Source organism: Solanum verrucosum, unplaced genomic scaffold (assembly GCF_900185275.1).
Source record: "Solanum verrucosum unplaced genomic scaffold, falcon-dt-bn FXZP01000049.1, whole genome shotgun sequence".
Taxonomy (NCBI): domain Eukaryota; kingdom Viridiplantae; phylum Streptophyta; class Magnoliopsida; order Solanales; family Solanaceae; genus Solanum; species Solanum verrucosum.
This window is the reverse complement of record NW_026020221.1, coordinates 3,843,204-3,981,849: the sequence shown is the minus strand read 5'-3', so window position 1 is coordinate 3,981,849 and position 138,646 is coordinate 3,843,204. Positions and strand designations below refer to the sequence as shown.

The 138,646-nt window shown below is 33.1% G+C and overlaps 9 protein-coding genes and 1 pseudogene across 15 annotated transcripts; 4 read left to right on the top strand and 6 right to left on the bottom strand.

The window, feature by feature from the left end:
* The first annotated feature begins 23,090 nt into the window (after nucleotides 1–23,090).
* Nucleotides 23,091–25,702, top strand: LOC125831778 (chaperone protein dnaJ 20, chloroplastic-like). The gene is made up of 2 exons (XM_049510971.1): nucleotides 23,091–23,593; nucleotides 25,417–25,702. The coding sequence occupies exons 1-2, from the start codon at nucleotides 23,144–23,146 to the stop codon at nucleotides 25,552–25,554; spliced, it is 588 nt and encodes a 195-aa protein (XP_049366928.1). The 5' UTR covers nucleotides 23,091–23,143; the 3' UTR covers nucleotides 25,555–25,702.
* A 4,945-nt stretch (nucleotides 25,703–30,647) lies between these two features.
* Nucleotides 30,648–39,583, bottom strand: LOC125831766 (uncharacterized). Of its 5 annotated transcripts, XM_049510961.1 has the most exons (6): nucleotides 39,247–39,582; nucleotides 38,385–38,924; nucleotides 32,373–33,426; nucleotides 31,747–32,096; nucleotides 31,561–31,671; nucleotides 30,648–31,485 (listed from the first exon to the last, which is right to left on the bottom strand). In XM_049510961.1, the coding sequence occupies exons 2-6, from the start codon at nucleotides 38,460–38,462 to the stop codon at nucleotides 31,237–31,239; spliced, it is 1,842 nt and encodes a 613-aa protein (XP_049366918.1). In that variant the 5' UTR covers nucleotides 38,463–38,924; nucleotides 39,247–39,582; the 3' UTR covers nucleotides 30,648–31,236. The 5 variants fall into 5 exon arrangements, with proteins under 5 accessions (XP_049366918.1, XP_049366917.1, XP_049366916.1 ...); XM_049510960.1 differs by having other exon boundaries at nucleotides 30,648–31,671; nucleotides 39,247–39,583; XM_049510959.1 differs by having other exon boundaries at nucleotides 31,561–32,096; nucleotides 39,247–39,581.
* Nucleotides 39,584–44,625: 5,042 nt separating this feature from the next.
* LOC125831779 (glycine-rich RNA-binding protein 4, mitochondrial-like) lies at nucleotides 44,626–47,716 on the top strand. Its single transcript, XM_049510972.1, has 5 exons — nucleotides 44,626–44,733; nucleotides 45,962–46,116; nucleotides 46,219–46,287; nucleotides 47,137–47,243; nucleotides 47,372–47,716. Exons 2-5 carry the CDS (start codon nucleotides 45,984–45,986, stop codon nucleotides 47,492–47,494), a joined length of 432 nt encoding a protein of 143 aa, XP_049366929.1. The 5' UTR covers nucleotides 44,626–44,733; nucleotides 45,962–45,983; the 3' UTR covers nucleotides 47,495–47,716.
* Nucleotides 47,717–49,730: 2,014 nt separating this feature from the next.
* Nucleotides 49,731–51,035, bottom strand: LOC125831773 (UDP-glucuronate 4-epimerase 6-like). The gene has a single exon (XM_049510966.1). It carries the CDS (start codon nucleotides 51,033–51,035, stop codon nucleotides 49,731–49,733), a length of 1,305 nt encoding a protein of 434 aa, XP_049366923.1.
* Nucleotides 51,036–58,595: 7,560 nt separating this feature from the next.
* LOC125831760 (DNA repair protein RAD50) lies at nucleotides 58,596–85,063 on the top strand. The gene is made up of 27 exons (XM_049510950.1): nucleotides 58,596–58,826; nucleotides 59,894–59,980; nucleotides 60,377–60,544; nucleotides 64,408–64,583; nucleotides 66,176–66,290; nucleotides 67,207–67,435; nucleotides 67,648–67,826; nucleotides 67,929–68,099; nucleotides 69,905–70,009; nucleotides 70,092–70,199; nucleotides 70,279–70,490; nucleotides 70,605–70,697; nucleotides 74,097–74,224; nucleotides 74,797–74,911; nucleotides 75,131–75,260; nucleotides 75,351–75,560; nucleotides 78,270–78,478; nucleotides 78,660–78,861; nucleotides 80,518–80,687; nucleotides 80,758–81,082; nucleotides 81,787–81,912; nucleotides 82,004–82,056; nucleotides 83,706–83,856; nucleotides 84,106–84,168; nucleotides 84,403–84,536; nucleotides 84,621–84,749; nucleotides 84,838–85,063. The coding sequence occupies exons 1-27, from the start codon at nucleotides 58,704–58,706 to the stop codon at nucleotides 84,875–84,877; spliced, it is 3,951 nt and encodes a 1,316-aa protein (XP_049366907.1). The 5' UTR covers nucleotides 58,596–58,703; the 3' UTR covers nucleotides 84,878–85,063.
* An 815-nt stretch (nucleotides 85,064–85,878) lies between these two features.
* LOC125831769 (serine hydroxymethyltransferase 4) lies at nucleotides 85,879–89,505 on the bottom strand. The gene is made up of 4 exons (XM_049510964.1): nucleotides 88,722–89,505; nucleotides 86,839–87,229; nucleotides 86,646–86,747; nucleotides 85,879–86,373 (listed from the first exon to the last, which is right to left on the bottom strand). The coding sequence occupies exons 1-4, from the start codon at nucleotides 89,397–89,399 to the stop codon at nucleotides 86,129–86,131; spliced, it is 1,416 nt and encodes a 471-aa protein (XP_049366921.1). The 5' UTR covers nucleotides 89,400–89,505; the 3' UTR covers nucleotides 85,879–86,128.
* Nucleotides 89,506–94,758: 5,253 nt separating this feature from the next.
* Nucleotides 94,759–96,553, bottom strand: LOC125831770 (phloretin 4'-O-glucosyltransferase-like). The gene is made up of 2 exons (XM_049510965.1): nucleotides 95,534–96,553; nucleotides 94,759–95,133 (listed from the first exon to the last, which is right to left on the bottom strand). The coding sequence occupies exons 1-2, from the start codon at nucleotides 96,551–96,553 to the stop codon at nucleotides 94,774–94,776; spliced, it is 1,380 nt and encodes a 459-aa protein (XP_049366922.1). The 3' UTR covers nucleotides 94,759–94,773.
* Nucleotides 96,554–97,829: 1,276 nt separating this feature from the next.
* Nucleotides 97,830–99,883, bottom strand: LOC125831771 (phloretin 4'-O-glucosyltransferase-like; annotated as a pseudogene). Its single transcript, XR_007443189.1, has 2 exons — nucleotides 98,846–99,883; nucleotides 97,830–98,445 (listed from the first exon to the last, which is right to left on the bottom strand). The product of XR_007443189.1 is annotated as a phloretin 4'-O-glucosyltransferase-like (transcript).
* Nucleotides 99,884–101,112: 1,229 nt separating this feature from the next.
* LOC125831765 (protein transport protein SEC23-like) lies at nucleotides 101,113–109,099 on the bottom strand. The gene is made up of 12 exons (XM_049510955.1): nucleotides 108,127–109,099; nucleotides 107,859–108,032; nucleotides 106,487–106,648; nucleotides 105,962–106,104; nucleotides 104,235–104,310; nucleotides 103,903–104,075; nucleotides 103,633–103,714; nucleotides 103,043–103,120; nucleotides 102,632–102,793; nucleotides 102,262–102,525; nucleotides 101,945–102,049; nucleotides 101,113–101,824 (listed from the first exon to the last, which is right to left on the bottom strand). The coding sequence occupies exons 1-12, from the start codon at nucleotides 108,910–108,912 to the stop codon at nucleotides 101,675–101,677; spliced, it is 2,355 nt and encodes a 784-aa protein (XP_049366912.1). The 5' UTR covers nucleotides 108,913–109,099; the 3' UTR covers nucleotides 101,113–101,674.
* A 9,524-nt stretch (nucleotides 109,100–118,623) lies between these two features.
* LOC125831763 (probable UDP-N-acetylglucosamine--peptide N-acetylglucosaminyltransferase SEC) lies at nucleotides 118,624–130,510 on the top strand. Of its 2 annotated transcripts, XM_049510953.1 has the most exons (28): nucleotides 118,624–118,915; nucleotides 121,219–121,364; nucleotides 121,475–121,573; nucleotides 121,662–121,712; nucleotides 123,564–123,680; nucleotides 123,778–123,834; nucleotides 124,125–124,244; nucleotides 124,574–124,636; nucleotides 124,729–124,807; nucleotides 125,368–125,477; nucleotides 125,578–125,631; nucleotides 125,720–125,787; nucleotides 125,900–126,002; nucleotides 126,188–126,390; nucleotides 126,497–126,593; nucleotides 127,153–127,224; nucleotides 127,340–127,416; nucleotides 127,491–127,607; nucleotides 127,709–127,793; nucleotides 127,902–128,069; nucleotides 128,429–128,539; nucleotides 128,690–128,776; nucleotides 128,873–129,000; nucleotides 129,083–129,165; nucleotides 129,283–129,388; nucleotides 129,482–129,628; nucleotides 130,036–130,156; nucleotides 130,306–130,510. In XM_049510953.1, the coding sequence occupies exons 1-28, from the start codon at nucleotides 118,759–118,761 to the stop codon at nucleotides 130,417–130,419; spliced, it is 2,940 nt and encodes a 979-aa protein (XP_049366910.1). In that variant the 5' UTR covers nucleotides 118,624–118,758; the 3' UTR covers nucleotides 130,420–130,510. The 2 variants fall into 2 exon arrangements, with proteins under 2 accessions (XP_049366910.1, XP_049366911.1); XM_049510954.1 differs by lacking the exons at nucleotides 118,624–118,915; nucleotides 121,219–121,364; nucleotides 121,475–121,573; nucleotides 121,662–121,712 and having other exon boundaries at nucleotides 123,574–123,680; nucleotides 124,114–124,244.
* The last annotated feature ends 8,136 nt before the right edge of the window (nucleotides 130,511–138,646 follow it).

Here is a 138,646-nt window from a genome sequence, read left to right as displayed (position 1 = left end):
TTTTTTTAATAAAAAAGTTAGATATTTAAGAGAACAATAATATTTAAATTAGATATTTATCTACTTTTTATAGTAAAAAAGTTAGATATTTATCTATTTTCTTAGTAAGAAAGTTAGATATTTAAGAGAACAATAATATTTAAGTTAGATATTTAAGTGAAGAACAATAAAATAAATATATAAAAAGGCGGAACTCATTGACTGAATTCCTAAGTTATATAAACGAAAAAAAAAAAATCTTCAAAAATATCTCTAGAAAATTGTTCCAAAAAAATTATCCTGGCCATACCAACTTAACTTTGAAATTTCTAAGTCAAATTTGGTAGAACCCATTCAAATTTTATCATCGCAATGAAGATTCCATTTCACTCTTTATAATTATTTTTTTATATTTTTTCTATTTCAATTCCTTAAAAAATATTGTGATGGGATAAAATGTATTACTCATTCTTAATTAGAAGTTTATAGTTTGAATTAAATGACTTTCTTGAATGCAAAATTTAAATTAATCAATAAGTAATTAATTTAAGATGTGTCATCATTTTATACGTTCGATTGATCAAAATTTTAAAAATGTACTTTTTTTTAAAATGACATTTATAGTAAACTAGATAATGTTGCCCGTGCTATGCACGGGCCCAATAATATAAATGGTATATTCTGGGTTAATAACCGAGTTTTTGAAGCGATTATTTGCGTGGATAAAGGAATACGTTTTTTTATCACAAACATGTACTTTCTTTGACGCTATTTAAGGCATAATAAGACTACCCACATACAACATTTTTGAAATATTTTATGTTGTCAATTATCATGATTTATAGTATTTTTACGATAGGTTCACTTCAAGAATCAGTGAAATTTTTTGTATTTTTTTCAAAACATATTTTATGTTGTCAATTATTATGATTTATAGTATTTTTACGCAATTTTTAAATATAAAAAATAAGACAAATAAATTAAAATGGACCCAATATATGTTATTTTTGTTGTCTCAATTTATGTGACACAAATGAAATTTGGAGAGTAATCCAAATTTTCATATTTTTTTAAAAAATGTTTGAAGTTATTAATTATTGTGATTTATAATATTTTTATGTAACTTTGAAATAATGTACATTACTGGTCACTTTGTCCTAATTTATGTGATATGAATAAAATTACAAAATTAACCTTTTTAAAATGTCTTTCAGATATTTTAAGTTGTTAATTATTATTATTTATAATACTTTTTTGGTAATATTAAAATGATATGTGTTATTTTTTCTGTCCCAATATATGTGAGCCAGATAGAATTCTGAGAGTCGACCTATGTTATTATATAGCTTTTAAATATTTTAAATTGATAATTATTGTAATTTTTAATGCTTTTTAAGTCATTTGTAAATGATACATCTTGCTTCCTTGATTGGGACTTTTCCATTTGTGAGATATATATATCGTGCTATGCACGGACCCAATAATATAAATGGTATGTTTTGGGGCTAATAACCTAGTTTTTGAAGCGATTGTTTGCGTGGATAAAGGAATGAGTTTTTTTATCACAAACTTGTACTACCCATATGCAACATTTTTGAAATATTTTATGTTGTCAATTATCATGATTTATAGTATTTTTACAATAGATTCACTTGAAGAATCAGTGGAATTTTTTGTATTTTTTTTTCAAAACATATTTTATGTTGTCAATTATCATGATTTATAGTATTTTTACGCAATTTTTAAATATAAAAAAAAATATAAAAAATAAGACAAATAAATTAAAATGGACCCAATATATGTTATTTTTGTTGTCTCAATTTATGTGACACAAATGAAATTTGGAGAGTCATCCAAATTTTCATATTTTTTTTTAAATGTTTGAAGTTATTAATTATTGTGATTTATAATATTTTTATGTAACTTTGAAATAATGTACATTATTGGTCACTTTGTCCTAATTTATGTGATATGGATAAAATTACAAAATTAACCCTTTTAAAATGTCTTTCAGATATTTTAAGTTGTTAATTATTATTATTTATAATACTTTTTTGGTAATATTAAAATGATATGTGTTATTTTTTCTGTCCCAATATATGTGAGCCAGATAGAATTCTGAGAGTCAACCTATTTTATTATATAGCTTTTAAATATTTTAAAGCTTTTTAAGTCATTTGTAAATGATATATGTTGATTCCTTGATTGGGACTTTTCCATTTGTGAGATATATATATATATATATTCTACTAGGTAATGTTGCCGTGCTATGCACGGGCACGGGCCCAATAATATAAATGGTATGTTTTGAGGCTAATAACGGAGATTTTGAAGCGATTGTTTGCGTGGATAAAGGAATAAGTTTTTTTTATCACAAACTTGTACTTTATTTGACGCTATTCAAGGCACAATAAGACTATCCACATACAACATTTTTGAAATATTTTATGTTGTCAATTATCATGATTTATCGTATTTTTACGATAGATTTACTTAAAGAATGAGTGGAAATTTTTGTATTTTTTTTCAAAACATATTTTATGTTGTCAATTATCATGATTTATAATATTTTTACGCATTTTTTAAATATAAAAAATCCAAAAAAAAATAAGACAAATAAATTAAAATGGACCCAATATATGTTATTTTTGTTGTCTCAATTTATGTCACACAAATAAAATTTGGAGAGTCATCCAAATTTTAATTTTTTTTAAAAAAATGTTTTAAGTTATTAATTATTGTGATTTATAATATTTTGATGTAACTTTAAAATAACCAACATTACTGGTCACTTTGTCCTAATTTATGTGATATGGATAAAATTACAAAATTAACCCTTTTAAAATGTCTTTCAGATATTTTAAGTTGTTAATTATTATTATTTATAATACTTTTTTGGTAATTTTAAAATGATATGTGTTATTTTTTCTGTCCTAATATATGTGAGCCTGAAAGAATTCTGAGAGTGAACCTATTTTATTATATAGCTTTTAAATATTTTAAATTGGTAATTATTGTAATTTTTAATGTTTTTTAAGTCATTTGTAAATGATATATGTTGCTTCCTTTGTCCCATTTTATATAGTATAAATAAAATTCCCGAAACCAACTAAATTTTTAATATATTTTAAATTATTAATTATTGCGATTTATAATATTAAAAAAAAGTACAAAACTTGTATCAGCCTAAAAAATGACCACGATAATTCGAAGCCTACAGAAAGCAATATGGTTGTACGTAATTTTTAAATACTTAATATATATTACTCCACTTGTCTGAATATATGTAGCATTGATAAAATTTCAAGATTCAATCAAATGTTGTTAATTGTTAACATTTATAATACATTTTACGTAGTTTTCAATAATTTCACATTAAACAATACATATTACTACTTTTGTCTCATTTTATGTGACATTGATAGATTAATTTTAACAATTAGTCAATTTATTTTTTCTGTTTTTTTAATAAATATTTTAAGTGGTCAAAATCATGATTTATTGTATTTTATACATAATTTTTAACGATAGATTAATTTCAAGAATTAATCGAATTTTTTTATATGTATTTATTTTTGAAATATTTTATGTTGTCAATTATCATGATTTATAGTATTTTTACGCAATTTTTAAATATAAAAAAATTAAGACAAATAAATTAAAATGGACGCAATATATGTTATTTTTGTTGTCTCAATTTATGTGACACAAATGAAATTTGAAGAGTCGTCCAAATTTGCATTTTTAAAAAAAATGTTCTAAGTTATTAATTATTGTGATTTATAATATTTTTATGTAACTTTCAAATAACTTACATTGCTGGTCACTTTGTCCTAATTTATGTGATATGGATAAACTTACAAAATTAACCCTTTTAAAATGTCTTTAAGATATTTTAAGTTGTTAATTATTATTATTTATAATACTTTTTTGGTAATTTTGAAATGATATATGTTATTTTTTCTGTCCCAATATATGTGACCCGGATAGAATTTTGAGAGTCAACCTATTTTATTATATATCTTTTAAATATTAAATATTTTAAGTCAATTGTAAATGATTTATTATATTATATTATTATATATTATATTATATTATATATGTATATATATTATATTTATTTCTACTATATAATAAAAGGGATTTTATTATGATATTATATATTATATAAACTCCCTTTTCTTATATAGTAGAAAAATAAATATACATTATATATATTATATAGTAGAAAAATAAATATACATTATATATATTATATAGTAGAAAAAATGATTTATTATATTATATATTATATAGGGAGTTTATGATGGGACACATAGAATGTCCATGATAAACTCCCTCTTATATAATAGTAGAATTACAATTATAAAATTAACCCTTTTAAAATGTCTTTAAGATATTTTAAGTTGTTAATTATTATTATTTATAATACTGTTTTGGTAATTTTAAAATGATATATGTTATTTTTTCTGTCTCAATATATGTGACCCGGATAGAATTTTAAGAGTGAACCTATTTTATTATATATCCTTTAAATATGAAATATTTTAAGTCATTTGTAAATGATTTATTATATTATATTATTATATATTATATAAACTCCTTTATAGTAGAAAAATAAATATATATTATATAGTAGAAAAAATGATTTATTATATTATATATTATATAGGAAGTTTATGATTGGACATCACAATGTCCCATCATAAACTCCCTCTTATATAATAAGAGAATATTATTTTAAAAGGGAGTTTATGCCCAAGTTCTTCTATATAATAAATATAATATATAATATTCAAGAAAGTCTCAATGGTATAAAATAGAATTTTAAAAGTCCCACAAGTATAATAAATAATATTCAAGATTGGAAAAAGTCCCAATCTTGAATATTATATATTATACTTGGGTCTAAACTCTCTTTTATAATATAGTAGAATGTAAAAAAAAAAAGTTACACAAATGATATTTCACTTGCCCCATACACCCACCCCACCACGCACTTCTCATATTATTTATCTAAACTATGTATAAATATTTCTAGATAATTTTTTTAGTTTACTTATCAAATATATATTTTTTTAAAATAGTAAAAATACTCTCTCTATTTTTATTTATATGTCACCATTTTAGATTTCATGTCACTAAAGAAACTAGGTAAGTTTATCATTGTACCCTTATTTAGTGGTCTCTTGAAGTCAACTTATAAATAAATGAACATAAATTAATTTATTTTGATTAATTAAATTGACCAATGAACATGAATTAATCATTTAATATTTTTGTGTTGGTCAAATTCATACTTTCAAGACTGATAATTCTCAAGGGTAAAATAGGAAGAATAGTATTATTTATATATTGATTTTGTAAAATGATAAATATTAAAAAACATCTATTTTTCATAAAGACGATATGTAAATAGAAATGAAGAAAGTGTTGAAAACGTCTATTTTAAATAAGAACGACATATAAATAGGACGACAACAGGGAGTATATTATTGTTTGTCTTCTTCTGTTCGCCGACTTCAAGTCACTTTTTACACCCCTAGGAAACTGTTGGCAGCAAACTTTACCTCTGTTTTCCACTCCTCCTTTGATTCTTTGTTATTTTGACCATATCATATGGTTTTTGAAATAGTTAATTATACACTATTGGCTATTCAATTATCGAGATTTTTTGTTAAAATTTAATCATCCAATATTCAAAATCTACTATCTAATAAATCTAAAATAAGGTGTTTATCTCATATCTAAATTTTAAGATTGCTTTAAAAAATTATATTGAAAAAAAAATTAGCTCATTAAAAAGGAGAAATATGAATTGTTATAAGGAAAAACTAAACAAATATTCCGTAAAAGCAAAATAACTATAAATATATATCCCTTTACATTTATACCCCACTAAATAATTACACTATATACCCCCAAATTAATTTCGTTTAACTGATACTAAATCGGTATCACATATTGTTTGGTATCATTAAGACAGATAATTTTGCTTAATTGATACTAAATCAGTATATATATACTCTATTGGTGTCATTAAGATTTCTTGTTCATAAATTACTCATTAGTCAATGGTACTATAAGAGAATATATATACTCTTATAGTATCATTGACCAATGAATAGTTTCTGAACAAGAAACCTTAATGATACCGTATATATATATATATATATATATATATATATATATATATGAAAAAATCTTTTTGGCCAGAAAATTTGGCCAGAATGGTATTTTACCATGTTATTTTACCTTTTTGAACATTTTTATCCTTTTAACTTTAATACATTTTAACTAAAAAAATGGAAAAAAGATCAGTTTATTTTAAAATAAAAAAAGATATTATAGTTTTTTAAAATTTCTGGCCAAATAATATTATTGACTAATGAGTAATTTCTGAACAAGAAATCTTAATGATACCATAACAATATACATATACTCTTATAGTATCATTGACTATGGAATAATTTCTAAACAAAAAACATTTCTAATACCACAACACTATACATATATTCTTATAGTACTATTGACTAATGAATAATTTCTGAACAAGAAATCTTAATGATACCAATACAGTATATATATATTGATTTAGTATCAGTTAAACGAAATGATCAGCCTTAATGATACCAATACAGTATATGATACTGAATTAGTATCAATTAAGCAAAAATTATCAGCCTTAATGAATGGGGATATGGACTGTAAAAATTTTTTGAGAGAATGGGTATTTCTTGAATAACTTTGGATTTGGGTGTGAACAAGTAATTATTTTGAAATTTATGGTCTATTTATGTGTAACAATCCGAACCGTCATTATTTAGGAGAAACAAAAATCTGGAAAAATTTGGGCCATTGTCCCGCCATAGCGGGCCAGATGCCGCTAGGGCGACGACGCCAGGGCGGGGTAAGTTGGCGCCAGAGAGGGATAGGCGAGACAAAACATAAATAACGCGAAATTCTATTTTTTTCGTCTTCCTAAAATACCTAATTTAGTTGTAAAACACCGTAGAGAACCCCAGAAAGCTGCTGCAAGCTTAGGAAGAAGGGAGAGAGAGATTTCTAGCGTGAGGATGGTGACATCTTGTGGATTCTTAGCCAAAATCACTGTCACGAAGCCCGAAAAACAGGAATCGAAGTCAATAACTCTATGCAACTACTTGGCACCCAGGTAAGCTAGGTTTTTATGAATTGAGTAGTTTAAATATGTGCTCCATGCGTAATATATGTAAATCGATGGTGGGATTTATGCGTAGGCCTTCGTGCATCGAATGATCTATGATTCAAACCCTAGAAAGAAGCCTTAGAAGAAGAATTAGGGCTGAGTATGGTCGAATTAGGGTTTGCATGATGTGTGTGATGAGTAAATCCATTGTAGATGATGGTTGTGATTCTATAATTGTGTGATGTATGTTTGTTCTTGCTTTATTATGATACATATATGTATATGAATATTGCATTATCGATCACACTTGTTGAATGAGGTAGATGAATGATGGTTACCATGAAATCATGACTTAATTGTATGATCTTGAGGATATACTTGTGATTGTGATTGTGGTGTGTTGAATGGATCGGTTGCCACATTCCGGCATAACTAACTTGGATCGGTTGCCATGTTCTGAAATAACACTACAAAAAAAACAGCATTTAGCGACGGATTATAGTGACAAACAATATTCCGTCGCTAAATTATCGGATAATATATTGGGACCTAAATTAGCGACAGAATAGCGTCAAAAACTTAAATCCGTCGCTGAATTTAGGCGCTAAAATTTGGCGCCTCTATTTTTCCTACTAAATTAGATAATTGCCTATGAAATTCGCGATAAACTTATAATAAAAAATTTCCAGGGCACAAATCCCTCTCACACAAATTAAATCACTCACTCTCTTCCTCTTTGCTGCTCATTGCTACCCAAAAAATTCCTAGGGCACAAATCCCTTTCACACAAATTAAATCACTCACTCTCTTCCTCTTTGCTGCTCATTGCTACACATACATAGCAGCGCCTTCTGTGGGAAGAAAACCTTGCAAACTTCATTGTGAGTTGTTCTGTGGGAAAGCTTGTTTCATTGTTGTTGGTTCATCAAAAGGTAACAATAGTTTCTATTAATGTCTAAAATTCTATAGTTATTTCATCTCTGGTTCATCTACAGTACTCTTCATCATCTTTTTCTAATTTTTTTAGTTAGGGTAACAATAAAGTGCCTATTATCTACCCTAATCTTTGCATTTATATTTATCTTATTTAGCAACTTTTGCATTTGGGTCAAACTTAGGGCAGATAGGAGCATTAGCTTAAAAATAGAAAACTTTGGGCACAAAGATCATTCTATCATATTGTTTTGTTTATTTTTGTTTAACCATTTGATATTTGAAACTTAGTGAAACCTACATAAGCTAGACTTTCACCCTTCCCCTGCTCTCTGTTGTTTTCTGGTAAATCAGACACAATATTAGATAAAAATGTAGTACTTCTTTTCATTTCTAACATTACACCACTAGTTCTGTAACTTGTTTTTGTGGTAAGTAATCAACAACTTGTTTTTGTGGTAAGTAATCAACAACTTGTTCTATGTGGTTTTTCTTCAAGTTTCTAGTGGTTTTTTGTTTTGTGATGCTGTAAAATCTGGGAACTTAGAGGTTTTCTGAATTTGTTAAAATAAAAGCACAAGCAGAAAGTACATGAATTTGCTCGGTGGAAAGCTTCTTGATCCACATATAATAAAAGGATGGAGTACTTCTTTTCATTCTAACATTACACCACTAGTTCTGTTTACTTGATTTTGTGGTAAGTAAGCAACAACTTTTTCTATGTGGATTTTCTTTAAGTTTCTGGTGGCTTGCTGTTTTATGATACTGTAAAAACTGGGAACTTAGAGGTTTTCTGAATTTGATAAAATAAAAGCACAAGTAGAAAATACTTGAATTTGTTTGTTGGAAAGCTTCTTGATCCACATATAATAAAAGGATATGGTTTGTGTTCTCTATATACATTTCAATTAAAGACTTCTACTTTAGTACTTCTATGTAATTTCTTTATTCTAATTTTTTGAATAACTCTAATTATTTTGTATTTTTTAACATTAAGTAGGAGTATGGAACATCTAAAGCGTAGTTGGATGTACAAGAGATTAGATGGTCGAGGGGCTCTTAATTCTAGTTTTATAGCCGGTGTGAATGACTTTCTCAAGTTTGCATGTTCTCATCCGAATCGCATGAGTGGTGAGGAAGTTAGATGTCCATGTAAAAAATGTCACAACATTAAATACATGAATGTTGAAACTGTTAAACTACACCTTTTTCGTTTAGGATTTGTTGAGAACTATTTTGTTTGGAAATATCAAGGAGAAAAAGAAGTGATCGGTGAAATGTCTATTGATTTACCGAATGATACACAATCTGGATTGGGATATGATAATCCATATCACCAAATGGTTTTGGATGCAGTTGGATCAAACTTTGGTCAGGGTTCGAGCTTGCAATCTTATAGTAATGACGAACCTGAGTCATCTCATCATTGTGAATCTCCAATGGAGGAAGATCCTAATCCTGAGTCACAAAGGTTTTATGATTTACTTCAAGCCGCTGATGCAGAATTGTATCCTGGTTCTTCCATCTCTCAACTTGCACTAGTTTTTAGAATGCTAAATATTAAAATGGAGAACACTTTGTCACAAAGGGGCTATAATCAAGTGATGCAACTATTGAAAGAGGCATTACCTGAAGATAACCAAGTTCTCGATAGTTATTATCAAACCAAGAAACTAGTGCGTAGCTTGGGTTTGCCTGTTGAAAAGATTGATTGTTGTAACTCAGGATGTATGTTGTATTGGGAAGATGATAAAGACCTAACATCTTGTAAGTTTTGTGGCTATGAGAGGTTTAAACGTCGTGTTGGTTCTCGTAAGAGAAAATTGGTCCCTTACAAAAAAATGTATTATTTTCCTCTTATTCCTAGATTGCGGAGATTATATGCATCTCATGCCACAGCTGCCGACATGAGATGGCATCAAGAGCATACACAAGAAGAGGGGGTAATGCGACATCCATCAGACTCTGAGGCTTGGAAGCACTTCAATGAAACTCATCCATTTTTTGCTTCTGACCCAAGGAATGTGAGGTTGGGGTTATGTATTGATGGTTTTCAACCATTTGCTCAATTTGGAAGAAAATACTCTTCATGGCCAGTGATTGTCACTCCATATAATTTGCCCCCGGGGATGTGCATGAAGGAGGCTTACATGTTTTTAACTGTCATTGTTCCAGGGCCACACAATCCTAAACAAAAAATTGATGTTTATCTACAACCTTTAATAAAGGAATTGACTTTATTGTGGGAGACAGGTGTAGAAGCATTTGACATCTCAAAAAAGCAAAATTTTCAATTACGGGCAGCTTTGATGTGGACTATCAATGACTTTCCGGCATATTCTATGTTATCAGGATGGAGTACCAGTGGAAACTTAGCATGCCCTTATTGTATGGAGGAAACACAATCCTTTAGATTACAATATGGTGTGAAAACAACTTGGTTTGACAATCATAGAATGTTTCTTGACCAAAATCATCCATTTAGAAGTGATCGTAAGAACTTTCTTAAAGGTCATATTGTCACAAGATTCCCACCACCTTTAAGATCAGGACAAGAAATTTCGAATCAAATATGTGAGTTGGGGATAAGGAAAGTAACTGAGTTAGATGCAGAAGAAGTTAATAAAAGAATTTGTAAGTCTTGTGGATGGAAAAAATGAAGCATCTTTTGGGATTTGCCTTATTAGAGTTCTAATATGATACGACATAATCTTGACGTCATGCATATTGAGAAGAATGTCTTTGATAATGTATTTAACACAGTTCTTGAGGTGGATGGCAAAACCAAAGACAATCCAAAAGCACGTCTAGATGTTGTAAAATATTGCAATCGGCCACATTTGGCAAGGAATCCTGATGGAAGTTATCCTAAAGCTGCATATACAATAAATAAGGATAAAAAAAAGGTCTTGTTTGATTGGTTGGAAGGTGTGAAGTTTCCAGATGGTTATGTTTCGAATATGAGTCGATGCCTTGACACAGAGAAATTTAAGTTATTTGGGATGAAAAGTCATGATTGTCATGTGTTCATGCAACGACTATTGCCAATTGCCTTTCGTGAGTTACTTCCTAGTAATGTGTTGCAGGCACTTACAGAGTTGAGTTTATTTTTTAAAGATCTTACTTCAACTACTCTTCGAGTGGTGGACTTGGAAAGATAGGAGGTACACATTCCACAAATTTTGTGTATGTTGGAACGCATATTTCCTCCTGGATTCTTTAACTCAATGGAACATTTACCAGTGCACCTTCCACATGAAGCACGAATTGCTAGACCTGTACAATATAGATGGATGTATCCTTTTAAGAGGTAATTGTAAATTATTTATGCTCCTATGGTGAAAAGTATGTTAGACATGACATTATAATTTAATTGTTTACCTATATAGGTACCTCCGAACTCTTAAAAATATGATTGGGAACAAAGGTAGTGTTGAAGGTTCTATTTGTGAAGCATACTTGATGGCAGAGTCAACACAATTGTTTTCTCATTACTTTGAACCTCATGTTATGACACGTCATCATAATGTGATCCGTAATGATGACGGTGGTGCTATGAAAGATGTTGAAGGAAATTTATCAATATTCACCCATCCAAGCAGACTATCGGGTGAAGGAAAAAAAAGAGATTTATCCCTTGAAGAAATTAAGGCCGCCCAAACTTATATTCTACTAAACTGTCAAGAGGTTGAGCGGTTTGTGAGGTAACATTTTAAGATTATACCTGATTAAAATAAAAAAAATTGACTATATATTATGACTTTCTATATAACTTATTTTGTTGCAATGAAGCATGTACGTACAACGTTTGCAAGAAGAGTTTCCGAATCTACCTCAAGATCAAATAGATGAGAGTCTTGAATCATATTTTTCTATATGGTTCAAGGAATATGTAAGCCTCAAACAATGATTATTCTTTAAAAAAGTGATGTTTTTAAATTATCTTGTGAATATAGACTAAATTTTATAGTATTTTTAACTAGGTTCGATCCAACCATATTGAAAATGAATACTTGAGTAGTCTTGCTCATGGACCATTAATAAGCGCATGTGCTTATCCAGTGTGTTTTGTCAATGGATACAAGTTTCATACAATACGTCGCGGTAGTGTAAGATCAACAACGAACAGTGGAGTTTGTATCTCAGATCCAAATGTTGGTGATTACTATGGTAGGATACAAGAAATTATACAATTGGAATATCGTAGAGCGCCTTTAAAGCAAGCTATATTATTCAAGTGTGAATGGTTTGATCCAACAATGAATGTTGGTGTTAAGGAGCACAATCAATATAAATTGGTCGATGTTAATCATCGTCGCCGATTTAAAAAATATGAACCTTTTATTTTTGCAATGCAAGCAACTCAAGTGTGTTATATGTCTTATCCTAGCACAAAGAGGGACAAGGATGATTGGTTAGCTGTATTAAAAGTCAAACCTCGAGATGTTATTGAATCACCTGATGAGGGAGGGATCACAGTAGTTGAATCAAATCTTCCATTCCAAGTTGAAGAAGTTGAAGTCCATGAGATAGATATGAATATTATTGTTGATGAAGATATACCTCTGCATGATCCAAATGGGGAGACAATTGAAATGGCTGAGCCAATTAATGAGGATTTGTTGTTAGATCACCATGAATTAGAAGAAGAAACTACAAAAGATGAAGGTGAAACTGAGGATGAAACTGGAGAGGAGGATGATGAGGAGTTTGAAGATGAAATAGATACAGACTAGTATATTGATAGAAATGTGCTACTGTATCTTCAGTGACTTTGGTTTATAGTACTATGTTTTGGATGCAAATTTTTGCCCAGTGAATCATACTAAACTTAATGCTTTCAGTGACTTTTTTTTAAGAAACAGTATTTGAGAATTTCATTCTTCAACCAGTTTTTAATTCTCAAAGACAGATTCACATCCTGCGTGAAGATTGTATTCTGCCTTGTGTTTTATGCACCTGCATTACCTGAGATTTTCAATATAATAGTAGATATGAATCCATTCTTGTTTTAGTTGTATAGTAGGATATGGAGAAGTGATGTTGCTTATCAGTTGGCTTTATTGTCACTGAATGATGGTCTAATTTCTTGAGTTCTGATGAAATCCAATGCTTGTCGCCATCAATTATTTGTTAGTTTCTAGTGTGCTTTTAATTTTGAATTTTCTTCCCCTAGAAAATATTACTTCCCATAAAAAATTTCTTAGACTTAAGTACTTGACTATCAACACTGAATAAGTGCTGCATTAACTAAAAGCATTGAGAGAAAAGAAAGTTAGAGAGAAGTAGAGGGTAACTATTAGTTGCTTGCTGCTTAGCTACTCCACTTGGGTTAAAAGAAGTATTGTGATTAGAAGCTGCAATGTAATGATCTGCTATGTAGCTACTCCAGTTGGGTAATTTTTTTTTTCTTTTCCTTCTCTTGTTTGGGAATGTATGGGATTATGCAATCTTGAAGTTATTTTTCTTGTAGACATGACGCGAGGCAGAGGTCGAGGTAACACAACTCGTGCAAGCAAGACCTCAATTAGAGGTCGAGGCAGCACAAGTCAAGTTTATATGCCTACTGTTCCCATTCCCATAACTAATTCTCAACAAGGTGGTATCAATTTTTCTGTTGGACCAGATCATAGTAACCAAAATCAAACATTAGCTCCTACTAATTCGCCTCTTGTTCAAACATCAGCTCATGGTAGTATTCCATCTGTTCATTTTGAAACACCTCATGTAATATCTAATCAGAGCAACGGAATAGGCAAAGGTGCATCTACTCAAAGAAACGTGATAGAGGAGGAGCCTACATCTAGCCAAAACAACACAATAGGTGAAGGTGAGAGTAATAATAATTTTGGACAGCGGACACTTGTTTTTCTTTCTCATTCCGGGTAAGTTTGTACTTGCACTATTGTTATTTATATACTATAATTTCTTCATGATAGACTTCATATAATATATTTCAACTTTTTTTCCAGTTTGGAACCATCAAATATTTGCTCTACTAGGATATGTGAGTCTTTCAAGAATGAACTTGATCCTAATGAAATTAATTGGAAAAGTGTCTCACAAGAAATAAGAGATTTTTATCTCGGAGAATTCGAGGTATATATTTCACCATTTTAATAAAAAATATTACATCACTTTTGAAGGTTGGATACTAATGTTGTTTACTTATAAAATTATTTTAGAAGGAATTCTATTGGGATCCTTCCATTGATAGTGAAGTGAAGATACTATGGTGTAAGAAGGCAGCGAGAAGGTACAGTGATTTTATTTCTTGCATAAAAAAAGGAGCAGTTCGGCCAAAATATGTTCCGGAAGAAACATGGGAAAGTTGGATGAGATTTTGGAAAGATTCCAAGGTTGTTGAGAAGTCAAAAATAAATTCAAAAAATCGGGGTGGTGGTCAGAATGCAGTTGCAAAGGGGACTCACACGGGAGGCTCTATTACTATTGGAGAGCATCGCAAGAGACTTGTAAGTATATTTTTGCACACCCTTAATTTACTTTATATGCATAATCTTAACCCTTCAGAACATTGAAGTGCCTTTGTATTATGTCTGCAATCCCGCAATTCGAGACTAGAAAATGCTTTCTCCTTAATACTTTCATGGGAAAGAATTGACAGTTGTTCTTGCATTTGAGCCTTCTCATTGTAACATTGAGGCATATCATCATATTATTTGTGCATTTCCTACAATTGTTCAACCAATTTTCTGCTTTGATATTTAATCTTGAGAATTAAATTCTTGGAGCTGCTCTTCTGCACACTGTACTGATTTTGAAAATCCACGTGTTATTGGTGGGGGTTTGTTTATGAAGGAGGGTTGCACTTCAGTTGGCTCTTAACCATGATACATGGTGGCAATAAGTACTAACTATGAATATGAATAGTAGTAGATAATAACGTATTAAGCGGACATCCCATATAATGTTGTGTGTGCTGGGCAGTGTCTTGCTTTCTTAAGACACGACACTCCACAACACACAGATGGCAAAATATAACTTGTGAACTGTCTCTATTATTGATAAGGCTTTGTTTCTATAATTGTATAGAACTTCTTTTTTACTTATTTGGTTGTTATGTACACTTGTGGTGATATGTTTGTTTTACCACACACTAAATGTTTTAGACTCAACATATGAATTACTTCTTACTCAATCAAATTGAATGATCGTCATTTCTCGCCTTGATATGCTTGCTCACTGTTTTGGGTTCAAACAATATGAAACAGGGAAGTATATCTCAAATTCCCTCATGTTTTTAAGGTATTTAAACACCCAATTTAAATTTTTAGGTTTTGCGTACTACTGTTAAGGTTTGAATTAGTATTTTGTGGATGTAAGGTTAGTTCAATTAGCTTGCTTTTAGCTTATCCTTTTGTAATGAACTGTTAATCATGAATGAAAATTTCCAGTTTTCTACATCAATTTTGCCTGATTTTTTAGTTTTCTTCATTGATTTTGAGTTTTGTTGTTGATAAAGTTGAAATTGATGTAGTAATTTAGCGTGTTTGAAGATATTCAACGCCGGTTTAGGTGGTGGGTGAAGTTTAAGTGCGTCATGTGCTGCTAAAGTCTAAAATCAGAACACAGTTTTTTCGTACCTAAAGTTGTGTAGATATTTCCATTCAAAATTTCATCAAGTATAGCTGAAAATGGCACATATTGTTTTTTTTCTGTCATCAGTTAAAGGAGGTAGTACATACTGCTGCCACAGTAGGCACATCCCAAGGAAATTTTTCGGTTTACTTGATGATTTTGAGTTTTCTGTGATTTTGAAGTTTCCCAAGTATTTTAGATTGTTTGATGCTAAAGATACTAGGAATAAGTATATTGAGGTTGTTGAAAGAGACCCGCGATTAACCATTTTTATATCCCAAGTATTTTCATATTTTCATATGTTTTTAATTTTTTTTCCTTGTATAGGCTATTGAAAAGGGTCGAGATCCAACACCAAGTGAGTTACATTTGCATGTCCATACACATGGTCATGATGGAAAATCTTTTGTTGGTGAACGAGCTCGAGTTGTACATGTAAGTCCAATATTCTACAATTACATTCACTTTATATATTCGTTGGTGGAAAATTGTGTAAATCATTTTATTTTTTCAGTTAACAGCCTCTCTCTATTTTCCCCACTTTTATACCCAAAGAATTATAGGTATATGTGTAGCATGTACAACTACTTATTGTTTGGACATCAGAATAGTTGAATTGCACAGTGAAGGTGCCAACAGTTTTTATGTTTCTGAAATAACTTGACATAGTCTGGTCTTCATATTTATATGGCACAATAAATACTTCAAGTTGTGCATTCTCTGTGGGTTAAAAAAAGGGCAACATAGACTTGAATATGCAAATAAAAAGTTATATAAGATATCGGCATAAACTAGATGTGACTATTGTTATTGTTGTGGTTATTATTAATGAATTTAACTGTTTATCATTCTCTTTAACAGGAAAAGTATCTAGAAATATTACAGAATCAAACACAAACTCAATCTAATGTTGATCAATTGCAAGCATATTATCAAGCCGCATGAGGGGAAAAGAAAAGAAGGATATATGGTCTTGGATCGCAAGAAAAATCATTTTACGGGAAGAATTTTTGTGCCCCAGCTTCTGGATTTGATGTTTCATCCTCGATACCATGTATGAATGCTCAAACAACAACACCGGAAAATTTGGATGACTTTATGACGCGATTGATTCCTTCACTGACAGATCACATGTTTCCTGTGTTTGTTAAGCGGGTACATGAATTGATTTCTTCGACCTCATCTCAGCCAAACAATCCTATGACACCCGTCATTCCTACTCCATCTAATATTGATGAGGCAAATGCATCGGTTTCTAATGAAGATTGTGGTTCTCCGATCTCTCTTAGTTAGTTTTGTTGGCTAGATATTAATATTTGTTTGGAAATTATCGTTGGGGTTGTTTTAAACTTGGTTATACACTTCAGCTTTTTGTGTTTTGGATCTGGTAGAATATTAGTTTCTATGAATTAAGTTAATTTTGCAAATTTATAATATCTATTTGAATATGATTTGCGATAATATTTTTGTCACTAATGTATTTAAAAGTAATGGCGATGAAATTTTGTGACAATATTTTCGTCGCTATAAAAAGGTAGAAATGTATGAAAAGTAATGGCGACGGAATTAGCGACATATTTGTGATAATATTTTCGTCGCTATAAGAAGTAATGGCGACAAAATTAGCGACGAAATTTTCGTCACTACAAGAAAGGTAGAAATGTATAAAAAGTGATAGCGACGGAATTAACGAAAAAATTTCGGTCGTCAATACGATGACACAACGAAATAGCTTACAGAATTTGCGACAAAAAGTACAAATATAACGACGGCTTTTTTGGTCGTTAGTTTTAACAACGGAAGAGATCCATCGCGCATCTGTCGCTAAACTTACGACGGATTTGTTTTTTTTTGTCGCTAAATGGTTAGCTACGCGCATTATACCGACGGATGAAAATCTGTCGCTATTCCGTCGCTAAACCAAAATAGCGACGGAATAAGCTATTTAGCGACGGATTTCATCCGTCACTAAACATTGTTTTTTTTGTAGTGTATAATTATGGGATCGGTTGCCACGTTTCGGCATAATCATTGAATCGGGTACCACATATGGATATACTAATTGTTTGGGTTTGAGTTCCATAAGAAGACCAATGATTTGCATAATCGTATATGTTGATGATATTGTATATGTTCAATATATGCTTATGATTATATAGTGGCGTTGACTTATAGATGTTGCACTTAGAGGGTATATTGTTGTATTGACTTATATTTGATTGTTCTGTGTGTTAAGTGAACTTGTTGGGTACAGTGGAAGGGTAAAGTATTCAAGGGGCGAGAGATGGATAGTAAGAGTTGTTCGTGTGTCGTAATGGCGAAAAGTAGAGATAGTGTATGTGATGAAATATGCATAGGTGGACTTCACCTTGGGAAAAGAGTTTGGGTTTAGTGGTAAGGAAGTTTGAGATAGTGTACTATGTGACCATGGTTGAGTAATGTGACGAGGAAGTAAGGGTACGAAGTGAGTGGTTAGTTGGAATGCTGGTAGGTGTAATTGGGGATTCGTTAATGTGTTAGAACGTTTAGGCTATGATCAAGAACCTGGTAAGTAGGTGGATCGAGAAGGTGGTTAGTAATCAAAGTACTGGTGTAACTTGGAGGTATTTTAAAAGAGGGAAAAGGTGGAGAAACGAGAAGTTTATTGCATAATTATACTAGTTGTTTCCTTATATTATGCGGTGGGCGTCGGGTTGACTGATGATGCCTACCAGTACATGTGTTTGTACTGATACTGCTCTTGTTATGTCTTTTGACATAGTCTGGATGTAGGTCGGTGATGTTTCATTAGGTGAAGACGAAGAAATTCTCTAGCAGCTTCTATTCTTCCTTCCGCGTGATGGGAGCTGTGTCTTTTATTTATCTTGTCCAGTTGTACTCTTAGTAGCTCTTGTACCTATTTAGACTAGATTTTTGGGGGTGTTAATTACTTTACAAGTCTTAACTAGTATTTATTTAAAGAGATTTTCATTTATAAAGATTTATGTCTTCCATTTATATCCATCTTTCGTTAATTTTCCGCATGTTTAAACTTTTGGGCATGAGGGTTCTCCTACTTAGGTGTTAGAGTGGGTGCCCGCAAGGCCCGGTGGGTTGGATCGTGACATTATATCATTTTTTCTTGTTATAATGTATAAATATTATATAAACAATATTTATAAAATGTATATACATTTCTGATACATAGTTATACGTCATATATACACAATTATATATTGTTTATATACTATCAATACATTACATATACATGTAATCATTTTGTTAAAAAAAAACACTTGTCACATGTATAGTTATGTAAGAAGCCTTTAAAATTTAGGCTGATATTTAGCCCAATTTGATTTATGAAAAATATTTATTTAAATATTTTTTAAAAAAATATTTTTTTATTTGATATGCTATATTAATAGTTGTAATGACATTAAATAATAATTTTATAAGGTACTAAAAAAAATATAAAAGAATAAATTATTAAAACAATTAAAACTTGATAAGAGTTTCAACGATTGGGTTATGAGTTATGACTAGGATGTCAAAAATGAGCTTTACTATAAGTAATCCGCTCAGAATTTTAAGGTTGGGCTCAAGATAATTTGAATTGAGTTCAGTCTTAACTCATTCAAGCCTTAACCAATTTTAGAGAATCATCAATTGAACTCAATTTAATCTCCAATTTCAACTCATTTTAAGATTCTTTGTTTGCATTGATGTAATGCATGTTCCTATATTGAATGTATGAATTACTATCTATTTATATCTTTTAAAATATATCTATTCATTTATAACTTCTTTTTACATTTTTCTTAAGTTGAACTCAAATTATGGTTATAAAACTTAAATAACAATATATTAAAATTATGGGCAAAAAACTAAAGTATACAACTATATAGCCTTAATAACCACTGTATAACAATAGTTTTATTTTTCATCTACATAACAATAGTTTTTTTTTCAAATATAGCAAATGAATTATTTAAAAAAACGTAAAAGAAAACGTAATAATAAGGATCCACGATTTTCTCCCATGATTTACTCAAATTTAATTATATGTTCTCTCCTATAAAAAAAAAGTTTTAACCAAAATAAACCTATATACCTCCATATTTTGTAAGTTTAATCAATAATGGATACCAACAATGTTTCAATTCTACTTCAACACAACGGACGATGGGACGCATCAGGTAAGTTTGATAACTATATTTGGTGTTTTTAATTTCTGTGATCGTTATCTTATAAACTATTTGATTGGTACGTATATGTTTTTTGTTTCTGGAAATTGGTGTTTATTTTTTGAAATTTAATTCGAAATCCGATGATCTTAGGATAATATGATTGTATATTATGATGTATTTTAAATCATTTAATAACATTCAGATCTGAATTAAAATTGGGTAGATTGTTTGTGGCATTTGTTATGGCGTAATTGTGAGGGTTGTTAAAGTTGATTATGACGATCTATTATTAATAATAGTAACAGGTGAGATAATTTAGTGAAATTGATAGTGTAGTTGTTGTGAATTATATAGTGTAATCAATATTGTATATTAGGTTTTAAATCAACACCAACAAACTTTAAATTTTTTGATATAATTTGCTGATGTAATTGATATATTTTGTGGTCCATGTATTGAAGTAATTGATAGTATATATTAACTTGTTATTAGGATGTCAATTCGTGATTGGTTATTCGCTTCTGTTTTGATGTAATCTACGTGTTTTGTTATGTGTATTCGTGATTGTATATGGGTAGATTATTTGGTGAAATTGAAGGTATATTTTAGGTCATGTATTAACTGCATATTTCGTGAATATTTTTTGATAAGTGATTAGGTGTAACTATATTTTCGTAGTAAGTTTTTAATGAATACCAACATTCTTTATTTATTTGATAAATTTTGATTTTTAAACACTATAAAGTTGAGTTTGACGATCTGCTATGAGTAGAGTTTTGGTAGATTATTTGGTCAATTGATAGTTTATTTGTTGTAAATGATACAGTGTAATCAATATTGTATATTAGGTTTCAAATCATCTATATTTATTTCATATACTTTTATGTCATAGTTGATGTATTTTTTTATTAAATTATGTTGTTACATATAATCAAGTTCAACTTTATCAATCTTCATAAATTAACGTTATACATATAGTTGGTTATAAATTGGTGTTCGAATTTCATTATAAGAACAATGAAGTGGACATCAATTTTTAACTATATTATACACCATTTTGTATATAACTTTTCTTTTGGTGATATAAAAAAATATGATTGTATATTTTAAATTTAATTGTTATAACTGGTGTTTAGTAAGTTCTTTAACTTTTTTTGTTGCAATGTATTGGTGGGAAAGTATATAAATTTCAAGATTGAAGGACAAATATATGACACAAATATCAATGAAAAGCAAAAAAGTTCAAAAGGTTTAAAGTAAATTTTAGAAAATGTGTTATAGCCTATAGATGACCATAACAAGAAAACTTGTACCAAATAACCATATGAGGATTAATATTGTTGAGTTAATTTTTATTTATTACACAGTTTTTTCTTCTTCAGAATCTAATTGAATGATATTAGCGATTTTGAATTTCATTCGTTGTTTATTAAAAAAAATTAAAATCATATTTAATCATATGATATAGTTAGTCCAATTATTTATGTTGGTTTTCCTTGTGGTATAAATGTCATTTTAAAAAAAATAGAATGACACTAAATATCAACTAGATTGGTTATTATATGGGATAGAATTAAATAATTATAGGTATATTATATGGTACAATTTTGATATTAGCAATTTTCAATGTTATTCATGAATGGTGTCACATTGTTCTAGTGTAATTTTAAATTTTCAAGTTTGTACTAGTGTTGATTTTAAAAGATAATATTATCAAAATAATAATTTTCGTTATGTTATAAACTGACAATTTGAGAAAAAATATATGACAAAATCACAAGTTCAGTTTATTAGATGGTGCATATGTTGCTATAATATTTGTATTTCACATGATATAATATTGATATAATTTTGATATTTTAGATGATACAATGTTGGTATAATTTTGATATTTTAGATGATACAATGTTGATATAATATTGATATTTTAGATGATACAATATTGATATATATATTATACGGTACATATATTTCTTTTACACAAATTTGATATATTATATGGTATATATTGAGATGTAATATAATATTAACATATTAGGTAAGACTTAAATAACCATGTGATTCTAGAAAGTTTAATATAGTAATTAAAAACTTGAATATTATATAGATTTTATATAACTTTGATGTTATAGATTTTATACAACTTTGATGTTAAGTCATACCATAACAATTAAAATATTTTGTCAAAAAAATAATGTTGATAACTTTCAAATTTCAGAAAAAAAATAATTAAAATTTGGTTACAATAAAGGAAAATTATATTTGTATGAAACAATATTAAAGATGTGGGATAAGGCTACAATCAATAATTTGATTTGATTGAATAAAAAATTAAGCGAGAGAAAAATCAATAAATAATATAAAAAAGTACAATTATGATCGAAAAGTCAAAAAGTAAACAATAATTATCAATTCAATAATTTAGCACATAACCCTCCAAAAAAAGAAATAAATTGAAATATATATAAAAATATTGAAAATTCAATATATGGACAAAAAAATAATATAAAAGAGTATAATTATCGTTGGAAAGCCAAAAAATAAACAATAGTTATCAATCCCATAAATTTCGCACATAACCCCCCAAAAAAAAAAATCGGATACTAAAATATATTTGTTTTAAAATCAGAAATTTAATATATAGGCAAAAAAAAATCGGATACTAAAATATATTTGTTTAATTATGGTTGGAAAGCCAAAAAGTAAACAATAATTATCAATTTCATAAATTTAGCACATAACCCACCAAAGATGGAAACAAATCAGAAAATAATATATATAAATAAAAAATAAAAATAAATATTTTGTCATATATGTAATTAAAAACTTAATTTTATAAATAAAAAGGAGTATATACATATATTGTTAATTAAGTTCTTAAATATTATATTCTTACATTTTTTTCTATTTATTATTGAGATGAAGCGGGTTAAATTGGGTGGGCCAAGACCCAATCCATTTGAGCCCAAAATAACTTGAGTGGATTAGGACCCAACCCAATTCAATTTTATTTCAACCCATTTTAACATTTCAAATTTTAATCTTCCATTTGACATTCCTAATTATTAGTTATGATCTCATTTATTAACTCAATTAATTTTGAACCGTCCAATCCGACTCTCTTAGTTGCCACATATAATTAAACATCCTTTTCCTACTCCAAAATGACAATAATGTCCTTTTGTTTCTGCATTCTGTATCCAGATCATTATATATATACTTATGTGATCAAACCCAAAGAAAACACACTAAAAAAAAAAGTTTAAGCCAAAATCTGCAATCAAAAGAGAGGAAGATGTGTTGCAACTCCCATGGCATTATCCGTACAAGCGAACCTCGTTTTCCCCTATTCTCCACCCACCCACCAACAATTTCTCCAAATCGTCGTCTATTTTTTCTTAACTATCCTTCGAATTATGGAGTTTTGAGGACAAAATTCGTGTCATTCAAACCTAAATCGAACCTAAACGATGTCGTTTCATATACCGACACGGATAAGAGCTTTTACGATCTTCTGGGTATACCGGAAACTGGATCGTTGTTGGAAATCAAACAAGCGTACAAGCAATTAGCAAGGAAGTATCACCCGGATGTTTCACCTCCGGATCGGGTTGAAGAGTATACACAGAGATTTATTAGGGTGCAGGAAGCTTATGAAACGTTATCGGATCCTGGAATGAGAGCTTTGTATGATATAGATATGGCTAAAGGACTTCACTTTGGTTTCTCTGCTCGTTCACATGAGGTGTGTTTGCTTTTCTTTTTCAATTTGTGTCTTTCGTTAATTATTGAATGCATGAAAAATACCCCCAATTTGACTGCAGTTTTGCCTTTCTGCGCCTCTGTTATACTCTTCAATTCTAACTTTCTATGTTGCATGTTTACAACCATAAGATTAAAGGATATTTTGATATATTCTAGAGTAGCTATCTTTAGGCTAAAGCACAAATTCGTATAAAACGCACTCTACTGTGTGCAATTGTAGAGAGTTTGATCTCAATTATTAGTTATTATCTTAAAAAGTCAGGTTCTTTGTTGAAAAACATTTGAAATGAAGAAGAAGAAAGTGACTTTCTGAAATAATAATTATTACTAGTTGAGTGATCATCTGAGAAATCCAGTTCCGGGGTTTCATTTATATTTTGGTCGGGTTAGTCATGATTCACCTATTGTATGCTGATGGGTGAAAAGGATTAAGGGTATTTGCACATAAAGGTCAATGAAAAAAGCCTTCTAATTGAAATAGGCATAGTAGAGTATGTAATTTTGAAGATCCATCCAGTGAGGACTTGCATATTGGTTTTATTTTATTTGTTCTAGTTTAGTTTCCCTTTATACCGGTAGTGTCCGAGCAGTTTGCATGCACCTTGACTAATCAACCGAGTATGTGCTACTCTCTCTTTTCACCGAGGTTTAGGCAGATGGGACTACTGGTGTGACCTCTACTGGAATTCATACCCAAGGTTATGACACTTATCCACATCATAAAGGATTATATGCTGAAGATAAGAATTTGCCTGCATGTTCCAAAGAAAGTAGAATCTTAGTATATTTTGGCTAACTGTTGAGTTCAAAAGAGATATTATGTAAAGATTTGCGGAATATTTTCTGGAAAAGTAGTCACTTATCTTTAAATTGTCGGTATCTAGATGCCTGAGGCATGACAAGTCTTAAAATGATCGTGCTCGGAGTCAACTTAGGTGGGTTCCCCTTTTGGTCGGATGACTGCATAATATAACCAACAAAAAAAGACACTTTATTGAGGCATCTACTGATGTATTTACTAGGGTATGACAGAACTACTGGCAATTAGGAATATATGGTTTAGTCATTTGGTCTTTCTCATATATACTTTGGTGTTCGATGGTGGTGTTCCCTTGCACTGTTGATACTTGTAATCTTTGGCGTTTCCACTGTTTTCTCTATTTGATGGACTAAATGAATGTTATCATGATAGATCTCATTGATCGAGTATGAGATAGTCCACTGTTTCTTGGAATAATTCAATTAGTGGAATCTTAAAGGGAAGTATGAAATACTTCATTTTTCCAATTCTTGGGACAAGAGGAGTGAATGAAACTTCTGTTTTCTGTTAATCTATCAAATATTAGAACCAACTTTTTTCATGTAAATGATGGTAACTGTTTGATAATTACTTCAATAATAACTAGAGTCACTTGAAGTATGGAACGTGGCTTTCCAGTCTTTGCCCTTTTTTTTTACTCCTTTCCTGAAATACAAAGCTACTTCGCGTGTAATCTTGGTTGGTTTCAAGAGACCTTAATATGCGATGTTCTTTTGCTTCGGATCCAATGTTTAAATGATAACAAGTTGTTTGACCTTAGCATACTGCTTCTGCCACTGTATCCCGCTTTTGATTCTCATTTATCTCATCAAAACTTGTCATTCTTATGTGATCACTTGAACATAAGATTTTCCTTAGACAGGCACTCTGTTCTTTTGGCATTTATGTACTTGATTTTTATCTGCTTGTATGCTCTATGACATGTTTTATGTTCTCGAATTCTTGGTATCCTCTTGCTAATTCGAGTTTTTGCTATGCTTTAGGCGATGGAGGAGAAAGGTGAGTGGAAAAATCGTTGGCAGTCTCAGCTATCAGAGCTCAAGAGACGAAGAACGTACAAGGAATCCAGTAACAGTATGTCTTGGGGAGCACGGATGCGCAAGCAAAGGGACGATGCATAATCTGAATCAATAATAACTAATACATCTTATTTTATTTTGGATATACGGGAATGTTTTTAGTTTTCTGCTAGTACTAACCATATATGAATCACCTTATAGGCAGTGCATATTGTACATAAAGTATATGAATCAAGAATATCATTTCCAGCAGTACACTCTTGTTTCTGGTACCTTGTTACTTTCAGAAAAGACTGCTGTTTTATCGTATATTTAAGCAAGTTGGTGGCTTTCATTGATGTTGGCTATATATCCTAAGTTGTGCGGACTCTTCACTTTCATTGCCATGCCCGTATTGAATTTTCCAAAAATACACTACTTTTGGAGAATTCAACGCATGTTGTCATTGTTGAAGAGTCCGAGCAACATAGTATATATGTCTATATCATTTGCCAGAAGAGAAAATGATTTTTTCTTCTGATTATGGTCAAAATTGGGTGAAATCACATGATGTTGTGAATGGTCTGATGCCTTTTTTTGTTTTTGCCTCCACCATGCTGCTGTCTGTACACAATGTATGAATAGTGAATATGAGGTCTTTATGCACACTTTTACATTGTTATACACCTTATATATAATTACATACAATATATGCATACATTGTACAAATTGCTATAATAAAATAATCTCGAAACTAGCTAGTATCTCAAATCAAACATGAAATAAAGTTAAGCTAAATTTTATTCCAAAATTATTATTTGATTTTTTCTTCAGTAGTGTTGATATGGACAAAACATATCAAAGAGAAAAAATTCAACTTATCTTATAATTTCTATTTTCACCAATTTGTAACACCAAAAATGCAAAAAAGGAAGGCCTTTAAATAAAGGAGCCACTGCTTTGCCAAAAAAATTTGAGCCATAATAATTTAGAACATTGCTTGAGCAAAAGGTAATAATATCATTTCCCCATTTAAGGATGCGGCATAATGGTCAATGAAATAATCTAGAATCACGAGACTTTTCACTCAACGTTGGCAAAAATTTCAAGTGACTTCTTCTTGTTTGTCCAAATCTTGATGTATAAAATTATCTGATATCTATACTGATGAAAGATAGCACGTGCCCACATAGAAAAAAAGGTACCAATAGAATATGTCAATTCTTGATCATTTTTAAATGTCTATATTGGTGAAAGATAACAGATATCTCGCATTAAAAATAAAATAAAAAAGATGTCAATTCTTGAAGTCCATTCTTGGTCATTTTCATTATCATCTTGTATGACTCAGTCTAGTGTTTAGCTGATAGACATAGCATTTTTATCCTTAAATAAAGACCACAATTACAAAATGTGGTGCTTGGGCTATTTGGTTTATAATATCTTCCTATTTTTAATTTTCCAAGAAAGAGACACCCCACAATTTGCTTTTGAATTATTGATTTGTTCCCTAAAGAGAACCAAAATATATGTTGCTTTCTACAATTTGTCCTATGATATTTTTTTCTATTGGATCAATTGAGTACTATACACTTGTTAAAATCTTGGTCTTATTTTTTCTAAAATATTATCAACCAATCTTTTTGGACCTTTTTTATTCTTAAATTTCATTGAAAGAATAAGAAACTTCAAGATTGTGATCTACACCTCTCATGTTATGAGGGGACCTTTTGTGTCATTTGTCTAAAGTGAGGGCCACATGATAAGTGATTGTTAGCATAAAGAATTTCTACTTTCATAATTAAAAAAAATGAAAAAGAAAATAAAAGAAAAATCCTTTTAGGGTAGGGGCCAAGTGAAAATTTTAAAGCTTGTATAATCAGGAGCAAAAATGACGAAACTTTGACAAGTGATTTATTGAGATTCTATTAGCCTTTTAGTATAAATAAGGAGAAAAAGATAATGAAATTTCGATAAGTAATTTAAAAGGAAATATCCTTTTGGCCAGAAAATTTGGCCACAATAATATATCTAGAAGGCCTCGAGAAATTCATAATTCATTAAATTTGTCTTTCAATTCATTTCTCATAAAACACAAGATTGATTCCTTTAAGCTTTTTATGAGCTCAATAAAAAATAAAAAATTATAAAGTGAAAGAAAAAGTCGTTTTTAACCTGTTGAGCTACCATATACAACTTTTTTTAAAAAAAAAAAAAAAACAAGAAATAGTATTCTATGAAACTTACATTTATTGAGTAGGAGATTAATCAATTAATATAAAAGAAATTGCTATCATAAGATCAACAATAATAACAATATATTCAGTATAGTCTCATAATTGGATTGTGAGAAGAATGAAGTGCACATAAATCTTATCATTATCTTTATGAAAATAAAAGGACAACTTTCAATAGATTTTCAATTTAAAAATAAAATCGATAAATTAAATAAAAATAGAAAAGAGTGAAATTATCTTGCAGTGCAAATTTTAGACTTTATTCTATTCCCTCTAGAAGCTTTGACTCCAAAAGTGATTTTTTCTTCACATTTTTTGGTGCAATTTTCTTCTAGAAGCTTTTTAGACTTTTTGTTGTCCATATATATTTGGACATAAATCATGAAGGTCAATAAAAATGGGCCACAACTCACAAGTCTCACTAGGATAGGTGATTTAAGGTTATGAATTTTCATGGTGTTAAAAAATATGATTGGTCTATTATGGAGTAATCATCGAGCATCTATAGTATTTTACATTTTTTAAATAAATTTACTTTTGATAATCATCTTCTTTTTTATATTAATTAGAATTTATAAAAAAAATAAACGAATTTACCTTGTGTATACTGACACTGACAGAGTATATATTTTCTATACTATCAAAAATAAGTCAAGGGAAAAATGACAAATATTTCTCTGAACTATCGTAAATAGCATGCAGATACCCTCAGTCATACTTTTGGGACATTGGTTCCCTGCCGTCCAAAAACTAGAGCATATATGTCCTTCACTCTAACGAAAGACTAAATAGGGACACGTGGTGCAATCTTATCCGTCGATCCAATATTTAATAATTGTCGGATCGGTGGATAAGATTATGACACACGTTTGTCCGTTAGTATAAAGGGTATATATGCTCTAGTTTTTTTACAGTAGGGGCACCAATATCCCAAAAGTATGACGAAGGGTATCTGCATACCATTTACGATAGTTCGGATGTATATTTGTCCTTTTTCCCTTAAATCAACCCACCAATAATATAAAAAAAGCATATATTTCCAGAGAAGTTCACGCAAAAATAACTTAACTTCAATCATATTTGTCTACACTTCATCTTTATGAAACTTCAAATATTGTATATCGTTGTTCTAAAAAGGATAGACTTGTAATTGTTTACGCACTATAGTTATGGCTTTAACATGTGGTATGTGTAATCCGAGTTAATTACTTACAACTTAAATAATCTAAATTATGTAATTACACACAACCAAATTCAATTATGGCATCCATGGTAGTGTATTGAAAACCAATGATCAAGCTTTGAAATCTTCTAAAAGGCCTATGAGGCTATGACAAGATCCAAAATTAATGAACTTCAAGACAACCAAATTAAGTTTCAATTTGAGATTAAACTTTTCTTGTGTTGGAACAAAGAGCCCAAGTCATGGAAGATCTAATATGTGGCCCAAATTGAAGTCCAAATGATAAATATTAGAGGCCAAAAACTCAACACTTCGAAATTTTGTGCCCAAAATCATAAGGTGAGAGGCAGGTTCCAAGGATGCTATCAGGTTCAGTCTCAAGGTTTAATCTAAAATTACTAGTCAGTCCAATTGCACAAGTGAAACACAAAGTCAAGCCTTTTATGCTGCCCAAATTTGAAGCTTTTTCATGTCAAAGTCAATTCAAGAGTTTCAAGATATTTGCCTAAATTTGGTTTTGGCTTATAATCCTAATTTGTTAAGACTATGCTTATTGCTTTTGTAGGTAGTTTGGATTTATTTCTTTTTTCATTATTCATAAGGTAGTTGGTATTGTTTTCCAAGATTGTCTTGGATTGACTTCTTAATTATTTTTTTCCTATTGAAACCTTATTTGTGGAGATTTTTAGGCTAAATTTTGTGACCCTTTTGGCATTATATATAGGTGTGTTTATCTTTTTTATTTAGAAATTATTCAGATTATTAATAAACTTGAGAGGTTTTCTCTTTTTACATCTTTGTGTATGACAATTATTGATCCATCTTTGAGTTCGTTCCAACGTTATTTTCATTCTTTCTATTTTTCTTCAAAGTTTTTATTTTTCTTTATCAAGTTCCCTAAACGTGATTATTATTGTACATAAATTTCCAAATAATATCTAAACAAATCAATGTACTTTGCTATAGTATAGAGTGTGTTTGAAATGAAGGAAAACGTTTAGAAAATACGTGAGTTTCGTACTTGTATTTTTAGTATTTGTGCGATGAGATGAGAAATGGGAGTTTGGGGTAACAAGCAGAGGCGAATTCAGAATTTGAAGTCTTCTGGTGCATCAATATTATCTTAGCCCAAATATGAGCTCTAAGATAAACTTAAAATAAAAATAGTAAAATAGGGCTCTGGATTCAAACCATAGTCTCATGGTTGGTTCTCTTGGCTTGTACCATCTAGATTCAAATCATAGTCTCATGGTTGGTTCTCTTGGCTTGTACCAGCAACACAAAGGCACCCATTGCTCCTCATGAGTGCATTGTTAAATATATTCTAATTTATGTAAGTTTCTCAAGATAGATATACTTATACACATGATTTTTTTCAAAGTTAACAGATACACGTGTACAGAGGGGTCCGCCTCTAGTAACAAGGGATGGAATGGTCTAGAGGTGGGGTTGGGGGTCATTGAGAGTGAAGAGGAGACGAACTTGAAAAACCAATTATTGATCTAATTTTTCCTCCTACTAAAAAAGTCATTTTTCTCATTCGTGAATCGTAAATATTATATCTTACTATAAAATAATGTCTTCCAATATATATTCACAAACCAAACATGAGAAAATTTAGAAAACGTTTTCCTCAAGGTCCAACACATCCATAATGTAGCAAAATGTTTCCTGTTGGACATTTGCAGAAAGGATAGAAAATCCATACATTCAAATTGAAACTTTTTATCAAGATTTGAAAAACTTGAAAATCAAGTGTTTCAAGAACCAATTTTTAATATTAAAAAGAGAATCCCTAAATAAAGGGCCTAATTCCAATGTACATAATTTTCGTCGCAATTAACTTGAAACATCATGTTATATCTCAGTAAATCAAATGAATGCAACTACTAATTTTTTTTTAAACTTTTTGTTTGTCCTTTTAATCCCCTTCTATCTTACAACTATAGTAATACTATATGTTACAAATCAAAATTGTGGAGTTATAAAGACCACAAAAAGCTAGTTCTTTTGCACTCAATTAGAAAGAGCATCCCAAGCAATAAACTTGCACAAGCTTATGCATCTTCCTAGACACACTGTCCCGTCTCAATCCGATCCACCTGGGGGATGTAGCAAAATATATGACAATAAGTCACTCCTCGCCCCTCCATCTAAGCTAGCTACTGCAAGGTACATCCGCGGTGATTGATAACTCTCGGAGACTTCTTTTCGGTTGGGAAGATACAGGAGCAGAACAATCAACCTATTGTTATTGGATGGGTCTTCCTCAAGAAGTTGAGTCAATTTCAGAACAAGCTGCCACCATCACAACCTTGCTCGGTGCTGCAACGCTGAAAGAGTTTCGTCCTTGGGAATCATCATGTCAGATCATGTTAACAGCTTTCAATAAGGTATAACATATGGCAGAGCACAAACATCAGCAGAGTCTATTTGCAAAGCTTCAGACCATACACAATGTTCCTTCTTGACTTCATCTAGACACATTTCGGTACTCTTGGGCAGAGTTCTTTTGCTTCCGGACAACCATTCCTGGTCATCAAATCCAGACCAATCGTCCATCTCAGGAACTGAGAGTATCTGGCTTAAATACTTGGAATCTGGATGAGGAGGTCTTTTAGATGCTTCTGCAATCTGATCAGCACCAGGAATAATAGAAGAAGCCCTTGCCTTAACACTGGACAATGGTTTTTTAGATGCTCCAGCAACCTGATCAGCACCAGGAATCACAGAAGAATCCTTTGCCTTAACACTGAACAATGGTTTTTTAGATGCTTCAGCAGTCAGATCAGCACCAGGAATCACGGAAGAATCCTTTGCCTTAACACTGAATAATGGTTTTTTAGATGCTTCAGCAATCGGAACAGCACCAGGAATCACGGAAGAATCCTTTGCCTTAACACTGAACAATGGTTTTTTAGATGCTTCAGCAATCAAATCAGCACCAGGAATCACGGAAGAATCCTTTGCCTTAACACTGAATAATGGTTTTTTAGATGTTTCAGCAATCTGATCAGCACCAGGAATCATGGATGAAGCCGTTGCCTTAATACTGAACATGGGCTGACCTTCTATACTACCATTTACCTTGTGCTCCTTATTTTCCACTTTTATATCAGAAGCAACTCCCTGTATAATAGAAGAAAACATGTCTGCTTTTGGGTGAGTGTCCAATTTCTTTCCATTCTGTGTTGACTGCTGAGAGGATGAGGGCCGCAGCAATTTAGCAGGCCTGACTTCACTCTCTGTATAGCAGAACAGAAAAGAAGCAACACTAATCAGCCAAACCAATAGGTAAAATAGAGCTGAACACGCTTGTTTTAATTCAAGCAATTTGCATTAGAAGTACAGGATATATGGTGTCTACAAATTCCCTAACAGACTACTACTATGCCAAAATCACAAGAACTCTATCAAGGCAATCAGATACATAACTCGCATAGCTTTTGAGGGATCCACAGGGTATAAGGTACAGTCAAAACAATGGAAAATAGTAGCTGTTAATAGTTTTTTAAACTCACCATGCAGGAAACCATTAGTTTCAACATTCTTTCTCTTTTTGACAATTCCCTTGGTGGCCGTACCAGCAGTGTTTTCCTTGGACACAAGTGGAGGTTTATTGTTACTAAGAACAACAAAATCATTCTTATTGTTGTCTTTTGATTTATCCTTCCGGCTTCTCTTGTGTTCATTTTTATCCTTCGACTTCTCTTCCTTTTTCTTCTCTTTTTCCTTGTCTTTCTGCTTTCCATGACTGTGCTTTTCCCTTTCTTTATCCTTGTTTTTTTCTCTTGGCTTGTCATCATGTCTTTCCTTAGGTTTCGGTGTTTCCTCTCTCTTCCCAACATTTTGTTCCACTGGTCGGGGAAATCCTTCAAAATTGTTCTTGGCCATTGTAGAAAAACTGGGAGGTGTTGCATTAGCTCCAATTTTATGTTCACCCCTGAATGTTTCCGCATCCATCTTATTGTTATCAGATCCTCTCTCCTTGTTCTTTTCCCTGTCAACCAAATTTCCAAAAACTTTGATGCCCACTCTGTCTGACTTTTCATCTCTTTTCCACTCAACTGGAGATCTCTCTGCCAACTGACTTTGCGCACCCTTCTCTTCATCTCTGATCCTCCTGTCCAACTCCTGCACAAATTTTGGGTCCTCCGCCTCAACAACAGAGATGCTGGTCTTAAAGGGCTTCTCTCCATGGTGGACATGAAACTGATTTGGGAGTTTGGCTTTCTCTGAGCTAATGTGTCTTTCTTTATGTTCATCTCTCCCTTTCTCTGAGCTGATCTGTCTATCTTTATGTTCATCTCTCTCATGAAGTTTCCCTCCACTAGAAGCCCCAGGTGGAACAGCAACTCTTCCCTCCTCAGAGATGCTGCTTTTCTCTTTATCCTTATCCCTGTCCTTGTCCTTCTTTTTGTCCTTGTGTTTTTCCTTCTTGTCCCTGTGCTTATCCTTTTTCTCTTTCTTTTCTCTGTGTTTACCATCACTTCTGTCTCTATCCCTTTTTTCTTTACCTTCTCTCTTCTCCTTGTCTTTCTTTTCCTTTTTATGTTTTTTCTCCTTTCTTTTCTCCTACACAACATGAAAAGGAAACTGTTAGTTTATACCAAGCAGGTCGAGTACAAAAAAAAATTACAAAGTAGCTCAAGTACAACTAATGCCAACATCCTTATGCTAGGAGAAAATCCAGAAAAAGAAATTACAAATCTAGCACTAACTTGTAAATAACTGATACAGTGGCAAAATTTGGAAACCAAATAAGGAACTCAAGTTCAGGTGGAAATCCTAGAACAATTTGAAGAAAGCCCAAGAACATAAGTTTCCAATTGTTAAAGAGGAAGAAAATCAACAACCAGTTGAGAATCTAAACATTAACATCATACCAAACAAAATGAATGAGTAAACGCAATGTGAAATTAGTGAGTGAAAAGAAAATTTATAATTAGTAAGAAAAGAGAAACACTGAACAGAGGCATACAATCACATTGACTAAACCTGGCCCATATGTAAAGCTATAACAAATTGCAGAACGAGATGTCTGCAAAACAAACAATTTAAAAGGCGATCACATCTCTGCATGGCTCCAGCTTAATTAGCAGGACCCAAGAGCAATATAAAAAATTTGCATCTTAAATATGCACTTAGGCACATGATGGAAACATTCAAAAATCAAATGATTCCTAATCACTCTCCGTTTGAGAGTCTTCCATGAACAATAACAGTGTTTCAGCTACAAAATTATAACTACTACAATGCCTCAGTACCAACCAAGTTGGGGTCGGTTACAAAAGTGTCAATGCCAAAAAAAAAGCCTCACATTCACCTCAGAACACACAATCCACTACAACAACAACATACCCCGTCTAATCCCACAAGTGCGCCTGGGGAGGGGAAGAGGGATTACACTAGGTATGTTGTTGTAGTGGATTTTGTGTTCTAATGAACTTACAAACTAAACAGAGGCTGTGCAACAGACCATTCATATACCTGATCAAAAGTGAGACACAAAACCAATATTTGTTAGATCCCTCAATAACAAGAAATCAACCACCTTACTTTGGACAAAGGAGGGACAAACAAGCAATTTCATGACAACACAAAAGCAAGACAGTCCAACACTCCAACTTATCAAGAAGTAAATCTCACATTAGCACTTTTCTTGGGGCAATCTGAACAAAACCAATATGAAAGGAAACCCTCATAAGGACATCATGACCAAAGGTCGTCCTCCTCTTGGTATACAATACAAATGCTCCACTAACAAATAAATTAAAAATTAGCACTAAACTATATGTCCACATGCTTTACAAAATGATATGAGCGCAAATATAATCAAATGAAATAGCATAATGAAGCTGGTTCGTAAAAAGTTCTCGGCACTTCACATTTGCAAAGGACACTATCACCTCAGAAAACTTTCATGAAAGGTATTGCATCTCTATTATATAAAACTAGTCATTTTATGATGAATTCTCACAATACATAATACACCACGGAGACATGCTCATCTAGGCAATAGGCTTGTATTACATAGGCATATGGGTGTGGTGAAAATTGGGCAAGTGGTTCCATCACATCGTTGCCATATGAACCAAGGTTCCTAGGGCCTAGGGGTGTGGGTGAAGTAGTTAGTTCGGCCTCGATAAATTGCAAGATAAAGAATGGTTCCCACATCATGAATGGGTAAGGGCAAAATAGTATGACGTGAACATATAAGAACAAACAAAATATTTAGTGTTGTGTGAAATGTCTTGGTAGTGAACTCATGAGCCATGCAATAAAATTTGGGAAATAATAATAGAGCATTGACTTAAGGGCCTGTAAAAGTGAAGAGAATCAATTGGGATTTATGGGCGGAGTGTTGGCCAGTCAAGAACTCGCACGTCCAGAAGATGAGAGTAGCGGAAATGAGAATGTTGAGATGGATATGTGGACATACTAGGAGAGATAGGATTTTTTTGAAACTGGTAACTTTATTAGAAGAGATAGGATTAGGAACAAAGATATTCAGGACAAGTTGGGAGTGGCCCCCTGTGGTGGACAAGATGAGGAAAGCGAAGTTGAGATTGTTCGGACATGTGAAGAGAAGATATAAAAAGAAAGGAATTCATATAAAATATATAAATCTCATAAATATGCATGAAGAATAGTATGAAGGAGTCATCACTATTGTTAGAACAATTGTATAAAATTTAAAGGAGTTCCTCATAACAGTGGGCTAGACCCAGGATCAACATTGAAATCGTACTAGTTCATCCTAGTTACGGATGAGCTAACTAAGAATATACATGATAAGGTCTCATGGTGTATGATATTTGGTTTACGCTATAAAGAAGCAGTCCAGGGACCAAATGCTTTGACATAAATAGAAGATAGAATATATGTACTTCAAGTTTAGCCAATATCAAAAGAGTGAAGCTGAGGTGGGATTAATCGGGATGGAGGTGCACAAATGCAAGCAATTCAAATGTATACGATTAATGTTTTAGGAGAATTGTATAGGACATAAAGATGTTACAATGGGACCAAACTACGATGGCTAAAAAGGAGAAGAGTAACCAGATTCAGTAACAAAAAAGTAACAACGAGTGGGTTCACTACCATGTTCAACCAAGTGATTCTGCCATGAACAGTCTTAACAATCTGTTTCCACCAACTACAATAGAAATCTTACTTTTCAGATGTGTTGCTTTTAGTAATGAAAATACACAAACTACTAAATAAATTGAATTATTGCATGAACGACCACATGAATCGAGATTTGTACTAAACACAAATCACACATTCAAAGAGAGAAAAAATCTAGAATTCGTAAGTGAATAGTGCAGCTGTAGCGTGTAAGCTTCTAACCTGCCAAACGAAAGGCAAAAATTTATAATGTAGATTGTAATGCGAAAGTTCCGGTCCCTACGACCTGAAGGTTGAATAGAACACCCATCACCACAGCACTAGATAACTTCGTTCCATCAAGGGTGTTGAACGTTAAACATAAATCAAAGACCAACAAAATTTGACCTATATACATAGTGTAATTTCCAGCAAAGTGTGTTCAATTGAACACCCTTGTCAGATTGTAGCTCCGCCAAACAAATGTGTTATGCAATAAGAAAATGCCCTACATAAATGAAAACAAGTTCTGCAGAATGGTCGAAGACAAGCAATTACAATGTTATATAAGGGAGGATGTTCGGCCTTTAAGTTCCAACATATCCACAAGATGAGTGTCGCACAAAAGGTGAATGTTAACATGGATGTGTGACTATATATTGATTAAACAATGTTAGAAATTATCAGTTTTATTGAAGGTGCAAGTGGCACACAAAGGATAAAATGAGATGAGATTGCTTGAGATGGTTTAATATGTCTTACGTCAACTTTCAGAGTGAAACCTTGGTGTCTAAAGGTATTGGGACAAGCTAGACCTAAAATTGTATGGAAGGAAGTTATTGGTAAAGATTTATAATCTCATGAAATCCATATTCCTATAGGGCTGACAAAATCAATATTAAAGCCAAATGAGGAAAAAACAAAAAGAAATGGAAAAAGAGGACAAGGTTGAAGAAATTTCTATGTCAAGCTACATATGAAACTATAAGATGAAGTGCTTGATAAGAATATCAAGAATTACTATAGAATGATCACTCCATGAACTCTTTTTTTAATAATCGGGATGTCAGGACAGCATGCATACACCTTGACCAATTCATGAGGCACAGCTACCTCCCACCAGCACATAACTCAACCTAGTGTATTTTTAAAAAAAAAAACAAGGAAAACCCGCAACCGCTACCCTTTGGTTGCGCACAGGGTAAAACCCCCGCTCCTATGCAATAGCTCGCAAAATACCTTCAACCTAGTGTATTTTGCCTCTACTGGGATTTGAACCCAACCCACTTCATTGACGATTAGACCACATCCTTGGTGCAAATCACTGTGTGAACTCTAACCTTAGTAAATAGAGTCATACTACCTTAATTTAACCAGATTAGCCTTGTCTACACATTTATCTTCTTCCACAAATCTAGCAATTCGCCAATTCCCTAAAACTTGGACTTTAATGGACAACAACAACATAACCAGATGAATATTAATTGACACATGGCCCAAGTTAAGATTCAATATATCAAGATCATTCAACTGAAACCACAGATATGAGAAAAGAGACTATACAAATAAGAAGATTATGTAATCGCGTGAAGTACGATGGAAGGAATCATCAGTTCCACATTAAGGATGACAAACATGGCAAGCATCCAGCACAAATTTCACCAACACGATTGAGTATAGCGCATCGATAGGAAGAAAATTAGCATACCATTCAATTGGATTCAATTAAGAATAAATGTTACCGGTCAACTCATACATGTTCAAGTAAACTTCAGATAACTAAAGATGTAATCTACTTACGCAGTTCATGTTGAATTAAATACTAATTCGAACAAAACCAAAATCAGATCCCTTTATATTTCCTTTAAGCAAATTTATACAATTTTTCAGTAGTGTTTTTCTGTGTTGCTTGGACTCTTCAAAAAAATTAACAGGCACGTGTTGGATCCTTCAAAAGTAGTGCATTTTAGGAGGATTCGACACGGGTACGGCATCGTTTTTGGATCAACTTAGGTGCTTTTAGATAACTAAAGATGCCAGCAATCTACTTACACGGTACATCTTCAATTACATACTAATTTGAACAAAACCAAAATCAGATTCCTTTATATTTCCTTTAATCAAATTTAATATTTTAAAGCAATGCTTTTAGAATGTCCTCTTTTGATATATTACGGCAATGGCTTTTAGAATGTTATCTCCTGTTACATTAAGACAATCACACTAGTCGCTTCAGAAGCATCCATTCTGTTAAACTTTGAAGCAATTAATTGTTATTAAGCATCATCGAAAATAAAGATTATTTGAATAGTCCACGTATCACAATCCACAGCCAATAGTCTCCAAATAATAAATGGGGTACTCAGTAGGAATTATAAGAACAACAGAACACATCTACACAATGATGATAAAATTAAACAAACCTCTTTTAATAAGTCCCCTTCCTCTGGTCTAAGCTTCTTTTCATATCCTGGTGGTGGAAACGGAAAACAGCGCGACATTGCACAGAATTGAACTCCAAGATAAAAATGCTCCGTTAATAAAACAATGAACTCCAATTAATTTCGCACAGCAGTGTTCCAGTAACGGAATGAACCAGCAATTATACTCCCGTCCATGCACCATATCCCCACATTCCTTTCCAGCTTCAGTTCGCTTTCATTTAATCCACTGTCAATCAATCAATCCAAAATCCTAGTAAATTAAACTTGCTATCCACTTCAAATTTTACAAACAAGATTCCAACACAGTAATTCCAAACTTCAGTCAAGGTAAACTTCCAACAATTCTAGAAGTATCTACAGTCCTCTTCCATTGCCTAAATCATTCTATTTTCCAGGGTTAAATCCCCTGTCAATATCCTCCCATTAACGGGCGATCTGCCTATGAATGGTCACTGAAAACTCTTCAAAACCCAGGCAATCAAACCAACACTTGGGAGTAAGCAATCCGATTGAGAAACCCTAGAAAATTCCACCAACACCAGCACAAAGAGCAATGTCTCAGTAAGCAAAAAGAGTACAAAAAACTCCAATTCCAACAAAAAGTCCAAGAAAACCAAAAGGGTGTCGAAATTCAAAGGAATCAAAGTGAAAAATTCGAACTTTTCTTTGTTTTATCAAAAAAAAAAAAAAAGTGAATCCAGATAAAACCCAGAAATCCCAAACTACCCAAATGGCTAAATTTCAAGCTGAAATCAGAATCAATTGAAATCAGATTAAAACATTATTCCTAGTTCTTCTTCTTTTTAGTGAGTATATAGTATATATGTATATATATATTTACCTTGTCCGCTCTACAAAATGAAGAACATTGTAGGAAGGACAAGATCTCAAGACAATCGGCAATAACAACAAATATAATAATACACAACAACCATCTCACTGTGGTTGATAATCGATTTTGCAACTCAAGAATCTCGTTTTTGGTTTTTAGTAAAAAGGGTTTGAGAAAAAATGGGTTTTTTCTTCTCTTTGCTTGGTTTTTATGGGGTTCGGGAAATACACGCAAAATGGGGCAAAGAGGGCAAAAGAGAGAGAGAAAAGGGTGAGGGCCTAAAGCCTCACATATATTGAGAGAGGAAAAAAAATGTTTTTGTACAAAGGGAGGATTTTAGAGAGAGAAGTGAGATCTCTCTCTCCATTAAGTTTTTCTTTGTCCTAAGTATTATGATAATGAAAATTTGGTTCCGTTATTTCTTTCTTGATCTGTTTTGATATATTTTTTCTCAAATTGTGATTTATCAGAAACATGATTTCTACCTCCTAAGATAAATATGAGTTACACATGTTTCACCTGAGGTTACAAGAAGTGTGTTATTGTCATTTAATCTCGAAACAAAAAATGTAGGCTGGTTATAGAATCTGAAAAACAAATACTGATATATGTGGGCGCTATTTGTACTTTGTAAGGTATGTATCTCAACTTCAATCTCTTTTTTGTTTGTGTACTATCAAAAGTTATATTTATGACGATATTTTTGAATAGTCTATGATTCTTAACTTATCACATGAAGTAGATTATTGCTCTCCATAATAGGATGAGAATTTTCTTCGAGATTTATCGCTAATGCCTTGTTTTGATCCATTATATGCTTTGTTTAAATCCTCTGTGTTGGATTTTAATTTCTAATTGTGTGGATAATACGGACATGACGTCATCTCCATCTTCTTCCAGTATATTATTAGCTGTTTTTTATGAGTGTGGCACGCATCTTTTTATTTGTTTCGAAGTTATTGTACTACTTAGATATCTCGTGTTTTCTTGAAAAAGTAATTCTATGATGGATTTTGGTATGATCTCGATGAGATTGATATTCCAATTCTTCTTCTTAGAACGTATTGATTTGACCCCATACGTAGGATCAAACATGTTGTTGTCAAAAGCAAAATTTCGAATAGAATCTCTTTGTTGTTTCGAAGCTATTAGAAATGAATTCTTTAATTAGAAAAAAAATCAATTTTGATGGAAGATACATATCAAAAAGGTTTTGTAACTTAATAATTCATTTTTTACTTTTATGAATAGGATTTCAATTCTCCATTACTCACGCACGCGTGCAGGCCACGATCGATGTCGCATGATCGATGCGTGCAGGCCACGATCAATGTCGCTTGACCTCGGCTGGCAAATTCGCGCAGGCCACGGCCGATGCGCACAGGCCATGGCCGATGTCACGTGGCTGATGCGCGATTTAATTTATTATCTTCCACTAGAATATGCATTTAATTTGAAAAGTCATTTTTTTAGTTAACAACTTGTTTTGATTAGTTAATTGGATTGTACTTTTTGTTTTGATCGTAGTACTCTTTTTCATATTAAATTGTCTCATTTAATCTTAATAGCTCTCCTAGCAATGCATTATAACTTTTTGTTATCGGGTAAGCACCATTTGGAGTGAGTTGATATTGTTTATCTTGACCAAACATGCAACGGAAAATGATAAGACGACAATTAAAAGATTGACAATATAATTTATCGTGCTAACCAAAGATAATTAAGATTTTTTGTGTTTTAATTTATTGTAAGCTTGATTGAATTTAGCTTCTTTCAATGGCAACATAATCAATTAGGCAGAATATGATTCCAATATGTTTACTTTGATTTTTATATATACTTTACTTTGAGCTTGTTGGACATTACTGCTAAAAATTGTTTATTTTAAAAAGCATTTTTTTAAAAGGGAAAATTACGCGTATAAGCAAACATATATTAATTAATTACTTAACATAGCTATAGTTTGTCTAAATTACAATTCGCGATCTACTTTTAGTTATAATTACGCGGCTCAACTTTTTAGTTTTGTATAATTTGCATGTTTGTATAATTCAAAATTTGTATAATATAATTTGTATAATTTTTGTATAATTCAGAATTTGTATGATAAAATTTGTACGATTGTTTACCCTTCTTATGTTTGTAATTGTATAAATTCGTTATTTTGAGTTTATACAAAAATAACTGCATTATACAAATGTACCCGCAAATTATACAAACCTGAGAATTATACGAATTCATGAATTATACAAACGAGACAGCTTAAATTGTAGTTACAACTGGTAAATATGCAAACTATAGCTATGGATCATAATTAAGTTTATTATAGTGGCTATTTGCGAAAGTTCCTCTTTTTAATTTCTTTAGAAAAGTGCTTTTCAAAATAAACAATGTGTGGTTGACTAATTTATTTGAAATGTGTTTTTATAAGCAAATTGTGTTTGACTAATTTATAAAAAAAATGTGTTTGAGAGTCAAATTACGATAAATGACAAGTATTAATGTACTTTTAATAGTAAGATTGTTTTATAGAGAGAAACTAGTTTAAATATCTATTACAAAAAATTAAATTAAAATATTCATATTCAAATTTTCAATCAATACTATACATTTTTTTGGAGGGTTGAAATCTTTAAAAAAATATATTTTTTCTAATCTTGCAAAAATATTGTTGTTACCTTTTTTTTCCAATTATGAAAAATAATACGTAAAATAATACTCCCTCTGTCCCAATTTATGTGAATTACTTTCCTTTTTAGTCAGTCCCAAAAAGAATGACACATTTCTATATTAAGTAACAAAAAAAAGTAACAATTTAACTATAAAATGTCTATTTTACCCTTAATAAAATGATTTACAGCCACACAAATTTATATCATTCATATTGGACCACAAATTTTGAAAGTATTCATTTATTTCTTAAACTCTATGCCCAATCAAACTACCTCATATAAAATGGAACGGAGGGAGTAATACATAAACACAAAATAAAATATAAATTTATTATATAAAAATAAAAATAAAATTATTAAATGAAACTTACCCAAACATATGAGATATGTTATATAATAAATAAGAGATATATTGGTATATATGTGTGTCTGTATGTGTGTGTTACAGAAATTTTTAGCTTCTTCCCAACAACAGAAAAAATGCTTTTGCTTCCATTTAAAAGTAGTTTTACAGGTTTGTCTAACACATATTTTTTTTTAAAGTGCTTCTGGTTCCCAACAACAATGCCAAACAGACTCTTCTTACACTCATTAAGAGCTTGTTTGACATTGATACTAAAAACTGCTTATTTTAGAAGCATTTTTTAAATTTTTTTTTTGAAAAAGATGCTTTTGAAAAAATAATAATTTGTATTTAACTAATTCATTTGAAAAGTGTTTTTGATAAGCAATTGTGTTTGACAATTATTTGTTAAAAGTGTTTTTGAGAGTCAAATTACAAAACAATGGCAAGTATGAATGTACTTATTATTTTGTAGAGATAAATTATTTTTAATATTTATTATTAAAAAAATAATTATATTTTTATTTTTATTAAACTAATATGTACACATTCAAACTGTCAATCATATTATACCTTTTTTGGAGGGATAAAATCTTTAATTTTTTGTTTTATTTTTTCTAATCTTGCAAAAATATTATTGTTATCTTTTTTTCTAATTATGCAAAACAATACATAATATAATAAATAAAATAATAATGCATAAATGTAAAATAAAATCTAAAATTTTATTATATAAAAATAAAATATAAAATTCTTAAATGAAACTTAGCCAAACTTATGAAATATTTTAATTAATTAATAAAAAATATATTGATAAATATGTATATATGAAGAAAAAAAAATTAGTCTTGAGAAAAATGTTTTTTTTGTTATTGGGAATAAGCTGAAAATTGTGCTTTCTTAAAAAAGCAGAAGCATAAATAAAAAAATATTTTATATTGTAAAGTAAAATTAAAATGTCGAATTACCATCTGCATACAAGGCAGTCTGCGCCACATAAGCAATTTTGTGTTCTTAAGTGAAACTCAAATCAAGTGAAGGTTTGTGTAGGTAAATTCTTAGTTGTGTGGTGTACCCCTATTGGTTGTAGATTCTTTAACAATGTAAATACTTTAAAAATTCAAATTAATGAACTTTCAAAAAAGATTTTAGTATAACTCTTTCGAAAATAGAAAAAAAATAATGAGTGAAATAAGTTACAAAACTTCAAAATTTGAATGTGTAGTGCTCCACAAACGGAAATGATGTTCAATAAATGAAAGGAAAATGTGAGAGAGATATTTGAGGGAATTTGAATTGTTGGACATGATTTATATATAGAAGGTAGATGTATGAGACTATATTTTTGGCTATTTTGAAAGAGGGTGTATACATCTAGACGCCTCAATTCTATCATAACTGACAATTAAACACTTTAATTTATTTTTACTATGTATCATTAACACTCAATACTAACGTAACACATAAAATTGATATATCTATAGGTGGTAATTTTATAAGTTACATTATTCAACTGACACATGAAAAACAAATAATATGTCTAGAAGTACATTTATATAATTGAAATATTTACTTGTTAGCTAAGACCCAATTTAAATAGAGAAAATTTCAGAAATAGCAAAGATAAAATACATAATAAGGCTCTATAGTTATAGTTTTGATAATTGTGCTTTATAACAATAGTTCTATTTGCTATGAAAGCTGCAATTTATATAATTCGCTTGCCCATTTGTATTTTCGCTTACGTATATACAAATGGTGGTTGCGGTTTGTATATTTTGCTTGCGAAAATACAAATAAGGCAAGTATACACAAATTTTGTATTTATACATTCATGATTTTTTTTCAGAACTCCGTTTGTATATTTCGTTTGTCAATATACAAACAAGGTACTTTATTGGCAATATACAAACAAGGTACTTTATTATGATTCATAAGCCGTATACAAATAACTAGGGTATATATATATAAATTCTGAATTTATATACAATCAGGAATTGAATTTGTACAAATTTTGAATTTATACAATCACGGACCGAATTATACAAATAGAAAACCGAATCGCAACATTTTGCGAAACTATAGCCACAAATTAAAAATAATCGAAACTATAGTTATATTACATAATGTACTCTAGATGTTTGTCATTTCGCATAATTTTCCCATTTAAATACTTATTTGTATATATTAATCCTAATAATTTAGATATCAAAATAAATGAAGCAACACTAATTTTGAGAGTCCTAATAGCTATATCTTAATAATTTGATCCAAAAATTACCCTACCCTCTCTCGATTCTAAAAGTACAACACCTCGAAGCAGCCATATTTGGCTATAAATAAGCCAAAGATATCTTTTCCTCCTAAGCACCGCTTTTATAAACTCCCTTCTCAATATCTGAGTAGTGGCTTAAACCCTAGCCGCTCCTCATTTTGTTTCTCTTTCTCTCTCCTTAAACCCTGAAACTTCCTCTCTCTCAGGTAACCTTTTTGCTGTAAAAATGGTGGATCAAAGCTTTGTTTTCAATTTCATGATTCAATTTTTTGTTGTTTTTGTTTTTTGATCTAGTATTTTGGTTGTGTTTTTTATCTGCGTAGCCTAGTGTAATAGTATTAGTTTGTATATGCTTTGATTACATGTGTTTTGAGCCGAGTTTCTATTGGAAACTGTCTATTTGGTGGTAAAGTTTGCGTACAATCTAACCTCCACAGAGTCGACTTGTGTGATTACACTTGTTATGCTGTTGTTTGATCTGTGTTTGTTGATGTGGTTTATTTGATAACTTGTATTTGTTTTGAGCTGAATTTCTATTGGAAACAGCCTCTCTTTATCTTCTCTACCGGATAAACGTGTAGGGGTAAGTTCTGTGTACATACTAAGGCTCAGACTCCACTTGTGTGATTACTGGTTGTGTTGTTGGATCTGTGTTCCTTGATGTGGTTTATTTGATAAGCTTGTTGTGTCTCATGTAATATTTATTTAATTTATTACTCTTAATAATAGTCAGGTATGATTCCTCTCCAAAAACTTTGTTGTGATCTTAATGTGAACTTTTATTTGAAGGTTTGACAACATGTTATGATTTGCTTTTCAATATTGATGTTTAACCTCATAAGGTTAGGGTTACACACCCCACTCCCTAGATCCACTTGTTGGGTTACACTGAGTATGTTGTTGTTGTAATATTTATGTCTGTTTGGTGTGATTTCTATTGTAATATTTGTCCAGAAGACTTTTGGATGCTATGGTGCCAGATATTTTGTAAATGCTCTCTATGTTTAACATGTTGTGACATGTTTATAATTACAAATTTCATAAGTTAGTTCTTTCGTAAATTCACATAAATTGAAATTGAAGGAGTAGAATAAAAATTAGATATTCAAGGTTTGTAGATTCACCTGCTTTGAGTTTCAGTGACTTCTTTGAATTAATACTTTGGGACAGATATGTAGTGGTTTGGTTTTCTAATGTTTTCCTGTTGCTGTCATAGCATATGAACATTTACCAAGTTACTGAATTATTGTTTATGGTCCTATTTTTCTTACTGTTGATGATCCTTGTGTTCTTTAAGTCAAGTGGATTGATATCTCTTAATCTGTAAACATGATTTCTTGATATCTTATTTGGCATTTTTAAAATGAATGTTTTTCAATTAGTTTTACCTTGACACCGGGATATGCATGCCTTGACTTAAAACTGTGTGCACAGATTTGTGAATTTGTCTGCACAAATGGCTTTCTGCAACAAACTCGGTGGTCTGTTGAGGCAGAGCATTTCCACAGGAAATGCAGTAAGTGCAAATTCACCAACTCCAGCAATGCTTAATGCCATCCGGTGCATGTCGTCAAGGCTTTTTGTTGGCGGTAAGCTTTCAGTTGTCTGTATCCTTATTGGTTATAGCTACTAACCGGTACATTTTTGCAACTTCATAAATATTTGATTTTTTTTATTCATATATTTTATAGGTCTTTCATGGGGAACAGATGATCAGTCACTGAAAGAGGCCTTTACTAGCTTTGGTGATGTTGTTGATGGTAAGTTCCAGGAGGCAGATGCCTGCTGCTTTATCCTCAATGCTTTTTTTTCCTAATCTCTGGTGACATAGTTTGTATAAACATGGCGAAAAGCAAGTTGCATGAATAACGTGGTCTTGCTGTACTTCACAAAGGATGTCAGATCATACTTTGTGCATCTGTTTGTATATATCATATAATTTATTATGTAAATACGGTGTTGGTTGCTCCATGTATCTAAGAATTGCTGAATGGTTGACTTCCATTTCTCAATGTCTGTCCAGTTTGTGCACTGATTTTTTCCTCAGACGTATTAATGTTCTGTTACTATCATTCTCTGGCCTGCTGCCTGCTTGTATTGGTGCGGTTTTTCTGTATACCTTAAATAGGTTTTGAGTGCTCAATATTGATGTAAATTTGATGGGTTCTCAGCAGCTCTTTGACAGGGGTTTTATATACATATATTAATGTGTGTATATATATTGCACACTGAGCAGGTCACATTTGTTAATCATTAGCTTTAATTTGTCGCATACCTAGTGATTGGGTGGGGAGCACTGCATTAATGTGGTTTATGTTGCATCTTTTCAGTCTGGTAAATTGTTACCTCTTTTTCTTGATTGATATGTGGTAGATTGCTAAAAGTGGAATTGCTCTTGTAGTTTTGGTCCTCTGAACTGTTTTTCTTAGTTTTCTACTCAGGCTGTTAATGTGCTTCCGTTCTTTCATTGTTTGTTGCTCAGGCTGTGAATGTGCTTCCGCTTTTTCTTTATTTGTTGCCCAGGCTGTGAATGCGCTTCTGCTTTTTCTTTGTTTGTTTCCTAGGCTGTGAATGTGTTCATACTGAACTTTGTCTTTTTTTTGTTACAGCAAAGGTAATCATTGACAGAGATTCTGGCAGATCAAGGGGGTTTGGATTTGTGAACTTCTCAGATGAAGATTGTGCAAAAGAGGCTATGAACGCAATGGACGGTCAGGTAGAAACATCATATCATAAGACTCTTCTAAGCACAAGTCTAGTGTCCACATTTAAATATTCCTGTTTGCATTACAACTGCTTTACTTTATCTGTCATGGCTGATGATACGTTATTATGTCCTTGCAGCAACTCCATGGAAGGAATATCCGTGTTAATTTAGCCCAGGAGCGTGCCCCTCGAAGTGGTGGATATGGTGGTGGTGGTGGCGGCGGATATGGTGGTCAAGCTAGAGATAACGATGGATTCTAAGCCACTTTTTATCTTTTGCTATTAGCTGTCATGTGTGCATGACAATATTTATCTAAGTAGAGAGGACCTGGTGTGATAGCTTTGTTGAATTTATCTTTTAAAACTTATTTTTCTTCAAGGTTTTTAGTATCAATAATTTTTCCAGATTTTGTCACTAAGTCATCTGTGTCCTAGATGCTGTTTATTGTAATCAATATTCAACTATGCGGCACGTTGCAATTTTTGTTCTTTTATTTTATTTATAGTGAAGACGATAATATGGAAATGAGTTTAAATGGAGATGGTGAGATTCATAGAGTATAATTTATCTTAACTTAGTTTGAAAGTGAGACGTACACTTTTTTTGGATATTTGTTACGTATTGTTTTAAGTTATGTTAGTATATTTTTTTGTTTGATGAATATAGTGTCATTGTTATATGATGTTGCGCATTGAAAATAAATTTTGTAAGAAAAGTAAGGCTGGGTTTATAGGTATAATAAAAAGATAGGGTAAATAATAAAATATAATTATTAAATAATGGAGGAAATATAAGTAAAATGAGAAAGAAAAGGTAATGCAATGATAATATATGTCTAACACTTTGTTTGGATCATTGTTTCATAATGTATTGTATTATATTGTACTCTATTGTACTGTATGGTAGATACAATGTTTGGTTAAACTATATTGTTTGTTGTTGTTTAATAACATTTTTATTGTTTGGTTTGACTGTATCTAATTTATAAATTTACTAAAATATTCTTAATTATTCTAGAGTAGGAGGTTTGACTATTATTAAATAATATAGGGTAAAGGGTAAAAAAGTATTATGAAATATTATGCCATGATATAATTGGAAAAAGAAATTAAGTAACAATGGGAACACATCAAATCAGTTGTTCCATAAAATGAGGGTTTTCATTGTTACGTAGCAACGAAATTTAACAATACAATACATTTTAAGTAACAATCAAAACAAACATTGTAGGTATGATAACGATACAATACAATACAATGAGTAACAATGATTCAAACAGAGGGTAGAAGATTTGAAGTCCCACATATCAATGAAGTGGGTTGAAAATCGTAATATTTCAAGTTTAGATACCTGTGAAGGTGATACTCTCTCTATCCCTAATTACTTGTCCATTTTTCCATTTATAATTGTCTCTAATTACTTGTCTATTTTGATAAATCAAGAAAGGACAATCTTCTTTATCTATTATACCCTCAATTAAATGACTAATTAGTAATTACTTTGAAAAATGCAGAACTTTTCATCAACTTCATAATTAATAGGGGTAAAATGGTAAACTCACTATGTCATTAGTTGATTTCTTAATAGATATGTCAATTCAAAAGTGGACAAGTAATTAGGGACAAAAAGAGTACATGAGTCGGTAAAAAAAACATATATCTCATGAAATTAATTGAGATGTGCATAAGGTGTAATAAAGTACACTTTGCCTGATGAAAAAAACTTTCTTATTTCTTTACTTGTAGAGAAAACAAGTGTTCAGCAAAGAAAAGATACAGCTAAACATTTATTATCTTTATAAGACAAAAATAGTCGTTTATCATTATTTGACGTATTCTTAAAGTTGAATCTTCATTTTAATCATGATAATCACTTTATTTATTCTATAAACTTAATTAACATTGTATGAAATAAAAATTAATATTCGAATATATAACTACGTTATGATGTTGTTGAGTGTGTATAATAAATAAATCTATTTCTATCTTGTATGATTGTATCTATAAATTAAATGTAACAATACATACTTATGTGATTTATACGTAATTAGTATTATTTTGAATAGAAAACAATAGTATTAGCTAATAGGTTTGTGTGACCCAATTTTGATTTCGAAAATCAAATATTTTAATTTGATTGTGAATTCCGATATAGATCATTAACTTTTTAAAATAAAATTTACATATTCTGAAACTATGTAAAGTACCATTATAACTTATAATAAATAACAATTCAAAATATTTTAAAAATTATGACAAAAAAAATTGTTCAGAACTCAAAATTCGAAAAATGTCAAATAAATTAAGATATGGGACACAATATAATTCCAAACAAGACTTACCCTTGACATTTCCCTATATAATTCTATTCCTATGCTAAATAAAAACAAAAATAACATGATATAATTAAAATGCATTAAAACAAAAATAAAAATCTAAAGTGTAAATAAAAAAAATATTTAAAAAATGTGGGACCGACACTACTTTGGGATAATTCCTATTTTGTCCTTGCTTGCATCCCATAATAACTTAAATACCACTTAACAAATTTCCTTAATCCACTTGATAAATTTGTAGTAGGCTTATATCCAAAATCCCTATACGCCAGGCTCACGTTAGCATGAGTAAACGGAACGTCGCCGTTTCGGGGCATTCTAATCAAATTCTTTTTAGCCTTAATGTTGAGTAAATTTTCCAAAATTGCCACTAGCTTCTTCACCGATACCGGCGAAGTATTCCCCAAATTATACACTCTCAACTGCGCCGGACCTCTCTTCTTTCCGCCGCTACCGGTGCTCTTCTCCGCCGTATCAATCGCTCCTAAACAACCTTTCACCACATCATCGATATACGTGAAGTCACGCGCCACCTCTTTATCCGATACGTAAACCTTGATCGGCTTTCCTTGAATCATATCCTTTGTGAAGAAGAAATACGCCATGTCTGGTCTTCCCCAAGGTCCATAAACAGTGAAGAAACGTAACCCAGTTAATGACAATCCGTAAATATGGTTATACGTGTGAGCAATTTCTTCACCGGCTTTTTTCGTTGCAGCGTAGAGACTAGCTGGTTGATCAGTCCGGTCATTTTCAGAAAAAGGTACCTTCGTGTTTAACCCATAAACAGAGCTCGAAGAAGCCCAAACAATGGCGGGTTGTGGATTAGCAGATTTAGCAATTTCTAACAAATTAACAAATCCATTCACATTTGAATGAATGTACGAAAGAGGATTCTCCATTGCGTAACGAACGCCGGCCTGGGCAGCTAAATGAAGAACATGAGTAAACGGAACAATATCGAACAATTTATTAACCAAATCAATATCATTGATATCACCTTCCACGATAAAAATCTCATGCTTCGCCAGTAATTCCTGTCGAGCACGTTTCAACGACGGATCATAATACGAATTGAAATTATCAATACCAATAACTCCATCTCCACGTTTCTTCAACGCTAATGCACAATGAGAACCAACAAATCCAGCTGCACCGGTCACCAGCACCACCTTCCCGTTGGTTTTCTTAGGTATAGAAGAATGCCGGACTTTTTTCTCCCAAGCCGCGCCGCCACCAAAGGAGAAGAGGCGGCGGCCGTGTTGATTTGAGTTGTTAGAGATGAACAAAAAGTGATTTACGATGAATGAACAGATCAACAACACGGAAATTAAAATGGTCATACGATAAAGAAGCTTAGAAGAAGCTACGATAAACTTAGTGCTACTGTTAACTTTGCGGATATAAGTATTGTAACGATCTAATTTTGTTGATTTATTCGTATCGACGGAAAAAAGAGATGCCATTAATGAAAATTGTTACTATATGAAATTGAACTAACTTTATTATTAGTAAGTAGAAGAGAAGAATTGAGTGTGTATTTATAGAGGAGAAAGAAGAAAGTAGTAAAATATAGTTTAACTAGGAGTGGGAAAAATAAAATAAGTTAATACTAATCCTCTTATGTAATGGAAATAATAATAATAATTTATTTCCTAATAACAATCAATTTAACTAAAAAATTTAAAGTGAAATTAGATATTTCATTTCTCTAATTTTCACTTAAATATGGATTCTTAATTATTAGTATTGTTGTTTCTAATTTTTATTACTTTATATAGGGAACAAAATAATACAGTAGTAAAATTATTCTTAAATTTTAAACAAATCATTTTATAGCTTACTACTCTTCTTACTTATTTTATAGTCGCTATATTAGCTTTAAAATAGACATGCATAATAATTTCAGTCATTTTATTTTAATTTAGTGTTGTTTTTGTTTGTTGTTATCGTATCTTTTTCATTGTTTCTTTAATTTAGGATTTTTTTCGAATTAATTTTTCTACATTGTCGAGATAGAGGAAATTTTGTGTTTATTTTGCTTTTTTCAGATTTTACGTGTGAAATTACGCTAAATTTATTAATATTATTATTTAAAAAAAAAGTCAATTTCTAATGAGTAACCACGCAAATAATTTGAATAATTAAATTCCTGAGAGCTAATTCAAAACCATTAGTATAATTGCAAAAAATGTGATTATTCACCAATATCAACGGAATCCAATATACGAATTTTAAGAAATCGAACGTTAATATACTTAGTCAAATATTATAAAAATTAAAATTAAAATTTATCAATAATTTATTTTCTATGGAGTTAGGGGTCACCGACAAAGTATTTTGAAGCTATTTTAAAATAATTATGTCACTTTTAATTGGGGGCCATTATTAAATTTTAGATCTTAATTTAGTTAAGACACATTTGAGGCTCTTTTTGTCGCAAAGGGTTTTTGTTTTGAGAATTTTCTCGAAAGATGTGTTATTGGTAGATATAAAAAAAATGACCATCTGTGGAATTCCTTCGTTATTTAGCAAAAGGTTTCAGGATCGAGTCCTAAATGTAAAACAATCTTGCTAGAAATATTATTTCAAAATTGAGATCATACAATACGTAAATTCAAATATGTTTGAGCATGACAATCACTTTGTGCCTACACATTTCACTTTCTTACCTCATATAAGAATGAAAAATTTGAAACATTTTATTCATTGGTGGATAAAAATCATGAAAGTAATAGTTTATGATTGATCGTGTTCTTAGAAAAAAAGAAGAAGATACATTCAAAAAATAACAAGCTCAACTGAATTAGTCATGCTCCAATATAGATATCGGATACTGATTTTTATCTTTTTTACAAATTTATAGTCTAATGATAAATATCCTTCATTTTCAATCAAAAATCTCAAATATTAACTCTGTCTATAATATCATATTTCGATAAAACTTTTTAATATAAATTTTGATCTAGTCAGACTGTAAAATAAATTCTGAACACATCGGGTGAAAAACGAAAAAAAATACCAATAATAATAACCGCCGGCCATGCTGTGAAACATGCTTACTAGTAATTGGGAAGCTTCTTGGAATAGTCTGCAAATGGCACACAAACATCAACTGCGCCAACGTCCATGCCACCTAATCCGTAATTATAACATGTATAATTATTAAAATAATAATTACTATATAGTATAGTAATTAACTAATTATAATGATCCATGAATAATTATGTCTTGTAAAAAATTTTAGGCACGTGATTTTTGTACGAACTACGACGTACATATTCTTGCATTACAAAGAATTAATGGAATTAATTCCTCTGTTGTTTAGTTATATATCTTCTTCCTCTTTTTTTTTATATTTTTTTTTGAAAAAAATTGTATAATGTTTGGTTTTATATTGGAGCTCAGATTAATTTTGAATCACGCACTGCAAGATTCATTTGGGGTGAAACTCATCTTGACAATTTTTCCTCCATACTGGGACTCAACATCTGATTATTAGTTTCATCCCTGAACTATTAACAACCTTAAAAATATCAATCTATTGACTAATTAAAATTAGATACACCTCCGATCTGCCACATGACATAGCAAGTTGTCTCAAACTTTTGTAGGAGCATGAGACTCTTAATAAAGAACAAGATCAGATTAATTTTGAATCGCGCATTACAAGACTCATTTGGGGTTGTCACTCCCGATAAATTTTTCTCCATACCTGAAACTCAACCTCTCATTGAGGGTAAGCAATCCTTCTGAAATATTTCTGAACTTGACGAACTGTCGACAACATTAAAAACATTCTTCCTTACTAAGATACCCCCCCCCCCCCCCTCAATTTGTCATATGACATATCAAGTGGTCTCAAACTCTTGTATGAGCTAGCATGAGACTCTTAATAAAAAGTCGAGAGAAATGTTGAAAACACTCCTAAACTTAGTGAGAATTTAGAGATGTCTTATCACTCATGTTATAAGATCGAGGATCTATTTAAGTTCAATTAATTAAATAAAAAAATATTTTTAAGACAGTTAATAATTTAGAATTCATTCTTTTCTATCAGTCAACATTAACTCAAGCTACAAAACTCATCATGTTTAAATTTAATGCACTTTACAGTGACAATCACATTGCCTTTCTTCAACTATATACTGTCCAAGTGATGGAGGATTTCAATCTTCACATCCTGTCTGAGCATTTCTTTCCTACATATCTTTTATTTTACGTGATACTTTTTGCTTTAAAAAATTAATTTGATTAATTTTTAACGTTAAAACTGAGTTAAATCAACTTATGAATATTTTAAAATTAGAGTTTAGGTAGTAAAAAAATTCTACATTATAGTTAATTTGTCATTCTTTTAACGTCAATATGCTAAAAATACATTTTAAATATTGATCAAAATCTATAAAAAAAAAAATGTCACGTTAGTGTGTGTGTGTTCGTTCTTGGTTTTGTTTGTGGTTATAGTTTCTTCTCCCTGTCTGCATGAATGCGGAGATCTTGAGGAGTTTTTTCATACTTACTCCGTTTCAAAAAGAGTGACCTAATTTGATTTGACACGAAGTTTAAGAAAATAACGAAGATTTTTGAATCTTGTGATCCTAAATTAAAATTATGTCAAATGTACAAAATTATCCTTTAATCTTGTGTTCTTAAACATGTCGTGGAAAACTGAAAATAAAATATTACCAAAAAAGGAAAGAGAACATTCTTTTTGAAACAAACTAAAAAGAAAAAAAGGTTATTCTTTTTGAAACGGAGAGAGTAATTACTTTGACTCTAATTGTTATTGGCTTATTGCACAACTCTAATTTTAAAAAAATCGTATTGTATATCAACCGTGGCGGAGTCATAATTTTTAATTAGGGGGTTCAAAATCTGAAGAAATAGACACACGAAGTAGCCTAAGGGGGTTTGACATCTATTATATATACCTAAAAAATTATTTTAACCATGTAAAAATATATAATTTTCCACCAAAGGGGGTTCGAATGAACCCCCTAAAGATATGGTGGCTCTGCCACTGTATATCAACCTGAGTTGTGGTGTAGTGGTGGGACTATTTCACCCTAATCAGAGTTCTCAGATTTGAGCCCTAAATATAGAGAAAATCAGCGTGCGATCTGAATTTAATCGGAGCTCTAATATGGACTCCAAACACCGAATGAGAAACCAAAAAAATAAAATCATATTGCATAGGACATGTTAATTAGAAAATGTTTCATACCAAAAAAAAATCAATTTAAAATTTTGAATTCAACATTTTTAATAAAAAAATAAATACACTCATTTTCATTTTTAAATGTCCTTTAATTGTTTCCCCATCTTCCAAGATGTGGACATGTTTTCTCTGTTAGGGTGATTGAATTCTTGATGCCGGTCTAAGGTGGTCCATGTATGGGACCAAGTCAATTAACTACCTCGATCATCAACCGATAAATTAAGGGTTCGAGTTATATGAAAGGGTAAATGGAAATACATTTATTGATCGTATTGGGTTGAGATTAAAAAAAAAGTATAATAAATGTAGGACGTCAAATATTGCTAGGACACATATGTTTCTTTGTTTAATTTTACAAAAGTTTAAGTGTTTACTTGTACACATTTAAAATAGAAAGAAATAAATGTATGTTGATGCCAAGTTAAAGATCACATTTATGTATTATGCTTAAAAAAGACTCAACATCTATTATATATTTATAAAAATATTTTAACCATATATATACCGCATAATTTTCTGTCATATGAAGATCGGATGAATCACATAAGTGAAGTTTTCAATTTTGATATTCTACTTTGATTAGTTAAAAAAGTTATATTTACGGCATATTTGTGTAACAATTGAGTTTGATGTGGAGTAGATTATTTCGATTATTTATTTGAGGATGTTTAGACATTTTCTATGAAATTATGACTTGTTTCAAGTTATTATTAGCCCCATTTTGAATACAGTTGAATATTTAGATTTTATTTTGACGATGTTTGAAATTTTAGACTTGATTACACTAAATTTCTAGATTTTATTTTGATGAAATTTTAGACTTGATTACCCTAAATGAAATTTGAATATTCTAGAATGTATCGAAACATACTGTAACTCTTGCGGAAAGTTAAAGATTTCTGACATAGTAGTCAAAATAATAATAAAACAATTATTTAGGTTGACTATTGTTATCAAAATGTATATTAATTAATTATTTAATTTTTGATTATAATAATCGAAAATTATCTTCAGACATTCTATCTTTTGAAATTGGTGAAAAAAATAAAAGACTATTTGTCGATTGCATTTCAAGCACTTTGATTATTGAAAAACAACGAAATACTGATAGTAAATGATATACTAAATATGTTAATGATTGTACAAATTGTGATATTCACGATCTTAAATATGATATACTCCATTCGTTTTATTTTATGTGACACTTTTCGAATTTCGAGATTTAAACAAATCTATCTTTGACCGTAAATTTTTCATAGATCTTTTAAATATTTTGTATTATTAATTAATGTGACTTATAATACTTTTTACGTAGTTTACAAATATATAAATTTCATTTTAAAAAAATTGAAGATTTCATGCGCAAATTTCCGATCAAACTTAAATTGTTTGACTCTCAAAAATTGAAAAGTGTCACATAAATTGAGACAGAGGGAGTAACATTTATGTGACATAAAAAACATCTTATTAAGAAAACATGTAATGTATTGTGTTGTTATTTTTGTTTTGTTTGTTGATTTGTCATTCTTTTGTTGAGCGTACTATTTTAAGAAAGAAATAAGGAACACAAAATGAAGGAATATCACATGATACTAAATAGAGCCCTAGAAGTTAGAACCATTAAAATTAAAAGGGAAAAGAGTTTGATATATCCTTCAATTTTGTCATTTAGAGTTAATATACTCTTCGTTATGAAAGTGACTCATATATGCATATTGTTATACAAATGACTCACATATACCCTTTTTCTCTAACGGAAGTGAAAACATTAATTTTAATTTTAAAAAAATCAAAAAATATAATTCATATGGGGTATATTTTATCCTCCTCACGTGGATTATGTCTTTTTTTTACTTTTTTCTTTCAGCGACTAATTTAAATTTATTATTTGATGGTCAAATTTCTTTACGTTTCACTAATTTTCTTGTAAAATTTATTATAGATACCCCAATTTATTTATTTTTACAAATTCAAAAATTAAATTACAATAGTACCGAAAAGAATAGTTTTAAATTATAATATAGCCACAAAAAAAATAGTTTTAAATTATTTTCTTTACACTAAAAATGAAAGAAAAATAAAATAAGAATAACTCAACTAATGAGGATTACAGAAGCCAATAAACATTTTATGTATAAAAAAGATTAAAATATACTGAACTTTGCTAGAATGATCATATATATCCCTATATGATTTTTTTTTATAAAAAAAACTCAAACATATAAATTTAAAACTATTTTTTCACTTCCGTTAGATGAAAAGTATATGTGAGCTTCTTTTGTAACGGTAGAGGTATGTGAGTCATTTGTATATTTATAAGAGTATATGAGTCACTTTCATAATGAGAGATATATCAACTCTAAATGACAAAATTAAAAGGCATATCGAACCTTTTCCCAAATTAAAATAGCCAACCTCATTTTGTTTGAAATCGAGATACAATAGTCATTTGGTAACAAAAAGAAAGAATTATATTTACACTCTCAGTCTTAGCCCTATAAATATCATTAATTTTTTTTAAAATTCTGATCCTTATAATATATGGATACCATATTTTGACATGTAATTAATTGAAATGTGTAGTCAAGACATAATAATCGTTGTTATAATAATTAAAAAAATAAGAAAAAATAAGAAGGATACTTGCACTTTAAGTTCCTCAAATATCATTTTTTCTTGATGTTTATGATACATGTTTAAACACATTCGATATCTAAATCGAATACATAATTTTGATCTATACTTGTAAATTTTTCTAAATGGAATGAATTATCAACCATGACATCAAATTTGCCTTATCAAAATTCAAATCTCACAAAACTAAATCTAAAAAAATTATATTAATGATTGATAGATTAAAAAATACGCCACCACAAACCAGAATTCCCTTTTAATTTATTTATTTACAAAATTAGCCTTCTCTTTTATGAAAAGTATGTGACTTTTTGAAAAGTTGCGACTTTAATGAAAGAGTTGGTGACTATTATGAAAATTTGTGATTTTTATGAAAAATTGCGACTTTAATGAAGAGTTGCGACTTTTATGAAATGTTGTGACCTTTCCGAAGGGTTGCAACTTTTCCAAATAGTTGTAACATTTCTGATAAGACACAATAAATATTTGTTCACACTACCCTTTGTTGTCTATAAATAGAGGGATTTCCTCTCATTTTAACACAACGAAAATTTTGAACCTCCTCTTCTTCTTCTTCCCAATTAAATATTTGTATACTTCGCTCATGTTGAGTGGCTCACTGACACTATTGCTTATGTTACAGATCCTGATATGTATTTTTACAATCATTAATTTATAATTTATGCTTATGTTATTAAGGCTAAATGATAAGATGTACTCCCTCCGTCCCTAATTACTTGTCCACTTTTGAATTGACACACTTATTAAGAAAATAATTAATGACATTGTGAATTTATCATTTTACCCCTATTGATTATGAAATGGATGAAAAGTTCTACATTTTTCAAAATAATTAGTCATTTAATTAAGGGTATAATATGTAAAAAGAATTTGTCCTTTCTTGATTTGTCAAAATGGACAAGTAATTAGGGACAACTATAAAAGAAAAAGTGAACTAGTAATTAGAGACAAGAGTAATAATTTTCATTTTCCTTTACATTATTAATGTTTGTTACTACGTAATCTTGTATGTAAGATAATATAGTGTTTTAATTTTAATGTCTTATAGATTTTAAGTATTATTTTATAAATTTGGTGATATTAAATTCCATTTTACTATTTTATTATATATATAAATAAAAAAAACAAACAAAAAAAGAAGACAAAAAGGAACACAGAGGGCCAAAGCCTGAGATTTTACTAAACCCCAAATGCGAATTTGCCGTCGACGGAGCTCTGGCAGAAGCTGAAAGGAGAAGAAGAAGACGATTAGCAAAAGATGAGCACTGTAGATAAGATGCTCATAAAGGGCATCCGGAGTTTTGACCCGGAGAACAAAAACGTTATCACCTTTTTCCGACCATTAACTCTCATCGTCGGACCTAACGGCGCCGGAAAAACTGTAATCGCTCATCTCTATAACTCTATTTACGAACATGAATTGCTATGGAAGTTCAATTTCTGCATAAAATGTTTGTTCATAAGTTATTTTAGTTGTTGCATAAATTTGTTGCTCAACTTCATTCATATATTTACTTTTTCTTATTTTAGTTCTAATTTTATTTGAGTTTGACTTCTATTGTAAATCAGTATAAGATCCATGAACTGACCGTGTAAGTGTCGGAGCCAGGATTTTAGTAAGTGGTTCAAAATATGAAAAGTAAACACACGAATAAGTCAAGAGGTTCAATATCTATTATATATACACAAATAGTGTCATATGAACCCCTAGGCCTTACCTAGCTTCCATAGACGGTGTAAAAAGAAATTTACACTAAAATGCAATTGTAGGTAATTCTCTAAGCTCAAGGTGGGCACTTTGTCCTGCTTATGGGCTTTCGTGCAAGGTATTAGTGGTTGCATAAATTTGTTGCTCGACTCCATTCATGTATTTACCTTTTTTTAAATTTTTTTTTTTCTTGGCTCTAAACTTTTTTAAGTATAAGATCTATTTTAAAGGAGTATAAGCTCTGTGGGCGGTGTAAATTTTTTTAATACTGTCAGGTCACTTATAATGCAACTGCAGGTATTTCTCTAAGCTCAGATTGGTCACTTCGTCTTGCTTAGGTGTTTTAGTGCAAGCTATAGTTTTGACAAAGTGATTAGCTATAAGATATAAAATTTTAGTGTAAAAAACCTGATCATTACAAAATTTAGAAATGTTTCATACTTTATATATTTGGCTTGATTATAGCATTTCAACAAGTTCATCAATATTTCCCCCAACTTTTTTTGTCCAAATAATTACTGTTTGCGTGTGAAACTATTTATTCTTGCATTGAACATAAAACTTAGTTGTGCTTTGCATCCATGATAATGTTTATTTATTCATGCATAGAACATAAAACTTAGTTGGAGATCTCTGGTTAGAGTCCAGTTAATTAAAAAGATGGCATTCATGTGATAAAAAGATATGCCTTTCATTGCCAGAGTATTTTGTCTGTTCATTCTTCTTCTTGCTGTGGGCAGACTATAATTGAGTGCTTGAAGGTCGCCTGCACTGGTGAGATGCCTCCAAATTGTCGCTCTGGTCATTGCTTCATCCACGACCCTAAGGTGCTCATCTCTTTGGACTTACTTGTGAAGGAGTAAAGAATTTTTTGGTATCTTTACACAGATAGCTGGCTGGATTCATTGTTTACTTCTGTATCCATATACATCGATTATGCACTGATTATTTACATATTATACATATATTATACATTCACAGGCTATGTTTAGTTTAATCAGTTGGGTGGGCGGCTATTTACGTTATTCTTCTAAATTTTTTAGAACCTCGTCCCAGTATCAGTCACCAAAAGTTTAACATCATGTTTTAAATAGCAGATTATCCAGATCCGATAAATCAGTCGATGATCCCATAACTGATATGAACTGTATAGTTTAGTTTAGTTATCTTCTTTTTACACTATTTACAGTTTGTGGTTAAAACTGAACACTATTGTGGTGAAGGTGGCTGGAGAGACGGAGACAAAGGGGCAGATAAAGCTACGGTTCAAAACAGCAGCAGGGAAAGATGTGGTGTGCATTAGGTCTTTTCAGCTAACTCAGAAGGCAACAAAGATGGAATACAAGGCCATTGAGAGCGTTCTGCAGACTATAAATCCTCACACTGGAGAGGTATTACTATAAATCCTCAACAGATTGTGATGTTTTATCTGTTTTGGAGATTCTTTGATAGGATAGTAGAATTAGTATAGGTTATATGGTTGGTGAATAGGTATATTTGATCATCAAGGGTAATGATGTTATCTTTGTATTCATATAGATCACATAAGATTGTTGAGGGTCATATAAGTGTGGATTTACATGGAGGGGTGTGGGATCATGTGAACCCATGCACCCCTCCCTAAATTGTGTATAGCAGTGCAACTATTTGGATAGAATGCTTAAATTTATAATGGGAACCAAGGCTCAAGAGAGCCTACTGGTGTTTGGTTAAATAACGATGCTGATCATTTTTGAAGTATGAAAATTTGTTGAGAATGACTGTAAATTGAATAACATACTCTTGTGATAATTGTATTAATTACGGTTGTATCTACCTTCACAAGGTAGGGCTAAAGCAGCAGATACACCATGCTCCCCTGATACCACTTGTGGGATTATTTTGGATATGTTGTCAATTAAACGGTATTACAATGCAACCATTCTCTTGAAATCCTTGATACGTCTCTGGTCATATGTATACACGTGATAAAGATAAATAATAATTTTTTTTTTGATGAAGTAAGTAGATTCATTTCAAGGCATCAAGAAGATGCAAGCTTTTCAAGGATAGATCAGTTAAGCTCACAAAAAAAAAGGATTTGTAGTCTCTTTCTAAGCTATAGAGCTAACAAAATCCAAGAAGAGTTCTAAATTATTTACAGGGGTCAGTTTGGACCAACTAAAAAGGCTAACTAGACATCTGCCTCGCAAAAGATCTCTAGAAGTTGAAATTCCATCACAACATCTTTTGTTCCTCTCTGTCCATAAACACCAAAAGATAGCACCCATCGACATACTCTTGATGGCTTTGTCAACTTCCCGTGAACTCCAACTTTCAAGAGCATCCCTAACAGAGAAAGGCATGACCCAGGAAAGACCAAAAAAGCAACAAAACATATTCCAGAGGTCTGAGGCAGTTGGGCAGCGCAGTAGCAAGTGGTTGACACTTTCTGTGTGCTTGTGGCAGAAATAACATCGGTTAGCAAGCTGGAATTTCCTTTTGGAGAGATTATCCTGTGTGAGTCATGAGTTATGTAGTGCAGTCCAACTGAAACAGATCAATATGTTAGCGAATATGTTATAGAAGTAAATAACAATTGAATGCATGATTTGTTAGCGAATATGTTATAGAAGTAAATCATGAGTTAAATATTGATTAAATGGTTGGGTACGTCAATAACACTCCATATAAATCATTTCCGTCAGTTTAATTTGTTGAAGGAAGGAAGGACTTGGGCCTGTCAATGTTTGGGTCACAAGGAGGGAAATGTGCTATTACACAGAGAGGAGTTGTAATGATTCACTGAATCTTTGAGTTTGGTTCCGCCGATTTGAATCTTATGTATTATAAATAGATACCAGGATGGCTTCTTCTTGTCATACCTGGAAATTCAAGTGCAAGGTCAGTATTATGGAAATTTGGAATGAAGAAGTTTGGTTTTTCTTTTTGTGGGGGGTGGGTTGGGGGAGGGTTGAGTGCACATTAGCCTATCAAGGTTCTGAAAAAGTGTTTATGTGGGGAATGACTAGAGCTAGTCGAGAACTTCTTGTGATTGATGGAGGATTAACTGTTGAGAATATAATAATTAAATAAAGTGTATTTTTTCTAACAACTTCAACTTCTAGATGTGATGATCACACACTTCATATGGTACCTGAGTCAGACCATCCTAATTCATTGTTTCCAATATCACCCCCCTTGTCTTATATTGCCCATGCTCTGGGCATGCAAGCTGTGGGTAAGGGGTGGGGTTGGAGTCCCATTGGTGGGATGGGAAATGGGGTCCTTTGGTCTCTTGTATGGTCTAGGTCAATCCTCTTCTCATGATCTAGCTTTTGGGATTGAGTTAGGCTAAGGGTCATTTCTTTAACATGGTAGCATAATAGGCAGATGCCTTGGGATCGAATCTCACCGTTACCCATAATCAAAAAGAATTTCCACGTGCCCGTCTTATTGAAAAATTCAGTCTCACACGCGAGGGAGCGTGTTGAGAATATAATTAAGCAAATAAAGTATGCTCAATCTAACAACTTGAGTTATTAGTTTGGATAGTCACACACTTCAATCATAACCAGAAAACCTCTGTCAATAGTAAATTGGTATGGCAGGATAGAGGTTAGACCTAGTTTGTGGAAAACCTCATGTCCAATTTACAAGAAGTGGCTCATTATAGTGCTGCTGTGTATTGGTCAGACCCTCAGTAGATGAGCAAGAGCTGATTCACACCTAACTAAATGTTGCACGACTTGGAGCATTATAGTAAAAATGATAGAATTATAGTGATGTTTTAGATTGATTGGATTTGGTGGAGGACATGATAGCACAACAATAACTGGTTACTGGTGTATGAGGCAAAAAACTTTAGTGTGAAGGCTTGTTAGCTAATGATTAAAAAGAAAGAAAGAAGCCATGGAGTTATTTTCATTACTAGTCGAACCCATTGCCCAATTCTACCATGCTCTCAAGTCTCAATCATTTTCTTTGCTCTCTCTAAATTCATTCTATAAGTGCTGCAGAAGAAAACATAGTTGAATGATGATAAACAGGTTATGCATATTGCGTGTGCACAATTAAAGAAAACATGTGGATGATATGATAACCTGAAGTTTTTCCTCCCATAGAATATTATTACCTCACCTGAACTCTAAAAGAGACAGGGATCAAAGATACCAAATGGAAACTAAAGAAGTTATTAGCACAGAAGGATGCTTTTAAGTTTCCCCTTTTTCGAGGCTCAGAAGTTTCAACTTGCAATCATTCATACAACCTCTCCTTTCCTTCCTTTCCTAACCTAATTTGACCACTCAAGGAGATAAGGGAAGAATGTATACAACTTAGTTTTCAACCTTTATCTCCTGGGATTATATATATTTTAGCTACCATTGATCAACTCAGTATGTGCTAAAAAAAGAGAAAATAAAGAAACAATACTACTCCAAGTACAAAATCATGTAAACATTTTCATTGCATGTGGATTTGGACTTGGAAATACATTGGCCCTTATTCCTAAAAGTTTCTGCCATGTGACCAGGAGGTTATGGGTTCAAGTCGTGGAAGTAGTATCTTGCAAAATGTAGGGTAAGACTGCGTATAGTAGACCCTTTTGGTCTGTCCCATCCTTGGATTTGCACATAGCGGGAGCTTTAGTGCACCGAGCTGCCCTTAATCATATAACTTTTTAGCTGGCATTGGTACATTTCTGTTGGTTACTGTGTTGGTCTGGGTCAACTTGCGTGCACCACGAGTAATTCCACGGGGTATTTGCTACCTCCCACTAGCACTAATGCCTGGGTAACTCTATCCACCAAGGCATGGACATGTGAGAAGAAACCACCTAGTGTTTCTTGCCTCCAATGGGAATTGAACTTGAGATCTCATGATTCTCAACCCACTCCGTTGGCCACTAGGCCTTACCTTTGGGTGCTTCTTGGCATTAGTACATATTGTTTTTTTTCCTTTCACATTCTCACAGGGGTAATTGTAACTTGTATTTTTGGAATGTATATGAGCTAGATAAGAAAAAGAATCTACCTGTGCCAAATTTACTGCTCTGTTTTGTCTTTGTTAATACTTGTCCAGTTAATTTTAATATCTGTGCGGCTTGTGACATTGTCTATCATTTCCCATAAACGTACTGTATCATATCCCATTGTAGTTCTTAAGGATTTTTCTAGGCTGATTGTAGAGGCTTAGACTTATACTTGAGCTGTAGGAACAAATGGTTGGACAGGGAAAAAGTTTCTTTCTGAATTCTTAGCTTATTCACTTGCAGAAAGTTTGCTTAAGTTATAGATGTGCCGATATGGACCGAGAAATCCCTGCTCTCATGGGTGTGTCAAAGGCCATTCTTGAAAATGTGATATTTGTTCACCAAGATGAGGCAAACTGGCCATTACAAGAACCGGGTACCCTGAAAAAGAAGTTTGATGATATCTTCTCCGCTACTAGGTATTCTTGTTATCAATAATGGAATTGTTAATTCATTATTATGGAGTTTGTGTTTGAAAGATGTATTCTTCTGTATTCACCCGAATAATTATATTCTTTCTTGAATATGCTTGAAATTCCAACCTGACTTCATTTTACTCAGTCAAGAACATTAAAAATAAGATTAGTTTCTGCCTCAGCCTTACCAACATTCCTCATTTTTTTTAAAAATTTTGTGCATGTATTTCGTGATTGATCAGTAGTGTTTTATCAGGAAAAGGTACCAAAAGGGTGTTCATTTGCAGTGTCAAGAATCATATATGCACCAGTTAGTATGATCTTTTTATGCGAAAATTGCACAAACCTGGAATAGAATATTCAATCTTCCTCTGTTTAAAGCTCTTTAAATCTAATCCATGTGCATCTGTATGATTTTTTTCTGCAAATTGCTAGAGATACTGATGCTTACAATTCTGTGGCTAGGTCCTTTCGGATATACCGGATTTGACACTATTTAAGCTACATTCTTGGTACACTAGTTCTCAAGTTAGGGTATCTAAGGTTTAATGGGTTTACGTGGATTCGTGCATGACTTGGTGCTGTCAAACTTACTAGCTTAGTTCTCTAAGAAAGAAGGTTATTTGTTTACCAGTTATTGAGTCATCATCATCAGTGGGTATGAAATTAGTACAAGATATCAAGCTCAAGGTTTAATGGGTTTACGTGGATTTGTGCATGACTTGGTGCTGTCAAACTTTCTAGCTTAGTTCTCTAAGAAAGAAGGTTATTTGTTTACCACTTATTGAGTCATCATTATCAGTGGGTTTGAAATTAGTACGAGATATCAAGCTCAAATGCTCTATACCAAAGAATCATGGTTTGTGGGGGTCGCCTTTTCACCAGATTTGGTGCTTAATCAGCAGGTGTAAATATTATTCCGAGATAATTCAAGCTTTACAGAAATCTTGGAATGGTTGTGCTTTCATGGTTAATTTTTTTATAAATATCTAATTTGTCTTTCTCGCTGCTGAGAGTTTTTCTTTTGATTGTAAAATTAAGGAATATTATTGTAAAAGGGACCTACATTAGGAGAGCGCAGGGAGAAATAACATCCAAAAGGAAGAGCTTACAGTATATGTCTAGCTGTTGATTCAGAGCTTAGTTCACCATCCTAGAGTGAAACAACCCATCTTGATCTTCAAACCCATATGTCATTGATCATCTTCCTCAAAGATGTCTTATTCAGTGTTCCCTGAGATGCTGACGTGTGTCAACAGATAACTAGTTTGGTGCATCTCTCTGTGAGTAAGAGATCTTTCATGATTATGGTCTAAATAGGTAGGTGATATTCATGCAATAGCAGTTTCTGATGTTCAGTTGTTGAGCTGGTAGGAACCAAAATGAAAGTGATTTTCTGGTACGCAGGACAAATTGTTTTTGCATTTTTTGCCGATATTTTTGCTTGGTGTATATTGTTTTTGGTTTCTCTCCGAGGGCCCAAAAATGGATAGCTCAAGTCAGTACAGTTTAGTCCGGGGAATATAGAGTTATTGGGCATGATGATTTATTTAATCCACTCTGTGCGTTAACTTCTGCTTTGTTCTACTGTTTAGATACACAAAGGCATTGGAGGTTATCAAAAAGCTTCACAAGGATCAATCTCAAGAAATAAAGACATATAAGTTGAAATTGGAGAATCTTCAGACATTGAAAGATGCTGCTTACAAGGTTTTGAAGTGACCTCTATCGTAACTTGCTTCAGACCCAGAACCATATTTTTCTTCCGTCTCTTCCCCTTTTTAATTACTCAGGCAGTTGTCCAATGTTCTAAAAGCATTTACTTTAATTAGTTCTTTCCTTGTTCCTAGTTCAGTGTAGTCGATAGAACTTATGCTTGTTGATATTTACTCATTAATTTATGATGTCAGATCCTTTTGCTTGAAATGGAGGAACTATGATTTGAATCCCTTGTTTTAGACTAGATTATATAGTAAAACAAAGAGAAGTTTCTATTCTGAACACCGAGGAATTTCAAGAGAAATTTCCTATTCTGAAAACGAAGAGGAACTAATTGTGCATTTTGTTTAGCATGGTGAATAAGTTATCAAGATCAGTCCCCCCCCTTCTGAAAAGATAATTTGACAGATATTTTGTTGAAGGCCTGTTAATGAGCACCACCGTTCAATTTTGCCATCCACTCCATCAAAAGATTTCCAATGAACATAAACTCGTTATCTATGTCAAAATTATTTGCTACCGTCTGTCTTTCAGCTGGTGGCAAGTGGGTCTGTTCCGTCTTCTTCCTGAGTATCCGAAGGGGTCGTCATTGTGTATATTAATACTTGAAAATAGGGTAACAACGTTTGACTGAAGTATTTGTTAGTGCTCAATCTTGGTTTTGAGATTTCTTGTCATTTCCAAATGTACATACACATTATTTGTTTTACCGTGATCTTCCAGAAAGTAATACTGTGTTGTTTTTATCATGTTTATTTTTCTGACTGTTGAACGATGTGAATATGTAATTGTCAAACATTTTTTTCCCCCCACTTCAGTTGAGGGCTGCACAAGATAAATGAATGCTATATTTAAAACATGTGCTAGAGGCAAACTTGTAGTAATTTGATCTTGTGTTTTGATCTAGTTGAGGGAAAGCATTGCTCAAGACAAAGAGAAAACAGAGGCACTGAAAAGTCAGATGGAGGAGCTTGAAAAAGAGATTCAGACTATAGATAGTAAGATCCACCGTGCTGAAGCAACTTTAAAGGACCTTCACCAATTGCAGCGAGACATAGCCACCAAAAATGCTGAAAGGAGCACATTGTTCAAGGAAAAGGAAAAGCAGTATGCAGCACTTGCAGAGGAGAATGAAGGTTTACTGAACTGAATACACTTATATATATTCTTCTTCTTTCAGCGCAGAAGTAATGGCCAAACCATATCAGAAATGCATCAAGCAAACTTAATTCACCTTGTTAATATCCTAAAGTTATATTCTTATTTTGTGTATGTTTGCGTGTTCATCCACTGAAATACTTTTTAGTAAAAATTGAAGAATTCAAATATTTTCATTTTTAATTGTCAGACACTGATGAAGAACTGAGGGAGTGGAAAACAAAGTTTGATGAAAGGATAGCACTTCTGGAATCAAAGATTAGCAAGTTGGAGAGGGAAATGAATGACTCAGAGGCAAAGAGTTCCTTCCTTAAGCAGTCCATAACAAACTATATCATGGAGATCAGCAAACTTCAAGCTGATGCTGAAGTAATTCCATTCGTCCTATGTTCTATTTGATTTTGTGAAGTTCTCTCACATCTTGCTTCCCGTTCTTAAGATTCTTTTTTCTTTTACTTTTTTGTGCCTTAGGCTCATGCAGAGTTAAAAAATGAAAGAGACTTCACTCTCAGGAAGCTTTTTGACAGACACAACTTAGGGGCTGTTCCAACTGGGTCACTCAGTGATGATGTTGCTTCAAATTTAACAAATCGTATAAAACTACGATTAACACATTTTGATAAGGATTTACAAGATAAAAAGGTGATTCTTCCTTTGTTCTATACTATATATACATATATTTAGCTATGCTATGTTGTTTTAACTTGTCAGTTTATGATTTGTAATTACTTTGATTCAGCTGTATTATAAGCCTTGAATGCCCTTTTCTCTTTGTTCCATTTCTGTTGATTATTCTATCCAATGGCGTGTATACCTGGGTCTTAAGTGTACAGTCTTGCTGTTAACAATGATTCGAGTCTTCATCGAAATGAAGCTTAGCTTTGGCAACATTTTGTTAAAAATATCTTGTACTTCAACTTAAAGTAGTCTTATTTGGGTCTAAGTTTTAGATATTTGTTTTCACCATATGCTGTTTCATATAGTGCCTTGTCCAACTACAGAAGATATACAACATCATACCTGAAGTCTTAAGCTCTAAGATGCAGTCAATTGATCCTGTAAATGCTTGATGCTAGTGCTCCTACAAAAATTCTATGTTGTCATCTTGAGGGCTCCTCTATGTGGAGTTCAATGATTGGAACTTGGATATCATGTGGGCAAACCATGATATTTCTGGTAAATGGTTGTTTTATTTCGCTTGGGTACAACGGATTATGGTAGTGAACCTTTATAATAATAAAAAAGGATTCTAGTATTGAACCTTGCATTTGTTGATTAGAAGTGTAGGTTCAATCATTCAAGTAATATATGATTAGAAGATGCTTTGATGGAATATCAACTACCTACCAATCTTTAAAAGCTAACTGCCTCATGTTTTTGTACAGTTGGGTTTATTTATCCCCTCTAGATTCCCTTTATTCATTTTCTGAACTTCGTCAGCTCCCTGACTCTTAAGGAGAGCTGACCTTTTGCTACTAAGCTTTTGTTACCATGATGCATCTACTTGATGCCTACAATAGAACTAATTACTTCATCCAAAAAAAATATGATTATTTATATACTTTTTTAACAAATTGAACTTATGCATTACATATTAACCCTGTTTCACCTCTATTTCAAGATTAACAAAACTCATATATGTTTAAGCATTCATTCCATACTTCAACTATCAAATTGTACAAAAGCCATAGTTTGTTCAAAGGTGTGAGTTTTCAATAACAAAATAGGCATCTTCTAATGCTGAAGTTGTTACTGCGTACTGGTTCTGCATTAAGCTATATGCTGATTTTTTAATAAAGTAATAATTCATTATGTGAATAAAACTTCCGGTATTAAGTTGTATATAAAAAGTAGAGCATCTGGCAACATATGGTTCTCTACGAAAGACAGCACAATTATCAATTTTCTATTTTGACAGGAACTTCGTTAGTGCACCAAACTTTAATTAGAAAACAAATGATTAGCTCTCAGCTGTATGCAGTGTTATCAAAAGCAAAAAAACGCAAAAGAGCTCTGTGATCCTTGGGGCATTAAGCGCAAAGCACAAATAAAGTGTGGGCTTTAATGAAAAAAGGCGCAAAGGGAGGAAAAATGGAAATATATGTGTTTAGTTCAAGTCTGATAATTATAAGCATGAATGATAAATATATGAACAAAAAATTTGAAAAAGAACTACAATAAAGTGAAATATCAATTGTTTGATATCGCCTCTTCAGAATAGGCTCATTTGCAAGGAAAAGTATGCCTTAGAACCTTGATGACAACATTGATGCGCACATTAAGCAAGGCAAAGTGCACAACACGTTTTGAGCCTCGCTTCAGGGATTAAATGCGCCTTTGACAACACTGACTGTCATTCTCAGCTTCTTGCATACTTTTGTTTTATCTAACATTTTACTGACATCATATGAAGATGCTGACTTTCGCTTGGAGTAATGTTGTTCTAGAAATCGAATGAGGCAGAAATTGCAGCTGCATGGCATCAATACGACATTGCAAACCGCGAATGGAGCGAAAAGGAGGCGCAAAAACAGGCTAAAGCAGATATTAAGGTTTATTCTTATGAGTAACATTATTTTGTATGTTAATGAATTGGCATTTTTACACTTGTTTTGGTTCCATAACTGGATGCAGAACGGCATTTTAAAGCGCATTAAAGAGAAAGAGGATGAACGCGATGTGCTTGAATGTCAGATTTCTGATGTTAATGTGGCTCATCTTGATGAGAGGGAAAAGAAAATGGTTTGATGTCTCTGCTTAATGTTTCAACTCTTTTTGACGAACATTTTGCTAGTGTGGCTAACACATCTTTGCCTTTCAGCAAATTGAATCTGAGAGGAAGTCTAAGCAGCTTGCAGAAAGAGCATTTGATTTAAACATAAGGCAAAAACAGACTGAGATGTACACCGTAGACCAAAAACTAAAAGATCTTCGTGATGAAAAAGATCATATGGCAGCTGAGTCTGAGGACAGAATTAAGCTCTCTCTTAAGAAGGCAGAGTTGGGAATTCTCGAGAAGAATCATAAAAAGATGTAAGTCACATTTCATTTTCATAAATTTTACATCCACATTTTTGATTGTGTTTATTATGGTTATATGCTTTTTCTCCACAAAAGATGATGCTTTCTTTCCCATGAAATTAACAGAATGGATGATAATAAGGATAAGATAAAAGGAGTGTTGAAAGGAAGGCTTCCATCTGACAAGGACTTGAAGAACGAAATTACTCAGGCACAAAGGTTTGTTTTCCCCATCTCTTGAGTACTCTTAATGTGTATAATATTTTGGATTGTTTCTTGAAGTTTGGTTACCAGACCATTCTCAGTCTTTTTAAGACTCCGAGAAGTATTTTTCTTATTGATAAATGAAGACGTGCTATTGTTGTCATATGCGAAGCAAAACACAGGCATCAAAATATACTCCACATTGCTGGGGTAAAAAGTGCATTATTTGATTCTCTTTTGTCTGTTTAAAAATATGCACGAGTTAAATCACAGATGAAAGCTGAAGTGCATATACATGCAGATGTCAGTACTTGTCAATCAAAATGACATATGCATACTTTAGTGGTATAGGATTTATATTCTGTTCTTTCCCCAGTTTGAATACATCATTTTGAAAAACTAATGTCCTAATCCTGTTTGTACCCTATATATTACTGGAAAAGTTGATGTTTAGGAGGCATATGTGTCTGGTAGTCAAACAGCTGAAACGACTAGGACTAGGATCAAAGTGAACGAGTATGCTGCTTATGCTTAAGTCATCCTTGGAGGAGCAGCTTAGAGGTCACATGGAAGGCAAGCGTCTTGTAGCCAATTGGCACAGACAGTTTGGCGTCCGAGGACCAAAGTTTTTGCAGGTGTTTTTTGGTGCTGAATTGGAAAGTTTTTACCACCTTACCTGGGATTTCCTTTCTGATTCAATAGTTGAGGATATGGGAATTAGCTTGCCACATGGAAAAGCAATATATATCTAATGGAGGTCGATTAGATGTCTTACAACATGACTGTGTGATCCCTACGTCTTATTTGATCAAAGAATGCCTATTTCTTTCCTCATTTCTCTTTAATATTAGTGGGAGATTGGATAAATTGAGGAAGTTCCCGCAAAATGTCACCAAGTGTGAAGAAATAGGTATTGCTACCAGAAACAAAAGGAGCATTGGGGTACTAGGGGCCTTAGGAAGCACAATGAAAGCCTTTTAGGCAAATCAGAATGGAGATTTCTAAGTGGAGATGAAGGATTTGGAGAACCTCAAAATATGATACTTGTAAAGATGGAGAGATCAGTAATAAAATTGAAGACCTATAAAAAGAAACTGTCTATATACTCAAATGAAACAGTCTCTATAATTGATGTTTTAGATTCAATTTAGATTTAGAATAGTGGAGTTTTGGAGTTCATCTGTATATAAGGTTTAGTACTGCCCATGTACTATTGTGTTATAACACAAAGTTACCAAGTTTCAAAAAAAAAAAGAAAAAGATATCACCCCAAATCTCCATAATAGAACTATAGCTCCTCTTGGGTCTGCATTGTGGAGGCATGTCATGAGAGAGAGGATGATCACTTCGAACTTACTGGGCTGAGGTAGAAATGTTGGAAGCATAAGATTTGGGTTGGACATATATCAATTTGGAATTACAAGGCTGGTTTAACATCAATGTAAATCACAAACCACAATTGTGAAAAACAATATGTGTACAATCAGCAGCAGAAGCGGAAAAAGACTGATGGGGAATTGCAATAAATCGTTCTTAAGAAAAGAGGGTGACAGCAAAAAAGCAAGGGATTAAAGGAGAAGAAACATGGTAAATCACTGTTACTCAAATGAATGCTCATGAAAGGTTGAGTGTTTGATTCCGTAATCTGAACAGGAGACAGAAAGGGTACTTCCTAGTGAAATTTTACTCATCCATCTTAACAAACAAAAATAATGCACAGCAGCTTCCATGTAAGGTCATATTGGCTACCTGCATGGCTGCACCCCTTAAAGATTCTTTTTAAGGTTGAGCTGCAGAATGGGAAGCATCTTTTTACTGGGGGTGCGAAGGTGCAAACAACAGCGTAAGAAATTCTTTGGTGAAGCTGGCTTATGTGCAATGACACATGTTCTTCTAGATATGGGAAGACAATCAGTTCATAAGAAGCTAAAGAAATTGTAGAATGCAATTCCTAGTTGCACCAGATGGACATTAATGGTGTGAGTAGAAGATGTTCCGAAAATGAAGTAAACTAATTCTAACAACCTTGAGAGAAAAAAAATGTATTTTCTTTTGGTGCAAACGTGTAACTTGTAAAGATCTTCAAACTCTTTAGTACCCAAAGGGTGTGACATAGAGATCAATGAAGTGGGTTGAGAACCATGAGGTCTTAGGCAGGTTCAAATCCTAGCGGAGGAAAAAAGACACTAGGCAATTTTTTCCCATTTGTCCAAGCTTTAGTGGACAAAGTTACCTGGTATGTGTGCTAATGGGAGGTAGCAAGTACCCCATGGAATCAGTTATGATGCAAGTTGGTCTGAATACCACGGTTATTGAAAAATATCTTCAAACTCTTTTAGAATCCTTATGGAGGTAAGCATAAAGTTGTTGTAGACATTGTAATACTAAGAGGCAATTCTATTATGTGAATAAAGTGATTACTTATTAAAATCAGGAGTTTTGTCATAAGGAGGTCAAATTGTTTTATATGCAACCACTTTATTTGGTATATGTTTCTACTTCTTGGTATACTTCTTGTTATACATGCATTTTATTGCCGCCCATACATTAATAAACTCTATTGCTTTATCAAAAAATAAAAGATAAAATGAAACCACTTAAAAGAGGGACGGCGATCAGATCAAACACCAATTTTAGTTTTCTCCTGGGTGAAAGGTGGTTTGCATAGACACAATTACAATCATGGGTACACCTCTATGTTCGCTAATTCTTTATAAAACTGATAAAATGGGTGAGAACAAATCACAATCACAATCATCTGTGCACCATAAAGAAAAAGGAATAAGGGGCTATTCCCTAATTCTTTATTCTACTGATAAAATGGCCCTGCTTGGTTTACAATTGACTTGTGAATCCGTTTTTCCTGTGGATATGGCGATCCCCATCCCCTAACACTACTTCACTCCCTTGGTTGGAGGTAGAAGTCCTTTCACTATACAATGATCAGTGAATCTTTTTTTTTTTTTGAAACAGGTAACTTTGTATATTACTACAACAGTACATAGGCAGTACTGAGCCATATTTACAATAAGATCATCAAATCCAGCTATCTGATCCTAAATTGAGTCTAGTACATCAATTAGGGAGATAGTGTCATTGGAGTATAATTGATTACACTAAAAACACAGTAGTAACAAGCAATTAAGCTTGACTTTTTGCAAACTGTTTTCTATACTATCAAAACATCTGGAATTCCTCTCCTTCCATATTGCCCACCAAATGCTAGCAGGGACAATTCTCCATCTCTCTCTGCTCTTAGACTGCATTCCAGCTTCTTCCCAACTCTGAATGGCTTCAGTGATCAGTGAATCTTACACTTCTATCTTTCAATCTCTGTTCTTTTTTTCTATGTATCTCTGTGCATCTTTATGTTTTTCTTTTATATTCTTTTAATGCTGTACCTTCCTAGCACAGGGCTCTTCAGAGAGAGGTTGATGACTTGAGTGTCAAATCCCGCGAAGCTGAGAAAGAGGTCAATATGTTGCAGATGAAAATAGAAGAAGTTAATCATAACTTGACCAAATATCACAAAGACATGGACTGTAAGATTCATATCTTTGCTTCTCTAATCTGATTCATGAAAAAATGTCTTTTTAGTGATTGTTCAGAAGCTTCTATGGAAAATTCCCCTATTGCAATTTAATTAAGTTTTAATAGTGTCCTCTATCAGATTCTATCTGAATTGTGTAGTCTGGTTAATACCAATTTAAAACAGAGATTGAGAAAATCTTCCTGATGAACTACTTGAGCTTAACAGTCATTTCACTTGTGACTTGTCAAAACAATAGCAATCATGTCAGTCATTTATTCACAATCTGTATTTTGAGTCATGTTTAAAATCTATAACAGTGATACCAGAGTTGAAAATTTTATTGTAACTTTGGTAAGTGCCTCAAAGATAATTCTCTTAACCAGTATATAGCTGGACATAAAGGGTAGTTGACATAGCAAAATAGCAATATTGAGGTTTTTATTCTCCTCCTTTATTTCATGCAAGTTAATTAATCTCTTCAAGAAAGTATCTTATCTTGAGCTCCTTTGTTTCCATTAATCTTTGTGGTGGTGATCCTTTGTGTAGAGGCCTTACATAGATCTTTCCCTTACTGCACTGCAGCAAGAATGAAATTTCTGGAATCAAAGCTCCAGTTGATGGACCAGGAATTTGCTGGTATAGAGTCCTATCCCAAAATTATGGACTCAGTCAAAGAGAAAAAGGATGTCCAGAAAAGGTTGGTCAAAATGGGGCTATTTCCTATTACGTCTTCTGATATTCAATAGTCAAAATTTCATTTTTTGCTAATATAACCACATATAGAGATTATGTTTTATTTTTTCTTCAGAGTTATCAGTTCCACGAAAAACTCTTTTTGATTCCTCTGTTTTCGAAATATAGTATTATGCTTGGTTGAATGTGGTTGTCTTTTCAAATTTCATGTGATGATATGCAGCAAGTTCAACATCGCCGATGGTATGCGGCAAATGTTCGATCCATTTGAAAGAGTTGCTCGTGCTCATCATATTTGCCCTTGTTGTGAGCGTCCTTTCTCTGCTGAAGAGGAGGATGAATTTGTTAAGAAGGTTGTTTCTTTTATGTCTATTTGCTATTCTATCTGTTGGAGGGCCATCTTCTGACTACTACTTTCCTGGCTCTTTTTCTTTTCACTGCAGCAACGTGTAAAAGCTGCAAGCTCTGCTGAGCATATTAAAGTATTGGCTATGGAGTCTTCAAATGCTGATTCTCGTTTTCAACAAATAGACAAACTTCGTTTGGTTTATGAAGAGTATGTCAAAGTTGGAAAGGAGTCAATACCTCAAGCAGAGAAGAATTTAAATGAGCTGAATGAAGAATTGGACCAAAAAAATCAGGCTCTTGATGATGTAATTGCAGATCCTGTTATATATTATATTCTAGTATTGGGACTTTATTAGTATAGTCAAACTGTTACTATGTTTGCTTAAGTAATGACTTGAGTGACCCACCCTCCACCATTTTGGCCCTATTCCCCACCATCTTCTACATAATTTCCTCCGCCTTTTGTTTTCTGATCCCCCTTCTCCTCCTCTCAGTAGAGATGCTCAGTTAGGACTCATATCTGCTCCTAAGGAGGTATCTCCTGTGACCAATTCCGAATTACATACATCAGTGCATCAATAATAGGTCAGGGAGGATGTCCATCATCCTTTAGTATTATATTTGAATTACATGCATCAAAAATAGGTGTACACTAAAATTGGCCAGCATATTGTCTATGTTCTTGATTGGAGAACAAACATGCTTATATATATTAGCTGTAGAACTTACTGAGTTTCAAACATGCGCGACTGGCTCTCATGGATTCCTCGGTTATCAAGAATATATTCACTGTAGATCTTGTCTTGGAGTTAATTCACAATAGATAAGATGATCTCTTGACATCCTTTGATGCTAATTTCACTGATTCATGTTATGATGGTTTGCATGCTTTTTGCCTTAGGTATAGAAGTTAAGATAGTCATCAAACTCTGAAAATATGGACCCCCCCTATCAAATCCATTAGAGATTAAGGACAGCCCAAACAAGTTGACCAAGGTCATCCCACAAGTGGTTGCCCACTTTGCTGGAACATTCTCTGCTTTCCTGTGCTTTGTCCCTCTCCAACTTCTCTTTATGCTTCCCTTTTTCTTTCGCATTGTTTCTCTTTCTACCGTTGTCGAATGTACACCCTTTTGTGGTGTGTAAGTTAAACCGTGTATCAGGATCTACTCAATTAAGTTGTTTCGTGCTGGTTTGAATAACTTTCTATATGTTGGTTTCTTGTTTTCTGCTATTTACAAATTCCAATGAACTCGGCATTTGATTAGGTGGGTGCTTCGTTATATTGGCCTGACAGAGTTTTGAAAACGCGTATTTGGCTGAGTTATGTCCAAGTTTTCAATGTTGCTGCATTGTTGTTTCGAGCTTCCCTGAGCTTGCTCAAGGCTTTGCTTTATAGCTTCCACCTGATGTTACACCAAAAATCATTATGAGAAGCGGATCCCAGCCTATGTTCACACCTAGATATAAAGTAGTCAGGCGTTTGCTTTCCTTGGCTGGTTTCAGCCACGTTCTGTGGTTGTTTTGGAATTCCATGCAATAAAACTTTAAAATAGTGCCTGCCAAGCTTGAGGTTGAGGTTTTTGTGATAATGATTATTGTTATTAGATAAACAATGTGTCACGTCTTGTTTTCATCCACTGCTTATCATGTGCAGTTCTAGTCACATCATTTTCTTTTGGACGCGGCGAACGGGGAAAGGAACTTTCATTTGGTGCAGTGTGAGACTGTCACATCACCTAAGAAATAGGGAGGGGTTGGTAGGAGACTTGACGGTGTTTAACAGAGCATTGTTGGGTAAATGGTTGTGTAGATATGTGGTGGAGGTAAATGCTTTTTGGAGAGAGGTAATAGTTGATAAATATGGGGCTTTGGAAGGGGAGTGGAGATCTAGAATGTGTCTATGCATTTTGGTGTGGTTTGTGGAGGCACATCACGAAGGGATGAGATGATATCGGAGTAAATATCTCATTCAAGGTTGGAAATTGGAAGAAATTTAATTTTTGGGATCATAGGTGGTGTGGGGATAATATATTGTAAGATGATTTTCCCAGCCTACACAATATATCTTGCCAAAGAGACTTGACAGTACAACAACTTAGGGGGGACACAAGGTGGAGAGACTTTTTGGGACTTGAGATCTAGGAGAGACTAAAAAAACTAGTTGAGGACCGAGTTACAAAGATGGTCGACTCTATTCCATAAGCAAGTTACAATGGTAGATTATCCCGAGGCTTTGTGGAGGAATGGCATGTTCTCCGTCAAGTTCTTTTATGAGAAACTTTTTGCTAGGGAAGAGGAAGGTTTCCCTTGTATCGCAGTGTGTATAGCAAAGGTGCCGAGAAGGTGTGTTTTTCACTTGGCTAGGTACTAGAGGGGTGATCTTGCTGGCAAAAAATCTTAGAAAGTGGAAGGTTTTCTGCTTTAGCTGGTGTTATACAAGCAAAGAGGCGGGCGAGGATGTGGATCATCTTCTTCTCCATTGTAGTCTTACCATGAGGCTATGATGAGATATTTTTAGGTGGTTTGGTACTCCTTTGGCTATGCCAAGAACTGTGTAAGAGTTGATGTTCAATTGGAAGAGCCGGAAAAGGAGGAAAGATGCAGGACTTGGAATGTGTTTCCACTTGTGTTGATGTGGGTGGCATGGAGAGAGAAATAAGAGAGCTTTTGAGGAGGTAGAGACGAGCTTTCTCAATTGAGGAGTAGCCTCCGAGCCCTTATTTTCTTTTGGTGGACCTATAGCGTTCCCAATTGTATAGATGATTGGGTGGAGTTTGTAAGAACATGCCTTTTTGTAGATTCTTTACCTTTTGGAATACCCCTTGCATACGACCAGAGTTTTGGCCATGTTTATGAATGAAAATGCGTTGATAAAAAAAACGTTCAAATAATGTTACTTGTGATATTGGGCACACATTTCTCAGAGCTTACAAGAGAAAGGGACCTAATATTCATACATGTGTTTTATTGACTTTTTCTAGTTGTACATGATAATCCTTTTTTGCTGGCAGGTGTTAGGTGTCTTGGCTCAGATAAAGGCTGAGAAGGATGCAGTTGATGCGCTAATACAACCTGTAGAAACATCTGACAGGCTTTTCCAAGAAATTCAAGCTCGGCAGAAGCAGGTTGATGATTTGGAATATGGTCTTGATATCCGTGGGCAAGGCGTAAGATCCATGGAGGAAATTCAATCAGAATTGGATGAACTGCAGAGCAAAAAGTATATAGTTATTTCTGTCCACTAAACTGCATCTTCTTTCTTCTTTTCTGTATGTCATACCAAATTTGTGGCCTTCTTAAACTCTATTTTCAATACGTAGGCATATCAGTACTAAATTGTTGTATACTTCCTTACATTTTTAGATTGTAACTATTATCATGTCCTATAACTTGACAACCAGAGACACTTTGTATTCGGAGGTGGAGAAGCTGAGAAATGACCAGAGATACATGGAAAATGAATATGCAAGTTTCCAACTAAGATGGGCTAATGTAAGGGAAGAGAAGTCACGAGTAGCAAACAGATTGGAGCAAATTAAAAGGATAGAAGAGGAATTGGACCGCTTCGCGGAGGAGAAAAATCAAATTGAGCTTGAAGAGAAGGTAATTGTTTCATTATCAATAGTTTATTACGTGCATGATTATCATAGTTGCATTTAGCTAGCCAATAGCATATAGTTTCATTGTTTATGGCATGTACTCTTCTTCTTTAGTCTTTGGGTAAGCTGTTTTGCTACTAGCATATATAGTCTTCAAGGAGTCTCGTAAAGGAGCAGTATATTGATAGTTATATGTAAATAGCACCTGCAATCTGTCACCTCTATACTTGCTCCGCTTTGCCCTTGTGTATCAGACCTTGCAAGGACTACTCATTTATTGTAATAAAAATAACTGAGAGAAGATATGACATGCACCTTTAGTCATTTACCTAACTTCACAGAGAAACTGATACATTTGCAACCTTTCTCGAATTAGGTGATGGGGTATTATTGAAATAGGGGTCAAATTCTTGAAAAGTGTCGTTTACACTGACAAAAGATCTTGTGGAGGAGGTTGATAATATTTTTGATCTTCCCACATCAGAGAATACCCAATGAAAACAAACTTAAGGGATCTAGGATCAAGTTTCCCAGCATTCCTTGTGTGGATGATGCAGCCACAACCAATATATTCATTCTTACCCTTTTAAGCTTCAGAACTCTGAAAAAATCTAGGGTCTAAATTGACATTATATTAGATAGGCACCTACTAGAATGACACCCCCACAGTAAGGGTTTGGTATAATCATGGTAAACATAAGATATCTTTCCACTTCTAACAAATGCCTATTCTTTCGTTCAACAGTCCCATTTTGTGCCCTAGTGCAAGGACAACTAATTTGATGAACTATCACATTGGACTTCAAATAAGTACCAAATCTTTTATCCATGTATTCTGTGCCATTGTCAATTCTCAGCCTTCTTTATCTTAGCCTCAGATTAAGTAGAGATCATCTTATGAAATGACTGAAAGCAAGAGAAAACTTCATTTTTAGCGTTTAGCAAATACACCCAAGTCATCCTCGTCTGACAATCAATAAAAGCAACAAACCATAGTCTACTAGGCAAACACTGTTTGAGTAGCACCCCATACATAAGAGTGAATAGTAAAAGGAGCAGTACTTTTATTATTGCTCAAAGGGTAAGAGTTTCTAGTATGATTGGCATAATCACAAGCATTACAAAATAAATGAAATTGAGTTCTTGAAAACAAACTAGGGTATAATTTCTTTAAAACAAAAAACGATGGTGGCCCTAATGTCATCCTTAATAATTAATAAGAGGCTTGACAAAAGTTGAGTTCCATCAAACATGTATAAGCCATTATGCAATCTATCACCACCAATCCTCTTCCCCATTTGAAGATTTTGAAAGACACAATGATCAGGGAAGAATTTGATTTTACAATTTAGGGCTTTGATGCTGGAACTAACAAATAACAAGTTAACAAGAAATTCAGATACATGGAGAAAGGATGAAAGTTTAATATTGGGTGTACAAACAATAAAACTTGATTCAGGGGCAGGTTTTAAAGAGCCACTGGTTATTCTGACATCTGTTTTGAGACATGCAGACTTATCTTCGAGATTTTACATGGACTACTCTTCTTTTTCATGAAGAAAGTTTTACATGAACTACTTTACCTGTACTTTAATGTCTCCCATATAAAGCTAGAAATATGGATATCCCAAGTTCACAGTGCATGCGTTGTAAATTTCAGCATCTTGCAGAGGCTTTTGGTTCCTTGTTGAAGGAAAAGGACAAACACTTTAGAGACCACAATGATCTGAAAATAAAACTTGGTGAACAGTTGGAAGAGCAGGCTGAAATTAGAAGAAATTATCAACAGGAAGTAGATTCACTTTTGAAGATTACCTCCAAAATTAAAGAGTATGTTTATATAATTAGATGGAGCAAACTATCATTCTCTAGTTCATATTGATAATTAATTCTCTTGCAGGTATTATGATTTGAAGAAAGAACAAAGATTGAATGAACTGCAGGACAAGCGAAGCCTGTCAGAATCTCAACTTCAAAGTTGCGAGTCCAGAAAGGATGCGATTTTGGCTGAAGTGAAGAAAAGTAAGGATTTAATGGGGAACCAGGATAGCTTGAGACGTAACATTGAGGATAACTTGAACTATCGGAAAACTAAGGCTGAAGTTGATGAGCTCACTCATGAGATTGAATTACTGGAAGATAAAGTGCTGACGTTGGGTGGGTTCTCCACTGTTGAAGCCGAGCTTAAAAAGCTTTCACACGAAAGAGAGAGGCTACTTTCTGAGGTATGAATTGATCTGTATGTGAATATGTTGGGCAATTACTTTTGGTATAAATATCCAACCTATAGACATCATATGCTAGCTTTCGACTCTTGATGAACGTGATTAAGATTGTAGAACTTTTCTCTTCTGGCTTCCATATGATTTCAGTAAAGATCGGCATATGTACAAGCTTAACCATGAAGGAAAGTTCAATTTAGAAGGCCAATAATCTGGTCTGGTTTACTTTTCCAGCTAGAACAGCAGTGTCTCTGAAAGTATATTGTTTCTTGGACAGAATTGAGTTTCAGCCATGAGGACAAGAGACATGATTTCTTGGAAAGAAATTTGAGTATTTCATCCTTCATAATTACCAATTATCGCATCAGCTATATAGTGAGTCTTGCAGTTGTTATTTGACGTTTCACTTGTATACTATTCCTAGTGAGGCTTGTAGTTGTTATTCAATATTTTACTTTGATACTGTTCCATTATTCCTTGGGGCTTGGTGGTTGTCATACCTCTTGAACAATTGGCTGACACCTTCTTTGCTTTGATATACCTTTCTTTCAGTAAAAGGACTGTACATGTTTTAGATTCAACTTAAACCTCTGTATCCGGAAAATTGTTGAACTTCGAATTTACGTGGTTGCTCTTATTGCTGTTAAACAAGTGCCACAACTCTGCTACTATTGTCCTCCGAGTTTACATGGTTACTCTTATTGCAGTTAAACAAGTGTCATGGCACCTTATCTGTTTATCAAAGCAATATCTCCAAGAACAAAGTTGATCTTAAGCAGGCACAATACAAGGATATTGACAAACGCTATTTTGATCAGCTTATCCAGCTTAAGGTAATATCTTAGTCCAAGTATATGAAGCTAATTGCTTAGTCATTCATGACATTGAAGTATCTAATAGTGTCGTTATTGTACCCTTGGACAGACTACGGAGATGGCAAACAAGGATCTGGACAGATATTACAATGCTCTTGACAAGTGAGCTTCTCGTACTTCAGTCATTAACTTCTTTCTGCATTTTATGTTGGTTTACGTGCATTTAAAAAAAACACATGATTCTAGCACTCAAACATTTTCTTCTAACTTGTTAAAAATATTGAAGATATATCAATTGGAGAAATTCAAATATATTGTTGTTTTCATGAATGGAGTACAAAAGGTTTTAGTATCCCTTAAGGTAGTGGCACGTGGTCCGAAATGCGGTCAGTAATTAGCCCGCCTTTTGATATTGCTAATCTCAATGCTTGCCTTTTTGGGTCCTAATTACAAAACAAAAAGAAAGCTATCAGTTTCAAAAAATAAATAAAAAATTACAAAACAACAAAGATTCTACATCTTTTTTATTTTTGCAACGTACCGCATCTTGTCATACTTCCATTTTCCTAATATTGACATCCTTAATACTCTCCCTCTAGTTGGAGTGTACATATTGTATGAAAAGTTACGTATGATATGCTCCTAATTTGTCACAAAGTTAATTTTTGTTCAACAGAATGACTTTGTGAAATATCTACTAATTGATCATGTAATAGCCTATTTGGATTGACTTATTTTAGATGCTTTTAAGCCGAAATAGCTTTTAAGCACTTTTCTAGTGTTTGGGTATGATAAAAAAGTGCTTTTCAGCACTTGCTTTAAGCCAAAATTAACTTATGGCTTATGCTTATAAGCCCATCCAAACAGTGCCAAAATAGCTTTTAAGCACTTTTCTAGTGTTTGGGTATTATAAAAAAGTGCTTTTCAGCACTTGTTTAAGCCAAAATTAACTTATGGCTTATGCTTATAAGCACCATAAATTCCTAGATTTGCAATCTAGAGGCTATTTGAAATCCTTTTCTTTTTAATTTTTCATGTGTGAGGCTCTTCTAGTCACGAACCATGTGAAACATTTAATCTTTGATGGGATGTTGAATTTCCAGATCTGCCCCCATCGCCCTGGTATGCTGCGAGGTTGCTCCATTATATCCCTCCTATATAGTCTGGTTGACAGAGAACTTTCCATCCTTATCATGTTTCCAAATCATTTTGTCTGAAGCTATAGTTGTACCTCTAAAACCATTCAACATCATTCTACTGAGTTTATTAATCCTCCAAAACCTGCTACTGTTTAGATAACTAATGAGATTCTGCTTCCTCATGTGTTGCTTTTGTTGTACTTTTTTTCTTAGGTGTACATAAAGGGAATTAAAATCAATAATGAGGTCCTCTTTTGGTGAACCAAATTTGATTAAAGAAACATAATTTCCCATTGTCTTCATTTGACCAAAGTGTAAATCAAGAAGAAAAAGGAAATTTGCTGGTAGGTTTAAACAATTCATTATTTCTTTTATGACATGGTGTAAGGAATGTATTGATTTTCAAATTTTGTTTGACTGATGTTTACTAAGTTGATTCTACTCTATGCATATCCCTTATGGTCATATAATGTTTGTTTCCTAGTCAAGATTTTGAATTTTAATTCTGTGTCCAACTTTTTGGAGTTCCCCTGCTTAAATTTTCATGGTCTTGTACAGACTACGACCGGTACAACCATTTCTGTATGTTGCATTCTTCTCAGGTGTCTCCTGTACTTTTTGAGTGTAGATTCTGAATACGTTCACGTTCTATTTGGTTTCTCTTTGTTTCAGAGCACTGATGCGATTCCACTCAATGAAAATGGAAGAAATAAATAAGATTATCAGGGAACTGTGGCAACAAACATACAGGGGCCAGGACATAGACTACATAAGCATTCATTCAGATTCTGAAGGATCTGGCACTCGATCCTACAGCTATAAGGTAATATAAACTATCTTTAAAACCTGCTGGGTAGTGATTTATCTACTGAAAAAAAGAGCATGTTGGATGGGATTAATATTATCTCTGTTGTATATTGGATGTTGCTTATCTTGATTGTATAATTACTAAATTCCCATGTATAGTAATTTTTTTTTTTAAAATCTTTGTGAAATGTGGTCTTTGCACTTAAATCCCCTGAACATGTGTTGATATTTTTTGCACTTTTATAATAATGCCTGTGATTCACAGGTTGTAATGCTAACTGGTGATACTGAACTAGAAATGCGAGGGAGGTGTAGTGCTGGCCAAAAGGTGATCAGTCATCTCAATTTTGATTTTTTCTTTATCGTGTTCACTTAATTTATATGCCAATAAAGCTTTGATTTGAACCCTCCTTTTGCTTAGCTTCCTCTCAGCCTCACCCTCTCTTCAAATAAAAAGGAGGAAAAAGAAAAAATCCGAACCCCAACAGAACTTTCACTGAACTTTTGTTTTTTTTCTTTTCTTTTGAACTGGTTTTTTTACCGGAGTTTTGTTATTAATCAGGTCCTTGCATCACTCATCATACGATTGGCGTTGGCTGAAACTTTTTGTCTCAACTGCGGAATTCTAGCACTGGATGAACCCACCACAAACCTAGACGGCCCCAACAGTGAGAGTCTTGCTGGAGCTCTGTTAAGGTATGTGTTGTTCATTTACTAATTATGAGCTCCTTCTGGATGTGAATTCTTAAGGATGCCTCTTTATTCCGTCTCCATCACCAGAATTATGGAGGACAGAAAAGGCCAAGAAAACTTTCAACTAATTGTCATTACACACGATGAGCGATTTGCTCAATATATTGGCCAACGCCAGCATGCAGAAAAGTATTATCGCATCACAAAAGACGACCAGTAAGGACTCTGTGGTCACCATTCCCTTGATATGTTTGTTTATTATCAATATGCTGCATTCATTGAACTCTCTGCTTTCTTTTTCCAGTCAGCACAGCATAATTGAAGCTCAGGAAATATTTGACTGATATCGCATGGTTTCAGCCTCCGAAGTATTACATGTTAGACGCTTCACTGCTCGACTTACGTACGTATTGAAAAACTAGTAATTCACCATATGATGGAAACTGGATAGGAGAATCTCATTCTTCTATCTTTCTTGTGTAATGTATTCTGTAAATTAGTGTTTATCTAATCTTAAATTATCTATGCTGAACCACTCTTCTTTTTAAAAATCTTCAACTCTGCATTTCCCTTGGCATTCTAGGGATAGGTTTGCAAGACACAACTGAAATGCATCTGATAGATCCCCTTGGCTGGGAAGTTAGAGAGTGTTTTCGAATTCCGATAGACCCTCGACTGCTTGAGCTAATGTTTACAAAGTATTTACGTATTGACAATCACCACTAAATGTTGGGACTATAATTAAGTAAACATACAATGCAAAGCATATTAGGTATATTGATTTTTAACAATGGTAGACATTAAAGTGTTGTCAAAAAAGAAAAAGGGTTATGCTTTTTAAAATAGACTAAAAAGAAAAAGGGTAATTCTTTTTAAAATAAACTAAAAAGAAAAATAGGTCATTCTTTTCAAAACAGAGATTAAATAATTAAACATATACTTCTACAAATATGAACATACACACGTAAACCAAAATTTGCAATATATTTAATGAACTCCATTACCTTTTATAAACATGTATGACGAATTTTCTAGTCATAAATATTAGATAAGACTTATTTGCCCAATTGAACTTATGCCTTTGTACTTGAGCGACATTGCTTATTATGCTTTATTTTACCTTATAATACGAAAATATAAGCTTAAGCTGAGCAATTTTTATTTTTTTTTGTATTCTCGATATCAAAGGTTAGTCACCTTTTTATTACCTAAAAGTGCTGAATGATTATTTACTACTCAGCAGAAGAAATAATTATGGAGAAGAAAATACCATTTCTTTTTTTCTTATGTGTAGAAGTGATCGTCATACATAAGAAATGAACATTGCTTACATTATAAGAAATGAAACATATTCTCTTGGTATTATTTCTTTTGGACACTACAAATATTTGGTAATTTTAGAAGCCAGAAAGGCCACTTAAGAACTCCCTTGCAAGACAAGATCCAATGATCTACAATACCAAGTGCAGAATTAAGTAAAACCATCATTTTTTGGTCTAAATTGAATTAAACTCGTCGAGAAAAAAAAATTCCTTCCATCCAAACAAAAGAAACAAACCGGGAAACGTAGAGCAGTTGTGATGCATACTGCAAGTTTAGTCCTGGTACTTCATCTCGGACATCTTGAACCCAGGCATGTCAAAAGAGGCTGAGAATTTCTCGACATCAACCTTAAGTTCTTCAATTTCCTTGTTGTTAACAAGACCCTTGTTGAAGTCCTTCAAAAGCTTTCCGAACTCCTTCTGGATGTTCAAGGTGATTGTAACAGCCCTGTGGAGGAACTCGGCGATCTGCTCAAAGTCCTTCTCAACCAATCCCCTTGATGTCATGGCAGGAGTACCTACCGAATAGGAACTTCGGTTAGTTAATTCATGGAAATAAACATTTAGGAAATAATGATAGCTGAAGAACGCCCTTTTCACGGTGTATGAGTGCATGACTCAAATGTAAAATTGGCATAAAAGATTGTACAAGTAGAAACACAAAATTGCCAAAGTAAATTTAAGGTGGGAGTTCATTTTGTCTCTTTCCATGTTGTTTAACCAATCGGATCTAAAAGAAGTTCAAAGAAATAGGTGCATAAAAAAATATCCAAAGTTTCTCAGCTCTTACCAATACGAACACCTCCTGGGGCCAAAGCACTGCTGTCTCCAAAAACAGCATTCTTGTTAACAGTGATGTTGCAAAGGTCACAAAGCTTCTCAACCTTGTTACCTGCAGAGAGACAAAATGGTTAATTTGTATCAATCACTATTAAATACTTAGAAGACCTTTCCAGATAGTCGAGAATAGAAAGAACTTTTACCAGTCAAACCAAGAGGTCTAAGATCCCAAAGGACAAGATGGTTCTCAGTCCCACCAGTTACAAGCTTGTATCCTTTGCTCATCAGGTAGTCACCAAGAGCAACTGCATTGGCCTTCACTTGCTTAGCATACACCTTGAATCCAGGAGTCGCAGCCTGTTTCAGGGCAACAGCAAGAGCGCCAATTTGGTGGTTGTGGGGACCACCCTGGAGAGACGGGAAAACAGCAAAGTTGATCTTGTCTTCAAACTCATAAACTGCATTTTCAGGCTGGCCCTTCTTTGGTGGCTTAGGGCCCTTGCGGTAGAAAATCATACCAGCCCTTGGACCCCTCAAACTCTTGTGTGTGGTGGTAGTGACCAAGTCACAATATTCAAAGGGATTCGCTGCTTCCTGTGTCCAGAAATAATGAAATTCAGCCCAATAGAATACAACACATCATTTCCAAGAGTAACATAAATAAGTATTCACATGGTCACCAAGACTAGTATCAATTCACCACAGAGTTATGACATCCAATGACAAGGACATCTTGATAGAATTGAATTCTTGAAAACATGGATAGGGACAGGCACAGGCACATGCACTTTTCCCTCCTATATCACATTCAGCTTGTATAACTACAAGTTGAAGCGTAATTTGAGAAATTTGACCTCATTCCACTTCGATCTGATTAGTTATAACATATAATAAGACCAAGATTGCAGCATTTACAGAAAATGAAATGACAAATAAAAAATTTGACTGTAGACTAATGGTGACATATTTCCTCAACTTGAAGACAAAGGATCCAATTTTTGTTCAAATTTCTTAGATCCGCAAAATATCAGTAATACACTAACAAAAAAGAACATATATCAATATTTCCGTAAATGAAAGCAGAGGCTTGAAGCCAACAAGAAGACCAAGTAAAGTTGCCCCAATTAGGAATACACATACCTGACATCACAGAGAGTGATCTCGGATTGCATCAACTAAAATGGATGCTAAGGATTCACAGCTGATTTATTTATGTCGCTTGTTCTTAGATATTTAGTACTATCAGATTGTTTCTTTCGCTTCGTTTATCTTATTATTTTGTCGTTGTTACCGTCTGTTATTACTGCTCTTTTATCAGCTCTCATTGAACCGAGGTGTCTATCGGCAACAACTTCCCTATCCTCACAAGGTAGGGTAAGATCTGCGTACACACTACCCTCCCCTAACCCCCACCTGTGGATTGTGGATTTTTACTGTGTTTGTTGCTATTCTTGTTGCTAATGATTCACATCAAATTCAAGTGGTCTCAGAATTATTATATCGAGTCTAAATCAATGCCTCACTGATCCACATTAATCCTCACAATGCTCATGTAAAGAGAACAATGAACCACTATCTCAACCAATTCTAATTCCCACATCATAATCTTTTCCTCACTCAGATCCTACATATTAAAGAAAAGATCTTTAAAACTTTCACATGAAACTACCCCAAAGAATGTAATTAATCAAAAACGAAAACATGGATCCCGAAGCACTCAATCAATTCTCAGCTCCCACATCATAATCTCAAATCCACCTTTTGCCAGCTTACGGGCACCTCAACTAATTCCACGGGATACCCATCACCTCCCACCAGCAACAGGTATCAGACAACTGAGATTTGAACTCTCAGATCCACTTGTTGAAGAAAAGATCTTCAAAATTTTCACATGCAATTATCCCAATGGGTAATTTATCAAACAGAACACATGGATCACAGAGCAAGGCATTCAGATCTATAATACATTAAGGCAATTCACACAAGCTCTAAATCAAATGCAGATCTACAAATCAAAGAGATTCAAAATCCTCATGCAGATCCAAAAAAATGTTAAATCATAAGTACAGAGCAGAATTTTTTTCACCTGAGCAGCAACAAGACCACTAATGTGAGCCATATCACAAAGCAAAAGAGCCCCACATTTGTCAGCAACCTCTCTGAACCTCTTGTAATCCCAATCTCTTGGGTAAGCACTTCCTCCACAGATAATCAATTTTGGCCTAAAATCCAAAGCCTTCTCTTCCAACTTATCGTAATCAATATACCCATTTGTCGAATTCACCTTATAAGGCAAACTCTCGAAGTAAATCGAAGTAGCAGAGATCTTCTTCCCACCAGATGTATAATACCCATGTGTCAAATGACCACCAGAAGGCAAATCCAATCCCATAATCCTATCATGTGGGTTCAAAACAGCAGTATAAGCAGCAAAATTAGCAGGGCTACCAGAATAAGGCTGAACATTAACACCCCATTTGGTTGGATCAAGATGAAAAGCTTCAAGAGCTCGACTTCTTGTCAGATTCTCAATTTGATCAATGTATTCATTACCACCGTAGTAACGGTTCCCGGGTATACCCTCTGAGTATTTGTTGGTTAAAGCACTGCCAAGAGCTTCAATTACAGCAAAAGAAGTGAAATTTTCTGAAGCAATAAGCTCAATGCCGCGACATTGACGGCGTTTTTCCTTCTCAATGAGATCATGGATCTCAGGATCGACAGTTGAAAGGGGTTCATTACCCCAAACTGCAACTGGATCCATTGAAGAAAATTGAAGGAAAATTGAGAGAAAATGGAGAAGAAAGAGAGAAATGTAGAGAGTTTTAAGGGTCGAGGACAAAGAGAAAGGGAAGTGAAAGGGGAATATATAAAGAGGTGAGAGGATGAACTAATGGCCAATAATGCCCCTCACTCACCTCCAACCTTTCCTATCCGCGTTGGGTCCGACTAAATTTGAATCTACGTAGTGAACCGTCCGTTTTTTCGGGACAACACTTTAAATATTCATATTTCGTATTTACGTCAAATTTATATTTATACACATAATATATGCATATTAATTTATTTGGAATTGAATTTGACTAAATTTGAATTTACGTGTTGGAAGTTACGTTTTTGGGACGACACTTTTAATATGAGTATTTCGTGTTTACATCAAATTAAAAATTTATATTTATATACATAATATATGCGTATTAATTTATTGAGGATTGAGTTTGACGAAATTTGAATTTACATATTGATCATTTCTGGAATGACACTTTCAATATGAGTATCTCGTATTTATGTCATAATTTTTTCTTATATAATTTTTTTATATTTATATATATATACATAATATACATGTATTAGTTTATTCCAATTGGATCCGACTAAATTTTAATATTTATTGAAAGGTTCATTTTTGGAATGACACTTTCTATATGAGTATTTTGTATTTTTAATATAATGTATTTATTCGTATTAGCTTTGATTAAATTTGAATTTAAATATTAAAGGGTTTAATTTTGAGATGACATTTCCAATATGAATATCTCGTATATACATTGAATTATGTAATTTATTATAATATAAAAAGGTTTATATTCATACGCGTATTAATTTGATATAAATATTTGATGCGGATAATTATATCAGTATCTCGTAATTATGCCGAATTATGTAATTTATTATAATGTAAAAGTTTTATATTCATACACGTGATATACGCGTATTAATTTAATGTAAATATTTGATCCGGATAATTATTTACTCTTTTCTTTTTTATAATTTTCTTCTTCTTTTTATGATTTTTTTTTTGTTGCATTTGTTGGTGAAATTGATGTTGGGGTTGGTGAGTAAAAAGACAACAAGGAAAGTGAGTAGTGTTAGGTAGTAGAATGCTTTTTGTCAATGGAGGGATGTACTACTACTTATATTGGAATTTTATTATTATTATTTTGTGATAAAAGATTAATTGCATATATTAACATAACAAAAATTACTTATGTTGGAAATTATATCATGACAATGAGGAAAAATAGTTTTACATGATGGTTATTTTTTTAGAATTTATTTACTTTTGAAGAGTAGCTTTTTGTAAATAAATAATTAGTCAATCTAAAAAGTAACTTGACTAAACATGCTAATTGAAGTTTTTTTTTTGGTACGTTGAACATTTTTAAGTATATATTTCAAAATTTTAAAAATTAATTATATCGTACAAGTTTGATTTAATATCACATATTTTGAACTAACTATTTTTTTTCTTTTGCATGTTTATGCCACTTAATCAAGGTATGCATCCAAACATCACAATTATAAAAGAAAAAATGTTCAAATATGTCATCGAAATTTGAGAAAAAATTCATTTATGTCATTTTCGTTTGAAAAAAGGCTCATTCATGTTATTATTTGTAAAGTAAATTTTTTTTTATACGTGGTCAATTATGATTCAGCCACGTCATTAATTAAATAATTTTTTAAAAGAATAAAGGCTCAAATATGTCATCAAACTTTGAAAAAAACTCATCTATGTCATCCGTTAAAAAATTGGCTCATCTATAAATGAACCTTTTTTCTAAACGAAATGGCATAGATGAGGCCATAAATAAATTTTTTCTCAAAGTTCGATAGATATTTAAATCTTTTTCAAAATAAAATAAAATTAAGTCCATTGTTTTTTATGAAATGGGAGTAACTTGCCCACGTTTGTGCATTTAAATCCAATTATCGACATTTTGAAAGTACATTCTTCTACTTTTTGTGACTTCAGCAGCACCGACACCCTGTCGACAGTCCAATTGCGGTGGTCTACAATTAATCAAGATCCAACTCTATAGATCTACTTTTAAAAAAAAGACATAATTGCCCCTACAAAATCGTCGTATTTTGACTTATCTATATCATTTTCGTTTGAGAAAAGGTTCATTTATATCAATAATTGTTAACTGAAATAGCATAAATGAGCTAAACTTTTAAATGAATGACTTAAATGAACATTTTTTTCAAAGTTTGATGGCATATTTGAGATTTTTTCCCTTTTAATTTTTTTTTTAATCAATAACGTGGTTGAATCATAATTGACCACTTGTAAAAAATGGTTTTGCAAAATCGAAACTTTTTTCAGTTAACAAATAATGACATGGATGAGCCTTTTTTTCAAATGAAAACGGCATAGATGAGTCAATTTTTTAACGGATGACGTAGATGAACATTTTCTCAAAGTTTGATGACATATTGGAGCCCTTTCCCTTTTAGAAATTATGTGATGGATATTATTTTTAATACATCAAATTAAATGATGTATATGAAATAATCACATCATAATTAATACAAATATAACTAATAACCAATATTACTAATAATACATCATATTCAATGATGTTCTTATACCCGACTAAACGACTTTTTAAATCCTTAAAACCATGAGAGAGATATGTTTCCACTACTCTCTCCATTCCGTTTTAATTGTCTACAATATTAAAAATAATTATCTTAAATTACTTATGATAAATTAATTACTACATTTTTTTTTTCATTTTTACTTCCACTTAATTCGTTTTTAAAAGTGCAAACAAATTTATAAAGTTATAAAAAGATTTTGATATTCCTCTCTAATCAAAATTATCTTGCATGATATTCACCCAATATAAATAATGCATAAAATAGTATGTGACTAATTTCATTTTCTTATTCCATTTTTGGATTTCCCATTTGGTAGGTGATGAACCAACAACAATTTTTTAAATTTTTTTTAAATTTTGTTAAGGTAAGACATTAATATGTATTTGTTAAAACGTTAATATCTCATACACCAACCGTATTTTACCACCATCCTTTTGAAAAATATTATAAAAATAGTATTTAAATTGAAGTCTTCACACACCACAAGAAAACGAAATTATTTTTATTATTATTTTTCAAGAAAGTTGGTTGATTTAAAAAATACAATGCTTTATTCACAACCACTACTACCTACTTTTTCAACTTCTTTTTGTTACCATTCGATATCTATATTAGACTTCGATTGAATTTAAATTAGCGTTTGAAAAATTTCATATTGAGAAAGGGAGGATAAAACGCTCTCTAACAAAATTAACTTTGTATCTAGGAGCACTCATACTCGAAACATTTGATTAAGAAAATATGAAAGAGTACTTAGCACTACTTTTTCTAACTTTTTTAATCATGGAGAAACTAGCAACTCTTTACTAAACCAGTTATGTTAATTAATTTGGTTCAAACATGTATTCTCATATATAGGGAATTAAGTTGGTGAGAGAAGAAAATAATATAAAATTAAGATATATATATATATACTAACTTTTAAGATAGAGTTAAAGCTCAAGTTTCATTTTTTAAAACATGCATTACAAATTTGTGAAAAAAGAATTTGGATGGTTGTTACACATTCATTTGTACTGTTAGTTTAAATATAATATTTGTTTTGATTGTTTTTTAAAATTTTATTGTATTATATAGTGTAATCGCATCGTTACCTTAATATTTTTTTCTCATTTTAACTTTACTTATTATTCAATAATTTTAATTTATCATTTACTCTACCTTTTTCATAGTAGTTGTACACTATACTCTACTTCAAATTATGAATGTGTGACATTACTAACACGAAGTACAATACAATCTGTCAAACTATTATATTCGTTAAAATGATAGAGTACAATACATAACAACCATCCAAACAAAGTGTTAAGTATACAATCTATGATGGAAATTAATGAACCAAAAAAAGTAGATCTTCAAAATCATTGAGGATTTATTGTAGTAATGAGAGAGGAAGGGAACTTCCGACTGGATTTCGCCGGAGACGGAAATCGGAGAAGAGACGATTTCCAAATTCAACCTTTTTTTAAAAATCAATTTATGTAAATTTTGGAGAAGGTTGAAATTTATAGCTTCAAATATGCAATTTGTTTTTCTAGCCACTTTTAAAATTTGGCTTATTTCCAAAAAGAATTGCAAATGTAGCCTCACATTTTAAATTTATGAAAACTCAGCAACATAACCCAGGGATGGAAGTGAAGATTGATGCATAAGTTATATTCAAGAGAAAAAGTTTCAAATATTTTGAGTCTATAATTCAAGGAGATGAAAAGATTGATGAGAATGTTGCATATTGTAATGGACAAAGTGGGTGAAATGGAAGCTTGCGTCTGAATTACGATGTGATAACAATGTGTTATTAAGACTTAAAGCTATTTTTTTTTGCAGAGAAGTGATTAGATCAACACTGTTGTATGGTAATGTTGGTCAGACAAGAGACTTCACGTTCAGAAGATGAATGGAGCGGAGATAAGGATGTTTAGATGGAATGTGGGTATACTAAGAGAGTTATGATTAAGAATGAAGTTATACGAGTTAAAGTGGAAATGACCTCAGTGGCCGACAAGATGAGGAAAATGAGATTGTGATTGTTCGTGCATGTGAAGAGAAGGTGCACAAATACATGATACATCAGTAAGGAGATGTGAAAGGTTGATTGTAGTGAGAGTTAAAAGAGGCAAAGTTAAGCTAAAAAGGAACTAAATAGGTGATTGTTGATTAGACAGGACATCATGATTTCAGCTTACTAAGTATATGACCCTAAATAAAAGGTATGGAAATAGAAGGTCAGTAAGATAATCAAATGTTACAACACTTTACATGGGAAAGGCAAGGAGCTAGCGCCGTATCCTTATTAGTAGTATCAGTTAGTTTCTTATTTTTCAATATGGATTAATATATGTTGTTCTATTTATTTTGTATCTTGTTATACACTAAATTTATTATTAATATTATTTAGATTTTTTATGCATATTTTTAATAGTTATTTGTACATACAGCTCTTAAGATATTAGTACTATTTGGAAAAAGTTAAAATCTAATTTAATATTTATTCATAAACTATCATTTAACATTTAAAATAACTTAACAAAATTACATAAATAGCTTAATAACTTCAACAAATTACCCAATTCTTTATGCACCAAAATTCAGAAATCAATTCAGTCCAAGAACTAGAAATGCCTTACAACCCAAGAAACTCTTCATTCGCGTTGTGGGTCTTGGCCAATTCTTCATTGTATCCGTCTTTTGGAAATTTTTAACAACATATCCAGTATAATTCTACAAGTCGGGTCCGAGGTCGAAATGCCTCACAAACTCTCTAAAAACTCGTTCAAATTATTATGTGAAGAACCTCCCACTTTCACAGATTCCATAGCCAAATCTCTATATTTCTTCACATTCCTTCTTATTTCATTTCCTTTCTCTCCATCTCCCATTAAAACTTCCAAACACCTCTTTAACTCTTCTCTTTTCACAATTCCTCCTTCTTCTTCTTCTACTCTTGCTCTCACTCCTGTTCCCCAAACCTCCTCCACCATCTTGATGTTCATCGTTTGATCGGCTAACTGTGGGACTCCAATCAGCGGTACGCCAGCTACTGTGCTTTCTAGAGTCGAATTCCATCCACAATGACTCACGAAACACCCAATTGACTTATGAAAAAGTACCTATAAGAATTACACGATTTTCTTATTAGTCCTTTCTAAACAAATAGTCCACTATTTTAAACATCAAATAGATTTGAGTTGAACTTCTCATCCTATAAAGGACAACTCGATGCACAAAGTATTAAACGTTCACGTAGGGTCTGGAGAGAGAAGGGTGCACTCAAAGGTTGTACGATAGACAATCTACCCTAATGCATTAAGGACCGCTTCTACAGCTCGAACATGTAACCTATAAATCACACGGAAATAACTTTATTGTTGCATCAGAACTCCCCTAACTTCTCGTTTGACATTATAACATATTTTTTTAAAAACTAAATTTTGATTCATTTTTAAACTTCGCACTCAATCAAACTATTACCATATGAATTCAAAGAGATAGGAAGAATTTAAACATTACCTCCATTTGTGAACACCAAGGAACAATCATCCCTTTTCCATTCAATCCATAAATTTCATCATTCTTTTTCTTGTCATCTTCTTTGCTAGATCTAATTACCCATAAAAATGGCATTTCACTTTCCATTAAACTCTGCAAAACCTCTTCCTTCTGCTCCTCTTTCACCATTGCTACGCTTCCAAATGCTACATAAACAACCGAACCTTCGGGTTTTGAATCCAGCCACTGGCAATAAGTTTCAGATTTCTCAAACAAATCGCATCCGAAAGACTTGTCTTCGAGTTCATTTCCATCGAGAAAAGCAGAAGGAATCAAAGGTCCAATTGAGCAGATCCCAATTTTATCGAGAATTTTCAAGGATTTCTCTTCTAATTTGTCAAAAGTGTTGATGAGAACACGAGGATTAGGGTCGTGTTCGAGGTTTTGTATGTGTTCTCTCATTACAGGGATCATGAAAGAAGAGTAAGGATCATTCTGCAGTAGAAAGGAAGGAATATCATCGCGCGAAAACAGGGGGAATTCTGGTAATTTGATTGGGAACGCGACCTCAACTTCGCTAGTAGAGCTGTAAACTCCATTGTTATTGATGCTAAACAAATGGTGATAAATCGCAAAAGCAGTAGCAGATTGAATAACTAGAAAAGCAGACGGCAAGTTAATCTCACGCGCCACCTCTGCAACCCACGCCCAGAGAAATGTGTAGACTAAGCAAGTAACTGGATGACCGTCGCCGGCAAGTTCATCGATAAGTTTTTTGAGATTTTCCGATCCCACGCGCTTTAACTGTTTCAAGTAATCACCGAAGTCCATTTTAGCTGCACCGTCGTCGTTTCCATCGGAGATAGAGGCGTAGAATAAACCGTCAATGGATGGAAGGTTGTTCAATTTGCGGAAGCCATTGACGGTGGTGACGAAGGTGCAGCGAGCACCGGCGCGTGAGAGGTTTTTAGCGAGCTGGAGAGTGGGATTTATATGGCCTTGGATGGGAAGAGAAATGATAACGAAATGATGCTGCTTCATTTGACTAATGTTTGAGAAAACAAACACGGCACTAATGGATATTTATGGGAAAGAATGGATTTATATAAAGGTGAGTTTTCATCGACTAGCTCGTTTACATTGTCGGCCTCAAGCCTGAAGAATGATTGTCGAAGCTCAATCGCAAAACAACTTTTCTAGTCATAAAAGTATGATCTTTGTCTATCTTATGATCTTCACAGAATTGTTATTGTTATTGTATATACATAACACTTATATTTAGTAATAAATTTCATTTAGATAAATTGACGTATAATCCGTGTCAATTAAGCACATCATCATATAAATAATAAAGTATTCATATTAGCCGTCTCTTATGCAAAGGGCTAGACACTTTCCACTCAATTTTTAAAAATGTTTTTGTGAATGTTTTTAAACATTTATTACATAGATAAGTTATTCTCACTTTTTTTTTAACTATACATGTTAGTGTCAATAAGCCTATAAAATCTTGAGCATGTTCCAATTGAGATTGATGTTAGTGATATACTATACAATTAAAAGTAAATGACATATCTTATATAGTTAATGTATCTATGTAATGAACACTTAAAAACTGGTAAAAACTTCTCTAAAATTTGAATAGAATAAATCTAATACAAAATTCATCATGTATTTAAATATACAATTGAATCATATCGTAATTTGAGTATCTAAATAAAATTAATTAACAAATTTAAGAAATTGTCAATCAATATATTCAACGTAAGTTATTGGGTTCCACCTAATAGTTTTGTAAGTAAAATTGTTTGTTTAGAGATTAGTGATGATAATAAGACACTAGTTTGAATTTAGATTTTTGAAGAGACAAAAAAAAAAAGTTAAGATTATTTTTTTTCATCTATTTAAATCTTAGTAATAAACAATCGAGATTAGTACTGATAAAAGATAAATAATTCTATTGTATTATATAGTGTAATTGTGTCGTTACCTTAATATTTTTTTTCTCATTTTGACTTTACTTATTATTCAATAATTTTAATTTATCATTTACTCTACCTTTTCCCAATCTTAAATATTATATATTACACTTGGGCATAAACTTCCTTTTATTATATAGTAGAATTACTTAGTTTCTTATTTTTCAATATGGATTAATATATGTTGTTCTATTTATTTTGTATCTTGTTATACACTAAATTTATTATTAATATTATTTTGATTTTTTATGCATATTTTAATAGTTATTTGTACATACAGCTCTTAAGATATTAGTACTATTTGGAAAAAGTTAAAATCTAATTTAATATTTATTCATAAACTATCATTTTACATTTAAAATAACTTAACAAAATTACATAAATAGCTTAATAACTTCAACAAATTACCCAATTCTTTATGCACCAAAATTCAGAAATCAATTCAGTCCAAGAAATAGAAATGCCTTACAACCCAAGAACTCCAAATCTTCATTGGCGTTGTGGGTCTTGGCCAATTCTTCATTGTCTCCGTCTTTTGGGAATTTTTAACAACATATCCAGTATAATTCCACGAGTCGAATCCGAGGTCGAAATGCCTCACAAACTCTCTAAAAACTCGTTCAAATTATTATGTGAAGAACCTCCCACTTTCACAGCTTCCATAGCCAAATCTCTATATTTCTTCACATTCCTTCTGATTTCATTTCCTTTCTCTCCATCTCCCATTAAAACTTCCAAACACCTCTTTAACTCTTCTCTTTTCACAATTCCTCCTTCTTCTTCTACTCTTGCTCTCACTCCTGTTCCCCAAACCTCCTCCACCATCTTGATGTTCGTCATTTGATCGGATAACTGTGGGACTCCAATCAGTGGCACACCAGCTACCGTGCTTTCTAGGGTCGAATTCCATCCACAATGGCTCACGAAACACCCAATTGACTTATGAAAAAGTACCTATAAGAATTACACGATTTTCTTATTAGTCCTTTCTAAACAAATAGTCCACTATTTTAAACATCAAATAGATTTGAGTTGAACTTCTCATCCAATAAAGGACAACTCGATGCACAAAGTATTAAACGTTCACGTAGGGTCTGGAGAGAGAAGGGTGCACTCAAAGGTTGTACGATAGACAATCTACCCTAATGCATTAAGGACCGCTTCTACAGCTCGAACATGTAACCTATAAATCACACGGAAATAACTTTATTGTTGCATCAGAACTCCCCTAACTTCTCGTTTGACATTATAACATATTTTTTTAAAAACTAAATTTTGATTCATTTTTAAACTTCGCACTCAATCAAACTATTACCATATGAATTCAAAGAGATAGGAAGAATTTAAACATTACCTCCATTTGTGAACACCAAGGAACAATCATCCCTTTTCCATTCAATCCATAAATTTCATCATTCTTTTCTTGTCATCTTCTTTGCTAGATCTAATTACCCATAAAAATGGCATTTCACTTTCCATTAAACTCTGCATAACCTCTTCCTTCTGTTCCTCTTTCACCATTGCTACGCTTCCAAATGCTACATAAACAACCGAACCTTCGGGTTTTGAATCCAGCCACTGGCAATAAGTTTCAGATTTCTCAAACAAATCGCATCCGAAAGACTTGTCTTCGAGTTCATTTCCATCGAGAAAAGCAGAAGGAATCAAAGGTCCAATTGAGCAGATCCCAATTTTATCGAGAATTTTCAAGGATTTCTCTTCTAATTTGTCGAAAATGTTGATGAGAACACGAGGATTAGGGTCGTGTTCGAGGTTTTGTATGTGTTCTCTCATTACAGGGATCATGAAAGAAGAGTAAGGATCATTCTGCAGTAAAAAGGAAGGAATGTCATCGCGCGAAAACAGGGGCAATTCTGGTAATTTGATTGGGAACGAGAGCTCAATTTCGCTAGTAGAGCTGTAAACCCCATTGTTATTGATGCTAAACAAATGGTGATAAATCGCAAAAGCAGTAGCAGATTGAATAACTAGAAAAGCAGACGGCAAGTTAATCTCACGCGCCACCTCTGCAACCCACGCCCAGAGAAATGTGTAGACTAAGCAAGTAACTGGATGACCGTCGCCGGCAAGTTCATCGATAAGTTTTTTGAGATTTTCCGATCCCACGCGCTTTAACTGTTTCAAGTAATCGCCGAAGTCCATTTTAGCTGCGCCGTCGTCGTTGCCATCGGAGATAGACGCGTAGAATAAACCGTCGATGGACGGAAGGTTGTTCAATTTGCGGAATCCATTGACGGTGGTGACGAAGGTGCAGCGAGCACCGGCGCGTGAGAGGTTTTTAGCGAGCTGGAGAGTGGGATTTATATGGCCTTGGGCGGTAAGAGAAATGATAACGAAATGATGCTGCTTCATTTGACTAATGTTAGAGAAAACAAACACGGCACTAATGGATATTTATGGGAAAGAATGGATTTATATAAAGGTGAGTTTTCATTGACTAGCTCGTTTACATTGTCGGCCTTAAGCCTGAACGAAGAGAATGATTATCGAAGCTCAATCGCAAAAGAACTTTCTAGTCATAAAAGTATGATCTTTGTATATCTTATGATCTTCACAGAATTGTTATTGTTATTGTATATACATAACACTTATATTTACTAATAAATTTCATTTAGATAAATCGACGTATAGTCCATGTCAATTAAGCACATCATTATATAAATAATAAAGTATTCATATTAGCAGTCTCTTATAGCCATTTCTAGAACAATAGCCGAAGCAGATGGGCAGGAGGCCTGCAAAGGGCTAGACACTTTCCACTCAATTTTTAAAAATATTTTTGTGTGTTTTTAAACATTTATTACATAGATAAATTATTCTCACCTTTTTTTTAAAATATACATGTTAGTGTCAATAAGCCTATAAAATCTTGAGCATGTTCCAATTGGATTTGATGTTAGTGATATACTATATAATTAAAAGTAAATGACATATCTTATATAGTTAATGTATCTACGTAATGAACACTTAAAAACAAGTAAAAACTTCTCTAAAATTTGAATAGAATAAATCTAATACAAAATTCATCATGTATTTAGACATACAATTGAATCATATCGTAATTTGAGTATCTAAATAAAATTAATTAACAAATTTAAGAAATTGTCAATCATTATATTCAACGTAAGTTATTGGGTTCCACCTAATAGTTTTATAAGTAAAATTGTTTGTTTAGAGATTAGTGATGATAATAAGTCACTAGTTTGAATTTAGATTTTTGAAGAGACAAAAAAAAAGTTAAGATTATTTTTTTTCATCTATTTAAATCTTAGTAATAAACAATCGAGATTAGTACTGATAAAAGATAAATAATTCTGGGCAAAATAAACATGATTGGGAAAATAATAAATAGCTTGATAGACTTTAATCACAAGTATCTTAGGTGTGTTAAATCATAAAATCAAAACATTTTGCCCTTCAAATAAGTTCATCTTAAATTTTTACCCCTTAGCCTAGTGGGGCATAAGTTCTTTAGAAACTGAAGTCATGCAAAGGCATAACTTGTGAGATTTTACGTTACGAAAATATAAACTTATGCCTCGCATTTGCTTATTATGAAGGGCATAAATTCAAGACCAACAAAGAATAGGGGCAAAAGTGCAACACAAGCTTCAAGATACTTAAAATGACACAAAGGAAGCAAAATTGTGGTCTACAGATGTATATGAGATATACCTTAAATTATGAATGAAATCCAAAATAAGCAAATGGTTTCAAAAACTTCCTATCCTACAAGCCATAATCCAATAAACTACAACTATGAATTCAATACAAAAGCAGACACAAACTCTTTGCCTGGTAATAACTAACAAAAAAAGGAAGTCGCCGACATAAACTATCTTCTCGTTCAACAGCCCGAGGGAGCAAACACGCCATTTGACTTAAAACATACCCCCCCTTCTAATAAAACTATAGAGAACAATGAGTCGAGTTACCATTTATTTTCATAGGAAGCAAAAGTACCTCCACATACCTGAAAGAATGTCATATGTAGTCTTAGTTTTCCATATAATATCTGGGTCTGACCTCTCATCTTACGGAGGATAGGAAGAAAATTATGAACTTCCGACAAGAGGCTGGCAGGATAGATGAGGCAAACTCAATGAGATTTTCACATAATTGAGACAAGCATTAACAGTAAAGCTCCATCTTTCTTCTTGGGTCAAGAAGATTGCACAGCTAGCCGCTGAAGATGCTCAAAGAACACTTGAAGGCTCACATCATCTGTAAAGATCACGTCTGATCCAGCTGCCATTTCATTTGCATTATTGTACGTGGCAGATGGATTCAATTTTACCAAAAGGAATCTTGCCTGTCCAGCATGAGCGAAATGATGTTATCCCCTAATGACGAACTTACAATTGATCCTACTTCTCAATAGGCATGTTAGCGCTCACAAGCCAACAATATTTAAATAGAAATAACCATTTACCTGGGAGCCATGCTGATCACACACTACCAGTCTTGGAACAGGAAACCTCTCACGGATGATTGCTTGGGCCTCATCATGGGGAACTTGCAACAGTTGTGCAAAAGCCTGAAAAGAGGAGAAAGGGAAAAAAGAATACATATTTTTGTTTCACAGGCACCTTATGAAAATACATCATGCTAGTACAGCACAAACTCTGCATGCTTGAGGATGAAGAGATTTCCGAGTCTTCCTCTTTCATCATGAAGCAACAGCAGACTGAAGCTACCACAAAAAATTAAAAAGAATATCGCTAGATAAGAGAAAAACGTGAGACATACCTGGTGCTCAGGCTGGTCCTGGTATCCCATATTTCTCCATTGAGCTATTGTCATTCCATGGAAAACAACTACACTAAAATAAGCATCCAACAAGAGAATGCGATCAGCTGCAATGGATGCCACATCCAACAAAGCAGGGAAAGGCAGTGAATTGAATGAAAATGCTGTTAGCGTTGGCTGAATCATGACAGCAGCATTGCTTATGCCCTCCCGATTGAGCAACATGCGGAAATATGCTGTCTCATCTGGACTATTATTGAACACCTGTGACACACATACTTAAGTGAGAAACGAGAACATGTACATCCATGACATCAATTTGTTATGTTATTGACACTGAGATAAGAAAGAACATCCTGAGCTATATTACTTGTAAGAACTGGGATCGCCGTAAATGAAACATGAATTGAGGAAACAATGAAAAAGAGGGATTCAAAGTGAATGAGCTGGGTTCATCCTTCCGATAATCACCAAACTTGGAGCACAGACGAATGAGATTACGATCTAGCCACCTTGTGGCATCAAAATCTTCCTGAAATCAGTTAGCCAGGATTTATAAAAAAAAAACAAAAATGAGAAGTGGGAAACTATAAAGTTCAAGCACAAGATGATAAGCGAATGTAATATTTTACCACGATTCATGTTTTAAGGACTAATTCTTCCCTACTTCAAGCATACTCAACTGACCTTGTTACTTCACTATTTACTAAAGCATGACAAGCTTACCCCCTGAGTACTGTAAAAATTTATGCAGAAATAAATAACAGTCTTGAAAAGGTACCTCCATCTCCATTTTGTAAGAAGCTAATCTAGCCACTACAACTGCAGCAGTCTCTTGATCAAATCCTTGCACCAATTCCTGGAAAAAAACAGATTTCTTGCAGTGTCAGGATCAACAAACACTCGTATGCTCCCCAAAAAGCTCAAACAATGAGATACAATTCCTCAACTACTTGAAACAAGAGCAAAATCCAAACGGGACATTCTTGTTCGACGAGGTACCCTTCGCAGGAAACCCTCCTCAGAGGACTTCAAATAAATATAAAAAGATTCTTTCAGCATAACAATTTCATATTGAAATGGGCTGAATAATGTGGTCTCTCTCTATCTCTTAAGTTTCCTTTCTCTGTTTTCTTGTTTGTGGGGCCAGAGGAATTAACCGAATTCTTCTTTTGTCCTTTAGGAAAAAACTGCCTCACAAAGCACAACTCAAAAAATTACCAGAAATCAGCAATAAAATTAAAAGACAAGTAACATTACTCTATGCTTGGGGAAAGATACATTTGAGTTTGGAGCTATACAGAAGAGAACAGTAATGGAGTTAATTATGTAACAAATGATACTTCTAACACAAAACTCTTAGTGCCGCACCTCATTACTAACAGCAGCATCAACCCATCTTCTAGTAACGGTGGTGACTCGTAGTTTTGTTTGGCCATCAGGACTCTGGTAACTGCATTTACATCAAAGCCGGCAAATTTTAGATGTACAGTAATTCTTCTTTTCCTCTATCTAGAGTTGTTCAAGAAGAAAAACAGTGTAACCAATCCATTAACAAAATTTCAGCTTAAAATATTTATTAGAAAAAACAGTAAAGGATAAGAAAGAAATAGAGGTGAATGTTCCTAGGGTTCCAAGTACCTCGTGAGAAACTGTATGTACAATTGCGGATTTATATTGCCTGAAGGGTCTGATTTCTCACTAGATGAAACATCAAAGAAAACAGTTAAGCAAGTGTTTTTGTCGAGACCACACAGCTTCCAAGCTGTAGTATTCCCCTCACCGGTGACCGTGCTGGAAACAGCAGGTCCTTTCTGCATAGCACCAAATGATCAATATCAACTGTCAAAACTGTAACTGAAAGAGTTAACTTTTCTTTTGCAGGGGAATAAGTTCCCAAACTTGAACTTAACTGGGCAACTTTAGGTAAAAATACCCACTACTGATAATATGTAAAAGTTTAGTGAACCAACCTTATCTAAAGATGTGCATGGTCCAATTATCCCTTGAATTTTAATATCCTTGGAGCAGTTGATCTCTAATGTACCACTGAAACAATTTAATGTATCAAAATCATTGAATTAAAAATAAAATAAAATGCAACTGTAGCAGTAGCAGTAGAGAGTCAGAATTCTTCGCTACATCATTATGCAAGCAATACATATGCTGCAAAAAGTACAACTAATATGAATTCAAATACATACTTCTGTAACAATGCAATTCATGAGAATCACTTGCCTAACAAATGTTCCCAAATTACCATGGTATATCCTTTTTATGTTGAGGATGACTGTGGGGAGAGAGAGTCCTTCAGGGTTTTGTACTTTATCATTGTGGAGAATGCAATGAGAACTTTTATGAATTAAAGTAGAAAGAAAAGTCAAGTAAACATAGAAAACACCACAAAACGTGTACCAAAACTTTATCTCTAAGGCATAACCACTATGTCAAGTCCCTTGAGTGTTAACCAACTAAATCGATCAACTAGAGTGTGAGGACTTCAACTGGTTGTTTCCACGCTGCGCTTCTATGAAACTAAAAGATAACAAATAGGGTATGCAATTTTCGAAATTTCAATCCATCAATCAACTACTATCAATCAAAAAATAGTTGGGATATATGAGTATCTTCTGCTCTATTGGGGCATATTTCATTCTAACACTAGCATGTAATTTGTCTTTGAATTCAAGAATTCTCTAAATCTTAAGGTTCTCCAAATCTCACAGGTGTCTCTGCCTGGACCCACTATAAGTGCAACAATAACTAAACCTTAATCTCAACTAGTTGGTATTAACTATATGGATCCTTGATTCAATTGCACTCAACTTTTAGCTAAGTCTACATCAAGTCCTGTATTTTGAGATATTACGCTATCTAGCCAAAGGATGAGCAGTCTAGTTACCAGTATAATGGAAAATGTGTAACACCCACAATCTATCTAAATTGTAGTGTCAAACCATATCTATTGAGCCTCCCTCCACCCAGTTTCAGTGATTTCTTCTTGTTCCTGATTGTAGCTAGGGATCCATTCCGATAATGACCTCCATGTTTCAGGGGAACAACCTTTTTATAGGTAAGAAAGCTGGACATAAAGCTTTCATTCAGCTAACATCAAGCCTTAACTTTATAATTAGGTACCAACACGTTATTTTTTCAATTTTTCCACTAAAATCATTAATAGTTATGAACTGCATTTATTACAGAACTGATTATCCTTTTTAAGATTAAGAAATGATGTGTGAGCTGAATTTGATTATGACGACTTCCATCAAGATCACCAATTTTACTCATAAGAAAGTTGGACATATAGTTTTAGTTTGATAATCAGGTCCCATCTTATCAGTTCCTTTCAATTTTTTCATTGAATTCAACTGTACTATATATGCACAGCCTCTATAATAAGGCTCATCCTTTTTATTCACAATTACATATATGTTGAGTACTTTAACCCAGTCTCTACAGTTATCAACATAAATGTCCCCTCACTGGTATACAACTTGGACCCCAAAAAATAAAAACAACCTCCAGACAAGTATATCTTATATCATAGATGCTTTTAACTTTAGTGCCTCTTGCTAGAAAAAGTCCCGGACATAAAGTTAAAATTGGTTCCACATTCAAAACAACCATACTTAAAACATAGCAAAATTAGTGTCCTTTGCAAATAAGACAGAGCAGAATATTATCTCAAGAAGCTTACTTGAAGGACAGCCCAAGAGACTGTTCACCATATTCAAAGATTTGCTTGAAAGAATCTTTGAAAACAGAATGACCAAAGCTTTCAGCTAGAACAACTAATCCTCCTGTTTTTTCAATAGCTACTTTCATCTCAGCAACCCCAACCTGAAACACAAAATTATTAGTACAAAACCAAACATGACATCATCTGCTGCCAATTCACCGGCAGCATTAATCAGTCTAAATTAACATTTAACCTGACATGAATAACACATCGATATGCAAATAAATTAAATGTACACATGATGGAACTCAACACACTAAGAGTCCAAATATAACACACCAAGCATATGATGCTCATATGTTGTAACATTTGTACAGTCAAAATACACGCATGTCATAGCTTTTAAGAATCCAGCATAATTGTAAAAAGATGTCAGGATCAAATGCATGATTAGTAACTAGTGAAACACCATCACCTTCATTTAAATAATTCAATGGCACATAACACACATTTGACCATGCCAAAGCTACTACACAGACAAACCTGATCAAGTGCTGAAGCAAACACATCCAAGACGTGACCTTGGCTAACAAGCTGTTTTGCGAGTTCCTCATAGAAATGGACAGCCTTTTTGAAAAAGGGTGCTGCATCCTTGTGCAGATCCTTATGAGAACGAACTGGTTCTGATAGATCTTTCGACACAATCTGCAAAAAAACAAGGAGATTTGTCAAAGAAAAGGAAAAGGCATTGAGATTCATCAGTAGTAAGGATTTTATTTACACGGGCAATTAATGGTGGTAGAGACAAAAAAAGGAAACAACTGGTTTTTCTTCATTAAGGATCTAATTAAGTGTCAGTTTCGTGAAGATGCGGGCAACTGTATTCCTGACTCAAATATGTTTCAACAATATGGTTTTTAGCCTCAAAATTTAGGCCAGCATCAGAGTGACTGAGTCTTTCATGAACCTTGGGAGAAGGTAAAAAGAGCAGTGAGCGACCATTTTTTTTAATAACTACGGCGTTGGAGCCATCTTGAGCACCTCGACTAATTCCACAGGGTAGTTGCTACCTCCCATCAGCACAAGTACCAAATAACTCTATCCACCAAGGTTAGGATAGATGGGAAGAAATCACCTACTGTTTTTTTTTTTTTACTCTGCTAAGAATTGAACCTTAGACCTCATGGTTGTCAATCCACTTCATTGACTACATTAATGATAAGACAAAATAAGCTACAAGGTTATTTAAGGGAAGTGAATTCCGAGAGTTATCAATACTTTCCGAGAATCTCCAAGTGTATCACGACATTTATATGCAATGGAAAAACAAAAAAGCTTGCCTAGTGTATTTACCTTGATTAAAACTATGAATGGTTTTGGTGGGGAGGAAAAAATTTCATTAAAAATGCTTTCCAAATTTCACCATGAGAAAAAACATTTCCGATATCTTGCAGTGTTTGGTAAGGCAAAAATGTGGGTACATTAATTGTGCAAAGTAACTGCTGAGAGTGATGATAGTGTTCTAGTGATATTTTGAGTATTTCAGGTCGATAATAATGCTAAGTGTTAATTGAAGCAAGTAAGAAGGAGTAGCAGTTAGGATATTTGTGAAGGAAAGTGGCTTTCTCCAAAAGCAAGAGAAGTCCATTTTTCCATTTTGATTAAAAGTATTGTTCTTCCAGAAATTATTCCCCACAATTCAAAGTAGCTAGCACTCGTTGTAGTACCCCATACACACCATAAATAGACATTCAAACCATAATTAGACGCATGCAGCCATGAAAATCTCATCCTTATCATAAGCCTCACCTCAAACAAACAGAACCTTTTCTTCCTTGGGTTGGGGAGACAGGTAATTTTTGGGAGTGTGATGTGACAAGCAAAAAAAAAAGTGCAAACAGATAGTAAGGCTCACCGTCCCAGGTCCCTCTGTGCATGGACCGCCCACTAAGGCCATGATCCGAGCACCATTACCAGCCACACAAGCTCCAAGCAATCCAGCTGCTACACTCAAAGCAACACCAGTGCAACGTAACGCTCTATTACCCTGTGGGACTGGCCATTGATCCGTGCTCAATTCATCTAACAACTACAAAAACATGCACGAAAAACAAGTCAACACAAATTACTAAGCTACATTGCTACATCAATCAAAAAGATAATTATTATCAACTGAAACCGACAGAATTCAAGGTATATTCACACTCCGAAGCAGGCAATAAGAATCTGGTAACACCAAGATTAGGAACCCCAATCTGTCCACCACCCTTCTGCATCCCGGGGCCACCACCAGTCCGTCTTCCACCCGCACTACCAAGCCCCAATTGATCCAAAACTTGATCTTTCGACAACTCCTTTGATCCCCGAAAAACATACACCTTAGACATATCTGAAAACCCCAACTCATGCACCTGAACCTGCGTCCCATACGATATAAACCCCACCATAGCATTATCCGGCAACATATCAATCGCCCTTTTCAACGCCGATTTCGCAAACTCCAACTCCTCTTCCAACATACAAGTATCCAAAACAAACAAATAAATCGGTGAAACAGAAGGTTCCGGTAAAGGGTTTTGTGGGTTAGGATTAAAACTCTGTGGGGTTTGAGAAGGGAGCGTATATTGAATCGTAGTGAATTGAGGGTAAAGCTCTCCAGGTACATTAGTTTCAGAAATACCGGAATAATGTTGAGGGAAATGGTTACGCTGGAAACAAAAAGGGCAGATCCAGATTAAGGCTTGGAAATCTACACGAGCAAAAGGGTTGAGAACAGCGGTACAGGTTTTACATCGGAGAGGTACATAAGGAAGTGTAGGAAGATCAGTATGAGGACGGATCAGATGGATCGATGAAGCAATTGGGATAACGCACTTGCTAGCTTCAACTTTCGTCCTAGGCCAAGCATTCCATGTCATACGAACTCCATCGATCCCTTCAGCATCAGGTTGTGCCATCTCTGTCGCCATTGATCCAACAAAAACCGAAAAAGCTCTTCCCTTTAACGATTTCCGGTTGAAATTCTGGATACCCAGATACAGAAAGTGAAATTGGCGCGACCCCAAAAGGGAGGAAGGAAGAGTGGGTGGGTGGGTGGGGTGGGGGGCTAGAGGGGTCACACCGAGGAAACAAGGAGGAAATCAGTCAACACTGGGGAAGATGGAAGAAGGACAAAACAGGGCAGAGGTGAGTTGGTTATGTTAATCTTGAATGAATTGGGGGATTTTTCAACAATAGTATACTATGTTATTGTATTAATGAAAATATTTATTTTATAATTTCAACTTCAATTTGTAAAAATAAATGAAATTATTTTTAAAATGAAGGCAACGTTTATATACACTCTATTCTTTCCCAACTTCATATGTGGATTATATTGGATTAATTGTTGTTCGAATCATTTGATAATTATTTTGGAGGTGAGTTATGCAGATAATATCACATTTTGTAACTAGTTAGGAAATAAGTTATTTCATTTGTAATATTAGTGTGATGTTTGATTTACTAGTTATAAATTTGGACTAATACATGTATAGTTATGAGGAAATTTATGTAATGTTTATGTATGATAAAGGTGGAACAACTAATATATGAATATCTAAATGCTACATAACTAATATATGCATTATATAATACGTAATTTCTTCGTAATTAATCTCTTTTATTACAAATATATGCACAACTTTAATCAATTTTTTAAGTTGAATAGTGATTTGCTCACAAACTTTACTATTTGTGTGGTTATGAATGTTGTTCATTACGGATAAAATGAAAAGTGTAAAAGCATTAATTTTTTTGTATATTTTAGAAGTGTGTCATTCGTCTTTTTGGATAAACAAATAAACAATATACATATATACCACATGAGAAAGATTTATAAGAAGGCATGGTGTTTACGTCTGACATTTCTATCTCTTTATATATACATGTTGTCATATTTTATGCATGTTTGTCTAATTGAGCATGGAGTTTAAGAAGAAGAAAAATAATAGTCAAAATAGAGAAACGGACTAAAATAGTCTTTTATCTTTGAATTAAGACTCGGAGATTCTTAAGTTTTCATGTGAACCACTAATAGTCCCTCATATTTGCACTTTTGGTCCTCCCTAAATTTTTCTCATTTTTTAACATTGATTTTATCCACAATTTATGTATGAGATGTTTAACCTCCTTTTTATATATTTATTATAAATAATAATAACTTCATGTGAGAGAATGTAAGAAGAGAAATACCTTGTTTTGTTTAGTACAAATATTATTGCAGCTAAACTCAAGAAGTTAATCAAGTCAATTTCACAAACAATGGTATAATTTTTTCTTTTCTTGCAATGCCTATGTTAAAGAGTTCTAAGTTTAGCTGCAATAATATTTCTACCGATCAAGTTAAAGTATTCTTCTTATCACCTTCTCTACATGGAATTATTATTTCTGCTAAATATATAAAAAGACGATTGAACATTTCATCCACAAAATTGTGGACAAAACTAATGTTAAAAATAGGTAGAAATTTGGAGAAGGACCAAAAGTACACCAATATTGTAAACACGAGGAAATATTAGTGCTCCATGTGAAAATTTAAGAATGACTTTGAGTCTTAATCCAAAGATAAGAGACTATTTTGAATTTTTTTTCTTGTCAAAAATATATTTGAATTATTATTTATTCACGAGTTTCACACTCCAATTTTAATTTGTTCCATTTTCCCATGTGAACTTTCACCATAGATGTATTAAGAAACGCATTAACTATCATTTGTTCTTTTTTTACATATATGATGATAGTTCAAAGAGGATAAGAGAATAGCTAGTAGTTAATGTATGCTTTAATGCATACAATCAAATCTCTCATTATATATTGTATAAGAGAAAAATTTATGATGATATATAGTGAAGTGTTATTATATATGTACAGTGCGGTGTAAAGAGAATGACCGTATATGGTGATAGTTTAGGTGCGAAAAAATGACAATTCAAATAGGAGCAGACTATACAAATGGGTAAATGTGTCATGCTATATGTAAACCTTGGTTGAAACTTTATATTTCTATTATATAGAAACATGATTGGAGGACGACCACTGGCAATATCGTAATTATACTCATTTTTAAGGGTAAAATGTAATACAACTGTTTTTTAAGCAAATTAGAAGCACTCCTTTCTTTTCACATTAGATATTTTGTCTTTTTCTTATTCTTTCTTATGTTACTATGTAGAAAATATGTTGATTAGAACAACCAATATAAAAATGTAAATTTACACTAATAAATACACTCTCTACATTACTCTAGAACCATCCCTCTTACTTGTAAACTTTCCAAAGAAACAATGCAGGAAGATAATTGAAAGAATTGAGTGAAAACTGTTTTTTGGCATTTATAGCTTCTTTCAATTTTCTTCTACTTTATTTAATGAATATATTATTTGTAAACATTTGCAAGAGTCTCAATTTATGTGGCACCGTTTAAATTTTGAAAATAAAATAATTTAATTTTGATTGTAAATTTTCGGACATAAATTTTTTGGAATAAAAATTTCATATTTGAAAACTACGTAAAAGTATTATAAGTCACAATAATTGATACTTCAATATATTTAGAAAGTATATGAAAAAGTACGATAAAAAATAACTTATTTTAATCTCAAAATCCAAAAGGTATCACTTATTTTAGGAAGACCAAGGCCATTTTGATAACTTTCCACTATATCCAATTTCTAGAATCATACGTGTTTGCTCGGCTAAGAAAATATAACACAGACACGACAACATGTCTAGAAACATGCATACGTAAAAAAAGGTATGCAAGCTCAGTGAAACTTTTATCTATACTAAAGCAGACGGAAAAACGAATAAAGAATTTGGCAAAATTAAATGATGAATTGACTGAAGACTGAAATGTAACCAATGTGAAGATGAAGTGACTACTACAATAGAAGGTGAATATTTGTATTAAGAAGTTGGTATCTCTTTTCTCACATTGCCATTTATCTCTAAATTTTGTGGTAATGCTTCTCTTGAACCAAATGTTCCAACATATATTAGTTACATGCATAGTCACAGGTAAGAGTAGTGCCTATTGCTTTCATTCACTCCAATCTTATAGGTTCAATTGCAGTCGTTCATGTTCCAATAGGAAATTATGTTTTTTCTTGAAGATGTTTGTTTAGCCTGCCCTATTATAGTTTTCTTTGGATGGTTGAATTATTTTCGTGTATTACTCTAAATTATTCAAATTGTTAGTTTGAAGGTATTGATTATAAATTTACACACAAATTTAATACTCTCGTTTCTTTTTGTGGTACTCATGTAGAGATGGTATGTAAGTTTTAATTTTTATTGGTTCAATTTCTTTCCATTTTACTAATTCTTTCAGCTAAAAGTAAGTAGTTTCACGTTATTTACTCCAAATTTGTTCTCTTGTGAATTGAAATTTGGCACATTTTTCTTTGATGTCTGCAAAAAATTTCTTCGTCGCTCTTGTATTTATAATTTATTGGTTTTTTTTGTGTGGAATTTCATTGGATATGTTATTGTTATTGTTATTGTTGTTTATTGGTTTTTTTGTGTCTTTGATTTCTCCAACAACAAACACTGACAAATGAAATCTAGAGGACTTGTAAATATTGAGAGATAGTATAGACTACGTCTTTCCTTTCTTGTGTTAGTGAAAATTACAATTGTTTACCATCATGGAGCCAGATTGTTGAATATTCTAGCATAAGAATTTAGGAGAGACTATATAAAATTAAACCTTGTTTAATTCTTTTTTTCATTTATTAAAAAGGAAAAAAAAATTATCAATTAGAAAAAGATAGTAAGATATTTGGACTTTTAATTTCTATCAATTCATTGCTTGGATACAATATTTCATTCTATTGTAAAGCACTATAGTTGTTACATAGTTCTCATATATTTTTCTAAAGCACTTGGCCTACAATATACCATCGCTGGGATAATTGACGTACGATTTAGCATTTTGTGGTAGGTGTTTATTCCGATTTGATTATATTTTGGGAATTGTGTTGATAAATGTTGTGGGCATACATGAATAGTCACTTGCAAATTATAAAATGGATACTCATGTTGAGGGTGTGAATAATTTCCTTTGTCCTAAAGATACAGGGGTTTGTTTTTTTTTCTTTCAAAGGCATCTCAATGTTCATGTAATTCCATTATTGATATATTCACTGTACTATTTCATTGGTTCACATATTAAATTATTGATGTTAGTGAAAGCGCAAGAGGGGGGTGAATTGCTATTTTTTTCGATTTTCTTCTTGTGAGTAGTTGACTTGAGAGGAACCTCGGTCGACTACAGATTGCAGACAAGTATGAATAGAATCGAAAATGCGTAAAGTAAACTTGACACAATAATTTTTATACTGGTTGGATCCAATGTGAATCTTACGTCCAGTCCCCTTGGGTTACAAGGGTGTTCTCTTCTAGCCTTGGTAACTTTTGATGAGAGTACAAAGTTGAGTGTAACTTTACAGTTTACACTCTCTTTCTTTTCACTCTTTTATTTTGATACAACACCTTACCAACAATTTTTATCTCTTTTCTCTTTTTTGTTTACACAGTAGAACTAAGTAATACAATGCTTATCAAAAGTAGAGTAGGGAGCGGTGAGATGATTCAGACTCGTTGTACAATCTTTCCACTTGCAGTGTGATGTCTTTATATAGGGTCGAGACTTGAATTTGGTCCTATGAAGAGATGGCAACCCAAGAGATTGGAAAAAAGGCAAGATATCCTTATTTTCCAAGAATAAATATTAAGGCTTATTCATTGATTTAGCCTTAATAGCTTGCAGACAACCGTTTGTGATCCATTCCTTATGTCTCTACTTCAGTAGCTTTCTTGATTGTATATAGCCGTTGGAGATCCCTTCCTTTGTTGTTTGATTCATTCTTGCAGCCTCCTTGAATTGTATGTAGTCATTTGGAGATTCCTTCCTTTCTTGATTGATTCATTCTTGCAGCTTCCTTGATTTAATATGGCCATTGGAGATCTAATCAAGATCTTACACTTTTCTTATTTATTGGCAGCTGGTTTGTGATCTTCCTTGATTTGCAATCTTTCATGATTTGTGCATTTCAGATTTCAGCCTCCTTGATTGATGATCTTCTAATTGATGATCTTCAATCTTGCTGTGAGAATCTTCTTCTTATTTGATTCTTTCCTTTTTGATTTGTCCTGAAATAGTTAAGTTGATTATCATCAAAACTTTTCACTAACAAGTTAGCTTATATGATTTAATTTTGTTCTTTTTAAAGATATGTTCCTTCAAGTACTAAACCATTAAAAAGCCATGTTGCTGTCTTTTGCCTTATCAAATAGAAGTTCTCCCTATTTTAAGAGTTCTACTAATTACTAGAAAGTAATATTAAATAGTTTTAGGAGAGTTGTAGTTGTTTTGTTCATGAGTCCGTTTTAGTAATGTTGGAATTTGAAGATATGTATTTGGTAGCTGCATCTGGTTCATTATTGTGTGTGATTTTTCTTTTTTTCTAACTATGGATGAATTCAATAATGTTGGTGATTTATTTTGCACTACGATTTTACCAAATATAAGCTTGTTGGTAGTTTTCCATGCCTGTGAAACTAATCAATTAAGACAACCAACCAGTTAAAAACAAATCAGTTTGTAAAAAGTTTAGCTAAAACAACATTTTCATTCATTTTGATATATTAACTATTATGGAGTTTTTTTAATTAATTTTTCTTTTCTCTTATGCTTACTGATAAGCCTTGTCGACCTATGCTTTTATATTAGGATGATGTATGTGATGCATGTCAGCTGTTAATAAAAGGTGGTCTTAAGGATGAAAATATTATTGTCTTTCATATATGATGGCATTGCTTACAAGTTATCATTAATAGTCCTGTTGGTGAGGATGTTTACAAAGGAGTTCCTAAGGCAGATGTTTTCCGTCATCGTTTAGTATATAACTAAACTGTATTCCTGTCTCTTGAGGCAGGATTACACTAGAGATGATGTTAATGTGGATAACTTTTTAGCTGTTCTCTTTGGTAACCAAACTGCTCTTACTAGGTACCAGAAAGATGGGAATAGTGATCTAAATGATCATATTTTCATGTTCTATAGTGATCATGATGGCTCTGGGGTGCTTGGTAAGTAGCTTATTTTTGCCTCTTTTGCTTGTTGCTTTGCTTTCTATATCTTGCGCTTTTATGCTAATTTCGTAATGAAAATTTTGAAGGCTTGAATCAATAATGTCATGTCTTTTGAATGTTAATGACTATTGTCTCAGTGCTTTCTACTATTTGATAAAAATATGATATCTATTCATTCTTTATCATATGTGAAAGATTTAGCAGAGGTAAATGTGAATTGAATATAATCCGAGGTTTTAAATGGTATTATATATTAATGAAGTTCAGATATGGAAGGTGGAGATGTGGTCCAGTTTGAATATTCAATGGGTACACCGGCATGTTAAGTCCACTTTCTTCCCCAACATATATACATTTTTCTTCACATAAACTTGAACTAAGGATCACCTTTTATTGTGATGAATGTGTGTGTATGGTAAATATTAGGTAAGCATTAATGTAAATAATAAAGAATTTGCATAGTTGTATCAACTGACTAAACAAACATAAAAGCAATTCATGGTAAGTTCTCATTTATACCAAATGGATGGTGTCGTTGATTTTCCTAATTGCAATCCTATTCATGGTAAGTTCTCATTTAACAAATTATATTAGCCCGTGCTCATCTTTCTCAATTGAGAAATTCAGAAATCTATATTTTTCATGAGAGTCACGTGAAAAAAATACATGATTAGCATCAATACTCACTTTTTGTTGGAAACAGTGCCATATGCACGGCGCAAGCTAGAAGCTAGAAGCTAGAAGAGTTTTCATTATTCAATATCTTCCTACACTTTAATCTAGTATGTCCTCATGCATAATATATTCCTATGGAAATGCCACTAGAATATCACCAAATGAAGTAAAGACATTGGAAAAAAAGTTAGGTTTTATTTTCATAAGACCTCAAAGGCTATTGTGAATACATACAACTCATTGTACACGTTTTTTTGAATTACATCAAAATTTAGGCTTCTGAAATACGTTAAACTATGGTGAAGGTGTGATGATTTGCTGGACACTAGAATATACTCGAACATCCTTCATTTAAAGATAAACTAATGTATTCTCTAACTGCCGAATGGAAGGGAGGGTGAAAGTTTAATTTCATGACATGTAACAATAAGCTCATGGAGCATGAGACTTTTTTTGTGTTTGATTACTTCAAACATGACATTTTTTGTAGGCATTACAGTGTTGAGAAAATAATAAAATGTTAGCTTTTCTATGATACCTACAATTAGAAGAAAGAAGACGAATGAGGCTTCGAAGTGAGTGTTTTACCTCCGTTAAGCTTTCTATGTTTACTTTGAATGATATAATGTGTTTTGAGTATATATTTGTACTACTAGGATAATAACTATTGATATGAGAAGACTTAAGGTAAAGAAATATCTTGCAGTACATTGATACATATTCATAATTCTGACTATCAGCCAGAGAGAAAATAGTTGGAAGAAAGAGCTAGAAAAGCAAATGAGAAAACAAGTCATTCAGAAGCTCTTGCTTTGGGAATGGAGGTACTTTTATTTTTCTATTTTGAAGAGCTTCTTGGACTTTTAGTTACTTCGAATTTTTCTATATATTTCTGTTATTTCTAAAAATATTATTATACTTATACGAATAGGCCTTAAGTTGAGGTGTTAATTGTAGTACAAATGAAAAATTGAAATCATAATTTTTTATTTTTTTTTGCAATGAATATGTAAACTCCCCTATGAGTACATACATCCCTTTGAAGTTTGGGCTAAGCAAATACCAAATTGAATTACCACTGAAATCTCTGAGTCATTCTGAAAATGAATGTCATCTTATGACTGTTGAGTATGACTTCAATAATGTCTCTGGTTTGCAACAATAAAGTTCTATAATAAAGCTTATAACAATTTTAGATTTGCTGCTAGCTCTCTTGCAAGTGTTTGTCTATTAGGGAGCATCATGAATTGAGCATGAGAGAAATTCTAATGATGTATTTATCGTAGTATTTGTACTTCTGGGTCTTTTATGTATTTATAAAAATAGTTCAGCAATATTGTATCCTGTTCTTTTATTTGTATAGCAACAATATTTGTTCATTATAATCAAACTATGATAGAGAAAAGTTGTAATTATTTTTTCAAAATCTTACCTGTTGGGCCCGTGCATAGCACGGGCATTTCATATCTAGTATATTTATAAGAGCGCAATCCGCTATCGCGTGAGACATACATAACACATGATGTAAGACCTTTTCTATTGTCTTGGATATATTCATGCATTTCATTCAAATGAGTTGAACAATTCATGTGATTGCTTATCGTTGGTATCATGATTTGAAATTATGATATTAAATCAAATTAGTATGAAGTTGAAGATTTATTTGAACATGCAATTTGGATTTTGAAATTGTATCCTTTTCATAAACATGAAAAAACCTTTATTTTTGAAAATCATTAAAACTTCTTCAATTACACAATCTTACCAAATAAACAAACTATAGCCCATAAACAAAGTATCATAATATCCTAAAATGATGTATTGATAAATTGCCTATCTCCATGTTTTTCTTACAAATATAAATAACTATTTACAATTACAAGATTTGAACTACACATAATTTTATAAAGATCCATCAATCAACAATAGTAGTAACTAGTTATTTGTTAACATAATACTTTTACATGGTACGAATTCACGCCGAACATGATTTTTTTTTTTACAAAATCTAAAATGATAAATCATTTTTTTAAAAAATAATATAAACCTATGCTCCAAATCACATTTTAAAATTTTTTGAATCATGTTTTGGAATATCAAAGATTCAAATCATATACATTTTTTAAAAAACGGAGGCTTTTTGGAAAAAACCTCTATACCTTATCGATGTAGTGATAATAATAAAGTAATCAAACCGACCAATACCAAACAAACCACACGTGTTAAACCATAGCACAAGGGTAATACAATCATTTCACACAAACACCAATGGATTCTGAAATTGTATTCTTTTTCTTTTCATAAACATGAAAAAATCTTTATTTTTGAAAATCATCAAAACTTCTTCAATTACACAATCTTACCAAATAAACAAACTATAGCTCATAAACAAAGTATCATAATATCCTAAAATGCTACATTGATAAATTGCATATCTCCGTGTTTCATTTATAAATCAATATTTACAATTACAAGATTTGAAATACACATAATTTTATAAAGATCTATCAATCAACAATAGTAATAACTAGTTATTCGTTAACATAATACTTTCACATGGTACGAACAAACGCTTCACGCCAAACATGATTATTATTTTTTTACAAAATCTAAAATGATAAATCTTTTTTTTTTAACAAAATATAAACTCATTCTCCAAATTTTACATTTTTTAAAATTATGTTTTAGAATATTAAATCATATACATTTTTTTAAAAACAAAGGCAGTGATTGATAATAATAAAGTAGTCAAACCGACCAATACCAAACAAACCACATGTGTTAAAGCATAACACGAGGGTAATACAGTCATTTCACACAAACACCAATGGAAAAAGAGCTCGTAACTACAAGCACAACAGTCATTGTTTACAGTATAATAAATCGAAAGGAAAATTGGAATTCTCCATTTGCTGAAGAATAATTCTTCAATTTTCGGCTGAATTTCATTATCTCTTTCACTTTTTTTGTGAATTTGGAGGAGATAGTGCATGTTGTAGATCAGGATGTTGTCGCTGCAAAGCGATCCACGGCAGTATCAGCAACAGTTGTTGATTTCTAGGGTTTCACATGATGGTGATCCGATAAATGATTCGTCGTTTCCGTTTTATGCTGAGTCGGTTTTGTCATCTGTGAATATCAAGTCTGACTTGTCTAGAGAAGGTAACGTAATAATATATTTCGAGCTGTTTTTTTTTTTTTTTTTTGAATTTGGTTAGTTTGATGTGTTTAGGTTAAAATAGTGTTTTTATGTTGAATTTTGATGTTAGAGGGTAAAGTTAAGTATATTTTGAGCTGTTTTTTGTAAACTTTTAGGTTAAAAATTGTGTCTTTATGTTGAGTTTCAATGTTAGAGAGTAAAGTAAAGTATAATTCAAGCTGTTTTTTTTTTAATTTTTTGTTTAGTTTGATGTGTTTAGGTTAAAAATTGTGTCTTTGTGGTGAATTTTGATGTTAGAGGGTAAAGTAAAGTATATTCGAGCTGTTTTTTTTTTAAAATTGTTTAGATTGATGTGGTTAGGTTAGAAGTTGTGTCTTTATGTTGAATTTGGATGTGAAGTAAAGTATATTTAGAGCTGTTTATGCTTTTAAAAAAAATTATTTAGTTAGATGTGTTTAGCCTTGGAATCGAGGTGTTTTGCGGTTAAAGAGTCTTTGTCTTTACAGTTGAATTCGGTGTTAAGAGGGTTTAATTAATTAGGAAGATGATTTTGAGTATTAGAGAGTATGTTTTTGATAATTGTGGTGTCCGAGCTAGCTTATGCGCAACTTGACTAATTGTATGGATACCTTTGTCAAGTTGAAAGGCTAGAAGCTTAAGATAGTCATGATTTTTAAGTGCTGAGACATAGTTTACAAGGACTCTAACTTTTCCCTTATGCCCTTGTCAAGTTGAAACTAACATTCAGTGTAAGTCCTGTGCTGGATTCGTCCAACAAATTATGGTTACCATTAAGTTGAGGAACATAAAGGGAAAAAATGAAGAAGATTAGAATGGAGGAGGGAAAGCCCATTTGCTTCATGGTTTGCTTTTAATTCCAACTTATTATGCAGATAAGAGTAACAAGCATGGGCTTTGGGTGACTAATGTCATTATTAATGATATTAGTGTCCAACAATGGCAGATTGTATTGTTTAATATAACTATTATTAATAGCACAAAGTTGAGATCTTTGGACTTCCAGCAATTGGATAGTTGAATGTCATATATTCCAATGTTTAACCTACATGCATATTGATATAGGAATATGAAAGTCGAAGCACCGATGAATTTGACAGTTGAATACAAATAATATCCGAAAATGCTAGATAGTCCAATAATATCCGGCTATGCCAAAGATCCCATTTAGTTTTTTTTTTTAAAATGAAGTAAGAATATTATTAACAAAAGAGCATTAACTAGCCCGTGTACAAAATGTAGAAAATCTGTCAAAAATACATGATTTTCTACGAAAGCCACCCAATCATCTATACAAAAAGTTACTTTATGGTGCACCAAAAGAAATAAGGTAAACGAGGCTATTTCTCAAGTGGACGACATGTTTCTCTATTCCATCAAAAGCTCTCCTATTCCTCTCTCTCCATATGGTCCTCATCAATGCTAAAGGTGCACCTTCACATGTCTTGCATTTCCTCCCCTGTCTAGTGTCTTCTACAAGCCAGCTAAACACTGTTTCTTTCACAGTTCTCGGCATTGCCCACTCAAAACCAAACCATCTCATCGGCTCCCCACATAACTAAGATGCTACTTGGCAATGTGAGAGCAGGTGATATATGTCTTCCCCTGTTTCTTTGCACATGAAGCACCAACTAGCACAAGTAAGCTTTCTCTTCCTCAAGTTCTCCGCTATCAAGATCACCCCCCTCGTGGCTAGCCAAGTGAAGAAGCACACCTTTCTCGTTGCTCTAGGGATCCATATCGAGGTATGTGGGTACACATTCCCCTCTCTCACAAAACGGAAAAGACTCCATTTCCCCTGTTCCCATTTCCAAACATCCTGAGAACCCATAGTAATTTTTTGATGGTGGAGCAAACCAACCAAGTTTTTTATTAGCCTTGTAAGTTTCTGCTGAACCTCAAATCCCGAAAGATACCATATAACATAAAATAAGAGTATCACCCAAGATTTCTAGAAACTAACAAGTTAACGTGAGAAAACTTGAATGCTATATAGCACGACATTTACTTTTGGTTGGTTTTCCTTTTCTCGTGGTGATGACACCGTTAGTTGTGGTGGATCACATGTGACCATTTATTAGAATTGATTTCAAGGTTGGAGCTCTCTCTACTTTGACATCTGTATTTCTCATTTTCTTGTGCGACAGTTGATGTGGACACACCTTTAACTCTTGCTTATCAGAACTGCTTTATTAATGATAACATGCATTGCTAGTACACCCACCCACTCTCTCTCTCTCTCTCTCTCTCTTTATAGCTTTTGACATCTGTATTTCTTGTGCCACAGTTGATGAGGACACACTCTTAACTCTTGCTCATCAGAACTACAAAGCTGGAAACTATAAACAGGCTCTAGAGCATAGCAAGGCAGTTTATGAGAGAAATCCCCAGCGCACTGATAATCTTCTTCTTTTGGGGGCTATATATTATCAGGTATGCTTTATGGCAGTGTTTTATACTCACAGTGTCTACTGCCTCCTATGTCTTGCATGTACTTATCCCCATAGATCTATGTAAATAAATTTTATTTTTCCTTGTTTTAGTTGCATGATTTTGATACATGCATTGCAAAAAATGAAGAAGCCCTCCGCGTTAATCCACAGTTTGCTGAGTGCTATGGAAATATGGCAAATGCTTGGAAGGTATGGTTGTATTAGTTCTTCTAGTTGCTAACTTTTGCTTTTTGTGATTGAACATCGATATGATTTGTTTGCCTTCTATTATTTGCAGGAAAAGGACAATATCGATGTTGCAATACGCTATTATTTGATTGCAATAGAGGTTTGTATGCATCTTCATTTGCCTTATTGGAATGTTATAACTTTCATTATCCCACTTAGGTCGATGGTTAATAAGCATGACTAATGCTGTTGGAATAATGAGCGTTTTTTTTTTTTTTTTGAGCGTGCACCTCTTCATGGCTTTTGTTAACTTGGAAACTATTGCTATTTAAGTTTTCCCATCTCTTGATTTACTTTGGTGCGAACCACATGGAAGCAAATTTAAGGACTCTTCAAGTTCTGTTTTTTATTGCTGGGTTGTTGAGTTAAGAATTTTTTGTCTCAGTAGAAATCACCATACCCTTGATGGTACTATTCGTTTTGGGCCCACACATTCCATCTAAGCATCATCATCTATGGCCTACGCTACATTCATTTTCTGAACGAGAGTTCTTGACTGGTAACACTCTGCCCCATACAACATAGTAGGTCTAACAACCTCTGTGTGAATCCATACCGCCCACAACTTATCCTTCTTCCTAGATAAGTTCCTAAATAAGTTCCACAGAGTGACAGACTGCTGGACTATATTAGAGTGAAATGTCCAGTACATTCAGGCCTCCTGCAGATTTTGGGGAGCATATCTTATCCCAAGCCAGTATAGCTTTGTGTGATAACTCCATGCTCCCAGTCCATAGAAATTTCCTGCATATTGTAAATCAAGTTGTTATTAGTCAAACTTGCATATTATATAGAAATATTTTCTGTGTATATGCCCAGACTATTTTTGGATAAAGAATAAAAAGAAAATAAAGAAGAATTGTTGCCTGAAATATGCTAACGACCCTCTTTGGTTAATTCATCTAATTCAAGGATTGCTCTAGTGTCCTGAAGTTCTTTGTAACGTTTTAAAGTTTGCTTAACTCTTTTGGTGGTTTCATAATGTTCCTCATCAACGATCCGAGGGTTGAAGCATGGTTGATGTTGAATCTAAAGGATCATATCGTACTCTCTCGACCAGGTCATCATAAGAAAATATTGACAATCTTTCCAAAGTGAGGGGAGGGAAGGCGCGTTACACATAACAACTAGCTGAAAACTCGATAATTTCCGCTTGTTAATACACAGAGTCCAATAATAATATCTTGTGTTGGTTCGGAAATGGGTCTAGGTATGTGGCCTTGGATTTTTGTTGCATAGACTATGTTGCATAAGTTGCGCATCTCAACCCTCAGGCATGAAACATTTAGAAAAGGTGGTGCTAACAGAAGTTAGGGGTTTGAGATAACTATGTTTAGATTGTTGTGGTCTTGTTGGCCGGGGTCCCGGACGCTTCATCTCTTTGTGCTAAAGCGCCACTATCGGAAACAACTAACAAGTCTTGTATCTAATGCAAAACTACTACAAGTCACTTGTTCGTTAAGTTATATTTTCTGGGGTTTTGGCTTTTGACACTAAAAGTGACCATTCTTTTTGGCTATGCTTAACAATTTATTCAAAGAGGAATTTTCTGTCTGATGCCAGGCTAATTCTTGGTGATTTAAAATAACTCTTACCTTTTCAAATAGAGCTCGCAAGGATATGTAAGGGGCATCTGGTTATCGAAAAAAGAATATATAATGCACAATTTGGATAGGAAAAGAGTATATACAGGTCAATTTGGGTCCTAGAAATTCACTGTTCTCCTTTCTTATTTCAAAAACTGAAAGAAGACCTTTCATTTTCCTACGTGATGGAAGCCTCTCTTTCACAGAAATTATGGCAACAGGTTCCTCAACTATATATTTGCAAGTTTGGCTTTTTGTTTGGAATCTTGATATAGCAGCAAAGGTGTTTGCTATAATTCTGCTATAATATAACTATGGTTCATTATTGTTGAATGACATAATTTACGGTAATATTTTGGTTGCAGCTGCGTCCCAATTTTGCTGATGCCTGGTCAAATTTAGCTGGTGCATATATGAGGAAAGGAAGGCTGAGTGACGCAGCCCAATGTTGCCATCAGGCTCTAGCTTTAAATCCTCGTCTGGTATTCAAGATTACCTATTTATTTGGCTTCTTTGTAACAGTTCAGTTGATTTGCTTTTTGCTATGTTTCTTTCTTGACTCCCTTGTATTCTTTCTAGGTTGATGCACATAGCAATCTTGGAAATCTGATGAAAGCACAAGGTTTGGTGCAAGAGGTAAAACACTGGTTCTTCATAACTTATATTTTGTTTTGTTCTGTCATCGATGGTGGGCCCTATATGTATTTAACGAGTGGCTGTAGGATGGTTGTGGACTTGAACTTTGTACAACGTCTACACATATGTGTTGAGTGAGATATACTCTGCATTCTCCAATTTTATTATTCTTTGACAGGTCTTTCAGTCTTGAAGTGCAGTTCCTATGCTTTTCTGTTGGCTATAGATGCTTTGCTGGCTCTTGTTATGCTGGTTGATTTCTGTTGTCTTGATTATTAGTTTTCCGTTAGGCATACAATTGTTATGTGGAGGCACTGCGCATACAACCTACATTTGCTGTGGCATGGTCCAATCTTGCTGGCCTCTTCATGGATGCTGGCGATCTTAACAGGGCATTGCAGTACTACAAGGTATGGAGGAGTACCTTATATCGTAGTGTATATCACTTTATTATATCAGAGATTTGGATTTGTTTTTTTTTTTTTAACCGAGAAATCCGTCTGTGACCCACCCTTTGGACCAATCACAGCCTTCTAAACTTGGTGGATAATGGGCCCGCCTCTCTACCCTTCTCCACTTAAATACCGGGCTTTGCTTTGCATGGTGTGGGGCTTGAACCTGCGACCTAAGCCACAAATCCTCCACCTTTTGCCAAATTTGTTTTTATTTTGCCTCCGCTCTTTGTTTATGGGCTATTAAGTTGACTCACTATTTTGTGGTTTGAACTTCTCACAACCAGGAAGCTGTCAAGCTAAAACCTAATTTTTCAGATGCGTATTTGAACCTGGGAAATGTGTATAAGGTAAGCGCTTCTGCATTGTGCTAATATGGTCTGTTGTGCAAAATGCCTGGACAAGAATGTGAGAAATATGTGTATCTGCTTTGTATTTCCAGGCTCTCGGGATGCCACAAGAGGCCATTATGTGTTACCAGCGTGCTCTCCTTGTGCGACCAGACTATGCTATGGCTTTTGGTAAGTGCACCTTTCTCGGTCTTAGCTTCATAGTCATTGCTATGAGGTTGCTTTTTACTGGGTGATTTTCATTTATACAGTACTCATCTATAGTTCTATACTTATAGATGCCTTTCTTTTAGTAAGTGTATTTATTGATGTCTTTGCACAGAATTATCGCATCATATTTCTTCCCTTCCTTTTTTTCTTGGGGATTAATCATACTGCTTGTATTTTTAGCATGGCAGTCATTTTGGCAATAGGCTAAAACCTCAAGTTCCCATTTTCCCATGAATTTAGTGTATGCTGTGGAAGATGAAGTAGCATGGAAAACATAGCTTGATGTTAACTAGACATTAGCTCCCCCCCCCTTGCATCAATAAAAGGGGGTGAGGGAAGGGAGAGCCTCACAAATTCTCAGTCTGTTGAAAGTTTTATTTCAGTGGTGTTGCAGCTCATGGTGCATATAAGCCTATTACTGAATTCCTCTTTATCTTTGGGGGAAAGAATCCATAGGGCAGTAGTGTTCAATGATGATGATTAATCATTGTACAGATCGTAAATATGTAAAATATGTGCAGGCAACTTAGCTACTGTGTACTATGAACAAGGCAACCTGGAGATGGCCATGCTTAATTACAGGAGAGCTATAACCTGTGATGCTGGATTCTTGGAGGCATATAACAATCTGGTGGGCCTTTATTATTTCATCTTCTACTGTGTAGCCGTCCAGTACAAAATTAATTTCTTCAGGTGTTAATTATCTACTCTACCCACTCTATTGCTTTTAGGGTAATGCTCTGAAAGATGCTGGTAAGGTTGAAGAAGCAATTCATTACTATCGTGTAAGCTATATTCACTTTTTGTGTGGATACATGCTTTCTTTTTTCTCTATCGTGCTATTTTCTTAATCTATTCGTTTGGTGCTTACAGCAATGCCTCTCACTTCAGCCTAACCATCCTCAAGCACTGACTAATCTTGGAAACATTTATATGGAGTGGTAGGGTTTACTTGATTGAATTAATTATTTTCTTTTGCTGTTACCCCCTTTTGGGAGGACTGGAGATGCTCAGATCAAGTAATCTTCAGAGTTGTCATTCCTGATTCTCTAGGAACATGATGAGTGCTGCTGCACAGTGTTACAAGGCAACTTTAGCTGTGACAACTGGGCTTTCAGCTCCTTTTAACAATTTAGCCATAATATACAAGCAGCAGGTACATGTTTATATGTAATTTGAAGAAACAATAATTTTCATGTCAGTGAAAGAAAAGCTGTTCGGACGGCTGTATGTGGCTGCAAAGATAGCTAGAAGTGATTGTTCTCTCTTGACAAATTAGTGCGCTCCCTTTGCAGGGTCTTGACCAGACAAGTGATTATTTTTCTTTTGGTTAACTTACAGGGTAACTATGCAGATGCCATATCTTGCTACAATGAGGTACTCAGGATTGATCCCATGGCAGCTGATGGACTAGTCAATAGAGGTAACACATACAAGGAGATTGGTAGAGTTAACGAAGCTATTCAGGACTATATGCTAGCTATTACCATAAGACCAAATATGGCAGAGGCTCATGCAAATTTGGCTTCATCTTATAAGGACAGGTTCATTGTCTAGTTTGCAAGCTTCAAATAGTTAATGGTCCTTTCTCGTGCGTTTTGTTTATGTCCATTTTGCTCGTTTGAAATGCTTTCATTCAATCTTCTGCAGTGGCAATGTGGAGGCAGCTATAAAAAGCTATAGACAAGCTTTGATGCTACGTCCCGACTTCCCAGAAGCAACTTGTAATCTTCTTCACACGTTGCAGGTATCTTCACTCATCAGTTGCCAATGTTTTCTTGGGTGGGGTTATCAAAGAGTTCATGAAATATTTGCTGCCTTTTTTAATGTCAGCGTGATCTACCTGACCTGCAAATATTAAGCTCATAAGTTAATATTATCTGTTAACGGACTATATGCTTAAGATATGTTTCAACAACTAAACTACTTTATTTAAATGACAGTTTCACGCTGTGCTCTTTTTCTCCTTTGTTTTTAATAGGTTTTATGTTATGACTTAGATTTGTCTTGTTTTCGTTTCTACCTCCGATGCCAATTTACCAGTTTGGAAGGAAATACGTAAGTTTAGTATTTAGTGTTTGTAAGGAACTTAGGTAATTTCCATGCGTATCTCGTGCACGAGGAACAATAATTAGCTTCATAAGACATTACTTTTTCTTGAGCTGGTATTCTTAGGTAGGGATGGACACTAGAGTGATATGTTGCTTTCTGGACTGTGGCTTAATTTGTACCTGCTGATTGGATGAATGTTTGCTGGAATTCTATTTTTCTAACACACTTATTATATTTGATTTTATACTTCCTAGTGTGTCTGTGATTGGGATGATCGAGAGAAGATGTTTATTGAAGTTGAGGGGATCCTAAGAAGACAGATTAAGGTATCTCAGCTTCTCATTCAAGCATGACATGTCGGTATTGTAAGCTATATGTTGATCACTGTGATACTGATTCATAATTTCCTTAATTGTTTTCTCTACCACAACTTTGTCGTAGATGTCAGTTATCCCAAGTGTACAGCCTTTTCATGCAATTGCTTACCCTCTCGATCCACTGCTAGCTCTAGAAATCAGGTGAGGGATTTTCTTTTGGATCGATGGAAAAGAATGATGTGACTTCCTAACTAACCTTTCCTTTGATCATACAGTTGTAAGTATGCCCAGCACTGCTCTGCAATTGCAGCTCGTTTCTCACTTCCTCCTTTCAGTCATCCTCCTCCATTGCCAATAAAGGGTGGTAGCAGGAGTGGTCGGCTTAGGGTTGGGTAAGTCTCCGATCAGCTGTCTACTTGCTTACATCTTTCCTCGGATACTACAGTTACTCACAAATGTTACTAGTATAATGAGAATTTTTAAATGTGCCTAGATATGTGAGTAGTGACTTTGGCAACCACCCACTATCACATCTGATGGGTTCAGTGTTTGGCATGCACGATAGAGAAAATGTTGAGGTATGAATACCATATCATTTTTAAGATGCATTGGTGCTGTTATGATTCCCCCCCCTCATCTCCTCCCTCCGCAGTTCCTATTAAACCTACAAGGACTCCTATTACCAGGTGTTCTGCTATGCTTTGAGTCCAAATGATGGCACTGAGTGGAGGCTCCGCATTCAGTCAGAAGCAGAGCATTTTGTTGATGTATCGTCCTTGACATCTGATGTGATAGCTAGGATGATTAATGAGGATCAAATACAGATCCTAATCAATCTTAACGGTTATACTAAGGTAAGATATCGGTTCCTAACCTTGTTAATGAGATCATATTCTTGTTTGTAGCTGAATTCATTTGCTTGTGAATGCAACCCATTAAAAAATAAAAGAGAACCAGAAAAAAACGGAGCCATCATTGTTGGGGATTTTCCTCGGAATTATGGAGATCAGGTTACTTGGATAAGCATGACCTTGGGCTATGAGTATTTCGAAAATGTCATCTCACATTTTTTCATTACGCAACTGCAGGGTTCTGGATGGTCTCATGAGCTTTTCTACTACAATTTTGTTGTCATATGACTGCGTATTTATTCTGCAAAGTTTTGCATCGGTAAGCTACTGCTCTTCTTTAACCTGCTAATTATGTTTTGTAGGGGGCCCGAAATGAGATCTTTGCAATGCAGCCTGCTCCTATCCAGGTTTCGTATATGGGGTTTCCTGGAACCACTGGAGCTAACTATATACATTATTTGGTTACAGATGAGGTATGTTACTTATTTTCCGTTTTCTTATGATCTTGACATACTTCTTTTAATACACGGCAGTTTGTTTCACCTACACAGTACACATTTAAACTTCACATTATTTGCTCTTCTTTCTTGTCCTTGATATTGCTTCTCCTGTATACTTGGTAGTTTGTGTCACCTACGCGGTACTCACATATTTACTCAGAGAAGCTTGTCCATCTCCCTCATTGTTATTTTGTCAATGATTATAAGCAAGTGAGTTCTCGGGCTCAAGCTTCTGAGATTCTTATTTTGAATTTTTTGTAATTGTTCTCCTTCCCAAATGTTGATGGGTTTCATGCCACTGTCTAGAAAAACCGTGACGCGTTAGATCCTAGCTGCCAACCCAGGCGCTCAGATTATGGGCTGCCAGAGGACAAATTCATTTTTGCTTGTTTTAATCAGCTCTACAAGATGGATCCTGAGATATTTAAGACATGGTAGGTTCAGATGGCTTTTATATTGGTATATATACTGTTGGTTAAGACAAGTTGCATTATACTCTTTAGTTTGATATTGCAGGTGCAATATTCTTAAGCGTGTACCAAACAGTGCTCTTTGGCTGCTCAGATTTCCAGCTGCAGGGGAAACGAGGGTTCGCGCACGTATGTTTCTCTTCACATTACTTCTGTTACTTTAAGCTTGTGTGATGAGGCTTTTGAAATATTATTCTATGGAATCTGTTACCGGAGATATCCTTAGTGTGATTTATTCTTTTCCAGATGCTGCTACACATGGTGTGCAGCCGGATCAAATTATTTTCACAGATGTTGCGATGAAACAAGAGCACATCAGACGCAGTTCCTTGGCAGATCTTTGCCTTGACACGTTAGAATATTACAACTTTTCTTGCATCTTCCTTTTGCAATATCCTGTGTTGATTCAACTCATGCCGATGAATTTGGTTTCTTTTTCTCACAGACCACTGTGCAATGCACATACCACTGGAACAGATGTGCTTTGGGCTGGTCTTCCGATGGTCACCCTTCCCCTTGAGAAAATGGCTACTAGAGTGGCTGGTTCGTTGTGTTTGGCCACAGGGGTTGGTGAGGAGATGGTTGTTAGCAGGTAGGTGTTTTCGACTTTGCAGGTTCCTATGATGGCTTGGACCTGACAAACATGTTCCTTTCTTAAGTTGATAATTCCATTGAATTGCACTTTAGAAGCTTTATTCAAGATACACGTGAACTGTTATCTTGTATGGCCGGCGGTCTGCTATTTTGGTATATATCTAGGAAAAATGTTTGGTACAAACTCAATCTGACCGTAAGACTGAACAATCTAGTATAATTTTATTCTGCTTGCGAAAATTGCATTGTGAAAAGGGCATCCTACCTAATTTAAACCATATAAAGCTATAGTCTCAGACAGGGATGACGTGTGTAGAAACAAAGAAAAGGAGAGCATACTTTTCTTATCCATGTATCTCTACCTTTTCGGGCTTTGTTCATTTTGATTTGCTTTATGTTTTACAGTATGAAGGAGTATGAAGAGAAGGCAGTGTCACTGGCACTAAATCGTCCCAAGCTCCAAGATCTCACCAATAGACTCAAGGCTGTGCGCCTGAGTTGCCCTCTGTTTGACACACAGCGCTGGGTGAGTGATCCAATGCCATGATATATGACTGTTATTCAATGCTTATGACGTCAAGTACCTTAAGATTTGCTGAACCCCCGCTACAAATGTGTTACTTTGAGTGCTATTCTTTTAGTTAACCATGCTTATTCTTTTCTATGTATCATTAGGTACGGAATCTGGAGCGGTCTTATTTTAAGATGTGGAATCTCTATTGCTCTGGCCAACATCCTCAACCGTTTAAAGTGACCGAGAACGACATGGAATTTCCTTATGACCGGTAGATGTAAAAACAGTAATATAAACGGGATTGTAGATATACTTGGGATGTGAAGAGCTATTTATTCTAAAGGTTGACTAGGTGTCTCACTGTTAGTAATGGTATTTGACGGTGAGTTTCTATCTTATCTTGTACTGCTTCTTTTAACTCCACCCCAGGAGCTCCCCACTCTACTCCCTTGGTGACTCGAATCATAACCTCAAGGTTGAAGGCGGTGGTTGCTTATACTTGAATAAGCCTCTCTTGTCATATCTTATCTTGTGATGTTGAGTTATTAGTCGTAAGTAGAGTATCCATTCTAGCTGTCTGAAAAACTCCAGTTTGCCCTTCTTCCAAGGTACTGCAAGTATGCCCTTTACCTACAAACACCCAACAGTGAAGCAACTGCACAGTGGTTCGAAAAGAACGATCAGCTATATCCACTTGGGGTATTTAGTTTGCATTCCTGTGGAATGATTCATCTTGATTGTATTTGTTTATCTATAAGCATTTATTGATGTTTACAATTTGACTTTGTGCAGGCCTTAGCTGAAGAATGACCCTAGTAAAATCATTGAACAATGGTTAGTTTGTTAGTGGAAATATGGTACAGAGGTTTTCGTAAATATTAACTATATTACAAAGATCCACATTTTCTCGAGAATATGGGACTGCTGTTTTCACAGCTGGAACCGTGACCTACTGGTCACGTGAATACAACTTTACCAGTTACGTCAAGGCTCTCTTAGTTTGAGTAAGAAATAGTCTTCAACAAAAGTCTTAAATGCATTTTTGTGAAGGTCTGAGGATTTGAGCATATGTGCTGCACACTTGCTCGATTAATCCGAAGTCGTGTTGCCCATTATATGTGAAACGATTTCTACTAGGAGTTTCTTCATTCCCTATGCTCAAATACGAAGCCTCTGGTTAAAGATGTGGTAGGGTTTTTGATACTAGTTGGTGATGAACTGATTAAATCCCACATATAAAGGGAGAGTTTCACCATTTTCATCCTTTGGTACCACCAATATGGCCACAAGGATACACCATGCAAAGGAACTTAAAAACTATTTTAGTAGAATCATGCAAATTAAGAGTGTAGATCTTATAAATAAAATCTTAGTATAAACAATGATCTTATGATTATAACACATCATGATGTTTATTAAATCATGATTTTTTTTAGGTTTAACTCTACTCTAGACGCTTCGCGTCCCTAGTTAACTCCCTCCTTAGGTCTGGGCGTGATATCTTGGGGTGATGATAACATTTTGTTATCAACCTTTGGTAAAACAATCATAACTTTTTCGTAAGTCATCTAATCTTGTGCATGATCATTGAAACTTTAGTCTATCTCTTTTCTTTTGGACCAAATCTATAAATTGTTTTTGTTCGAGTTTCATTATTTTTAGCCCGATAAATATTTAACAACAAAATAATGGAGTTTTTACGGTGTATTTGTTTTATTTTTTCTTAGATTCGATGAAAAATCATTTCAATTATAAATTTCTTCTTTTTCTGAGCTATATATGTAAAGAGTTTGGATGAAACCCCGATAGTTTTGGCTTAATAATGAAAGTATTAGACAAATTTAATTTGTTTAACAATTTCAGCATGTAATTTATTGATCACTTCTTTAAATATCGATATCGTTATACTAGGTCCACAGACATAATTGGTGTGGGTATATATCACATACGTTATATTCTTTTGGATAAATTATAAAAATAATTCTTAGACAATGATAGGTACATATATTTGACGCCTCATAAATGGACGTCAATTGGATCGAACCCTTTGTTAGGCAATGAATCTCTCTTTGTAGCTTTTTGCCTTTTTACCATATGTTAAATCTCTGCTTGTGAATATCAATGCATTTTGTGCCACAAAATTGATTGTGTTCATGATTTTTCATGATTATATGCTTCTTCGATTGAAAGATCGACCTTCAAGAAATAATAAAATGATTCTATAGTTGTAATGACCTGTTTCCGTCGTTACAGAAAAGTCAACGGGAGAAAATTTGGGGCCAGAAATTTTTTTCGTAGTATTTGAATTTTTTCCAACCTTGGTCCAGATTTGGACGAAATCAGAATCATTGAAGTGTAGGAAAATCTGGTAACAATCGGGTGAATAATTTATGATTTTGATTACATGAGTAGTTAGATAACTCGTTAAGGAATCCGTACAACTTTACAGAATTGAATTAGGGCGAGTAGAACTCCCGAAATCGATCTTAGCGTAAAGAGTATTTACTGAGCGTCGTGGGTTAGAGGTGTGTTGTGAAATGAGAATTTTGGAATTCTTGAAATAACTCTCTGTCTCGAGAATGTCGCTTTGGTGCTGGATTTTGCCGCTTTGGCGGGGCCGCTATGACGGGGTGGTGGCCGTTGTGGAGGGCCTGACGCGAATTAAAGTCGTTAATAAACCCCTAAACGATCTTATTATGCACTTTTTGACTTTTAGCTAAGGAACGACTCCCAGTCGACTCATACTCGTTTTTCTCCATTCTTGAGGCTAAATGTAAGCTTTTCACTCCCTGAATTTGTCTTTCGATTCGTATAACGTAATAAAATGGGTGAATATTGATGGAGGAGGGTTTTGTTATAGATTTTGGATAATTGGGATCATGGGTTTAATCTAGGATTCATAGAATTGTTAGTAATCCGGGTAATTAATGATTGCTTATTGATTTCCGTATTATATTGATTGTTTGTAGACCAAGAACAAGCGGAACGAATCCGGAAAGGGAAAAATCAAGTTTCTTAGGGTTTCAAGCTTGTTTCGAGGTAGGTGATGGTTGTGATTCTATGATTGTTTGATGTATGTTTGTTCTTGCTTCATTATGATACTTGTATATGTATGAATGTTGCAATGTTGATCACACTTGTTGTAAATGAGATAGTTAATTGATGAATGCCATGAAATCATGACTTAAATGTATGATTTTGATGATATACTTGTGATTGTGATTGTGGTGTGTGAATGAGATCGGTTGCTACGTTCTGGCATAAATATGGGATCGATTGCCACGTTCCGGCATAAATATGAGATCGATTGCCACGTTCCGGCATGCTAACTGTTTAGGTTTGGGTTCTATGAGAGGACCAATAATTTGACATATAAACGTAAAGTTGTTCATTGTTCGTAAATGTTGATAATAATGTATATGTTGATATATATGCATGTGATTATAATGTTGTTTGACTTGTTTATGTTGCACTAGTGGGATAGCCATGCGATCCTACCAGTACATTGTGGTTGTGTATTGATTCTGCACTTGCTCTTATTTTTTTGTTGAGTACAGGGCATCTTCAAGCGGTTATTGACAGACCTCGCTTAGAAGATCAGTGATCATCGTTCGAATTCAAAGGTGAGCAATTCTTCCGGGTTGCCATGAAATTCTCTTTCGTCTATGTCCACCATTTCCGGACTTAGACCTTGGCTTAGTTAGTTCGTTAGTATGGGGTTGTATCCCTTCGTGTTTAAACTTGGTTCATTGTTAGAATGTTTTGGTACATTGACTTTCAGGTTCTAGGTTATTCTTCCGCATTGTTAATTATTATTGTTAGACTTTTGTTAGAGTTTATGGGAACTCTATTTTTATTTCCGTCGTGTTTGATTAAATGCCTTAATTTTTAGATTATTTGCTTGGTTTGGGTTGTAGTACTGGTTCTCCCATCGAAGTGTTAGTGTGGGTGTCAGTCACGACGGTCTGGATCGTGACAATAGTACGGTCTGGATCGTGACAATAGTACGGTCTGGATCGTGACAATAGTCTAGACAAACTCTTTACATATTTAACCCGATAAATATTTAACAACAAAATAATGGAGTTTTTATGGTGTATTTATTTTATTTTTTCCTAGATTCGATGAAAAATTATTTCAATTTTAAATTTCTCCTTTTTCTGAGCTAAATATGTAAAGAGTTTGGTTGAAACCTCGATAGTTTTGGCTTAATAATAAAAGTATTAGACAAATTTAATTTGTTTAACAATTTCAGCATGTAATTTATTAATCACTTCTTTAAATATCGATATCGTTATACTAGGTCCCAGGGACGACTCTTATAAAAATTAAGGCACATGCCTTAGGCCCTCAATTTTGGGAGGCCTCAAATTTTTATCAAGAACAAATTTTATATATATACTAGTTACAGTAGCTCGTGCTAGCACGGGCCCAACATATATTTTTATTTTTTATTTTAATTTATGTGACATTAATAAAATTTTAACGGTCAAACAATTTTTTTGTATGTTCTTTAAATTTTAAGTTGTTGATTATTGTGGTTAATAATACTTTATATGTAATTTTCAATATTCTCTTTGTCCCAATTTATGTGTCATTGATAGAATTTCGAAAGTCAAGCAAATTTCGTATATGTCTTTTAGATTTTGAAATTATTTAATTATTATGAGTTATAGTACATTTTACGTATATGTTACGTTTTCTATCCCAAACTATGTGACATTAGTAGAATTTTGAGAGTTGATCAAATTTTTTGTCTGTCCTTTAAATTTTGAAGTTGCTAATTATTGTGTGATTTGTAGTAGGTTTCATGTTATTTCAAATAATATATGTTATTTCCTCTATCCTAATTTATATGACACTCATAGATTTTGAACTTCAACCAAATTTTATAGATGTCTTTATAATATTTTAGGGTTTAATTACCTCTTTTTGATTTTTAATCCATTAATATGTTTTCTTCACAATTATCAGTAGAGCTACCTTTCAGTGTTGATGGTTTAGCAACATACCCTTAAAAGAACAGACCAACGAAAGCTTCCTCTTAATGCTTATTGTGGGTATTATTAAGTAAAAAGTATTCTAATTAACTCTACTAAAGATTCACTAATTGAATGCTGAGAGAAATTAATTAATGTGAGAAAAGTACTGAAAGACAGACTTAATCCTACTCTATCCGTCCAATAATTATTGTCTATTATACTATTTTGGAATGTCCTACAATACTTGTCCACTTTATAAAATCAATGGATAGTTTACCCCTTATCATTAATTATAGTCATTTTTCAATTATATTTTTTAATACATTGTATTTATTATATTTAAAGAATGATATAGTAATATTACTCTTTTATTTTTAATTTCTTAAAAAATGTATAAAGTCAATACTGGAGAAATATTATTGGAGAGAGAATAGTTGATATCAGTCACCAAAGCAATACAACTAAGTAGTAATAAGTGGGGCCCATGTTTTCAGAAAGTTGTGCGAATTATTTGTAGTTTTAAGGGGACAAATTAGTCTAATAGATACAAAAAATGGAATGCAGCTGCACTACTCCTTTAACTAACCAATTGAATTACATTTTTCATGTGAAATTACAAAAGTAACATCTGAGGATTTTTTTGTCAATTCCCATAAACGGGAACTCCTCACATTCACTCTTATTAATAGTAGTAATATAATAATTTTCAAAGTTAAATTAGATTGTATTAATTTGATATTTGAAACAAAAAATTTAAATATGCAAAATCTATACAAAAAGTACTATAAATTGTAATTTTTGCAACACATTGTAAAATATTAGTTAAAATTCTTATAGTTTGACTCTAAAAAGGAAATCATAACAATTAAAAGTGTATAGAGAGAATAATAATTATGTAATTAAATTTCAAGAAGTTTAAAATAAAAGGTTGACAAAAAGAATAAGATAAACAACATATATTGAAAATTGAAAACATATAAATAATAAATGGGCCCAAATAAACACTTGTCATGTGCTAAGTAGTAGATATTCCCACTTGTTGTATATAGTAATATAATTTATTCTCCTTAACCCCACTCAAATAGAAGAAATCAAGAGAATGTTGTTTTGTCTTATTACATTTCTTTGCTAATATTCACATTATTTATTTATTTTAAAACTTTTTTTGCACTCTTTTTCTTCAAATCTTTCATAAGTTAAAGTAATATTCTATCAAAAATCTGAGTCATTAGTCGAACAATGTTGAACAAAGTGAATCACAATTTTTTTTTAAAACTCAATTTTCAATCAAAGTAAGGTATATCATCAAGTTATCAACATCTTGAATCAGATTCTATGGTTCTAACTCTTATTTTTGTTTAAAATTTGTCAACTTATTACTCATAGAAGTATGTTAACAATTCATATAATGATTGCTTTCGTAAAAGGATATTTTTCAGCATTGAATTGATAAAATCTTACCTAAAATTAATAAAAAAAATTAAAGAAAGTACTCAAAAAAATCATCTATAAAAAAGTTGAAGTAATAATTTGCATCTAAACAATTAGAAAAATAAAATTTAAATAAATATGCATGAAATTTTTTAGGCCTCAATTAAATTTTGCTTTAGGCTCCAATTACGTTGAGCCGCCGCTGCTAGGTCCACAGACATAATTGGTGTGGGTATATATCACATATGTTATATTCTTTTGGATAAATTATAAAAATAATTCTTAGACAATGATAGGTAAATATATTTGACACCTCATAAATGGACGTCAATTGGATCGAACCCTTTGTTAGGCTATGAATCTCTCTTTGTAGCTTTTTGCCTTTTTACCATATGTTAAATCTCTGCTTGTGAATATCAAGGCATTTTGTGCCACATAATTGATTGTGTTCATGCTTTTTCATGATTATATGCTTCTTCGATTGAAAGATCGACCTTCAAGAAATAATAAAATGATTCTATAGTGTTAGTGAAAAATTACAAAATAACAAAATTACAAAATTACAATTGAAAATAAAAATGAAGAAATAAATCTTTTCAGGTTGAGGCGCGGATATTTCGCTCTCTTTAAGGAGATTCAAGCCCACTGCAATAAATGTTTTTCACCGGTCCAATAATAGTCTTTCTTGATTTGTCCCCTCTAGGATACAACAACCTAAACACAAAGTATAACTCAACAACTCTAGACAAAAATTGAATCTAAAGCTCCACAAAAAGAACACCTCCCTTCAACTAATAAGAACTTTTTTTTTTGACAAACTTTATGCACTCTCTATTTTCTTGTATCTAAACCGAATGAAGACCACCACTATTTATACTACAAGATTTCTTCCTAGCAATGAATAGAAAGATAATGAAATAATAAATAGTGAAGATAATAACCTTAGATGTAACATCGGTTACAAAGAATAATTGGGAATAAAGAGTGAGGAAGTAGTGGTCATAGTTGACGTTCTGCCAGAAAGCCACAACAGACAACAAAAATGGCCAACGTTCACATCAAACTGAATCAGCAATGAAGTGTGACAATTAAGCCAAATTCAACGGCTAAAAAAGTAATGCACCATGCTGAGTAATTAAGGTATAATGGTCTAATTTCTGACAGGTATGAAGCCATAGAATTGGAGACAACACTTCAACATAATTTTAAAATATTAAAATGCTCCTAAAATCAACATATAGTATATTACTATCTCTGTCTCATTTTATGTGAGGTAGTTTAACTCGGTACGGAGTTTAAGAAAAAAATGAAGACTTTTAAAACTTGTGGTTCAAAATGAATAATAGAAATTTTTTGTGTGGTTGTAAATCATTTCAATAAGAGTAAAATAGACATTTTATAGTTAAATTGTTACTCCCTCCGTCTCATTTTATGTGAGGTAGTTTGACTCGGCACGAAGTTTAAGAAAGAAATGAAGACTTTTAAAACTTGTGATCCAAAATGAATGATAGAAATTCGTGTGACTGTAAATCATATCATTAAGAGTAAAATAGATATTTTATAGTTAAATTGTCACTTAATATAAAAATATATCTTTTTTTAAATTGACTAAAAAGAAAAGTAAGTCACATAAATTGAGACGGAGTGAGTAGTAACTTTTCAAGAAAAAAGAAGAAGCAAACTCTCCACTTGTCGTCTATAGTCTTTTTTTTTTTAGAATTATCCAAATGATGGGTCGATTTTTCCCATTTGGTTTATTTTATACTTTTTTTTTGTGGTCTTGACTTTTTTTGTTGATAGTTAAATATTTCGATCTATATTTATGTTCATGCGAAAAATCAATAGAAAATTAGGATAATGCCTCAAAGTCTATCAAGTCATTCACACGAACCTCATTATTTTAAGGACGATATTTAATTTTTGACATTTAATATTTTAAGTAGCAAAAAGGTGATCGAAAATCTAAAAAACATAAAAGAAATTGCAAGCAATAATTTAGTTACTTCAGAACTTTTGTCGAACAAAGCAAGAGTATTCTAAACTTTTACCTTATAATAAGATATTACAAAATTTATATCGAACAAGGCTT

Coding starts and splice junctions, on each gene's coding strand:
- LOC125831778 (XM_049510971.1), top strand. CDS start 23,144: ATGTGTTGCAACTCCCATGGCATTATCCGTACAAGCGAACCTCGTTTT. Junction 23,594..25,416: donor TCTCTGCTCGTTCACATGAG/GTGTGTTTGCTT, acceptor GCTATGCTTTAG/GCGATGGAGGAGAAAGGTGA.
- LOC125831766 (XM_049510956.1), bottom strand. CDS start 38,462: ATGTCGCGCTGTTTTCCGTTTCCACCACCAGGATATGAAAAGAAGCTT. Junction 33,427..38,384: donor AAGGGGACTTATTAAAAGAG/GTTTGTTTAATT, acceptor CATGTTGTGTAG/GAGAAAAGAAAGGAGAAAAA. Junction 32,097..32,372: donor AACTAATGGTTTCCTGCATG/GTGAGTTTAAAA, acceptor TCTGCTATACAG/AGAGTGAAGTCAGGCCTGCT.
- LOC125831779 (XM_049510972.1), top strand. CDS start 45,984: ATGGCTTTCTGCAACAAACTCGGTGGTCTGTTGAGGCAGAGCATTTCC. Junction 46,117..46,218: donor GTCAAGGCTTTTTGTTGGCG/GTAAGCTTTCAG, acceptor TATATTTTATAG/GTCTTTCATGGGGAACAGAT. Junction 47,244..47,371: donor TGAACGCAATGGACGGTCAG/GTAGAAACATCA, acceptor ATGTCCTTGCAG/CAACTCCATGGAAGGAATAT.
- LOC125831773 (XM_049510966.1), bottom strand. CDS start 51,035: ATGGCATCTCTTTTTTCCGTCGATACGAATAAATCAACAAAATTAGAT.
- LOC125831760 (XM_049510950.1), top strand. CDS start 58,704: ATGAGCACTGTAGATAAGATGCTCATAAAGGGCATCCGGAGTTTTGAC. Junction 67,827..67,928: donor AACTTCAAGCTGATGCTGAA/GTAATTCCATTC, acceptor TTTGTGCCTTAG/GCTCATGCAGAGTTAAAAAA. Junction 68,100..69,904: donor AGGATTTACAAGATAAAAAG/GTGATTCTTCCT, acceptor ATGTTGTTCTAG/AAATCGAATGAGGCAGAAAT.
- LOC125831769 (XM_049510964.1), bottom strand. CDS start 89,399: ATGGATCCAGTTGCAGTTTGGGGTAATGAACCCCTTTCAACTGTCGAT. Junction 86,748..86,838: donor TAGACCTCTTGGTTTGACTG/GTAAAAGTTCTT, acceptor GTCTCTCTGCAG/GTAACAAGGTTGAGAAGCTT. Junction 86,374..86,645: donor CCCAGGAGGTGTTCGTATTG/GTAAGAGCTGAG, acceptor CCTATTCGGTAG/GTACTCCTGCCATGACATCA.
- LOC125831770 (XM_049510965.1), bottom strand. CDS start 96,553: ATGAAGCAGCATCATTTCGTTATCATTTCTCTTCCCATCCAAGGCCAT. Junction 95,134..95,533: donor CTTGGTGTTCACAAATGGAG/GTAATGTTTAAA, acceptor TAATTCTTATAG/GTACTTTTTCATAAGTCAAT.
- LOC125831765 (XM_049510955.1), bottom strand. CDS start 108,912: ATGGCGACAGAGATGGCACAACCTGATGCTGAAGGGATCGATGGAGTT. Junction 108,033..108,126: donor GTGAATATACCTTGAATTCT/GTCGGTTTCAGT, acceptor ATGTTTTTGTAG/TTGTTAGATGAATTGAGCAC. Junction 106,649..107,858: donor GCACAGAGGGACCTGGGACG/GTGAGCCTTACT, acceptor GTTTTTTTGCAG/ATTGTGTCGAAAGATCTATC.
- LOC125831763 (XM_049510953.1), top strand. CDS start 118,759: ATGTTGTCGCTGCAAAGCGATCCACGGCAGTATCAGCAACAGTTGTTG. Junction 127,794..127,901: donor ACGATAGAGAAAATGTTGAG/GTATGAATACCA, acceptor TCCTATTACCAG/GTGTTCTGCTATGCTTTGAG. Junction 128,540..128,689: donor ATTATTTGGTTACAGATGAG/GTATGTTACTTA, acceptor TATACTTGGTAG/TTTGTGTCACCTACGCGGTA.